This window comes from Alosa alosa, chromosome 14, assembly GCF_017589495.1.
Source record: "Alosa alosa isolate M-15738 ecotype Scorff River chromosome 14, AALO_Geno_1.1, whole genome shotgun sequence".
Classification (NCBI taxonomy): Eukaryota; Metazoa; Chordata; class Actinopteri; order Clupeiformes; family Clupeidae; genus Alosa; species Alosa alosa.
Genome location: NC_063202.1, coordinates 19107404 through 19251582, shown reverse-complemented (window position 1 = coordinate 19251582; position 144179 = coordinate 19107404). Strand labels below are relative to the sequence as shown.

Here is a 144179-nt window from a genome sequence, read left to right as displayed (position 1 = left end):
CTAATATGTTGCGGACCTACATCAAAACAAAACTATTTCTTGATTGGTTGAGAAATCCTATTTTCTGATTGGCCGATAGGTTAGTAACTGAACAGCAGCCCTCTGAGCTGAATGAGCGCACACAGACAGCAACGTTGTGTGACACGTTAGTAAAATATACCCCTTAGAAATTTCTGTGCGGGCAAGTTAATAATTTCTCGGAGTGAGGAATGCCATGTGTGGCGTGTGAGCATGTGAAGTCATTGAAATGCGTGTGTCTCACGCTCAATGCGTGAGACTTGAGAGGTCTGATCAGGGCCCATTTGGACATGTCAGTTATTTGCACCACTGGTTAGATGTAAAACAGCATTTCGTTTCAGACTACTGTTACTTAATTTGTGCATTAACAATAACGTTTCAGACTACTGTTACTTATTTTGTGCATTGACAATAAAGTATTACATGAACTAAAGATGACTAAAATCTTATGTAAGAAACATTCACAAAAAATCCATCCATCCATCCAAAAATGACCTTTGTTTTTGATAGCTGTTGAAAACGGCATGGAACTGACAGAGATGTTTGTGTTTATAAATAAATAAATAAACAAATAAATAACATTATGCTGATACCTTTTGCTTTTCCCAAATACAATGTAGCCTACAGGTGTAAGTGACCTTTCATCAATCCAATTGCAATGGATGAACTGTGATGAACTGCCCTACTTGTGATTGTTTAGAGATTTTAAAGGTTTTATAACAATGCTACATCTTCTTTGGCTATTCTACAATCTATTCACCTTTTCAGCACCAGTAGGCTACTTTCTGTGCAGCCCGACACACACACACTCAGGCATGCCAAACAAGCATACACAAAAGTTTCAAGAGTGGGGATGGAGTAAAATATGGAGACAAATTGAAGTGTGATTTATTTTCGCGGAACGGATGTACAGGACTGAGCGGTGGTCATATTTTGTACCGCTATGCGGTACATCTAGTTTTTATTTTTTTCAACTTTTGCAATATTACGCACTTGGCTACTGAACGCAAATCAGCAGGAGAGAGAATGCACGTAGCCTACGCAGCGTGTAGCGCAATGTGTAGGCTATTTGGTTACCAACTAACACTGTTAGCCAATTCACTAACTTAAGACTTCAGTGCCATCATATACAACGTTTTTTTACACAACAAATACAGAAAGGATGGAGGCAGCAAAAGTAGAGAAGTCATTTCAGATGGGGCAAGAACAAGGTGAATTTGTATGCTTGTCAAAACGTAGTCATACCCTGCATTAGAGGAGCTGATCATCATACCAAGCACACTCGCTGTTTAAAGTCATACACCACGGTAAACTAAAACTAAAATGTTACAAAGGTGGCAAAAATCACATATAGAGTATTATTAGCCATGACATTACTAGGCTATGAATCGTTCGTTCATTTTTTTTTTTTTTTTGGGGGTTACAAACTTATTCAAAATCATCCCCCCCTCTGGTTTTTACACAAATCGCACCCTGGGTGTAGCTAACATACATACTGCACAACTACATACCAGCTGCCTACCATTACAATAGCAAAGTATACAGTTACAGGTGCAGATGCACAAGTAGTGGTGTGGATAGAACCAGAACTGTGTTTTAATTTCTCTGCTTATCTGATAGATGCAAAGGTAAAGTCACAAAGTCACAAGCTGAACCAAGGAATTTAGCCTCCAACAAGCTTCCCGAAATCAAAAAACAATACATGGCCTTGCAAATACAGATACTCAAAAATTCTACTCAAAGAGTCCACTAATCCATAACCCAGGGACGAACACATCTCACCCTCCCTCAACAAAACATGCAGCCTTGATAGAGAGCTTAAACTTGAAGTACAAAAAATGAGAAATTAGACAGACCATTTGCGTTGCTTTTGATTAGGGCTGCCTGACCCAGTTTCCAAATCTCATGCTCATGTTAACAACCAACATACAATACAGTCACACTTCAATGTCAACATGTCGCCAATGGTGGGGCTAAGCTGAGATTTGATTGTGGCAGGACAAACTAAAAAGTAACATGGATATCCTAGGAGCTTAGTGGTCACAGGCTTTACATAAAAGTGGATCAGCTATCAAAAATTGAGAAGTTCACAGCTCTGCTTACTGCAACCAAGAGCTGCTCCTTGCCAGCAGCAGTGCCCAAGGAAGTGTGCTTGAAGCAGCATGCTGCAGCAGTCACACAGCACATAACTTATGCAGGTGTGGATTACTTCCCCAAATGAGCTGACATGCTGCATACTAAACAGCAGTACTTGCCAAATAATAATAAGCCTTTTCTATGCACTGTCTGTGCCTATGATGCACTAATGTGGCAAATCATCTGCAGCTGGTTGAAATTTGTGTGATGTGTCGAGATGTATTTGAAACTATTCCAGATCTACATTTCAATTAAGGCTCTATTGAGCATAATGAACATAGTTGCCATCATTATTGACTTGTCTCAATCAGCAAGGTGGTTTATTGTAATGACGCATCATCCGTAAAGCTATAATAAAGAAAATGTTGATTACTTATTGCACAGGTAATGAATACTTAAACATCAATTAAGAAGCTATAGAGTAGATTGTATCTCATTTTGGGAGGATGGTTTCATCTTTGAAATGTTCAAGCTTAGCTGTCAGGGAGGGATCGAATGCCAGGCCACCCTACCAACCTCCTTCACTCTTCAGCTACTCTCTTTCTCTGCCTCTCCCTTCACCCCCCCCTCTCTCTCTGTCCCTCTCTTGTCACTTTCTCCCCCTCCATCTCTCTCTCATTCGTACCCTCTCCACCACATCCTCGACTGGTCTTCTAGGAGCCTTTTGATTTTTGACATACAGCTGCGTTTGATGAGTCTGCTCCGCATGACCACTCTCGCCTCCGGTTTGCCCCGGAGCAGCAGTGTGGCACACCACTGTGTGTGAGAGAGGCAGAGGTGTGCGTGCCGAGAAGCAGGAGAAGAAGGGACAGAGACGACGACAGCAGGCATGCAGAAGGAAGAAAGCAAAGATGACCAGGGAGAACAATAGAGAGAGAGAGAGAGAGAGAGAGAGAGGGGAGTTAAAAAGGGGTGAATAAAGAGATAAGAAATATAAAATCCAGCAGAGAGGAGAGAGTTTGTAGGGGGCTGTTAGAGACATGGGACAAAAGAGGGAAAGACACTGGAATAGAGTCAAGCAAAGAGAAAGTGCATCAGAGTGCATCGTGTAAGTAGATAGCTTTAGTAGATAAGGTTCTGGTCGAGCTGGGTTTGAAGTCTCGACTGAAAAATAATGTTACCACTGAACCGTTGGCCAGGGCCAGCTGTGAGGCCACACGCACATACATACACACACACACACACACACACACACACACACACACACACACCAACAGGGGCAGAGTGGGACATGTGAGAGATAACGGCCGCTGAGGTGTCCAAGAAGAACTCCAAAGCGCGCAGCGGAGTTTCCTCTTCCAAATCCATTAATTCCGTATCGGGACACATCAAAGGCTGCTATCCACTTATTCCCCGGTTGCCACTATGTATATAGGCATGCCTTTATAGCACGCAAAGGAAACAAGCGGTTCAGGCTAAAAAGAAGCTGACTGTTCAGTTCGTTGTAGTACTTTCTTTGGTCCTGACAGTGGTAACGGTGGGCAGTTAACTTGTTTACAGTTGGTTCCATTTTTGCGAAGCCTGCTTCCTAGTTCAACCATTGTTTACTATGGTTCTTATAATTACCATTCAAAAGAGCATTGATATGGAACAGTGATTACATTTTTTACCAGATCTACTTCATAGGTGACCAGATATACATAATTAATTGTCACCCCACCAGCCAATCAGAAAAGAGTTTTAAACTTGTCAGTATATGTGCCCATCTTGTGCGCATCTTATAAGTGAGGGGCTGTCCTGTCCAGGCTGCTGGAAGGCACAGTCCAGAACTTTTACAAACAGCAACATCATGCCCATTTTAAAGCAACACCAAAGAGTTTTTTGTACCTTAAAATAATGTTTCCAAAATCGTTTCAGTGGTTCATCAACTCATAACAGGGTGAACGGCACTTTCTGCATTCGCTTCGCAGCCCTCTATCGACTATAACCGCACTATGTAAGTTTGCCGGATCGGGTAGCGGATCTGTAGTTCGATGGAATGAGACATAAGAAACTAAAATTTGACTTGCATCTGATGTCGCAATACATCATACTTTCGTAAAATCATGCAACACTGTGGACATTGTTATTTGCAAAGCCGGTGCTGGATAAACAAATGGTGCGTGTGACAGAGGAAGAGTTCTTTGGTGTTGCTTTAAGATCTCAGCCCGGCCTTAAATCGTTATCAGCCGACCGGAAATTCTCCTGATGACCACTCTGCTCCTGTGAGGCCAGGCTCCAGGCCTTCAGCACTACACTCCACTCCTGGAGACGTGAGCACAACGAGAGAAATCAAGTAAATCCCATTTCCACCTCTGTTTCCAGCAGAGCGACTTTTTTCCACCTCTGTCCCCATTTCAACTTCACTGTGTCTCTCCTCCACCTCTCTCCCTGTTTCAACTCCACTGTGACAAGACCCGGAAAACATACTTCCCAGCTGGGTTCAATTATATGCAGGTGTGCAACTGCCTGCATTGTGGTTGTCTGTTGTTTATAATTATTTCTGTTTGCCAACAAACTAACCGTAATATGGTAAGTATATCTTGTTCATTGTAAATGCAATATTAAGACTGAAGACAAGATATGAGAGGCTTTTGAGACATGTATCTGTCAAACTCTACAAAACTCTACGAACATCACACTGTATTTACATTGTATTTACATTTAGACATCACAATGTATGTGTAGGCCCCGTGAGTCTGGATGTTCTATGTCATGGTACCTCAAACCAATGAGAGGAAGTTTGATTATTCAGAACAAAGAACAACTTAAATGTAATTTCGCCTCCTCCGTCACTTTGTTGACACTTGATCTTGCGAGGCAGTAGAGGCAGTTTCCTCGGCAAACAGCTGGGACAGAAATAAAATGGCTGTGTTCAGCAGCATCCAGTGCAAGACTTGCTCTTGTGTTTGTGTGGAAAAGATAAAACAGCAAGCGGTGTAAACATCATCCCTAATCGCTGACTAGATCCCTGCACCTACTTCCTCCAAGCGTAGAACATGTTTTCCTTTTTCTGGGTGAAGAGGTGCACAGCATAGCTGATGATGACATTTAAAATAACTTCTAGACTTACTTTTATGTTCTGCTCTGTTCCCTAGTTCAGACCTCATGTGTATCTTTGCCTATTGGTTTGTTTGTGTATGTTTATAGTTACTATTATCCTTTATATACATTTGTATGAGTCTATTACTAAAATTGTTATTTTTTGTTTAGGCTATATGACTTCATACTGATCATTTTAATATTAATGTTATGTTTATTAATGCCATTATAAGTCGCTGTGGACAAAAGTGTCATAAGATCCATAAACATGGACATCTTGATACATCTAACAGGCTCAGAACTATTGCCCAGTCTTCCACTGTTTAGGCGAACAGACCTGACCAATATCAGAGCTCCTGTACTCATCTTCCCAACTCTTACACTGAGGTAAGTGGCCTGGCACTTAGACTCTGCGCTTTTCTATTTCAACGTGCCGAGTAGCAGGATGCCAGAAAGCTTATCTCAAGGACAATCGATAATGAATATGGGGCCCTTTGATCCCACTGGGAGCTAAATGGATCGGCCGAGGCATGCCGGCCAGCCTTTTTCCAGCCCAGTTGCTACTCATTGGTCATCAAACATGCTCTGGAGCCCTGGCAGGTAAGGCTAGCTGATTGGGCTGTGTTATTAGTTGTCATTCTGAGCTCAGGGGGAGGGCGGGTTTTGAAGTGGTGTGTATGTGTGTGAGAGAGTGTGTGCATGTGTGCCAGGGTGTGTACCTGTATGTGTGTATGTGTGTGAAGGGATGGGGGTACAGTAATTGCCTGTTTCAGGCCTGAACTTGCTAAAGGCAGTCTGAGACTGTTGTGCTCAACAACAACATTACAAACACACACAGGCACACACAAACACACATACACAGACACACACACACACGTTCACACAACCTCCTCCAGATTGTATCAGCATTTCTCTCACTATCAGCCTCAGAGCCTCATTGCCTCAGGCTGGCCAGAACGGCCTTCACATCAATTAATCTCTGTACTTCTGTCAAGTAGGCCTACACATGTTCAAGGAGGTGTGTTTTTAATGTGCACACTGAACGTATGCTTAAAGCACAGTGTGTCATAAAATTACCCCTACCATAGGTGCCGATTTATGTTTCCGTTGGTGGATGCTCAAACAATTAAATGCCCGATACCAACACCCATGTGTATTGTTGCCATACAGTAATGTATGCACTTCAACACTTTAGGAAATCAACAGCGGCCGACACACAAAACACCAATACAGTTCATGGGCGTCACCCCCGAGGACATTTCTTAAATGCTGTTAAGCAAAGGTAGCCTGGGGCCTGTACTACGAAGGGAGCTTAACCTACCCAGATGTAACCCTGGGTTACTTTGTTAAACCGGGGTTGACAAAACCTGGTTATCTTAAGTGGTGTTAATCGGTACTACGACGCTGATTAAGAAGTTGATTGGTTGAACTGGGGTTAACCTAATTGGAGTTTGTGCGCATTCACATAAAAGGGGCGGGTTGCAGCGTAAGTCACCACTTTCAATGATGACGTGATCACCTTATTTTACGGACGAGGAATGCACAATTATTGTGACAAGTTACGAGGAATTAAAACAAAAATCAAATACGTCGGCAGCAAACAAAGCAAGACAAGGCTGTTGGCAACGTATTGAAGATTGGGTAGCCTAAATGCCTAAAAGTAAAGTTTTATTTCCACATGTTCTTCAAATATGTGTTACGGAGGATTAATAGCTTGCGGAATGTCTGAAATGAGTTGAAATAATTCAATTGCCTATTTTGAGTTCATAGAAAGGCCTACAGATGCAACACAATTCAGAAGTGGGCATATAGATTACAGTAGGCTAATAAGGATAATTGAATGTTTAAGTAGCTCCCATTGACTGATTTAGTGTATGCCTAATCCTGTGAACATTTCAGATGCAACACCATTGCCAAACGCACATGGCAGCAGGTGAAAGTAAAACACAAAAACATTATTCAGAATAGTAGGTTTATATAGTTATAGCTTGCAATCATATTTCTTAATTATGAAAACATGTAGGCCTAGTATGCGTATAGCCTTCACTTGGTCTCTGTTTTACAGCTAACAAGAAAAAGGTGTCTTTGAACACTACTGTAAGGCACCAGAGTGTTTTACAGTAGCAGAGGAGTTGGCCATCGCAAATAATAGTGGAAGGCCGATTATGGAAGGGGTTGAGGGAGGCATTCGGTCGGATTCTGGTGCTGTGGAAATGTGTAGCCTTTATGTGCAGGGTACAGTAATATGACATTTAATTCAACAAGTTTGTTAAATTAATTTATTATTTAATTTAATTTATTATTATTTACGATTTATTTTCGGACATACAGTATTCTTGCTCAGATGTTCCGCATCACCGATGGAATACATGAATGTCCACGTAAGGGCATTGCTATGACAGTATGCTGAACATCTGAGCAAGAATAGCCTAAAATAAATCGGACATCCCTATATATATCTGGCGGTCTCTAAAACCCCTCGCCCTGCGAAGCGAGCCCCTCACGATTTGCGCTCCAATGTCGTATGGATCATCCAGGTGGGAGACATTGTTAGTGGAGGGGTGGTACTTATAAAGAGCGTGGTTAACAGAAACCTCGGGTTAACCAAGAACATAACCTGCTCGGAGCAGGTTTGAGATGCAGCGTAAATTGCCATGGCAGCATACCTCGGTTAAAAGCTATCCACCTTTCGTAGTACGGGTTAATCGGGAAGTTACGCCACACGTGATCAAGTTACTCCCGAAGTTACCCAGATAAGCCAGTAACCCCGCTTTGTAGTACAGGCCCCTGGAAAATCCAGACCCTGATAATCTAGAAAGATTAAGGGTCTGGCCAAGAACAATGTAATGGCCTGACTCGAGGGGCGGCAACAAGCATGCATTTAAAAATCTCACTGCACGCAAGACCCACTCTGAATGATTTCGAACTTAGACGCAATCGGATCAATGTGTACTGTCCTCCAACGTTGCAGTGCTGTCTTCATCAGTTTAGCTGGTTCCCCGGAATGTTGGGGTAAAAGTAACGTGCATCATTGCTCATTGCCAGAGTGTCTCGCAGAGACAATTCCATTGTGCTCTCGCGAGAACTCTGGATTTCCAGGGTAAAGCAAAGGCACAATTTTTGTGCACTTTCAGTCACCTACACTACGCCTAAATCACGCATGATCTGTCGTTTGACTCCTGAACAGTTTACGTAACTCAGAAGGTTAATTGCGTTAACCCAAACTAAAAGGATAAACACTTTGCTTTGTTTTTATAAACAGAAATTATATTTCGTGTTGACATCACGCCGTTAAAAAAAAGAGATATAGCCTATCCATCCAGAGGCGCGCATTAGCCGACAGTAAGTGAAGGCAGTGGTTCTCAAACTTTGCCATATCCCACACTGGTGTAAAAGGCGTGTATGGTATCATATTTTTTGTAAAGGCCTGCCAGGGATATTCTTAGGCCTATGAATGGTGTCCCTTCTCACAAAAGCACTGGGCTCAGCTAGATGTAGCTTTCTCCTTCACCAACCTGTGAGCCTATGAGGCAGTCACGTCAGTCAAGTCAGTCAGTGGCACTCTCAGGTCCTTCTCATCTGCTGATATAGCAACATGAGTATTCCACTGTAGCATTGCTCCTCATTGCCTTACTCCTTTCCTTTTCAGAATGTTCTTTCTATCCATAATCATAAGTCTTTCTTCAGTGAATTAGCAAGATACCATCAGAAGCCAACAATCATAAAACACCTGTGCGCACGCTCTCTCTCCCCTGCGCATGATCCTGTCTGCGTGTTGTAGGCTAGATTTGCGTGAGTTCTTTCTATCCGCTTTACTTTTGCGAGTTGCGACCACCTCATCATATTAATAGGCTATGTTATAGACATGCTATGAGGTACCAGTGTTTAGCTGTGTCACAAAACAATAAGCTTTGTCAGACTACTTTTAAAATGATATTCAGGGCTATTTACATTTTAAACTTTCGGGGCTGAAGACCCGACAAGGCCTTGAGATAATTCTTCAGGTGGGAAGTGTCAGGAATTTTCATACAAGAGACGCTCTCATTGGTAGTTAGGATATGGAGTAGAGGATTGACAGCAACATAGCCAATCACATTATGAGAGATGCTGAGTTTAACATCAACTGCGATGTTTGATTTTAAATTAATGTAAATTTAGCCGGGACTGTAAGCTGGCACGCGTGGGTGCTCGATATTTTCCGTGGGTGCTCAAGCGAGTATCGGCGCCTATGACCCCTACAGTTTTCATCTTTTTCTCATGCTGTCATTATATCTTCTACCGTATACATCTTTAGAGTCTGTGCTCTGTGTGTGTTTCGATGTGCAAAGTGCTGAATTAGCTCGTATTTATGGGCAGCCGTGGCCTACTGGTTAGCGCTTCGGACTTGTAGCCGGAGGGTTGCCGGTTCGAACCCCGACCAGTAGGCCAAGGCTGAAGTGCCCTTGAGCAAGGCACTTAACCCCTCACTGCTCCCCGAGCGCCGCTGTTGTTGCAGGCAGCTCACTGCGCCGGGATTAGTGTGTGTTTCACTAATTCACGGATTGGGATAAATGCAGAGACCAAATTTCTCTCACGGGATCAAAAGAGTATACTTATACTTACTTACTTATTATTAGCTAATACAATGGCAAGATTGATCTCAGCACATGTGCATCAAAATAACGTAATGGGATGAGCTACATGTTTTAAGATTAAATAAGATGGTGACTGAATAACTCTGCTAGGAGGTCTGTTATGCCTGGCATCAGATCAATGGCACGATTGTGCTCTGTGCTAATAAGGGACAATTTAAAATACATTAAAATCTAAAGACTGATGTGTATGTGATCATCCATTTTTTAAGCTTTTTTTTAAGCATAGTGATATCCATTCCCACTAACTGAAAATGTTGAATTAGATGAGGAATTACCAGCATTATTGACAATGCTTTACTTCCATTATACTTCCAAATCCATTATCCACACAGCATATTAAATACATTTAGAGATGTTTCTAAAATATTCATATTGCTTCGTAATTCACCAATTGGGGTAGCCGTGGCCTACTGGTTAGCGCCTCGGACTTGAAACTGGAGGGTTCCTGGTTTGAACTCCGACCAGAAGGAAGCGACTGCAGTGCCCTTGAGCAAGGCACTTAACCCCTCACTGCTCCCCGAGAACCGCTGTTGTAGTAGGCAGCTCACTGCACCGGGATTAGTGTGTGCTTCACCTCACAGTGTGTTCACTGTGTGCTGAGTGTGTTTCACTAATTCACGGATTGGGATAAATGCAGAGACCAAATTTCCCTCACGGGATCAAAAGAGTATATATACTTACTTATACTTACAATGCATCCCTTTAGTGGAAATCTATGTATTTTGTTGACCTATTAAACAAAGATAGTCTTTCTGACCCATGTTAAAACCATTCTGATTTGTCTATAATACACAAGACTGTCTGAATTGTAAGAACTCAGTCAGGTTCTCCATGTAGTCTGTGACATCTCCTCAGCTGGATAACAAAGGCTCTCTACTTGGCATTACGCTCGAGTGAAACACCGTGTAGCGCTGAGTGCAGAGCATTTGAACCTCAGACCTCCCGAAAGCCGACATCACACGACCCTCAAAGCCTCTCATCCGCGCCTGTCACAGGTCCTCTGCGCCGGAACACCACGCACCTCGCTGGCTGAGCGGCAAATCACTGCTGCTTTTGTCTTTCTACACCCCCCCCCCCCCCACCACCACACACACACACACACACACACACACAATCACGGCTGCTTTTGTCTTTCTTCCCCACCACACACACACACACACACACACACACACACACACACACACACACACACACACACGCCAATGATCACCTTCTGAACACCTCAGCTCAGCATCCGCAGAGATGTCTACGCCGGAGGGGAAGAGGATATAGAGGAGCCTCTTGTATATGTGCACACACACATGCGCGTGCGCAGACACTCACACACACACACACACACACACACATTTACACACATACACCTACACTGGAACACACCTGCGGTGCCATAATCCCTGTCACTGCAGATAGGATTTCTTTGTTCCTCTCTCCCTCCCTCACTCCCTCCCACACACACACACACACACATACACACACTCACACAGTTGCACACACACACACATACACATACACACACTCACACAGTTGCATACACACACTCACACAGTTGCACACACACACTACAGTACATATCACACACCCTGCCACAGAAGGGCACCTTCAGAGAGTGAGAGAATGTCTCTGGATGACACGCTAATATGACATGTGTCATTTAGAGCCTTGCCCCTGCAGGGCCTCCTGTGGATATTGGGGTCTGAGAACTCATTCGGAGCAAGTCCAGGGTGACTGAGATTGACAGCTTCGAGAGAGCTTAAGATGGCGTGTGGTGGAGTGTGTGTGTGTGTGTGTGTGGATCTGTGAGACCTTAAAGTGAAAACGGTTCTCGAAAGAGTTGTGGAAAGGGGCCTCTTAGTGAATAACTCGGTACTCAGTACATCACACGTTCTCGGATAGCGCTTGAGATCACACACCTTCACAAATCACAAATGAGTTGTTTATGAAAACAGACGCCCCACCACCATCAGCACCGCCTTCACCATCACCATTCTTTTTCTCTCGCTTGGTTGACTGTCATTTCCTCTTTGCACGTTTTTCTCTGCACAGGGGGGTGTCGAGACATTCCTCCCCCACTCTTCCCTTTATTCCTCCCTCCTTCCTCTCTTCTTCCTCCCTCCTTCCTCTCTTCTTCCTCCTGCACTCCTCTCCTTATGTTATCTCAAAGGTGAGATGGTTCGACTAACTCTGACAAAAGGTGGAGTCTTTCAAAGAATGTCAGCTGAGGCACTGTAGGGCATTTTGTTATTTGTTATGACACTTCTTTCCCCCTCACAAACACACACACACACACACACATACACACATACACACACACACACACACACACACTCAGACACACAGGTGCAGGTTCTGCTTTTGAAGGCATTTTTTTAAATCGGTTTGATTAGAGATGGGATGATCCAACCAAACCATCCTCACCATTGAATGCAATAAAAAAATATATGATGTATAGGATAGTAGTTAAGATGACATGTTGGAAAATATTGTCAAACGACATCACATGCTTAAACTGTGTAAGAAATTTCATTAAAATGAATCACATTAAGATTTAAATTGCGGGTGCACAGCATTGATTTTGATTTCCATCATTGACTACAGCCACCAAATTACAGAACCGCTTCAAGTGGACGTGCAACCGCGTGGGATGCCCCTACCCATCAGGAAGCTCCCTGTGATTATTTAAATTCACATACGATAAATCATAGGAACCTCCCATATGCCTGCTGTACATTTAGATTTTTTTTCTCTCTCAGAGCAGCGTCTACTTATACCCTTGCAACTAATTCCTCTCTGTGTCACACATTACCATAGATGCATAATGTATGGGCTGAAGAGAGCTTTTCCGAAAAGAGTCGTGCTATTTTTAGCATGCACCTGGCATCCTGCACACTGGCCAACCTGCCCAAGTCAGCTTGCCAATTAAAAAAGATGGCACCTCAGAAGTGATAGAGGATAAGGTGTTTTGTGTGTGTGTGCGTGTGTGTGTGTGTGGAGCATTTTAGAAACAAGACATGTCAGGGGAGATCTTGTTGATGAGTGAACTTGTGCATTCAACATGGGCCCATCCATGTAGATTTATCAGCCATTCTGCCTGAGGGAAATGTGTACAGTATAATGCATGCACATGTTTCCTCAGAAACATTGATCAGAACCACTCTGTGGAAAGTTGTTATAAGACATTTATAAGACATTTTTGTTACCACATTCCCTTTAAATGTTAAGTACTTATTTTTCAGTTTGCTGCAATGAATTTTTATACATTGATTATTCAGCCTAATATGACCAGTACTGCTTTACAACTGCAAAAGTTGAGCCAAACAAAGACACAAAGAACTATTTTACATTCATCACATACTACGTGTGTGTAGTCATTGCGAAAGTGAGCATTTTAGATTATTGAGTTTTGAACAGTGGATGTATTGTCTTTTGAGTAGGTGCAGTTGTGTGGCATAGACGTTCCCTGGGAATTGGCCCCATGGGCTAAACACTGTTAGCGTTGTGCCGTTGAAAGTCAGCTAGAGTCTGCCTGTAGCCACTGCAGTGTCTGGGGGACCTTCTCCTCTTACTGCAGAGCCGCTGAAGTCCCCCTGAAACACGCACACACACACACTTATATGCATGCAGAGTGCAGCCCGAGACACTCCAATCGAAGCGGCACGGACAACTTCCAGGGCAATTTCGGAGGTGTCAGCCACAGAGCCTGTTAGCGGCAACATAAAGGAGGGCCACACTTTGACTGACATTATCTGGAGCAGGCAAAGGTCCGCCTTGCAGCAGCCTGTCAATGAGTTCTGCCGCAGCTCAGCACACACAACCGAGACCACTGCACACAATAACAACAAACTGTGATTAGGTTTCTTCTAAACTAGACAAAACAAAGTTCATGAGAGTTTTACATATCTCTTAGGCGTCGAGAACCATGCGAAAGAGGTTGTCCGGCATGGATTTCAGCCATGCAAAGAAACAGGTTTTTCTCTTGTTATTAGTATTGCATGGATAGGAAAGCTAAGGTAGATGTTTATCTTTATGATGGATTGCCTGAATGGAACACCATTTGAAAGATGCATTATCACCTGGTCCAAAGCCCATGTGAGGGTGGAATCAGATACTAACTCACACCAGGACAGACTGAATGTGGGCTTGCAAGCTTTATGGACAAGAATACAAACAGAAGTGGAATAAAATGATTTTAAAAGTAAAACACTGGATATGTTTATGTGAGCGTTTGTTAAGTAAGCCAATGCCTTAAAAAGATGTCAGAGCTAAGATTTGCTTGTGTGTGTGTGTGTGTGTGTGTGTTTTTTTGTGTGTGTGTTGTAAATCCCATTGTAACTGACCAGTGAATGTTGTTTGGACACATAGTTGAGGTAACCATATGAAGGAAAAATATTATTCTCTCTATTTAAGACATGTGACTGGAAGTCAACTCATATTAAAGCGTCTTTTGCATTTGTGACGGTCTGGCCATGAAAAGACACCATCAGAGTGGGTGCGAATAGCTGATATTCATGGACGTATAAAGAGAAGAGAATAACAAACTGATTTCATGCCACGTTATGTTAGTTCTAACAGACCCAAATGAAGCTGCACGGAGAGGGGAGAGCGTGCCTGCTGTTCAGAAAATGGAGCTGTATGAGGTGGCCAAATAGATTCACGGGAATCACTCACCGCTGGCACAAAATGAGCAGACACACTTTCAGTGATTTTGTGTTGTTCAACGCAGCAAACATTCTGTTCCCAATTAAAGCCTAAACAGATCGCACCGCAGAACAACAGTCCCCATTTAATCCCCCCCACCCCCTAATGACATTGCAGTTAAGTGGACTGCCGTCCCAGGAGGGAGGGTGCCAGGGAAACCTCATTAAACCTGTTTTTGTGTTCCGTTATTTTTGTCATCTCCTCCAGAGCGTCTCATCCTCGTCAGCTGATTAAATGTGTGTTGCCGGGGAAAGTGGCTCACGCATAAGCAAGCCAATACTCAGCAGGTACATCTCTGGAGCGATGCAAATCCCCCTTTTTACACACACACACACACACACACACACACACACAGACAAGAGTGTGTGTGTGTGTGTGTGTGTGTGTGTGTGTGTGAGGAAGAAAGATGGGTGAGATGAAGGGTATAAGAGTGGGGACACGAGAGAAAGAAAGATGAGAAGGAGAGAGAGAGACAGAGAGAGCGAAGGAGAGAGAGATGCCGAGAACAAACGAAACAGTGGAAGGAATCCAAAGAGAGAGCGAGAAGAAGAGGCAGGGAGTGGAGGAGGGAAGCGATGCGGAGAGATACAGACAGACAAACAAGGAAATTGACAGGGGGAGGGAGAGGAATTAGCTCTGAAAGCTCTACTAGTGCTCCACTTCATCTTGCATTAGGCCCAAAAACCCACAAAGAGCCAGCTCAGGCACCTCCCAGAGAAGGAAGCCTTGTGCAGGCGGAGAGAACACCCCTACCAGGCTCGTCGCCTCTGTTGTTTTTTTGCCCCCCGATCTCTGGTCAATAATTCATCTGAGCGATGAATGATTTATCGTCAGCGCGGTCTGAAAATGTTTGCCACAGCATGGGCCAAGTATCGATCGCAGCCACTGACCAAGGACAGGACTGTCAGATTCATTAGGGAAAATCCAGGTTGCAGGAGTGTAGATGGACCTGGCACCTGTGACTGAAATTTTACCTGCATTCATTCGCACCAAGGCTCGTTCCCAGGGTCTCGCCCCATAGACATGCAGGGTACGTACACTCGAAACATGTCCTAGTATTCACAAACAGCATGGCAGAATTTCGATTCCACATGGTGTGGAATACCTAGACCACCTTTAGGCAAGTATTTTATCATTCTGCATCACCCACTCCCTCTCTCTCTGTTTCTGTCTCTATACATCTCTCTCTCTGCCTCCCTCTCTCTTCTGGATTTCATAAGCATAAATAAATAACCAGGTGTCTGGCAGCTGGGCTAAAAACTACAACCCTGACCGGCATTGATCTGGTTCATCTGGTCCGGGGTTTCTATCGAGGTTGCCCGCAGGGTCTCCTCAGAGTGGGGCTTTTACACAACAGAGGGTCTGGTGCCACCGTTTTTTATCCCTGACCGAAAGAGAAAGGGGGGTGCACTGGCATCAATCAGAGTCTCAGCAGGGGAAGAGAGGAGAGGATTATGGGTATCTGAGGTATGTGCCCCACTGTCGATAGCAGGTAGGGAGGGGGCCACAGCGGGGGAAGGGATGGGTCAGGGAAGCTCAGAGGGGAGGCTGAGGAGAAAAAATGGAGCGCTGCTTTACTCATCATCATCTAAGCGTGCTTAGATCCTTATATGGGCTTATATTATCCTCTTCAGTGGCGAGGTGTTTATTTAGGCTATGTGCTTATCATTTCCCATGGGTCTTTCAAAGCAGACTTAGCTCTTTGGTCACATTTGGGGGGTGCTAGACCCACCACAATTTCCACCAACCACCACTAGGGAACGTGCTGTACTCTTCATTAAAACCAGAGACTAGGAGTAGTAGGTAGAGATTACAGAAATATGTTTTATTTATTCAAATGCTAAAAGGTATTGAATTGGTTGTGAACAGCTTTACACTTGGGAGGCACCAGTAGTTCAGGAGATAGATAGATAGATAGATAGATAGATAGATAGATAGATAGATAGATAGATATACTTTATTGATCCCTAGGGGAAATTCAAAGTCACAGTAGCATACAGACAACACACACACATTCAATAACAGCAGAAAAAGTCATTAAAAGTATATAATATAAAAAACACACCTAACTGTGAAGATAAAGAATATACTAAATATACAAATATACAAAATACAAATTATACTAAATAAAACTTAATCAAAATCAATTCTAAAAAACAGTATCCACATAGTGGGTGAATAATCAATCAGGTGCGCTTGCAATGACTGAAGCAGGGACTGAGCCTGTGGTCCTCATTGCATTTAAAGGTAAGGTGCTCTGTGTGAATGAGTGTCATGGTGATGGTGCAAATGAGTAAGTCAAACAGTGCAACAGTGCAAGAATAAAGTCTATGACAGGAGTGTGGCAGGGTGAGGATGGGAAGAGGACCTGTGTGTGAGGAGTGTGGCAGGCTGAGGATGGTAAGAGGGCCTCTAGTGGAGTCATGGCCCTCCATCTCATGCCACAGTCTTCTTGGTGAGACGAGACCGATTTCATCCTCTGTCATCCAACAAAGGCAAGGCAAATGTATTTATATAGTGCATTTCATACACAAAGGCAACTTTAAGTGCTTTACACCATCTGAAACATTCAACCAATATTAAGTAACAAATAAAAAAATATATATACAGTACAGGCCAAAAGTTTGGACACACCTTCTCATTCAAAGTGTTTTCTTTATTTTCATGACTATTTACATTGTAGATTCATCAAAACTAATAATGAACACATGTGGAATTATGTACTTAACAAAAAAAAGTGTGAAATAACTGAAAACATGTCTTATATTCTAGTTTCTTCAAAGTTGCTATTTTTTTGACAAATATTCATCTGTGGGCCAAATAACTTTGCATTCATTCAGTTGTGATGCCTTCAGTGAGAATCTGCAATGTAAATAGTCATGAAAATAAAGAAAACGCATTGAAATGAGAAGGTGTGTCCAAACTTTTGGCCTGTACTGTATGGCAGTACAGTATAAAAACAACAAACAACATAACAAATGAATATGATATAAGCAGCAGCCAGGAGGGCCTCGTAGCATTCGTAGATCCACACGCTCACGGCGCTCAGCAAAGCACCCAATTTCCTTCTGCAACTCGACTCCTACGGCCAACGTCTCGGCTGCTGATTGTGGCGCATCTTTCGTCTTCGTGCAACATTCACCACCACTGCTATTTCCTGCTACACACCTTTAGGCAATTTGTAAAAAAATGTGTTGACCAGGGAGTGGATATCTTGGTGCTCACTCAAAAGTATTCCCCCTGGAAGCCCAGCCCCCCCCCCCTTTTTTCAAAAACATTTGGGCTTGCACGGACATTTTGTTTTTTTTATCTTGCATCAGATTGAGCCTACTTCACTGCTCCAAGCAATCTACATGGATCCATATGTCCACATTTGCTGTGTTCTTGTGCAGTGATTGGCACTTCAGATGTTTGCTTTGAGCTCCGGCTCAATTCATATGACAAGTATTGGCTTTGTGTCTTGGCCTGCCTGACCCTGTCAAACTAGGTCGATATATGTATTAGGACTGAGAGGTTACCATAGGGCTTATTAAGATCCCCAAGGTTTTTAAAAGTATAGCTTTGGCATTTAGTTTTTAGGTTGGTTTGTGATTTTGGTCATGCTGAAGTATCTTGTTGCATGCTTATTTGTTTGGGTTGTCCCCTACATGATGGTATAATCGCTAACAGAGATCCCATTTAGATCTGCCCAATGCTAAAGGATTTGACGCTCCATATCAGGAAGTGATGCATGCAACCTTGCTTCTTAGTGTTTCAAAACCAACTGTTGATTAGCTTCCACATCAAGTAACATGATTGTAATGGTTTATTCCAATTGTATATATAACCATTAACTCATTCAGGCTTTCAGAAGAGTGACGGCCATTTTAACCAAAAGTTTAACTATTCATTAGAAGCCTCCAGGCATTCAAGAGTTTGAAATTAAAAACAAAAAGGTGCCTTTCTTTTCCTGATAGAGGCACACCGGGATGCATGTGGAATTCAAACTGAGGGAACTGGCAGGGAAGTGTATGCTTTTGAGAAAGCTGTATTGTTTTTCTGCTTGTCTTAAAAAGGACGCTTCCCGCAGTCATGTCATCTTGGGGGTGAGGGCCTCCCCTCAGAGGTGCGGGCCCACTCTGGGAGGAAGTTAATGTGCTGTGTTGGTAGTCGTCTACACACACTTCCAATAAGCGCGGGTTTGTGAGCTGGGCATGCAGAAAGTCTTTATTCGTTGCAACTCATAATCAAAGTCATCAGCGGTGGCGTGCTGTGTCAACTCCACTGCAGTTATGCCTGTGAGGGAGAACAAATGACTGCTGCATGAGCGGGAAAAAAAACAAGAGGAGAGAAGGAAGAGGAGGAAGAATCTATAATAATGGAGAGATTACTTTTCTGCATAAGCGAGGAGAGGATTTATTCAGCATATGTCGACATTTGACACGGGAGTAGCAAATCATGCCTGGGTGGTAAGAGTGGGGTGCTTAGAAAATGCCATAAAAACAGTTAAGTCGTGATTAAAATACGCACCTAACGTGACGGCTCTATCACTCAGCATATGCTTTATAGTATGGTTCAAGGCGTCGGCCATTAGAGGAAAGTGTGTGTGGGGGAGCACTTGGAGTCCATCCAGGCCTGACCGATGTCATCTCCGCTGGGAATCCACAATCCCAGAGGGGGTGAGGGATGGGTGTGAAAGAGGTCTCATCTAGCCTACGCTGTGGGACCACCAATTGCCCTCTGACAACTAAGAACCTTACACACACACACACACACACACACACACACACACACACACACACACACACACACAGAAACACACACTGGGCATAGACACAGAGTCTCTCACACACTCACACATACTGTAGGACACACACACACACAGGCACTTTCACATTACATCTACACATCCGATATCCACAGGGCGAAAGCAGTGGAAAAAATTAACAGTGAAATGAAAACAATGATTCCAGTCCCACAGGCCATACACATCTACGTTGCCAGCAAGGAGGGTTGAAGGTTGGGGGTGGGTAGGTAGAAGGTAGCTGGGAGCTGAGTGTAGTGAAGAGCATAAACAACGCACATAGGGGATTGCTTGGGAAGATGAGAGGAGAGACAGAGCGGAGGAGAGGAGAGGGCTATCAGGTAAGCGGGGCCAGATAATGGGTCCACTCCTTCCGGCAGGAGTACCTTTCATGGAGCCGGTAATCAGAGCGGGATGAGCCGTGTTGAGGAGCAGCACTGCTGCTTGCACGTGACTGTAGCACAATCATCTTCCAAGGGCCAATCAATTCCTCCCCACGCTGAAAAATAAGCAAGCAGCGTTTGGATATCAGGCGGTTTCCTCACTCGCTTTCTGTTCTCTCTCTCTCTCTCTCTCTCTCTCTCCCTTTACATCCCCAATGCTCCCCATCCTCTCTGGCTTTATCACCCTGCCCTGCTTGTCTCATATGTTTGCGCACGCACACAAACACACACACACACACACACATACACACACACACACACACGCACAATACACACGCTTACACACGTGCGCATTCTCTATCTCTGTCTCTCTTTCAGAAATGTGAACCTTGCTGCTGGCTGGATAACCCAAGGATTTATCTGAATTTTCAGGATAGGCGTCTCTGATGCAATCTCTTTTGTGAAGATTGCTCCAAAACGGTGTGTGCTATGACTTACAGGGAGCTTGTGGTATCTCTGGATCTTTCAGAGTTTTCTGGGGAATTACAAAAGAGATGAGGGAAGAAAATGGAGCCTACTGCAGATGAGTCTGAAATGAGGGCCTTGAGACATTCTCTGGCTCCTCTAGGCTGTCTCCCTATGTGTGTGTGTGTGTGTGTGTGTGTGTGTGTGTGTGTGTGTGTGTGTGTGTGTGTGTGTGTGTGTGTGTGTGTGTGTGTGTGTGTGTGTGCAAGGCCAGCCTGAGGCTTAAGCGAACTAAGCAGCTGCTTGGGGTCCCCACACCACCAGGGGGCCCCCAAGAGCACTTGGAAACTTTTCATTTTTCTTGTGATAAACTTTATATTATGGTAATCATACAAAAGTCAAGTGTCTCACAAGGTAATAGCCTACTAATAGTTTGAACAGTTCCCTGTTCCTGTCAGAGCTGCCTTCACATTATGTTAGGCTTCTGCATTGTGCACAGAAACACAGCAAGATACAATCAGTCAGAAGAGGTGTCAAAAAATGAATGTTACAAAAAAGAACACATTTCTCTGGCTCAGCGAAAACTTAGAAGAAGAAAAAAACAGAACAAGATACACAGCAAGACAACGATAGGTTTGCGTGACTAATGACAGTAGCCTATCGCCATAAGCGTTCACTGCCATTAATGTTTCAAACAAGGCTTCTGTTTATTGACCAACTGATGTTACCTAGGTGGCTATCTGTCTATGGCATTATTCTAACATTAACTAACAAAACACAACAAAAGCTTCCAACTGTTACATTTGAAAATGCTTTTCTGTGGACTTTTCTGCGAGGTCACTACCTTTTAAGACACAGAAGAGTAAAAACATGCAGGCTGAAGTATGATGTATGCCCCACAGCTACAACTAATGCAACTGAAAAAAGAGGTTTTTGGATTTGCAGTATTCAATATTATTGGTGGTCAGGAGCCCCCAAATCAAATTCTGCATAGAGCTTCATAATGGCTTGGGCTGGCTCTGTGCCTTTGTGTGTATATGCGTGTGTGTGCATGTGTGTGTGTGTGTGTGTGTGTGTGTGTGTGTGTGTGTGTGTGTGCGTGCATTCAGACTCACTGGACTTCAGGGCACTACACTACAGTCTTGACCTGAAAAAATAATCCTCTCTTTCTTCTCATCTGTAGTGTGGCCCCTTGTAGATCAGCTGATGAAGTGGGGCCAGTGGCCCCTCCAAGGTCAGTAGCGCCCTTCTATTCCCTGTGGTAGTAGCGCACAAACGAATGGGTGTGTGTGGCAAAGTACACGCAACAAGTCCTCGCGCAATTACCAATGTCAATACATTCCGCTTCGCTGAGCTGTTAGCTGTGGGAACGTATATTGTCATTATCCTCCTTGTTAGCGAATTAGCTGATTGAATGTTTTATGAGATTGCTGCGCCATATAAGCCAGGCCCTCACTCTCCACTAGAGCTCACTCATTCCACTGAATGCAACGGGTCTACTGGAAGTCAATATGCTCTGTTACACATAGGCTCCCACACCTAACCTCTTTTACCGTCATTTGATTTTTTAATATGATTACATTGTTACCCGTCAGTTGATTTGAGGAAAACGTCCTTAGCTCAGTGAGTGATGTACTTACAGAAAGCTGTGTCATCATGATACTATGTAAACAAATATAGAGCTCTCGAGAAGGCTTATACACAATACATATGAGGAAATATGTTCATATAGAAAGATTAAGGAATAGCTTTTTTTTTTAAATAAATGAGAACTACTACATGTTGTGTCGTCCACTTTAACCCTGACTATGTTGTACCTGATGAAAGATGCATTTTGGATTCTGTCCCAACCTGCCCGTGATGCTTGTTGGGGTTTACAAGTTGGGGTGACAAGTCTTTGACTGCCCGCTGCATTTTAGCATGCAAGGCTGAGGAGGTCACGTTGGGTCGCCTGTCTGATTAGCGCTCTGCAGAATCACAAAATTAGACATGCGAGTCGCCTGTGAGCCGTCTGCTTCCTGCCCTCAACGAGGTCACGCCATGCCGAGAAGTGCCAAATTACACAGTAAAAACCTCAAAGAGAATGATGTTCGACATGGCGAGGACTGAAGGATTCCTAAATTACTGCAGTTGAAATATTTTTTTCTTCTTCTGAATTTCTGTCCTTGACTGACTGTAATTGTCTCTAGTGCAAAACCATTTGGTGACATTTTACTTTCAGATGTTGGACTAGCCTGTTAATCTGACTTCAAATGGCCATTTAAACATAATAAGACCCAGCCCTCTGGATGCAGTTTGCTGTTTGTAGTGAGACTTGCGACGGCGCCTGTAATGATAATGGTGCTCTGAAACGGCTTTATCCACTGCTGCCTCATCCTTCTCTCTGTGTAGCGAGTGATCCAGTCTGTTTTCAAGTAGGGCAGACCAACAGCCACGCTTTTTAGACCCGACTGCATGATTTGTCATTAGCAGGGTGTCTCATATCAAAAGAGGCGGACTATACATCCCTCTCATGCCTGGGTGATGGGGTTTCAGACGGGGAGGTTGATGGAGTAGAGGACCTGTAGGGACACATTGGTTGGCCAGGGTAGTCCGGAAGTATTAATGGCCTTCTTACTATGACCTGTTACACACATGACAGTTTATTTTCTGCATGATCTCACAAAAAGTCGATACAATCTTGTAAAGACAAATACCGCATAGCACTTCCTAAGTGCTGTGGGTTTCCGACGGAACATTAATCAAAGGAGCCCAGCATGGCTGCCAGAAAAGAGCCCGCCCAGCGAGTCCTCATGCATTAATACAAAAGCGCGAGATGATCTATGAATGAATTCATACCAGGTGTTGCCTTCATTACACTGAAATACTGCTGGAGTCAATAAAAAAAGAAAAGCATTTCTGTTGGGGCTCATCTATAGCGCAGACATTTGAGTGCACTGTGGGGAGTGAAAAATTCACCGCCTATTGCAGTTCTCAGCATACTATTTCAGGGGACCTGTTTACGTCGCATACTCAGGAGCAGGAGAGTGATTTATGGAGAGAAAGAATGGGATTCACATTAGGGTCTTTGAGATGTGTGGTATTGGGTGGAGTCAGAGTGGAAACGTGGGGAAAGACTGGAGGAACACCACTACAATGTCTAATGTGTAACACACATTACATTCCACACATTACATTCCACACACTGTGTCCAGACCAGGTGGTTCACTGAAGCACAGTAAATGCTAAATAAAGGTCTTAATTAGAGTAAGACTCCACCAGGTTCACAGCAGCCACCCGGAGGGCTAACAGGGCAAAGTAGGCATATTAGATATTGCCAGGGGTTAAATTGTGCCAGGGCTACCCTGGGACATCAGCCTACATTATACCGTGTCTGGTGTTAAGTCTCTGCAGTCTGCACATACTAGGGGTCTGTCATTCTTGCACATCCTCTTCTCGAGCTTTTCTCATACCTAATATTTTAATTGAACACATTTTCACTTTTTTTTTTTAGTTATACTAATGAGACGAGAACTTGAGATCATTAGAACATTCACAGGGTTTTATTTTTTTTCTGTCAGTGGTTTGAAGCTACATCAGCCACTTGTCACATGGCAGAGTGAGGTGGTCAGAAACAGAATAGCCTACATCTGCTCTGCTTAAACAATGTTTTGATTATAGGCCACTAAATGATAAACATAACTGTTCCATTAAGATTGATGGCAACTTTTGTTTGAATTGCTAAGCAAGCCTGCAAATATTTGCTAAGCAAGCCGCAAATACAGTTTGAGAGGAATATCAGAGCTCAATTTACTCTGGCTAGGTCATGCAGGCTAGTCTGACCATTTAATAGCTGTTACAATGAAATGTTTCTTTATGTGGGTCTACTAGGTATGTCTTCATTCTAACTGAGTTCATAGAATGTATAAAAAGAATGGGAAAATGTGTTCTGTCAGTAAAAGAAACCAGTTTGTTCATTTTCTTCATCTTTCAAGATAATGCATCACGGATGTTAAAAACTTTACACTTAATACAATTATATATCAGACTGAACAGAAATAGAACCACCAAAAAACACAAACCATTGTTTTGCATGGTTGCACAGGGGCATATGTGTGTCATAGCAGAGAAAACCCATTTTCACTCCTTACACTTGGCAGTGGTTGGATCTCTTCAAAGATGGATTACAAAGTATTGGAAGTGAGTGGTAAGTCAGTGGGAATTCACCCAACAATGCCTCCAGATATCCAAAAATGTTAGGCGAGAGAAGATGACTAACAAGAAGATCATTCATATAATTTTGTCAGCAGCAAGCTCTGAAATTGATTATGGTGTTCCATTTGCTCCTGAGCAATGATTTCAGTCCATTCTTTGGCATGACTGTTCACAGAATTATAAAAGATGGCAGACTAAACTCGAACAGTGTCATGAGCTCTCTCTCTGCCTGGTAACACACGCTGATTGAAGTCTGACCTCCACCTGTTCCTGCTCTGCTCTGCTCTGCCTCACCCTCGTTACCTACCAGCTGCACTGCATTCACCACTCATCATGCCCTGTATATAAAGCCTTGCTTTTCAGTCCACACTTGTCAGATCGTCTGCAACCAGCACCAGTTACCTGCCTGTTTTGGAAAACGCCTCTGACTCTTTGCCTGTGATCCCGGACCCGCTCGACTACTTCTGTGTTCTCCAGCCCCGGTAATCTTGGCCTGCCTTCCGTCCCTCTTCTACGAATACCGCCTAGTCCTTGACTGTACTGCTGCTTCGTTTCAATTGCTGTTGTGTGTGTGTTTCCCCAGGACTTCCCGGATCATCCAGCTCCTGCCATCGCTGTTCGGCTACTGGGGGAACACACACACGCAGACTCTTGGAACTCCTGTAACCCCCAACCCTTAAATAAACTTTTGAACGTGACTCTTTTGTGGTCCTCGTCCTGTTTGGTGTCTGACAAACAGACCCACTATTTAAAAAAAAAAATATTTTTCCTCATTTCACCTGAACCTGCCCTGGAGTTGCTAATACATATTCTGCAACAGTACTATTTTGGAAGGAAGTATTTGCATTAGTCTTTCAGCCTCATGCCAAGGGTGGCTGCCAAGGCTAAAATGCAAGTTGTAATCAAGATATTCAGAGAAAAATGTCTACAGGAACACTGGGAATGTATTGACCAGGAATGTATGTATGTGTGTGTGTATGTGTGTGATGGAGTGGGAGCAAGAGAGAGAGAGTGGGTGGGCTTTGCAGTGCGTGTGTTCATTTTTCTGATCATATATGTCAGGATCGATTTTAATCACAGGCTATGTGCTTAGCTGACGCTAGCTTATGGTCTTCAAGGTTCGGCACTGTGGTTAACACTGAGACAACCCTCTACCCCCCATGAGGAAAGGTTATATTTCAACTCTGCAATACAAGCTATTTGTACAGTGTCAGTCACTCTAAGTACTGGATAGGGAATTTACTGGTATCATGAATTCAGTTCTAGAACATCCTGCAGAAAACATACATACTGCCAACATTCCACGCAATGAAATATTTTTTTTCTCTATTACATGTGCCATACTGTTTTGCTCTGTTACATGTAAAGGATGATCTGGCTTTCACACCATATCATCGAATACAATTAATTACATTTGTGTCACTGTAAGGTTAGGAATATGCAACGGAGGGGGAACAACTTGCATAGATTGCACTTCAGCACTGTTGAGTATGCCCCATGCAATGCACTGAAAATCTATTTCCATATCAGCAGCTGGCATTACAACACACAATACCAAACCGTGCTCTCTCTTTTGATCAGGCCGTTCCCGTCGTACAGTGTCCCTCTCACTGGCAATTAAGATATGCCCACATCTGATCCCAAACCACCGCGAGGCTGACCCCACAGAGCTGACCGCTGCTGTACGGCAGCCACCAGCCTGAGCTCCCCACCAGTCGTCAGCTCAGAGAGGGGAAGATACGCCACATAATGAAGCCTCGATAAGAGTTAATCGCTTTCGGCTGGCTCGCAGGTCGCAGCATGCCGTCCTGATAATACCGGATCAGGACACACAGACAGAGATGAGGCAGGAAGAGTGGAGAGAGGAGTGTGGGAGGGTAGAGAGAAAGAGAGAGAGAGAGAGGGAGAGAGAGACTGATTAAGAAGACGAGAGATTGAATGAGTGAGAGAAAGAAGGAGGAAGCTAAGTAAGACAGCAATTGTGTGAGTATGAAAGACACTGATTGAAAGAGAGGGGGGGGGTGAAAGAGAGAATGAGTGAGAGTGGAAATGCAAGAAGAAAACATCAGAGCCCAGCACATAATTGCTGTCAGACTTTTAAACCACAGAAAAGACACAGGGGAGTTAACATTGGGGAAAGTCACTTGGCTTCAAAATACAACTTCCTTACTTAACTATTAATTCATGATAACACATTCAGTTACAACATGTTAATGTTTGCTTTGTTAAAATATTAATGTATGTTAAATTATACAGAGAAGGTCAGGGCGGGAATATGTATAGACTCAGCACATCGCCATATTTGCCTTGTTTGTTTTCATGGCTGCTTGAGACTCCATATTAGAATTCCTATGAGCGACATCTGCGTTGGACACAGCCGCCATCCTGGAGATTGCGTGCTTGCGGAGGCTCTCTCCCACGTAATGGATGAGAGGATTGCGGCAAAAAAATGGCAATTACCCCCGGGCCACGAGGAGACCTTTCGCTAACCCTGACAGGGAATAAATGCAGACGAACCTCGGCACGCTCTTTGCATAAACTTGACCAAAGGCACTTTGGGTGCTCTCGCAGCCCCCCCGCTGATTTCTCTCTGTAGCCCCATTCTGCTCCTGTTACAGCTTCATCGGTTATCGCACGTGGAGCAGGCTACGTCCACCCCCACCACCCCACCCGCTGGGGCTTCACAGGCACATTCACAGAGGAAGCAGGTGGCACTGCTATCGAAGGCTTTATGCTGGCTTCTGCCAGCTCTCTTAAACATCCCTCCTTATCTTCTCCAAAGGCCTCCTATCATTTAGAAATATGCCTTATTGTTAAAAGAAATCCCCTTTTGCTATAGATATTTTTTCCCTCTTCAATCCACTCTGTCTTTCACTCGCTCTCTGCAACCACCAATATCTCTCTCTCTCTCTCTCTCTCTCTCTCTCTCTCTCTCTTTTCCTCTATTTTGCTTACTTCTTCCTCTGATGCCCATCTGATGTGAGCTGTAATTGTATGTGACTGCCTGTCCTGATTCGAAGACAAATTTCACTAAATCAAAACAAACATCCAAGATCTGGCCATTGTCAAGTCGAGGCTTTCTCTCTCAAAAGTGATTGATTAAAAAAACCTCATGCCAAATGTCTTGTCCTCTCTTACCCCCTTCAAAGATGTCTCTGTGCTGCAGCTCTGCCTAGTTAGAGCTCTGACAGTAGTTATATTTACAGGAGATGGCGGTAATGGTTGCTCTGAGCATCGGAGCGTGTGGGTAGGACTCCACTGCTGAGTCAGTGTGGAGCAGCGCCAGCAGCACCGGTGCAGCCAAATACAGATCTGCCACATAGATGGCAGCACCGGTGCAGCCAAATACAGATCTGCCACATAGATGGCAGACACAAAGGTCTGCGTTCACACACTTGCTCACAGGCCAACCGGTGACCTCTTTGGAAAAAAAAACAAAAAAAACAGTCCCAATTGAGAGTCAAGTTTACAGAGATCGATTAATTGATTCTTTTTCAGCACAAGAGTTACCATATCTGAACGTACAATATTTTTGGAGATTCTGTTATCAATTCAAGGTTGTGCTTCTTTTCTCTGCAGCTGGATCTGACGGCTACATGTTAAGTACACACATGCAGGGTTGCATCTGCAGAAATGTGCAATTTTTATTTTCTATTCCGTACAAATGCAATGTAAAGCACTGTGCAAAATTAATGAGCTTGTGAACATCTACAGGTGTAGAGGTATGCTTTAAGGTTAAATGGACCCACCGCCTGTGTTTCAAGCAAGGAGGTCACCTGTAGAGTAAGCATGAAACCCCATTTTAGGTGTCCCTTCACAGCGCTTGTGCTTAAATAAGACCTTTAAAAGCAGGGCACGGTTTTTGGACTTATAAAACAGGTTTCCTCACCTCTCTCTCACTCTGGCTTAGCCAGCTGCTCTCCGGGCACCACTGCTGCTGCCGGGGGGAGTGCCAGCTCCGTCAGGCACCAGGTGAAGAAGATGAAAAGCTCACTCTCCCAGTGCGGCATCCCAACACCGTGCCCATCAGCTGCAGAGCCCACTTCCGAAGGTGCCATTAATCAGGAGTCCACCTCTCAGGAAGGGCACCCTGAATCGACTTGGCAGCGGGGTGCTGATTTCGCTCCCATAATCTGCGTCAGGAGCTCATTCCTGCAGCCCTCACAGGATGTCAGCCATCCCTTGATGAGCCAGAGGTTAACACTCCATCAGGGCAGACATGTTATCTGAGAATCAGACAATCAGTTCATTTCAGATATCTTGGGATTGTTATTTCAGTGTATCACTTCCACTGTCTGAAGCCTTAGGGGTGACTAACTAGCAAATATCAACCTTAGACATTGACAATGAGCACTGACTCCATTTTGATCAGAGCTGAGCCCATATTTGCTTGGAGGCTGCTTACTGTTTACTTGTACCCTGCTGCCCCCTGGTGCTTAGAAGGATGAACAGGTTGTGATGAGCAAATAAAGTACAAAGCGAGATCAAAATGACAGTTGCTCCTCAGATTGTGCCTGACCGCTGTGCTGATTTTTGCTCTTCATTTTAATGGAAACTCAGTAGATAAATGGTTGAGAATTTAAAGCACTTTTTAAAAAGATTTTGGTATCAGCAGCCTGCGCACTATTGAGGATTTCTTGCCAACTGTCTAAACAGATGGGTAACCTTTAAAAGTATTTAAAAAACACACTGAAGTTAGATCTGCTGCTTTTGCATGCTAAAATCATTCATCTCAATTCAGTAGATCAGTTCAGTTTCATGTCAAATGAACTAAGCTACTTCAGTTTAAGCCTGGCATGACCACCAAATTACTTTGATCAGAGGTTTCAACATTTCTTGGCACTCTAATTCATATTAAAACAACATGAAAGGACAATGTCTCCTCCCGAGGCAGTAAGACAAATGACAGCAGTGACAAACTGCACTGTCAGTTCTGCTTAAGTAGACTAAAGTGTCTAAGCATCGGCATAATGGCATCAAATGACTCTGAAATAATGTCTGTCGGGAGTCTCATCTCCGAAGCATTAGACAACAATGAGTTCATTAGCACTTTAAATTGTGTCTCAATTTGAGGTGTCTGAGCAATCACCATACAGGGGTTTTAATACGATAGCTGTGGTTAATTTAATCCAGTGATTCTCATATCCCAATTAGTCATTTGAGTGCTTAATAATGATAATTCACTTCTACACAATTAAGAACACTACAGGCAATGTTATTTGTTGAAAGTTTACTGAAAGCCATTGGTACAAAACAACAGACATTTTAATATACATAAAGGCACAACTAATCACAATAATACAAATAACAAAAAAAACTACAAGTTATTATGGTCTTTGAAACAGTTCAGTTGCTGCAAAAGCATAATACCTTATTTCACTGGGTAGTGATACCCAGGGATATGTTTTTGCCATTTACTTCAATGACCTAAAGACCACAATCTGTAATTCACCTTTATGCACCCACTTGTAAAAAGCACAACATCTTCAGATTCTATAAAAACACACAATGCATATAACAAAAAAAAGTTTAATTCCCTAAACTCCACACAGGTACGTTGGGGGTTTGGTATTATACCTGGGTTTATCTCGAGCTGGAATGGAGTGGTACAATTCGCAACAAATATATTTAAGATGCTGAATTTGATATTTAGGACATTGGCCAAATATTGTCATAACCCTGTAATTTGATAGTTTCAATGTGCTTCATTCAAGATATTGGGATTATGCTATATTTTTGAGATCGCTATATCAAAAATGTGTGATTCTGATCAGATTTCTTGGTAACATGTTGCAAACTACACATTTGAATATATAAAATGTTCTGTTAAATGCATCATGGCAAAAAAGACAATATTTCAAAGCCCTTCATTAATTCTTTGTTACAGATACTTAAGACAGAGGTTTAACTGTAACAAACAAGTCTATCTTAGAAGGCTACAGAGATCAGAGGATATGGCTCTTTTGAGACCCCTTCCATAGTTTTCTTTTCTTTCTGGGCTTTATCTCCCCATTCCATCTAAGGGCCATGTTTCAGGACATTTAAAGAGGTCTACAACTCAAATATTTGTGTATACTTCATATTGACATTTTTCAGTACAGAAAGACATTTTTGATTACAACGATCAAGCAAAACATACATTATTAGCAATCAATAACACAGTTAACAGGTAAAATGGTAAACTCTAGCAAAGACCTATTTGTAGCCAAATATGGTTGGCTTCAGATTATATGAAATAACAGCAACAAAGTAACGAGTTACAAGTAGCCTACATAAAGTGTTTTATCTTGATAACCATTAGAACAATGATTTGCCATTTTAACCATCATTGAGCATCTGTACCTTGAATACAGATTAAATTCAGTTTACCCACATCAAATCATCATCTAGTTCTTGTGAGTCTTTGTCTTCACCTGTGTAAAAGGGCTGAAGATTAAAAGTACTTCACTTGTGTAATGAACACACCTTAGAACCCAGAGTAGCAGAATTCCTGGATTTAATTTCAGTATAGTGCAACTACAGAATTCTGTCTTTTTGTTGGTCAACTTTAAGCCATAGACCACCAAATTTACCAATTGTCATGGTAAATTTGGTTGGCTTGCTAGTAATTGGTCCTAGAATTTTAAGATACACACTTATCTTAAAATATAAACAGAATGTGGTGGATGGTCTGTCTCCACATATTTAATCGTTTTCTGAATCATTAATGTATGCAGGCACTTAACTACAAGTCTTAGACACATTCACAGCAGCAGTTGAATAAAGAGGCCATTTTCTATGAACAACTTCACAATGGTTTACCATCATTCTTTTCCTTCAACGATACATTTGTTCCTGCACTTTTGTATTACATCTATCACATAGGGGTCGGAAAAGTTACTTTTTAAGTGACACTTTCACTCTGCTCCAAGTACTGGATCCAGATGTTCCACCTCAGGCCTTCATAAACAACCCAGAGAAGTGACCACATCCTGGAAGGCCTGTCAACAGACAAGCGAGCACACAGTCTTTAAGCATACTTGACTATAAGGATACTTATATACCATCACATCTTTCACCGAAGATACTCACCTGTAAATTGGTGAAGAAGTAGGAAAGTGCAATGAATAGTTTTCTCTCATGTTCATTGTATCTCCAGCAATGGATGGCTTGGCCTGACACAGAAATAATGTTAATGCATCAGGAAAGTTTGAAACTGTAATTTTATTTAACACTTACAAATGAAATGCCCAGAGGCCTTGACCATTTAGTTGGTGAGAAGAAGAGCATGATGATTGTTAAGTTAGACAATAATATTGAGTGTAACAGGGCCAAAAATAGACAGATATGTCAGTACTTCAGATCATCTTTGAACACAGATCATGTGTGAAAGCAGTGTTGGATTAGAAAACATGGCATTGCATGTGTTTCACCAGTACCTTGAGCTTTCTGCTGAAATGCACCAGATAAGTCTCCGATGAAGAACAAGCCTTGTTCGAAAGTTATCTGGTCATACTTGTCAACGTTTGTCAGAAGACTACCATTGACAGGGAGGTATAGTGTGCTGCCATTGGGTTCCCAGCGTTCAGAGAAATACACTCCTTTCTGACCACTGATATGGATAAAAGGTCCTGCAATGAAAAAGGTGTAAGCTTATGCATGTATGCCCTTTTAGAAAGAAAAGTTGCATATTAGCAATCATCAGGGACCTGAATGCCTTTTCTAAGTTCAACTGATAAGTTGGAAGAACAAGCCATTCTATTTTCACTGTGAGAATCAGGACACCAGTCTGGCGTGCATGCTGTGTACCAAGAAGGATTAAGGGGTGGGAAACAACGCAGCTGTGACTGGTTGCCAAGAGCAAAAAATATCCAACTTACTGTTCCTTCTGGGGGGTTCTGAGAAAAGAGAGTTTCTGAGTTCTGTATTTCCATTAAGTACACCGTTATTTTCCTGCCCCACGTCATCTCGCTTACGCTTATTAGATAAATAAACCGGATTGGCATCTCCCAGTCCATTACTCCATTTCTGCTGGAGAAGTCCATCTAGGCTCTCGGTGGAGAAAAGCCCATTGGAGCGCTCCATTCTGTCAGTTACGACAGTATCGTTATACTAATAATGATTCAGAACAGATTCATAAATTAAATTTCAAGAGATAAACACTAAGCAAGAGCCCAGGAGACCGAATGTTTCCAGAGAAATATCAGTTGAGTTAAGTGAAGGGAAGGTAGTCCGCAGCAGAGCTGTTGGTTGCCGAAGAAATCTAACGTCATTTACCGATGACAATTGGCAAGTAGCAGTTTATGAAATCACAATGGCGCTGTCTGCAGATTAAACACATGAATCTCTTTTCGTTTTATTATTTCAATTGCGACCACTGATGTCTACGACTCTTTTTTTGTGTGTAGCGCATGAAAGTTAGGCGAGCAAAAAATCAAAACAATTGAGCATGAGCTCTTAGAGCGCCTCTATATTGCCCGGCCTATAACAGCCATAAACTGTGACAGAGATTACAAAGTAAAGAAAAATAAGATGCTTCTAGTTATAATTATGAATACATTTTTATATTGTAACTCTTTTATGGCCGCACAAAAGAATAATATTAGACAAACATGGCTAATCCAGACAGGCAAATCTTAGTAGACCTACGCCGTGAGGGCTTGGTCATGAAAAAAAAATACACTTCATGACGTATTTCCGTTCAGGCTCACATGGTGTGTGTTGCACTCTGCGCTGGATAATTGATCTTCAACATTAGACCAGAGTCCGTCCCTAGACATTCTCTGATTAGACCAATATGTTCAAGATTGAGGGCCTTGGTCCTAAAATGGACCCAGAAGAGATGAAAAAGAAAATGAGGGAAGATGTAATTTCGTCCGTGAGGAACTTTTTGATATACGTCGCTCTTCTCAGAGTCAGTAGGTATCACCAAGGACTGATTTGCTAATGAGATGGCTAACGTGTTTTCTTCTCACAGTAACATTAACGTTAATAGCTCACTGAAGTGTCCGAACCTGGTCCGAAAACGTCTAGCAGCTATTCGGGTTGTGTTTCGTAATGTGACTTCTACCTGTTTTGACGAATGTAGCTAATGCGTTGCAAAGCAGGGAGATGAACTGATGAGCAGTCACTAGCTTCCCTAGCTAAGCTACTTAACGTTAACTAGCGAAGCTATGTCAACGTGAAACTACTTTGAGATTTAATAGATCATCGCTTAATGTTTTTTTTAAATTTTATTTAGTGTTTATTTTCAGCTTTCCCTGAACTTAGGGGGCACTATTAGCCACACAACGAGGTCAGAGACATATACCGATAAGAAGACACGCCAAGGTTATTTGAAAACGTTCATGTTGCCTTACTAGTAGGCCTCTGAGCATTTTAGTTAGTTGGCTGAAACCGTGCGCAGTGTATCTTTTTGAAGCAATGGGAATGTTGAGAGTGACAGACAAAATAACCTAGCAGAATAAATGCACGTGTCCTTACCACCTGGAGCCTATGTGCGCTCTGCATTAGCATATTGCCATGACCGGTAGGGCTGCACAATTATCGCAGTCGCAATATGAACCAACGCAATTATCTAACCGCAAAAGCTGCAAATAATCGTGCACAGTTAATCTGGTCACATTTGACATATTCATAATTCACCTTGACTGACACTTCTGATTGGTGGACATGCATAGTGTGTGAAGCACAGAACTTCTGATTGGAGAGCTTTACAGTCAATCAGGAGTGCTGTGCTTCTCCACCAGTCAGAAGTGATACAACCAAAGTCCTTTTAGGCAAGTCCCTCCACTCAGCGGCCATATTGCAACGCTTTTTGGGCACTTAACGGGCATCTATTTGGGCAGAAATGCACGTGACACCAATCTTGCTCCAGCGCCGAGATCACAACAAATGATTGGCACAATGTCTTCACAACACACCACATGATTGGCTCAATGTATTCACATGTTGACGTTTTGCCACGGAAGGGCTGGGATATGTGAAGACAACGATTGGCGTTACAAACTAACCCCATGCATTTCTATGGAGGATTTTTTGAGTGCTGTGTCTCTTCATTAGAAAGTCTCTGGTACAACTTAGACCCTGTTCAGACTGCAGGCAAAAGTGGCCCAAATCTCAAATCTTGCCCAGATTTTTTTCAAATCAGATTTAGACCACTTCCATACGTGGTTCTGAATCAGACCCAGGTCTGATTTTTTTTTTCAATGTGGCCGCAGTGTGAACAACCAATGTGGATTTGATGCGACTTTTACATCAATCTACATCGATATTTGTCACAATTATCTTAGACCCCTTATTGGAATATCGAACTGAATCAATTCATTGACATTCAAAAATCATATTGCAGGCCCCAGCCGTGGCGCAACTGGCTGGGGCACCTGCACCGTACGCCGACGACTCGGGTTTGATTCCCGCCCCGTGGTCCTTTCCGGATCCCACCCCGACTCTCTCCCACTTACTTCCTATCACTCTCCACTATCCTGTTGCATTAAAGGCATAAAAGCCCAAAAAAATATACGTAAAAAAAAAAAAAAATCTTATTGCAATCACAATATCTGTCAGACTATTACAATTACAATAAGATATTTTCCCCAAATCGTGCAGCCCTACTATCTAAAATGGCCCAGACATACGTGTAAAGAATCATAATAGTGTTACACTTGTATTTTAACTCTGAACACTTGCAGATATGATTATAACCCTTAGCTTGTTGTCTTGTTTGTCATCTTGCATCCTCCCATTGACCTATTGTATTTGTCAGATGTCCATTAAAAGTGTCATAACTTCATAAACCAAAAGTCAAATGACATCAGCATAACTCTTTTTCCATGTCCTCAGTGCAATTAATCAGTTATGGCTGGATCATCAGCACTGATTAGACACACCTTGACGGTCAATTCGGGTGTGATAATCACTTTTGCATTCTTGATTGACTGTAGCCTTTGTAATCATTTATGTTTTGTTTTTTTTCAGCACCTTATGTTCTTAAGAAACTGGACAGCATATGAAGTTGCTCTAAGAAACTGAAGTCACTCGTATCCCATGTTTGGACGGCACAGAAACCAGAATCAAATGTGCGGAGCAGCTGCAGTCAAGATCCTGCATAAACATACGAGCTGATTTGACAAACCTTATTCAGGGCACATCAAACTGCCCTCTGTCCGAACTAACTACATGTTGTGATGTGAATACTGTTGGTTATTTTGCCTTTTTTTTATTTTGTATGAGCAACTGAATGTAATATTATTTTGGAATATTGTAATTACTGATGTTCATCTAACAGTTATTCGCACCACTTAAACAGCCAATTTCCTTTTTCTATTCTCAAAGAAAAAGAATGTCTTTATTGTTGCAGTTTGAGAAGACTGGCTGGCCTCCTGGTCACAGCAATAAATTTGTGGAGCAAGAATAACACTGCCTTTTGTTTTTCTTGATAAAAGATAAAAGATCAACCGGTCTTACAAGCAGCTGTTTTCAGTAAGAATGATTTCATGATGAAGACAATAAGAGTCCCTGTAAGCTTATCAAATAAGTACATAAAAATACTCTATTATATGAAGTTTACTAACATGCAATTTCTGCTTTTCTTGCACCTTTATTTTACAAAGGGCATATACTGTATTTATATACAGTTTTATTCCACATTAAACTGAACATAAACAAATGTAAGTCCTACATGCACTGGAAAGCGCTTGGTGATGCTGGCTTACATGTAACAAACTGAAATGTAACCCATGTATCAAACATAAGATAATGTAATTTAATCTGGTATCCACCAAGGTGCAATTTCATTGCTGTAATGCAAAATGTTTTATCACACATTTGATTACCTGTATTACAGTGTAGGCCTTGGAAGGTGTAGGTTATAGTTTACCAAACTTGCAAACAGAGAGGCCTTATTTAATTGACGGAGAAAGTATTAGGCCTAGGTTGGCCATTTTTGCCTAGTTATCATATTAGTTTTAGATTTTGCACTTTACCCATCGTTTAAATCTGGTAGTTGTACCCATGATCTCAATGAAACTGTAATCATACCATGCCTTTTAGTATTTTGTAGCTGTGATTTAGATACATTTTAATGGAAAATGAAACATCATGCATCTCCACCTCGGACTCCAGTACAGACGATGGCGATATTTCACGACATCACCGAAAAGGGTGCTTCAGTAGTATTTTCGACCTCGTGGATACTAGCCTAGGGCAGAGCCCGTATTTTTGATAGGCTACAAGCCATACACTAGGCTTCTAGAACTCGCTGAGTATTTATACGCATATTTTATACATTATGATGTACACCTAGGCTTACTTGTTTGTAAGATATTGATAATTAACGCATTGTGTAGGTGACACTGGTTAGTTCGCGGCGTTGACTGACGTTACGTTAACTTAAATGTAGACATAATTATGCTAAACTAAAGTAGGCCTATCTTTGCTATAACTTTTCACCCTGTTACAACAGTAATCTAGAGCGGAGCTCTGTTCTAGATTATTTGACCGTAACCCCCAATTTTGGAAATTTCACCTCTTGTGCTACCTAGCAACGTCAACGAGTGAAATGTGTTCAGGACCAATCTATGGGACCAATAACGTTACATAGCAACTGAACTGAGGTTTTGCTAACTTTAAAACTATATTTTCACCCGACTGCTGAGGCAGGCCAACGATGATTACAGATAACAGAGAAATGGACCCATCTGACTCGCAATTTAGCCTAAATTTGGACTCAGAAGATGAGTCTGCAATTAATACACCAACGACGAAAAACGACGTTAACGTTATACCTGTTGGCGTGAAATCAACTGTTCGGTCTGCGGTTGTGAAAGAGGAAGAATTACACAAACTGGAATTAGCTAAACCAAATTCTCTGACAGAAAATACACTGAAGCAAACGCGATGGGCTGTGAAGTGCTTAAAAGATTGGTTGGAACAACAAGAAATGAAAGTGGACTTTGTAAATATTTCGAAGGAGCAACTTAATCTAATATTACGTCAGTTTTATGCGTCTGTTCTTAATTTAAACGGTGAATCCTACAGCATTAGCAGCTACTTGGGACTACGCTCAGGAGTCTACAGGTATCTTAATGACCCTCCACTGAACCGATCCTGGAATATGACAGACCCCGAGTTCAGGTCTTCAAACAATGTGTTTATCGGACTCATAAAAACAATGAAACGGAATGCTAAAGACAAGATCAGCCACCCTACGTCAATCTCTCCATCAGATTTGAAAATCATCCGTGACTCTCATGCATGTAACCCCAGCCATCCAAGAGGCCTCCTAAATAAAGTGTGGTTTGATATTCAACTTAATTTCGGATGGTTAGGTAAAAAGGGTAACAGAATGTTAACGGAAAAATCATTTGCATTTAATACCGACGAAATAGGAAGGAAATACTGCACTCTGGCATTCAATTTTATAACGAAAAACCATAAAGACATAAAGGACAGTGAGAACAACCGTCGGCGTATGTTTGCCAGGCCAGGAGATCCACTGTGCCCAGTGGCATCGTTAGAGAAATACATCCGCAAGATGCCACCAAATTCACCAGCCTTTTTTTTAATCCCCAAAAGAATGTCTTTGAAGTAGACCCAGTGTGGTACAGCACAATTGCCCTTGGGGTCAATCAAATCGCCTCAGTGCTATCACGGATATGCCGAGAGGCTGGAATTGAGCAGATATACACCAACTCTTGCTTGCGAAGGACAAAAGCTAACCTCCCGCCTGATGTTGCTCCTCAATCATATGAGATCGTTTCTGTCAATGGACACAGGTAAACCAGATTCATGTAACAGATCTAGGCTACTGAAACAATGGGTTTCTATTCCACCATATTTGACAATACTGCCATCCATTGACATTATCTTCCTACACACACACACACACACACACAACAATTGATGAGTCCCATTTTTTTTTTTTTTTTTTTTTTTTTTTTAGCAATTTGTCAAGTAAAGCTTACATGATAACTAAAAGTTTTTGTATACTGGACATGTTCACTTAGGCCTACTTGAATAGATAACTAAAACAGTGCAAAATGAATCCACAGGGCTGTGTCTGCAATTTTCATAGCCAAAGTAGCCTATCATTTTGTAAGACTTGTTGTAAGTTTTACTTATAGCACATTTTCTATGCACAGTGCAACCCAAATCGCTGTTGTGATGTTTGCTGCACAACTTTGAAATGGCCTTCGTAAGAAACTGGGAAGACTATAGGCTACATTAAATGATTATTAGGCCTAGGCCTACTCTCAGAAAATGTGTGTTTGTTGGTTATCATTGCCTTCAAATCAAAACACAAAGTTTACAACTTGCACACAGATGTTGGTTATGGGAAAACAAAAGAGTGTAGCCTAGGATGATTTTTTAGCATTTAAACTTGGGTGCACAGTCTGTTACAGCCAGCCAGGCTAGATGCAACACAAAATGACCATCAGTCAAAGGGGCTCGTGTCTAGGGTTATTTATTAACAAAAACAATAATAATAATACAAGTAAGGAAAAAAAGACAATAAACGAAGTCGAAAATGACGATGAGACAGCCTACGTTAACACGTGTCCGGCTATTTTCATAAACAGACATTTCACCCTCTCCATTTTCAAAAATAACACATGCACACCTGTCAGTTTTCAGAAAAGTTTTCATTTACACTAACCTGTGTATATATGCCATCAAGAGCATGCCAAACCTGTAGTGTAACGAGAAGCTCAAGCCCAAGTTAGCCAATCAGAATCCCGAAAATAGCAACAACAGCAACAAATCACTTCGTCTTTCTCTTTTGAACTGTATTTGCAAATGCAAACAGACGAGAGATAGATAGATAGATAGATAGATAGATACTTTATTGATCCCCAAGGGGAAATTCAAGGTCTCAGTAGCATACAGACATCACACACAACATTTCAACGTATGCCTACAGTATAAAAAGTAATATAAGTATATATATATATATATATATATATATATATATATATATATGTATAAATATATAAACACAACAATAACAGTGTCAAACACAACATATGCCAATTGTCCAGCTTGCCTGTGTCTACATTCTAAAACTATGAACCACTCAAAACAGCACAATGGTCAAAGTGCTTTAGAGAAGAGAGTTGAATCACAGCAATAGCAAGTAAAGTTTACTATCCATTTACACATTGGAATTTTGTTTTCCACTGCACAGGTTCATGGATTTTCCTGGCCACTTCCTAGAGGTTTTTCAGGAGCTGAACAACCAGCGTGCCCAGAATCGTCTGTGTGATTGCATAGTTGCCGTGGGGAACCGGTACTTCAGTGCACACCGCTCTGTCCTGGCGGCTAGCAGCTCCTACTTCCGTTCTCTTCTATGCAACTCGGACACTAGTGTTGTCCAGCAGTATGTTGTGGGCCCTGATGGGAACATGAGACTCCTGCAGCTGGACTCAGAGGTGGTGACCCCTGAGGCAATCTCAGCACTGCTGGATATGATGTACTCCTCCAAACTCTTGCTGGACATGTCCCACATCACAGACCTGCTGCTAGCTGCCTCATACCTGCACCTTACTGCTATAGTCAAAGTCTGCAAGGAAAAGGTCAATTCAAACACTTTGCCCACGTCGAACTCCGGAGGTCACGCTGCCGCATCGACACCCAGCCATCAGGAACATGAGGCCACTAATGGCAGCAGTAAGGTTGAGCAGCGGGAGCCGACGCAGGCTTTTGTCAGACCTGGTCAGAAGCGGGCGGCCTGCGAACAGCAGTATGGCCACAAAGGCCATCGGCTCAAGTCGCCTGGAAATAAACGCCGGAAGTTTAATAGTGGCTCTGAAATCGTCAAGTCTGGGGCAGTGGTCTCTGCTGGTTCCTCTGAACCTAACTTTAGCCCGGCGTCAGAGAACGGCTCTGCCTGTTTAGAGGTGTATGAGTTTGAGTATGAGGTGCCGCCTGAGGCCAATAGCCCTAATCTTGAAAAAGGGTTGCAGACTGGGGATGCTAATGGATTAATCCTTAAAGTTGAAGATGAGGAGCCATCAATTGTAGAGGTGAAATACGAAAGCAACATCTCACCAACAAGATGGGAGGCAGCAGAGTCTGCTGTCCAGATAGATATGAAGAAAAAGTTTATGAACAGTGCAGTTACTGAAGGACCGTCGAAGACCACAGGCTGCAGTGAGGACCGACAGACTACCAGTCAGCTAACTGACAAAGTACTCCATAGCAGACATAACATCACCATCTATGAGACAAAAGGGGCATTGCATGAACTCGGTGTAGGTCAAGGCCTGGGTGCTAACCAAAGCCTGGGCTTGACTCGGCCTATCATTCCTAAAGCCAGAAAGGTAGGTAGGATCTCCAGGATGGGTTCTGGTTCCAACTCAGTCACTGCAGTGAAAGAGGTCAGCAGGACCACACACAGCGCTGAACTGGCAGCTTCTACCTCATCAATCTCAGTGAAGCCTGCCTCAGTGGGGGCAGGAGATGCTATTATCTTGCAGTTAGCAAAGGGAGGGTCAGGTGCTATCCTGAGGGCTGTGGGGCAAAATTTACACACTACTGTGCAAGCCCCTATCATGAACCCCCCCAGACAGCCCTCAAGACGGACTACCAGGGCAATTAAGCCAAAACTACCAGGCTACTGACTCATTGTTTATTAGAATTGTTACTTGCACAAACACTTTTGTGTTTCTGGAACTTATAGGTTCCTGGGTGTGAAGACCCAGGTGGAGTGCATGTGTTCTGATCTTAAGCTAGATAACTAGTATAAAATGGGACAGACTTGTGCAAAGATTATGTTCCTACTGATATGTATTTTTTTCCTTTGCATTTAATAGGGTGTACAGCTAGGTCCAGTGTAACCCATGAATACTAAACAAAGACCTGTCATCAACATAGTAAGGTAGGGTAGACTTCAACTCAGTTCTTGCCAACACATAATATAAACTAGACCAGGGACTGTTTCTCTACATTGATTGTCACCTCATCTTGCTGCACTCAGGGGGCCTTCAGTGGTGATATTCCAGACCTATCTGCAATCTCTGCCCATCTGACTAAGGATTGCCCACACCCTCAGCTACACTGCATGTCATTTTGCCTTAGTAGATTTATGATTTGGTTTATGAAGTGCCAGTTTTGCTCTCATATCCAGAGTGATTGTTGACATGGCCTCAATCAGATCCTCTTCCTTGCTGTAACTCTCGTAGCTTGACAGCAGTGAGCAGGGATTGTACCTCAGACTGCTGAAGGTCCCTTGAGACATCACGGCACATATAATTGACCGCTTAAAAAGAGAAGAGAGATGAAAGACTGTGATGAGTGGCATCATTTCATTCGTTCAAATTATTTGATTCTAGAAAGGCAGGTGAACTGTGTAGCATGCATAGTGCTGGGAAGTGCAGGGCCAGTGTCCTAATGTAGTGGGGTGAGTTTGTAGTTAGATGTGGTTTGTAGTTATATTGGCATGCTTGTAGAATGCTTACAAAAGGATGATGAAGTCATTAAAGCAGTGAGTAATTATCTCCATATGTTCGTGTTACTGTAGGTAGAGGATAGGTTTTGAATGTAATGTTGTTTTGTTTAAGCTTACTTTTTCTTAGCTTTTTTTGTATCCAGTTTAAAGTTGGACATTAATACTAAGGAACTCATTGATGAGTGCGTTATGCTGTTTTTTATCTCCACTCTATGTTGTTCTTGAGGATATCCTGTTATTTGATCTGATAAATTTCTGTTCGACATCACAAAACAGTACAAATGTCTGTGGTGAACAGTTGGCAGAAATCCTGCACTTGCCTACTTGCTCTTTCAAAAGGACTTCCGAATGTTTGGCCACATGAACCTTTGCTGAAGTAAACACAGACCTTTTTGTGGCATGTAGACTGATGGGAACTCAAGTCAGTGAAGTGGCGTCCTCACCTTAGTCAGTTTATTAACAGAAAGGATGGTGTTGCTTAAGGAGATAACTAGGCCTACATTCCATTTGATATGAGTTGTGAGTTTTGAGAATGTTTGAGTGTCTGTTTAAGTGTACTGCCTGTATTGCCTTAAATATTAGTAGTGATAACAGATAAATAATCCACGTATTAAAAGTATTAAAGTATTTTCACAAGCTTGTTTTAAGTTCACTGAGGTGTTTAAAACACAAAATATGGTGCTTTTGAAATCTGGTTTCAAGGTAAAACTTAATCCCTCGTTGACTCTAGACTGCATCTCAATTGAGATTGAGAGTTGGTCTGGAAAGGAGTTTTACAAGACCAAGACCTCCATATTGTGGGGAAAGTCCATACAAGTCGATTTACCGAATGCAATGCAAAAGGAAGGAGTCCATCGAAGCTTAGTTCCAAAAAATCACGTATACTTTGCTGTTTGTGGCAGTTTGGTCAAATATCAGTTAATAATAGTTTGTAAAAACGTTGTCCCATACAACAACAAACTTTCCTCCTTGAGCTGAACTCAAATTACTCCAGAATTTCGCTTTAAAGACATAAGATAAGATTCCCTACCCGCAGCATCAAGAACAGTATCAATCCAGTCAGAGAGGAGACAGATGTATGTGATTTTGGGAACTCTGTGATGAATGGAAATGAAATATATGACGATCGAAAACTCATGAGAACGCACAATCTGGACATTTTATCATAACTCGGTTGCCGCTTTGGGTCGAATCAGTGACGCTTGCAAGTCAGCTCAAAACCAGGCCATTTCCGTGGGTCTATCACTAGGTGGTGGTCTCGCTGATCACTTCCCGGAAAGTTTACAGGCAACACTTCATATTTCATGAAAGACGTTTTATCTCCATTTCTAGAAAAAAAACTGCGATTTTGATGAAAACTAGCCACTGTTTCGCTTGGGATTTCTCAGGAACAGAGGCGTGTAGAAATACACGGTTTGCACCCACTGAGAGCTTAAAGTCTCACCTTTTAAACGAGCCATTGTATGTGTTCATAGCTATAAAACAGAATATGCTGTGGCTGTACAAAAATCTAGAGTGCTGGCACTCTAGGACAAAGCTTCCGAAAACAGCTTGGCATTCAATGAGTTAATAATGTTGTTAGTGTGTATTATTTATAGTCACACAAATCAATTTTACAGTTACAAATTGTGACGCACAAACAATACATGAGACACTTTTGATGTCCAAGGTGATACTAAAGTCTGTGTACCTGCTGTAGGACAGCTTTGTGTACGTAGAACATTAGTTTGTCACTAGAAATTTAAAATGGTAAAATATTTGTAACTGTAGGATGATTTGTAACAGTAGCTATGACAGATCTGTATCCATAGAATAGATTTGTAAGTGTAGTACACATTTGTGATATTGACAATTACTTGTACAAATCATTTTCACAGTTACAAATAATTTGTATAGTTGTGATACACACAGAAAACTTTTGGGTCTGATTTGATACCATACAGAGAAGCCTGCAGGTCTGTGTGCAGATGGATGGAGGTCCAGCAAGAGGCACTGCTGAGCTGATGTGGGATGAGTCTGCTGGTTAGTTATCAAAAAAGCTGTCTGCTAACTGCAGTCTGTGTATGTGTCATGTATCCTCTCTGAGTCATACAGAACACATCAGTGATCCAGCTGAATGACTCAACCAACTGCTGCCATGCAAACCCTTCCCTCTCTGTATATGATGCCCCTATTGAGGTCTGTGTCTGAAGGCGATTTCATTACAGCAGGAGCTACTCAGTACTCTTGGTTGTTTTGCATCTCCATCAAACAGTAACAGTACTTCTGGCCCACAACCTGCTTTAAAGAGACGTTTAGGACCGGTGTGCTTATGACTGGTGATTTTACAGTAATACACTGGAGGAGATGTTGAATTTCTTGGGTCAGGAACGGTTCAATGTCTTGGGTTGGTTGGGAACTTCCTATCAGAATATATGTATTTTCTTTTCTCTTTTCTTCTTTTAACTAATTTTGTTGAATTGTGGACCTTATGGTGTTCTTATGGATGCAGGTGCCAATTAACTATGGTCTGATATCATGTCTTCTTGGTTTGTCTGTTCTTTCTGAATGCCATGTATCTGATGCACCCTTGGGTGAGATGACATCATATGATTCACCTGTGAGCCTTTGTTTGAAAAAACATTCCTTCTTGAGCCTCTTTGAAAAAACATTCCTTCTGGTGTTAAGCGAGCCTGCTTCACCACTGGTTGTGAACTTCCCACAGCGGCCAAACATCTCACTGCTTTACCCTCATAACCAGCAATCTAGCTGCAGTGTTATGAACACACGAGGGTGCACCACAACCACCTTACCGATAAGTAAGAACTAGCAACAGCAACAGACACCCTTATGGGCTTTTCACTGGGGTTATCAGGTGGGCACTAATACATCATCATGATTAAAGATTTATCATTTGAGATACACCACTTTTTATGCTTTTCCACATCACTACAAAGCAAATGCCTCATACTGGGGCACGAGTATGAGTCAGTCAGGGGAGTACAGTCACTACCATGGTATAAATGAGGGTGTCAGGGCACGAGTAGAGAGTCAGTCACTACCAGGATATAAATGAAGTTGTCAGGTTGAGTAGAGTCAGTCACTACCAGGGTATAAATGAGGGTGTCGAGGCACGAGTCAGTCACTAGGGTATAAATAAGGGTGTGGGGGTGAGTAGAATCAGTCTTTATCCCCAAGGGGAAATTCATGAATAGTGTGAAATGGCTTTAAATCAGCCATTTATCTCCATCAAGTCCAACAAGAACAGGCAGATGTCTATTCCAATAAAGGTGGTTTATTGTCACACACACACACACACATGCACGCATGCATACACACACACACACTCACCCAGTGGACTGAACATGAAACCATGATGGCTGTAGCCATCACTACTGAAGCTGTGTCTGGACGCACAGCAATAATAAAGAAATCACCGAAATTGTATCTCTTACTGTATGTTATTCTATTGCTATAAATCAGTTTGGATAAAAGAGTCTACCAAATAAATAAGCATAAATGTAAATACAGTAAGTGTACATTACATTTATGATTTTCAGGATAAAACCTAATCCCGTTTACGATCATCAAAGCAAAATGTATGTATTGATCTGAATGGCCAAGTGGGTAATCTCATTTGTTTTTCCTGACAAAGCAGATCAGAGGCAACAAACTTGACAGCACAACTCTGACTCATCATCAACATTCAATTTGCTTGATATGACATACGCAAAACAATCCCTTGACCCTTAGTTGCGCATTGTAAAATATTGCTGTACAATGAAACTGTGAGAGAAAGAGGCCATGATTAAATGTTTTGAAATTATTTTATTTGAGCTCTACAAAAAAGCCGTATGCGCAGAAGGGAGTGACCACTGACACAAGTACTGTTATGGATGTGGCTGTCATATGTGTGTCTCTTCAGGTTCTAGGCAATAACTTAAACCCTCAGTCTTGTCCCCAGTAGTTCCATGTGAGTGGCTCTTAACCACATGCTTCCATATTTCCATCACATCAGGAATTGAAATTCATGGGAGGAAGTGCTTATTTTGAAAGTCAGCATCAACAAACAAACATCTTCAAAATGAACAATGGCTCCGCTTTGTGCAAATAAACTATTAAGGCCCATATCAAGAGATCAATAATATTGCCTATATTTGAATCATTGTTATCTTAAGTCCTTAGTTTAATTTCTACATTCATTCAGTGTTCCAGTTTAATAATTATCTTTCCAAAAGATAGAGACCCTAATAGTGTTATTTCACTTTAAGAGTCAACATTGTTTTGGAAAAGTTTGGTGAACAAGGCAATTTGAAAAAACAAAATTGAATGTCCGCACTTCGTCTGATGAAGAGTGTGTAGCTCGAAAACGTTCACTTGGTGAAATTAAAGAAAAAGCAAAACGGGAGCAAGTGTGCGGACATTCAATTTTGTTTTTTGATTGTCTGACCCTTTTGTCCTGCACCTGCGTTTTGGATGTGCGCACCTCTACCTTAGCTACCGAACAAGGCAATTTGGACATTCTAGGCTTACACCAAAGATGTTTTGGCCCAAACTCTTTGTTTTCCCTATATTTAAAACAAAACATCACCATGACAACTTAAGATGGAATGTTTATTTACAGAAGTCTAACTTCATTCCAAATTTCACTTCATTTCCAATGTTGAAGATGTTTGAGCGCTCTGCACTAAAAACTTTGCATAACTCTTACACAGAGGTTCCAGGGAAAGAGGCATCCTCCAGGGCAAGGCCAATGTCTCGTTCAACACTACAGTGGCAGAAATACAAGCCAGGAGTGACCATGGATCAGCAGCGAACTGAGAGGCGTGAGAATCTCACTCCTCAAGAGAGAGAAGAACTGGAGGAGAAGAGAAGGAAGAAGCTGCTTGGTTTTTTCAGCCGGCGGGAGGCTGCAAAAGACAAATCAAATTTCGTAGGCAATATCAGTATATCAGTATTTGAGAAGGCAGTAATGACAGAGACCATGCTGTTTGGAATGATGGGTGATGTGTCTACCCATCTGAACTTGTCATGTTAGTATCATGTCTTCAGCACTCTCATCGAGCACCAAGGGTTCAGTTCACTCATTTCAAATACGAGTCCTCATCTAATATGAGAAGTTAAATATGTCTATCCACACAGACCAAAACCTGCCACGTGAGGCCAAGGAGAGACCTCAGCTGGCCAAGGAGGATGGGAGGAAGAGCCCATCACAGCTGTCCGTTAATGGACACAGAGATAAGATGCCTGTTTATCATCTGAGATTCCAGCCGGTGTGCAGGGATGTGCAGCGAACCCTGCAGCCTGGGAGGTTTGAGGACGTAACCCCAGCAGAGAGGGACCAGTTGGAGGAGCAGAGGAGGAAGAGGCTGCTTGATTGGTTCAAACGTAGGGGCCTCACTGTCCAAAACACTTTCATTAATTAATCAAGAATATATTTTATTTTGTTGTTTGCTCTTCTCTTAGTTTATAGAGACAGCAGAAAGAGTAATATTGTATTTGGCGTTGAGGAGTATTTGTATTTTGCAAGTGTTTATATTTTGCTATACAGATTTGTATAAGGTGTAAGACGGTGTCTTCACATTATTAATTTTTTTTTTAATAACATCTAAAATTTGGACTTGGGAATTATTATAGGAATTATTCCACAACACCTATATGTTTCAGAGTGAACAAGGCCTAGAAGACTGTTCATTTTAAAAATACACATAGTCCCAAAGTCCCAGATATCTGAAGATGCACAACAGCCAATCAAGATGCTGTGGTTTCATTTGAACTTGTCAAATTGACGGCACAATTCCTATTCAGCGACTCACTCACACATTGGGAAAGGATGCTCTCTAGTGGAGAAAAAGGATGCTGCATGTTTGTGAGGGCCACGTTGGCTCACACGCAAGGCAAGGCATATTTATTTGTATAGCGCATTTCATACACGTGGCAATTCAATGTGCTTCACACATGATAAATGACAATAATAAAAGTAAGATGTAAAATATATATATGTACATGAAACACCAACAAGGAGGCAGTTTAAAAGTAAATGAGAGAATAAAAAAGAAATGAAAAACATAAAAGCTTAAAAAACAATGTGCATTAAGAAAAGTTTGGTCTTAACTTTCGTTTTAAAAGTGGCTATAGTTGGGGCGTTTTTGATGGTCTCTGGAAGCTGGTTCCAGAGATGGACGCCATAGTGGCTAAAAGTAGCTTCACCCTGCTTTGTTCTGTTTAAGTATATAAGTATAAGTATGTATACTCTTCTGATCCCGTGAGGGAAATTTGGTCTCTGCATTTATCCCAATCCGTGAATTAGTGAAACACAGCACACAGTGAGGTGAAGCACACACTAATCCTGGCACAGTGAGCTGCCTGCTACAGTGGCACTCGGGGAGCAGTGAGGGGTTTGGTGCCTTGCTCAAGGGCACTTCAGCCATACTGGCTGGGGTTCGAACTGGCAACCCTTCGGTTACAAGTCCGAAGCGCTAACCAGTAGGCCACGGCTGCCCCATCTGATGGTCGGTTTCAGTAGTAGTTGTTTATGTTGTGATCTAAGGGACCTTGTTTGGGAATACTGTTATAACATGTCATGTAAGTAGTTTGGCCAAACCCCCTTCAAAGACTTAAAAACAAGCAGAAGAGCTTTAAAATCAATTCTGTAACTGATTGGGAGCCAGTGCAGGGACTTTAAGATTGGGGTGATGTGATCTCTCCTTTTTGCTTTAGTGAGGACCCTGGCTGCACTGTTAAGAATCCATTTGTTCACCTTAAATGTGAAAAACACAGGATGTGTTTGTATTTTGAAGCCATTTTATATACATTGTTATTTGATTGTCATGCTTTAAGTCATTACTGCACAAATGAAGTACCTATCTCTCTCTCTCTCTCTCTGTCTGTCACACACACCACACCTATATAATCTCATACATTTAGCATGTATTAATGTCATACATGTTTTCAATCCATATAGTTACATTTGGTCTCTATTATTGATGACAATTCACTGCAACATGAAATATTGCAACTTTTTATTATTTTGTTTTCAAACTGCTTGATTGCTTATTTCTCCTCTCTTGTCCTCTGTTAGTTCTTCTGGGTCCTTGACTGAGATGTCTGTATACAGCACTAATTCCGTATCTGAAGAAAGGGGGATAAAGGAATATTTAGAAAGTGCAATTCATACACATTGGAAATTCAACATTTTTCTGGCTACAGTTGGAGCACCCAACAGATTTCTCTCCAGTTATCTAATCTGAGATGGCTGTCACGGATTTTACTGTAGTTTTTGCAGAGATTGGCATGGTGTTATTTCAGTTAGCCTATTAGCTGGTTTGATTTGCATTGAGCTCAATGAGCATCAAACCCATACCTGCCAACACTCCCGTTTTTCCCGGGTTTCTCCCGTATTTCAAGGTCATCTCCCAGCACCCTCCCGTTTTGTTATTTCTCTCAGAAAACTCTCGTAATTTGCATGACCATCACACTTCATTGTAAAACCACTGATCCGTTCATTTTTTCTGCTAGTCTGACATTTCCCAGGTTGCCAGATTGTGTATGAAATACACCCTACACATACACAATCACTTACTTTCAATTTAAACTTTTTTGTCATAAAACCTGGCAACCGAAACCCCAAATAAGGAAGCGGGTGCACACTGCGCAGCCACGGAGTGTCGCAAGCAACCGGGCTAGTTGAATAGCCAACTTAGGGAAGACATTTTGTGATTAAAGGGACACCAGGCAACGTTTTCGTGTTAATTACTCATCTTCATAAGTCGGTATATGGTTAAATGACTCATTACAGGGCGAATTAAGACTCTCTCGCCCGCCCCTACTGTCTGTAGGAAGAATATCCCACTTGCAAGTTCAGTGTATCGTGCCGGCGAATCGAAGCAGTTTCAGTTTCCATCCTGCATCCACAGCACAGAGGGAGGCTAACTAAACGCTTAGCGATTGTTGCAAACGGTGTATAATGGCAGAGCCGGGCGAAGAAGCAGCTAAAAACCCTTGACGGAAGATGCAAAGAAAAGGAAAAGAGCTTCAGACCGAGCGAGGGAAAGTTGCGTAGAGAAAAAGCATCAGGCTTGCCTGGTGTCCCTTTAACAAAAGAAACCCCCAAGAAAAACAACCTCCCGTTTTTGGAGAGCTAAATGTTGGCAGGTATGATCAAACCAGCTAATAGGCTAACTGAAATAACACCATGCCAATCTGTATGGTGAAGGGTATGTGATGATGTGGGGCTATTTTAATTCCAAAGGCCAAGGGAACTTTATCAGGATGCAAAGTAAATATCTGCCTGCCTCTATGGGAATTTAACAAGGGGTGTGAATACTTATGACTCCTGTATTTTAAGGAAGAACATTTATTTATTTACGATATATTATTCATTCACAAAGAAAATTGGTGTCCTTAAAGGTTGGATATTCATTTTTGTACTTAAGGGATTAAGATCAATTTGCAAAAGATGATTTTATATTCCTCTTTTTAGTCAACTTTAGCATGGATTCAAAAAGTTTCGTACTGCGTACGATGAAGGGAAAACTGAATCAATCCTCCAAACCACTAGCCTGGCGGGCCATCCTATATCATTGAAATGTATAGTCTGGCATCGAACCATTCACCTCGCTTAATCCAAGGGGCGGGCAGAGAATTGTCTTTCAAACTGCCTAGGCATGTAATAGGCCAGCGCTACGACTCAACTTTCAAAGAAAAGCACAAGTCCAACTTCTCCAAAGTTGACGCCAACGCCGATTCAAACAACCGCTCTTCGTTCGCCATAGCCACCTTCCTTGTTGTTCACCGTCGCAGGACTGTCGTTATCCTGTTAAGCCCACCTTAAGACTCTCTAACAAAATAGAGCCCTGTGATTGGATGAGGTCCACGGCGTCAGCCAATAGAAATCCCTATGGTTTGATACTAGACGTACAGGCTGAGCAAATTAATTTGCCGCCGCTAGGGTGCATCTAGATTTCTAGGCTACCAAACCACATATTTTCTAAGAACTTTTGACAAGATTTGGGAAAGATTCTTGAAAGACTGTAGTCTTTTAACTAATACCCCCCATGTTTTTTAAAAAGTCTTCCTCAAATCTTGTGAAAATCAAATGGTGTAAGGAGGCCTTAATTTGGGTCTGGCTGATACCTTTTTGTTACAGATCATTTTCAGAGTGAAAGAGAGAAGAGTGAAAAGCAGTTTTCAGTAAAGCTATTTATTGGCTAAATGTTGGTGCCCCCCCCCTGTCCATGGTGCCCTACGCACACTGTGTGATGTGCATTGTGGTAGTATTGCACACATAAACACACACGCACGCACGCACGCACACATGCATGAACTCACCCACAAGCACACACACACACGCTCACACACACACATGCCCGCACAAACACATGCAGGCAGGCAAGCAGGCAGGCATGCGCACACACACACACACAGCCCATTACCCGCACACATTCATAACCGAACACACACACACACAGAGATAGAGAGAGAGAAGCACACATATACACAAAAGCAAACAGACATGCACACACTCATTTACATAACACAAAAGTTGCAAGAGAAGGGGATGGTGTAGGAGATGGAGGCAAATTGGAGTAGGAGATGGAGACAAATTTACAAGTGTGATTTATTTTTGCGGAGAGAATGTGCAGGACTAAGCGGCAGTCATATGGTGTACCGCTTTGCGGTGCATCTAGTTATTATCATTGTTATGATGATGACGAATGAACGCATCTCTGTAGAATGAATCTGCTTGCACGCACATGCAACAGCAGGATTCCATCTAAAACAGGTGTGTGTGTGTGTGTGTGTGTGTTTGTGACAAGCAGAGTGTACATGCGTCTGTACTCTGTTCTTGCTAATGGAATTTTCAAAGCAAAGACAAAACAAAGTCTTACAATTACAGTATACAATTACAATTACAGTAATTTCCTGTATATTTCCCGTATCTTGTGCACCCACATACCAAGATGTGCGTTGCGCATGGCTCATATATGCAGGTGTAAGATAGGGCCCCAAATATTTTAAGCGGTGGTGGCTGACAGAGAATGTGACGAGCTGTGTTGTGATTTTGTCTGCTTAATGCTGCAAGAATGACTATTGTGTAGGGGTGGGCGATATATATCGTCTACGATAATATCGTGATTGTTGTTTTAACGATGTGCAAATTTACATTATCGAGTATTTAAATTAGGCCTACTTATGGGGAAAAAACACTCGAAATTACGCATTAAAACCCCATACATTCACTAAATACAGGAGGTGTATGCGAGAGAAGCCCCTTGTTGCAGCAGAGCAAGTGTCACATGATCGCTAGTGGGTCCACCTTGTCACACGCAGGCCTAATGTTTATTTTGTGTAGCGACCAAGACGTAGGCCTACTTGGGATTTTGTGCAACTACTTCTGTTCTGTTCACGTAGCATTGATGAGACAGTCACATTTTTTCCTACATGGTATTATATGGAGAGAAAACATTAGCCTTTGAGTATTTTAGTAGTCAGTTGTAAACAAAGAACTCTTCTCATGTAACCCTTTAGCATCTCTATGGGATTTCTCATATACATTAGCCATAAGCTAACGCATTAGTTTCTATTCTGTAACTTGGAATGCAAGCCAGCCTACATGATTTCTCTTAAACAAAACATCGAAGGAAATAACTGAGATGTACTCTGTTGGTCTGCTTAGTTTTACAGTGAATCCTAAGTAGGCTAAAGGTTTTTGAAAGGAACTTCAGCTTCAGACTTTCTCTTGGGAAACTGTTAGGCCTATTCACCTTCTCTAATGTAGCTGGCTAGACCATGTCATTGCCACACACACAAGTGGGGGCAAAACTGGAAATGTGTCATAGAGTGACAATGCATTGGTTGATTTGGTTAAAAAGTCACAGGTTAGGTTATTGGTTATTATTGTATTGATGATATTCATAAATAATGAGCTAACTCAGACTTTTACAAAAATGTTTTTGAAGGATATCGACTAATTATCGTTATCGTCAAAATCACAAAAAATATCGAGATATTATTTTTTGTCCATATCGCCCACCCCTACTATTGTGTCATGAATGATAGTGACAACAATGTTTTGCACCAGCAGATGGGGCAAGAGCACATGATCCTAAAGTAAATTTAACCAGATCGCTCAGAAAGGGCATCTCAATTAAGCGTATATGAAAAATATGCAAGTTATGCAATTACTGGTTGTACATTGTTTACATTGTTCATATATTCATTGTACAAAGAGCTGGATGTAGCAAAATGTACAGTACCTATTTCAAGTTCTGAAACTACATGATACCCAATATGCTTATACCTGCCTATATTTTTTTCAAAGCTCACAAAATGCAGTCTGTGTCAAAGTCAAATGTAATCAGTTGCAACACTCAGCTACACATCCATGCAGAGGAAAGAGAACTGAAAAGGGAGGTCCATGTATGTTTCAGTCAGTGTGCATCTTGTGTGTGTTTCGTGTGCTGGGAACAGGCCTCTGTATGAGAAGACACCTCTCAGCTCCCATGTTCTACTTAAGAAAACTCTACTCTTATAGTTATGGACTCTTCTTGCAATATTATTCTTTCTTCATTTCCTCATACTTGCAATATTAAGCAGACAATATCACAACACAGCTTGTCACATTCTTGTGGCATACAGGTGTACTGTTGGACTGCTATTCCTATTTGAATAGTTGCTTCCAGCATTCAGAGTGAATTATTGTGCATCTGCCTGTGTAACCCCAGCATCAGAGCACAATGTAATGCAATGCATGTCAGGTTTGCATTCGAGCTCTACTTCAGACTCCTGCAGTGCATGCGTAAGTAGCCAGTGGCTCTGAGTCTAGCAAGTCCAGGGTGTAGAAAGCACAGACGCTGACCACATGTTGACTTGCACCACTATGCCACTTTCTTTATTACTTAGGTCAAACAGTATTTTATAGTATTTTACAGTATTTGCACTAGTATTTTATTGACTGTCTATGCACAATTTCAAAAAAAAAATTTTGCTGCTCTTATTTTTCAATTATTATATGTGCCCTCTTATTCACTTATTTACTTACTTTTTTGTTTACTTGAATGTTATGTTGTCTGTGGACTTAAAATTGGTCAAATATGTCTTGTCTTCACCGTGGGATAGTGAGAAACGTAATTTCGATCTCTTTGTATGTCTGGAACATGTGAAGGAATTGACAATAAAGCTGACTTTTGACTTTTTGACTTTTGACATGTGAGCTGCAGGAAGGAAGACGACCTGGCTGCACGGTGCACGCAGCTGCAGAGTTGTCCAGCACAAACCGAATCTGTCACACATCTGAAGATATCTGTGCTGAACTCATTTCGCATTTGCAGGTCTGTTCAACTGTTTAAAGCACACACTGTATTATGAAATCTTTCATCTTTCATCTCCATCTGTGGATCCCTCAGTTCAGCATAAACAGAGTCTGGCACCTGAGACTGAGAACCTCGATGCTGAATGCTTGTATGTAGCTGCAGATTATTTTTTCCTCTTAGTGTGACCTACAAAGGTGATAATGCTCTTCTCCCAGAAGTAGAAGTAAATTATCAAATGTGTGCTAAGAGCACCTGTTTTTGTAAAGTGTGTTTTTTGATTATGATTCTGCATATTCTTGTGAATTCTTTTAATTTCACAAAACAGTAAATGGACATACACAGAAACTCCTGCCTGATGCGACTGACTACAAGTAAAATATAATCTATTTTTAAATACCCTGGAACCCTGGAGAAATCATTGCAAGATATTTTTTGGTGTATATCCAGAAAATGTGTGCTCATTTTACTATATTGTGTGCTCATTTTACTATAACATGCGCACCTTAAGAAATATTGCCCTCATTTTACTAAATTGTGCTCTTAGTTTAGTAAATGGTGCACACACTTTACTTAAAGGGACATGCCACCATCTGGGAAAATACGCTCATTTTCCACCTCCCCTCGAGTTAAACAATTGATTTCTACCTTTCTCCAGTTCATCTAGTTCAGAGTCTGGCAATACCACTTTTAGCTCCAGCCTAGCATAGGTCATTGAATCAGATTAGATGATCTCGCCCGCTAACATCACGCTTAAAAGTGACTAAGATTTCCAGTAATTTTCCAATTTAAAACTTGTCTCTTCTCAAGTTAGAAAGTGTAATAAGACTAACGGAAAAGGAAACAAGGCAATGTTCCTATTCAGGCGTAATAATCCAGTCACTCTCTGCTGCAGCTCAAACTTGTTGCTGGAAGTTATAGTTTACGGGGACTATTTTCAGGTGCTGCGTGATATCACTGTGTTGCTGCGCCCATGGCACGTTTGCAACTTTCCTTGATTATTACGCCGGGATGAGTGTATTAGAGGTTTGCACGGCGTGTCATCAGATCGGGACGTCGCCATATTGGAGATACTCACATCATTAGAAAGCATTAGCCACTGAATTACATCCCTAACGTTGTCAAGGAAAATGGTTAATTGTTGCCGTGTTTTAGGTGGTACCAATAGGTCAAACCGAGAAAAACATCTGGAGAAGGTATGGACTTCCAAAAGTTGTTAAAAAACCAGGGAGAAAGGAGAATAATGCCAGAAGTTATTAGAGGAAGGTGGGCGCTTGTGGTTGGACTTGGTACTGCGTCTCCCTCACCCAACTCATATGGATCTGCGCTGCCAATAAACCGTAATTTCTCAAAATATCGTGCCTTTTCTTGTGGTCCAAGTCCTGCCCTAAATGCCTTTGCCTTTGCCTATGCCTTTGGGATAAATGCAGAGACCAAATTTCCCTCATGGGATCAAAAAAGTATATATACTTATATATACTTCATTCAGTTCTTTACGCAGAGTGCCTCCAACATGGCCATGCAGCTGGGTTACCGCCCAGGGGCTCTTTTCTAGAAAGCGTCGTTTGCTAACTTGCGTCACAACCTTGGTAGTTCGCTCCATCTTTCTTGGATTTGGTGTTTCTAGAAATAGTAGGGGTGGAAACAGGGGTCCACGCGCACCCCCCGGATTTTTTCATGCCACTTACATTTTTTTAATCCTTAAAGTGTCTATTTTCAGAATCTGCCAGGTACCAAGCTCAAAAAATGGGTTAAAGGCTTCATTTTTAACCCTTTATTGCACCCGACCCAAACTCGAAAAATAAAAAAAATGAGATAGAAAGTGGCATAACTTTTGAAGTAAACAAGATACAGAGACAAATAAACACATTTTCCCATATAATTCTGACCCAAGGAATTCAATGGAACAGTTATTTATTTCATTTGACAACATCTTGACTTCCGTTTTTTTTTTAATATATGGCCAAAAAACAGGCAAAACAGGCTCATTTGTCAACTATTTTTTCATTTTAATATCAATCAGTTACAGCAACACTACTCATCTTCCTCATCATCATCACAAAAGAGATCCTCTAAGTCCATTTCTTTCATTTCCAGCTCTTCATCCTCATCATTATGCTCATACTCTCCATCCTCTTCAGCCATAGACAAGTTATTGTTGTTGGAATCAGTTACCTTGTCAAGAGCTGCCTGCTCTTCTGACTCTGCTCTCTGAGCCAGTACCTCAACAAGAGAAGGAGGGAAGATGGGTCCAATTGTCCAGATTGGTTCCAACACCTCCTCCTCTCCTGTCTTCTCCCACCCCATGCCTGGATCATATGGTTTAGGGCTCTCGATTATTGCCTCGTTTGCTCTCTTATAGGAGGCAACTCTGTAGTTGGCACGCTGTACATGTGGGATGAGACAGACTTTGGGGGGAGGCAGGTGTTGTAGGTCTACTTTTGACTTTGAGTCCAGGACTTTGTCAGCACCAACCATTTTTCTTAGCATCTTGGCACGTACTGCGTCAACTGATGTCATCCGTGCTTGGCCATACATGATGCATGTGAAGCTCTCCATTTCCTGTTGAAGCTCATCTGTGACTAGCCAGTCTACACCAAGCTGTCTGAAAGCATTGTGGAGTTTAGGATTCTGCTGTAGCTTCTTCAGGGGATTCACTTTTCCTTTTCCTTTAAAAGCCCTGGTATAGTCCTCCCCAGTAAAGACATAGAACCCCAGCAGGGTGTTACAGTAGTCAGGGCCCAGTGATTCAGACGGTTCTGTCACATTTACTAGTATACGATGTTTGCCAGAGCCATGGTCAAGGTAGATTGAGAGGTTGATCTTACTGGCATGGTAGAGGAGGATCATTAGAATGTCTGTGTCAGGTGTCCTCACCACACAGGACTTGTAACCCCATTTGACAGCCTGATAGAGGTACAATGCGGCTGTCTGTCTCCTCCTGGTTGGACCGCAGTGCATAGATCTCAGAAGTCTGGACCTGTAAAATAAAGAAACTAAGTATTACTACATGTAATGTAATACTCACAAATCCAGAGCCATTTGGTCTACCTATCGTAGTATTTTTTATGTTTTTTTAATGTTTTTTTTCAAAGCATTGTGTATAGTGACACTGTTTAAGTCCTCTGTTAACTTACTTTTCCTTTTGTTGATTTTAGGTCATAGGATTTCCCATTAACACACACCACTGCTTTCATACTCCTCTCAATCCGAAATGCTGCCTCGTTGCTCCCCCAGACCTTGAGAAGTAGGTCACATAGCTGCTTCTTGTTCAGATCATTACCTAGGAATGACTTAAAGTCATGGGGAGTCCGGGTGTTTGGACCATCAATTATGTACTTCTCAGTAAAGCCACGTCTGAGCCTCTCCTGAGCTTTAATGGAGTCTGGCTGATAGCAATCTGTGGAGAACACAAAATGGTGCTTGGCAACCATTAGGTCCAGGAGCTGCATGCAAATCTCCCCACAGGTTGGTGGTAGGTTGGACATCGTGTGGAAGAGGGCATTGCCATCCTGTATGTATAGGGCATCCTTGGGGTAGGGTACTTCTTCATCCCTGTCCTTCAGCAAATGGTGAAGGATGGTCGCCTTGTTTGTTTTGGCAAAATAGCCATCAGGAGAGCCAAGGGCATGAGGAACAGGCGAGAGAGGATACCGCATGAGTTCCTCAATGTTGATAGGTTTCTCCATAATCTGTGACTTTACAAGTAGTTGATAGGCTATGTTACTCTGCTCCTGGTACACAAAGAGCTGTAATGGAAAATAAATAAATTAGGTAGCCAAAAATACAACAGACCTTAACAGAATGCATTTTCTGTGTAATAAAAAGTGCAATTAGTATAAGTTAAATCAATATCCACCTTCCCCTGTGCAGATGTAAGTTTGACCCTCTTGCTGGAGTGATCCATCGTCTTCAGCTTAAGTTTCTTGAGGCGATCAAAGAACTCCTTCTTCTTGGAAACAAAGCGTTCTTGGATGAACTGCTCCTTGGCAGCCCTGCCTGCAGCCTCGGCCCATAGCACGTCAGTCTCAACTTCTGGATTGATTGGAGCCCCAGATGCTAGGGAGTACAGTCGGCTTTTGTCAGGAATTCTCCAGGGGTTTGTAAAGCCCTTGATGGCAGTGATGACTCTCTGGACCGCCCCCTCAGACAATTTGATCTGGGCAGGCTCCAGCTCACGGTGCTTGCCTGCCTTCGGCATCTCAGGGTCATCAATCATGCCGCACATCTCCAAAGTAAGCTCATAGAACTGAGCTCGGGCAGAGGTTGTGCGGCACCACTTCTGGTACGCACCGCCGTTGTTGAATAGACCAAGTAGACCACCTGCAATATAGAGAGGAAGAAGTTTGAATGTAATCATCACAACCAACATGAGCCTGTAATTAAATATAGGTGGTTAGGTTTGTGTCCACACATTGACATACCTGAAGACTTTGCAAACTTCATGAATGTCTCCTCCATGGTCTTGTCCACTGCTGCGAGAGCCCCTGGGATCAGAGATCTTGCGACAGCTATGGCTCCATGCTTAATGTAATCAAGAGCACCAGGATGGGAGAGGTCAATGTTTGTGAGAAAGGCCTCAAACCAGGTCAGGTACCTATAAGAAATGAATAATGAATAAAGTTTATACTTCAAGTAAGCTCCCACTTTTTTTATATGAGTATTAAGGAAATGAATGCATAGATGCATACCTAGCGTAGTTGTGGCCATCATATGCAAAGAAGAGATCTGCCATGGCATCATTGCAGTGATGGAAAAGCTCAAAGTTGTTGGTTTTTACTGCAAAATCCCATCATGAAGACCAACCTTGCATGATCCATCATGGACAGCTAGAATATGCCTGTTTTGCCCAGGTGGCCTTTGCGTACCTTTTCTTGGTATTGCTTGTATTGATTGATCAGGTTGAGGAGTGAGGGATCCTTCAGAGTGGAGTCAAGGTTCTCGCAATTGCAGCAGTGGATGAGATTGATGAGCGTCTCATGTGGGAGGTGCGGTTTCTCCTCCTCCATGAAAACATCGATGAGCAAACGTTCAAGTGCCTCTGTGACCGCCTTCAGACTGAAGAGAGCCTTGGCGTATGATTTGCCACTCAGAATGCTTTTCAGGCAACCACTGGTTGCAAGTCCAGCTTCTATGAGGATCTCTGCATAACCAGCTCCAAGACACTTGCATCCAGTGAGCCTTCCCATGTAATTCATGGCTGTATGGAACTTGCCAACGAGGACCACATGCTTACTGAATTCCTCCTCGTACTTCCATACTATCGGAGATGGTCATCTGCAGGTACTAACTAACTGCTACCAACTGTCAAAGTGCCAAAATTCCAAAACTGGCAGTTGATGCTCAGGCAACTTTTGTGACTTTTTTGGTATTTTCTGTATTTTTTTTCAAGGTCATGCCTCATTTTGTTAATGTCAAAAGTAAAGCTATTTTCAATTTCTTCTTCAATTCCTTCAAATTCAGGATAAGTGCAGTAAAAAAATAAACCCCATAGTACATTATTTTAGGCTGCTACTAGTATAATAAAATGTGGTCAAGTGAGCTGTTTTTGCCATTTTTTGGTCAGAAGTGGAGAGTATGAGCATAATGATGAGGATGAAGAGCTGGAAATGAAAGAAATGGACTTAGAGAATCTCTTCTGTGATGAGGAAGATGAGTAGTGTTGCTGTAACTAATTAGTATTGAAATGAAAAAATAGTTGCCAAATGAGCCTGTTCTGCCTGTTTTTTGGCCATATATATAAAAAAACAAGTCAAGATGTTGTCAAATGAAATAAATAACTGTTCCATTGAATTCCTTGGGTCAGAATTGTATGGGAAAATGTGTTTATTTGTCTCTGTATCTTGTTTACTTCAAAAGTTATGCCACTTTCTATCTCATTTTTTTTATTTTTTGAGTTTGGGTCGGGTACAATAAAGGGTTAAAAATGAAGCCTTTAACCCATTTTTTGAGCTTGGTACCTGGCAGATTCTGAAAATAGACACTTTAAGGATTAAAAAAATGTAGGTGGCATAAAAAAATCCAGGGGGGTGCGCGTGGACCCCTGTTTCCACCCCTACTAAAAGGGTAGTTCGAACTCTCAATCGCAAACAAGGACGCAAAGTTTGATTGTTTGAACTACTGCACCTAGGCAGTCGCACTTGTGTCGTTCCTTGGTAGTTCCTGTTGGTGTCCGGAGCGCCTAACCAAAAATCACAACCGCCTAACGAAAAATTACGAAGTGGAAGTTTATCTTGTGACTCAATGATTGATCTATCCTGTAGCTTTATTTTAATTAAGAGACTGACTCCCCTACTTGGCTCATTCTTGCTATTTATGTTAATTTGAGTATTGTTGGGCTGTAACGATATACGATTCAAACCCGAAATCGCGACATTCATATCTATGGGGGGGGTTTTCCTGCCATTAATAAAATTAAAATGAAAACAGTGAAATTAAAATGAAAAACTCGTTTTGCCATTTAATTTTCAAAGTGTCAGTGCAATTATCCTGCCAAATTTAAAAATAAAATTAAATATTTACATTTGGCTTTTAATTTTCCTGATAAACACGATACATTTGTGACAAAAATAAAATTAAATTGAAAACGTCTATTTGTCATTTCATTTTCATTACCATCCTGATATATTACTGCCAAAAATGAAAATGAAAATGTTCGTTGGAAAATGAAAATGCAAACTTCACTTTGACTTTGCCTTTTCCTGACAATGCGCAGAATGTATGCCAAAATGATAAATAAAATGAAAACTGACACCTGCTTGCGATTTATTTTCCATTTCTCGATTTTCATTTTCATTTTCAAGTTCACAACATGCAAATGAGCTGCATTGTTAATGAGATGTATGTGGGTGGTGCTCTGGTGGCGACAAATTAAATGCGCCTACCATGATCATGATTTAGCTTTAGATCAATAAACGCGGTTGGTTGACGGCAAGATGGCAGCCAGATCGGTCCAAGACGAGGCCGTAGCGGCCCTAGAGTCCCCTTGTATCACACGAGGCCGGCCCAGGCAGGATATCCCTGCCGAGACGATTACAGCCTATGTGCAGTTAGGAATGACAGTAGCTAAATCCAAGCTCCTGCATTCTACGCCGTACTGTCCTCTCCGACGAATTGAGCAGGCTCGCGATTTTTGTTGCTGTCATTCCTAACTGCACATAACATCTCCCGCTTTACTTATCGGTAGTCTACGTTGTCCAAAAACAAATAAATAAATAATAATGTCATACCTCTCCTTGCTTTCATTGTAGACTATGTGTGCAACTTTACCAAACAGTATAGAAGTAAACCCCCTCTCCTTGCCCCGCTCTCTCTCGCGCTCCCTCCCTATCCCTGTCCCGCTCAATGAACATGCGCGACTTAAATAAAACATTCACAATCGTGAAAGCAAGGACGCATAGAAGACGACTAGCTAAATTACTATTAAATCCGCTTAGCATCATTAGCTATCATTGCTGCACATATTTGTTTAAAACTCTTGCATTGAAGTTGAAATATGTATGGTCAAAACCTATTGTTGTGTCTCGTAGGCCTACTCTTACTCAGAGGTGAAAAGAAGAGATAGGATGCAAACTCCGGCCGAGCGCATAGTGCACTGATGCACTGCCATTAAGCCACGAGACAATTGATAACATTTGCGATACCCAAAGATTTGTCTAGGCTATATATTTTTCCAACATAGATATTTAACACAAATAATAGCACAGGGATTAAAGTGAAAAAAAATCGTTTGACTGAACTTTTTTCAGGCCATAAGTCATACGTTGTTCATATCTACCTATAGAGATAGCACCCCTTTTGCGGTCGCGACCTATTGGTTTTCAATGTACAAAAAGATGCAAACAGCAAAGTAAAGGGAGTATTCGCCTTATTCACACGGCGGCCATTGTTTAAACCAAAACGAGGCTACAGGGTACACTTACTATAAAATGAATGCCACCTACAGGTGAATGCATAGAACATAACAATCCTATGGTTTGTGTACCCTGTAGCCTCGTTTTAGCCACCATGTGAATAAGGTGAATTGAGAGTGTTCTTGATTGAGATTTTGAGTTTGAGTTGAGTTTTCCTGATGAACAAAAATATATTTTAGTACCATCCCTGACCATTGCTGATTAGCCATTGCTGTTCTTTTCTACTGCAGCAATATTGTAGAAAGGCTTTAACACACTCTTATTTAATTACTTCCGGCCAAAAGTGTTTAAAGGGGAGATTTTTTTCTTGTTAATATGCAATTCTACACCAAGTAAAATCTATAAAATCAAGTTTGCAAGACTTCCCATTTCCTCATCACAGTAACGAATCAGAACATTCTAGATATTGTTCATATTTCCATTTGTTGCCTCATCCGCATTTAATGAAAACATGGTAATTTTGAGTTTTACAGACAACTCAGTTTTCCAATGAGCAGCAATACTGTGTGTGCTCATGCAGGAGGTCTCGCGACTTGATAACGACAATCTGGAGACGGTGCTTTTGTCTTCAGCAACAGATTGAATAAGGTTGACAAAAGGGTTGCGATATGGTGAGGGACAGGTCGCGGTTGCGCTATGAAAGAACATGCGTAGCCTGCTTTCTAAACGTAAAACGGTCAGCCATAGATAAACGTAGCCTACCTCTGTCGTGGTGGCTAGTTGCACCAGGTAGGGAAGATGTCCTGAAGTGCCACGAACGTTAACCTTATGGCGGTCTTCTGATTGGTGGCGTGCTAAAACGCGTTTTCCTATTGCATCCATAAACAATTTTTTGCAGCTTAACCGCAAAAAGCAAACCCCCGGCGCTTTAATTTCTTTACACCATGGCTTGTTAATTCTCCCCGTTTCCACCAGCTGCCCATCTCCATTTATTTTTTAACTTTTGACACCTGCCTTCCTTTTTAGCAACAACGATCCATGACAGCTAGTGGCCTTGCCAAATAGACGACACAAATCATGACGCTTAATATGCGAGGTTCTGGTAGGCCTACTGGTTATGGTTTTGTGCTATAAATGAATAATATTTTGTAGCAAAGTTTTAAGTTGATTATTTTAATTGTATGGGTATTTTTTGTCAACATACACTCACAACCTACTGTCGTTAAAAGTGAGGCCTAAGCAAAATAGGCTACAAAGGCTGTCTGTGCGTCACAAAACAGACTGACCCCTTTACTCAACAGTTCAGCGATGATGACAGTGATATTATTATTTTTTTTTATGCTAACACGCTCAGTCAAAACCTTCCGCCGCAAATTGTGAAAAAACATTGTTGTACATGTCATAACAGACGGGATAATAAATTGCATAGGCTACGGTTTATATTAAGGCCGCTTTACACATAATGTTAGTTGCATTGATTAAAAACTGTAACAATAATAGTAGCCTACATCGGGTGGCATAGAAGGCTATCTGTTCAAGTCATAGGTGACACCCAAAATGAATGACCTCCCCTGACAAGAGTTTGCGATAGTAAGAAATTGTCTACATTGATGCACGGAAAGAACACAGCCTACGCTTCTTCTCCGAATTCGCACATAGAGCTCACAATATCATATCCAAAAAAGTTAAACGGATTGGCCAACCTCATCAGCTGTCTCTAATGGGTCACTATAATCCAACTTTTAGACCGTTATAGTCCTCCATATGTGTTCTTTTTTTCTCATCGGATCTGCATCGATCTTAAATATGACATTTCTAAAATCAAAATGACGGAAATCCGTCCTATGACGGAGAACTTTAATCCTTGAATAGCACATATTGGTTGGCTTCAGTAAAATGTTTTATATACTTGCAATAGGTTTAGGTTTTTTAGCAGATGACAATGACAATGCCAGCATTAATCACTCGGTTTAAATTAGAAAAATGCCAACAATAGGCTGTGGCGGAGAATTTCTAGGGGGTGGGGTATTACACGTTGCCACTGTTTCTACTAATGATTTGTATCGCTGCATCATCAACAACGTTATTGGAACTACGGTGTTCAAACGTCGGAGGTAGCGAATTGCGACACAGGTACAATGCTTTCTGGAAACAGAACAATGTTGTTGTTTGGTCGCAAGTTGCGTCGTACCATAGTGGTTGAGCAACGTTGTTGCTAACTTTTCTAGAAACGACCCCCAGAATGTGACGTCCGTGCAAACCCCTAATAGTTCCATGTCAAATCAGCCTAGAAAATCGCCACATTTCATTTTCCGTTGGTCTCATTACTCCACATGTTGTTTGCTTCATTCAGACACAAGCTCATTTAAATAATGTCCGTCAGAAATACTAGGAGGGGAGTAGTGTATGAGCTGGTTGTTCGATATTCCAAATAGCCAGTTATGTTGTTCAGATATATGGCCCAACCGCTTGACATCTGAAGAACATGCAGACTACACCTGGGTCTGAAAGCAACTATGGTGAAGCATCTTTTAGTTGCTATGCAGTTCAGCTCTGGAACCAACTTTCAGATGATATAGTTTCCCCTACTGTAGCCAGTGTCAAATCTAGACTTAAGACCAAACTTTTCTCAGATACTTTTTGCTAACTGATCCAATGTTCATTGCCTAGTTCACAGAGCACTCTTCGGGTGAATACCTTACTATTGTTCCTTGTAGTACTATTGCTGTCCATGGGCAAAGGGGGATTCTGTGAAGTAGTTGCCCTGTCAACAAAATAGACAGATCGGGGATAGTCAGAGTGTAACGGCTCGTTCTTTACGGCTCGAGAGTTACAGCTCTACCGAGTTTCTTTGAAACTCTGAACTAGCGTTAACTATTTGTTATTACTCCACGAGGGGGGCTATCGAGCCCTGAAAGGAAACATGTGTGTGCACACAGTTTGGGACTACTTCAAGAATCTTTGAATCTGGGAAAGTCTTTCAGCGAAAGTTTTACCGTATTTTCCGGACTATAAGTCGCTCTGGAGTATAAGTCGCATTAGTCAAAAAATGCGTCATGAACAGGAAAAATATATATATAAGTCACACTGGACTATAAATCGCATTTATTTAGAAATGTATTTCACAAAATCCAAAACCAAAAACAGCGACTATGTAACTGGACTATTGAGGCCAAAAAGATTAATGTTAATGAAGACAAAGGAGTGAAGGCAGCCAAGAGGAGCGCCTGAAGGTCTAATTGTAAAACAAAAGATTCACTGAAAGAAAATGTCATGTGGTACACTAAAATGTAGCTAAAATGTGGAGAATACAATGCAATCAAGCATTTTGGGAAATGTGGAGTCACAAGCTGGCAGAAGATTAAATGTTCATGAGAGAGAAAAAGATGGTTTTAAAAGGACGTGACCGAAGCAAGCCAGGCAGAGACCTATAGGCCCAAAGGTAATTGTAAAGCAACTTACAAAAGATTCACTGAACAAAAATGCTGATAGTACATGAAAGTTTAGCAAGTTACTTTATCAGTTACTTTCAGCAGCTGCCGACAACACCCCCACCGCCTCAACATAAAAATGATAACCGGTTTTGCCAATACTCACTATACTGGAAGTGCATTTTAACAGTAATGTCAACAATGTATAGCAGACATCCCAACCTAACCTACTTAGATACTGAAATTCAGATGTTTGTTCAATAAAGTCTAGTCAGTACATCAAATAAGGAAGGTCTATTGATAGAAATTGTGATAGTAAAATATGTAGATTTTGGTAGTTTGGCCTTTTCATGTAGCCTTGGCAACTAGCCATCTAGTATACGCCTGAGTAATATGCAAATGAAATTACACTTGTTAAAACTCACCTCAGCAAGTCTTTTGCACTCATTTAACCCACCATGAGCAATGCTAAAGTCACTGTTACAAACAGTGCAGTGTGCAATCATTATGTTTTACTCTTATGAGACAATTGGGTAGGCCTACACTTTTGTGTAGTCTGATGTGAAATGGGCTTAAATTATCCTTTTTGAGGGGCACTGACTCTGCCATGACGCTCCTGTTCCTAGATACACTGACTGAACTGATTAATTAAGTTCGGGAGAAAAGAGATATAAGCCCACCTATATTGAAAACTGATTGGTTGATTTAGCAGACCAGGATGCTCTCTGTCTTGGATGTGCTTCAGACACACACGCACCACTCCTCTCTCTCTCCCTCTCAGTTGTGTGCGCGTTTAACTCAAATGCACATGCGATTTGAAGTCCGGTCTGGCTTGCGTGCTCTTGTTCGCTCTAGGTTCCGGGAGATTTTATGTAATTTGCGGGCGTCAGGAAGCCGCTATCATAATGTGGGAGACTCCCAAAACTTCGGGAGACTTGGGATGTCTAGCTAGACAGCACTTTGTCGCCAGCACAGAATGTACAATGTACCTTAATGTTGTCATGTTTAGCTGACACAAACTCAAAATAATGACTGTATAGATAAAATGTGCATCTCTCTCCTCCCTCCATTGTTGTTTACGTTTGTGTCGCTGCTAGGGTTGCAAAATTCCGGGAATTTTCAAAGTTGGAAACTTTCCATGGGAATTAACGGGAATATACGGGAATTAATGGGAATAAATTGGGAATTTTTAATATTAAAAAAGTTAGTCTATAACAGGGAACTTAAATGTAATGGACAAAACCCCATCTTGCAGCATAATATTAGTTAAAACAACCTGATTTAATGCAATTTCAGTCAAATTTCTACCCTGCAGGCGTCAATCCCATGCACACAGCAATCAGCAGGCTACTAGACATAAAGGAAACCTATGATGCATTCATGTGCATGGGGAAAATAAATTCCCAGTGAAAATGTCATCTCATGTGGGAATAACTGGTGTGAAACTGGGGGAAGTTTGCAAACAGAGTTACCCAGTTATGGGCTTGTCTTCACTTTTGTCCTCATTCAAATGGGTGTACGTCATTTTGCATAAACTGTAATGGGACGATTAATCTGTCTGATTAAGCTTGACAATTTATATATAATTTACATAATCTATAAGGTTGGGTTGGGGTGGTATGTTGTGTCATTATTTGTTTTACCATTTTCTGGGATTCTAACTGAACAAACTGATTGTCAGTCAATGTTCCAACCAAATGGATTTTGTTGTTGAGTGGCGTGGTGTATCTTGGGCAGTTCAGTGGTTTCAGTGTCGCTAGCTTAGCACGCTAGTAAACCATAGGCAGAGAATGGGATTCCCGCTAGCATGTTAGCTATCTTTGTATGTTAAGCTAAACGAAAATACGAACAAACAAATCATATTGCTTATTACGAAACAAAATGTTAATGTCTGTATATGAAACAGTAGGAATTACAAAAAACTCCCAGTTAATTCCCGTAAATTCCCATTAATTCCCATAATTTCCTTTAATTCCATGAAAGTTTCCAATTTGGAATATTTCCAAAATTCCTCAGCTTAATTTCCCATGGAAAGTTTCCGGTAAGTTTCCGGAAATTTACCGGAAATTTTCTGCCCCTTTGCAACCCTAGTCGCTGCATGGTTTTACACGTGAGTTGTCCTCATGCTGAAAACGTGAGCATAGCCTATGACGTTAATCCCAGAGACAAGAAGAAAGCAAAGAATATATCTTTTTACTAAGGAAAATGACAAAAATAGTAATAGTAAGCACAGTGACTTAGATACGTAACTTTAATCTGATTACTGGTTTGTAAATAGTAGCACGTTAGATTACTCGTTACAGAAAAAAGTGGTCAAAATAGACTAACGCGTTACTGGCATCACTGGTCATGTGTGTGTCACGTCATCCTGGATGTGATTTTGTACTGCTGTGTGGTTGTCTGTTACAGGCAACCTTCGTAACAAGGCTAAATGTAGTTGGTGGTAAGTGGTTTGTGGGAATTGTGTTACCTTGCAATAGTTTGGGCTCCCTCACAATAAGTTTTGCATTCCCTCACAATACTTTTGCATTCCTGCGCAATACTTTTAACTTCAAGGGACCGCAAAACACATGGTGAGGTAACACAAAAGCTACGGCACCCCCAAAGGACCATGGTGGGAATTATTATGACCGCAGCGAAGCGGCGGTCATATAGGTTTAGTCAGATTTTTTTTTTTTTCTGATATTGACATTATGACACCCTCTGAATGCACGCCAAGTTTCGTGGAATTCCGTTCATGGGGGGCCACACAATAAATTAATTTATGTTACTATACACCAACTGGCCTGTAGGTGGCCGGAGACAGTTTTCTGTGAATATCTCGAGAACCATAGGGCCTAGGAGGTCCACCTTTTTTTTGTATGTTGGTCTTAAGGGGGCATGTCAACCTATCCCATTACCACTTATTTCATGTATAGCGCCACCTGTGTTTTCATCACAATATCTCTGGCTGACATGGTCAAAACTGCACGAAATTGAAAGTGTAGGATCATTTTGACACCCTCCGAATGCATGCCAAGTTTCGTGGACTTTCGTTCATGGGGGGCCTTACAATAAAATAATTTATGTGTACATTTAGTGACCATACACCAACAAGGATTTCCGGGACACTGAAAGACCGGGGTACACGAAACTTGGTGGGCATGTAACCCCACATGGATAGCATGGAACCATCGCTTTTCGTTTTGATCTGTAGCCCCCGCTGGACTGGACCGGACCCCCCGAAAGGAGGGTAGGGCAGACACAGTTTTCTGTGAATATCTTGAGAACCGTAGGGCCTAGGATGACCAATTTTTTGCGTATGTTTGCCTCCAGGGGTCATGTAAACCCATTCCATATGCACACATGTGCATAAACAGATACACACGCACACACAAACATTCACAGTAATCCTACGTATGACACATACTCACAGTAGACATATATACGCATGCATGCACATGCACACACACAGGCACATAAACAGGCAAACACACAAGCACATGCACACGCACACACACACACATAAACATGTACATGCACACAATTCAAGAATTTCCAGAATTATGAACAGGCAAGATGAGGGTGGGGTTGTATAAAATGTATATTACATGTGAAATCTATGAACTAATCATGTTTTGGTACTTGTTGTCTAGCATTTATCAGTGAGAATTGAGTGTGCATAATGCAATTCAGTGAGATAGTTAGAATCATATATGCCTTCCAGCGTGACTTATTTTTGTGGAAAACGTGCTGGACTGGGCGGCGGTCATATTTTGTACCGCTCTGCGGTACATCTAGTTGTTAAGAGGTGACTGCAAGGGAACGCAAAACTATTGTAAATAAATGCAGAAGTTGGGGAACTTACAAATATTGGAAGGGCAAAACTCAAAAGGTGGGCACTGTGTCGTAAGTGGCAACAGCGTCCATGCCATTTGCCTCCAAGTTCCCACAGTGACACAGGTTTGGGTCTGACCTGCCAGTCGTTTCTCGGTCTCTCTCTCCCACTCACTTCCTGTCAATCTTCACTGACCTATCTAAATCCTACCTAAATAAAGGCAGAATGCATATATATAGCAAAATAAGCTAAATCTGCTCATGTTCAACTGACACACATCAATTTGTTTTGAAACAACTCAATATATATATATATACAGCGGGGAAAATAAATATTGAACACGTCAACAATTTTTTCAGTAAGTATACTTCCAGTGAGGCTATTTGCATGAAATTTTCACCAGACATTAGTATTGACTTAGGTAATCCACACAAAAATCCAAACATTAATGTTCATAAGTAGAGTTATGAGTAAAAAAAGTGGAATGCCACAGGAAAAAAATATTGAACACGCCTACTGAAATTTCTTAAATACTTTGTAGAAAACCCTTTATTTATAATGAGAGCTTCAAGGCATTTCCTCTATGACGAAGCTAATCAGTCGCAGTGTTCAGGTGTGATTTTGGCTCATTCTTTTAAACAGATAGTCTTTTAATATTGAAGATTCCAGGGGTCCCTCTTGTAAATCCTGATCTTTAGGTAACTTCCAAAACTGTTCAATTGGATTTAAGTCAGGGCCTGAATTTCCTTTCTCTGAAACCAATTGAGAGTTTCCTTTGCTGAATGCTTTGGATCATTGTCCTGCTGGAAGGTCTAGCCATGTCTCATCCTCATTGTTCTGGTGGATGGCAAGATTCTCCCAGAAAAAATGGCTCCATTCATCATTTCTTCAACTGTATGAAGTCTGCCAGTACTATGAGATGAAAAACAGCCCTACACCGTGATGCCTCCACCTCCAAACTTCACTGTTGGTATGGTATTTTTAGGGTGATGCACAGTGCCATTTCTCCTCCAAATATGGTGTGTAGTATGACATCCAAAGAGTTAAATTTTGCCCTCATCTGACCAGAATACATTCTCTTAGTATTTCATAGGCTTGTCCAAATGTTGCGTAGCAAACTTTCAATGAGCTTCGACATGTTTTTCTTCAGTAATAGAGTCATGTGGGGTGAGCGTGCATAGAGGCCATGGCGGTGGAGTGCATTACCTATGATTTTCTCGGTAACAATTGAACCTGCTGCCTCCAAGTCTTTCTGGAGTGGTCCTTGGCTCTTAGGCTACACTTCTGACTATCCTTCTGACTTCCTGGTCAGAAATCTTGTGAGGAGATCCTGTGCATGGCCGATTGATGATGCAGTGATGTTCCTTCCACTTGCAGATAATGGCTCCAATACTGCTTACTGGATGATTCTGAAGTTTTGAAATGCATCTGTAACCAGTTCCATTGATATGTTTTGCAACAATAATGTTGCAAAGGTTTTGGAAGAGCTCTTTGCTTTTACCCATCATGACATGTTTCTTGTGTGACAACTTGGTAACGAAAAACCTTTTTATAGCTCATCAATATTTACTAACCCAGTTTACATTAATTTGCACAGATAGGAGGGATAATTACTCTCTAACTATGTATAGATTCCAGCTCGTTCCTTGCCTTTGTGTACTGTTTTTTCTTAGTGTGTTCAATACTTTTTCCCTGTGCCATTCCACTTTTTTACCCATAACTCTACTTAGGGACATTAATGTTTGGATTTTTTAATATGTCTGGATTACCTAAGTTAATACTAATGTCTGGAGAAAATTTTATGCGAATAGCCTCTCTGGAAGTATACTCACTGAAAAAAATGTTGACGTGTTCAATACTTATTTTCTCCGATGTATATATATACTTAAAAAGGAGCTCAAAAATAAATTGGTAGTTTCAAAACAAATTGATGTTTGTCAGTTGAACATGAGCAGATTTTGCATTGATAAGAGCAGTGTTAAGAGGGGTGAGATTAGCATGGGCTTCGGGGTAACGCTATCAGAGTTCCACGAAGGGGTGTGTGTGTGTGTCTGCTTGAGTGGGTGTGAGGCCCTAGTTCCTGTTAACATGTAGGCTATGGTTAGAAGAGTGATTTACCCACCTACATTCACACATAAAACAGGAAGTGGTTTCCCAAGTGTTCAGGCATATAGTTCTTTTGCAGATCAGTGTTTTGCTTTGTCTCCTGTAAAATCATAGCTGCACAGTACTATCTGTCTGAACGCTTAAGGTTTCTCCTGGTATCTAGAGATGAAGGCTGGTAAAGCACTGTTAATGCTGATGGTTGGAGTTGCCCAAGGTAAGATTGCTCATTATGTCTGACGCCTGGAAACAAATGTGTGTTTTAAGCAAAAATATAGGTTGACAAGAAAAAATATTATTTTGCAAAGAATGTTTTAATCAAAACTGCATTCGGTAACACTTTATTTTAATGTGTCGCTGTTACAGTGTACTTACCTAATTAGGTACAGTGGTACAACCTGTGTAACAACATGTACTATCAGGTACTATCATTGTACTTGCATTATGTATTTGTGGGTACCTACATATAGTTGTTACATTGTAATACTGAGTGCTTTTACAAAACTTTGCCAATTTGCCTAAATTTTCATCAGAGGCAAAGAGCTGACCTGAGACCTGCTGGATGGGGTAAATCTGGTCATGATAGATTTGATATACAAAGCATTCTTAGCTCCAGTCAAGGCCTCATTGCCTTCAGTGTACATGTAACAGCTGTGCTGCTACAACCTTGTTACTCTTTGATACAATGGAATAAACCTATTAAGTGTACCAGTTAATTACTTACATGTACATATGACATGTATGTTATGTCTTCGATGTCTTGGAACAGGTCTACTAATTCACTACATAGTACTGTACATATATCAACTGTGTTGGTACACACTTATTGCTCTTTGATACAGTGGCATAAACCCATTAAAATGAAGTGTACCAGTTAAGTACTTACAATTACATATTACATGTATGTTGTGTCATTAGTGTCTTGGAACATGGCTGCCATTACACTACATACTGTAGTACATGTATCAACTGTGTTGGTACACATTTATTACTCTTTTGGTACAGTGGAATAAACCCATTAAAATAAAGTGTACCAGTTAAGTACTTACATCTACATATATACATCCTGTCAATGATGTTATGCATCCTGTAATTGATGTTTTGAAACGTGTCTGCTGTGACACCACACAGTACATGTGAATTAGTAGACCTGTTCCAAGACAAGACCTGTTCCAGTTTATTCCACTGTATCAAAGAGTAACAAGGTTGTAGCAGCACAGCTGTTACATGTACACTGAAGACAATGAGGCCTTGACTGGAGCTAAGCATGCTTTGTATATCAAATCGATCATGACCCGATTTATCCCATCCAGCAGGTCTCAGGTCAGCTCTTTGCCTCGATGAAAATTTAGGCAAATTGGCAAAGTTTTGTAAAAGCACTCAGTATTACAATGTAACAACTATATGTAGGTACCCACAAATACATAATGCAAGTACAATGATAGTACCTGATAGTACATGTTGTTACACAGGTTGTACCACTGTACCTAATTAGGTAAGTACACTGTAATAGCGACACATTAAAATAAAGTGTTACCCTGCATTCTAATATAAGATGCCAGTAAACAACAAATACTCCTATTCAACATGTTTGTGGTACAGGCTTTTGTTCAATCAAAAATTAAATCAGGTAAAAGTACAGCATACGATGTTTCAATTAAGCCTAGTTTTAGAGCATTTGGATATGTAAAATCATCAAACCAATTGTATAATTTCCACTTATGAAAGAAAGTATTCAAAAACCAAAAGAGGTACTGGAGATTTTAATCAAAAATATATTTGGCTTGCTTTCATTACAACGCAGCAGTTTTAGCAAGTACAATGTCTCATATTAAACATTTTTTTTGAGTTATACATATTTTTCTTTTCATATTTAACAATGGCTGGGATGGAAAAAATGTCAATAGTTCCATGAGGTTACAGAGATGGTGACTCAATGATTAAATGTCACTGATGGTGTTTTCGGTTGGCATTGATATGCTTGTACCGCTGGTGCAACAGAGCAAATGCGATCTTGCAGCCCAGTGCATTAGTATGATGACTGCAAATTTCCATTACCTATTTTTGTCTGCGTTTCTTGACTGCAAAAATGTAGGCCTATAGGCATACATTTTAGGTGAAAAGCCATGAAAAGGAGAAGGGCTTATTTCAACACATTTCCATGTAAACAGGTTGCACCTAGCTTTTACAGAAATGTGTTAGCTCAATATGATTTTTGAACTTTTGAATACAGGCACATCCTTAAAGTGGAACTCCAGCGAAAATTGAATCCATGGTCTTTTTCTGCATTAATACACATCAAATAAGCCGTGGAGACAGTATTTTTCGTTGATCAACCACTACAACTTGTCCCGGTATATGCTATAGCCTCAAATCGCATACAGTGGAATAGCTAAGGGCGGTAAGCTTAACGCTTCCCAAATAGCATCTGGATTTCTAGGCTTTTCCCTCTGAAATTGCACTGTGCCTACTTCAGAGCCCACTGTTCCCACCTAGTCTGGTCTATAATCAAATGTTTGACCTCTTTAGAAAGCTGAGACCCTGTAGTGTAGGATTCCTGTGAAAATGTCAAGACCCAATATGCTGCATCTACTCATTATGACCACCACACAATGATTTTCCATGTTGTACTAAATTGTGCTTAAATCTGGTTAGCATCATAACCACGCTGCGCTAATTTGTTAAAAACTGTTGCATTCAAGTCAATTCTGCAAACCTACCACCACAAATAGAATTTAATTCTGTGGGACACACTGAAATGACAGTTACATCTTAGGAGGAATGAATACAATTATTTTTTACTCAGTACATTTAGTCTTTTCACAGTTTTTTTCTGATACCAGAACAATGAGAAAGAAATGGAACAGACATAGCAAAAATGCTCATTTTGAGAACTAAATTTTGCATTTTGTTGTGTGTGATTGATTGAAATCACACAGTGATTTGATAACAGGATTTGTTGTTTGAAGGCAAAATTTGCTTTTGCTGCAAGTTTTTTGAGAGTAACAGCTTTTTGCAAGGAAAATGTGTCATTTTGGCCAGAGTGACATGGATATTAACGTTTTGAAAAGGTGATGTCAGAGTTGACAAGCATTAAAGCGATCATGGAAAACTGTAACTTGATGCTAAAATGTCTTTTCACTATCCCTGATGGTCATGTAGTAAGCTTTCAGTGACAGAAATTGGCCCAAGAATCGAAGTACAGTCAATTTAGGCAAATTCAGACACTTTAGTTTTGGTGACAATATAGCTCCTTTCCTTGAAATATTTGTGAGCCTTGAAATCCTTCATGTGAACTTCAATATGCTCCATTCCGTAGAGGACACCAAGGTTCTGCATTATGTGCTCAGGAGTGAGTTACAACTGTGTGCAAGGTTTTGAAACACGCAGTGTGTAAGTGTGAGAACGAGCACTACCTGTAGGAAGTTATGGTTATTTATGGTGATGCTACTGTACATCACATCATCTGTAGGGTAAAACTAACCTGTACCCACACAGCTAAACAGTCTAAATACAGCTCACATTCAATATTAGTAGGTGAACATTCCAGTGTTTGGTGAACTCTGCTTCACAATGATAGGAAAAGCCAACATCAAAGGATCAAAAGGCAATGTCTGAATTTTTGTACATCACAAGCCAGTATCATTTTCAATTTTTTGTCCTCTGTAGGTTCAAGGTTGACAATTTGTTTGGTTTTACAATACTGTTGCTATGCAACACTAACCCACAGAAAAAACAGAGGATAAGGCAACACATGATATAAAAATATTGCAATGCTTCAAGTTGTCTCTGATGTTTAGACCATTTGAGTGTTAAAGCAGTCTCACTGACAGAGAGTATGTGCTATAGTTACCGCAGAACACGTCATTTTTGGGTAAAGTGTGGGGGGTTTTGGTGGTTGTAGGAAACCAGTTGTGGAACAGTGTGCCTTCCACGGCATACCTTCCCCCCTCCCCCACCATTCTAAATGAATTTTATGCACCATATTGTTAAGTAGCATAGTAATATTATACACCATTTGAAAGCTTGGACTTTTGGGAACACACATGACAACCTTTTTCATGTACAATTTGTATGGTGCTTTACATTGTCAGATTAATCTCACTACGTCTCACTTAAATTTGATTAAAAAAATGCCCCCCTCCCCCTCTGGTGCTTCCCTACTTTCTATCTGCAGTGCAATGTAGATGCCACATATTGGGTCTTGACATATTCACAGGAATCCCTAGAAATGGAATAATCATGTTGTTCCATCCAATATTAGTTGTGCAGACCATCTTATACATACCCATTGAAGCAACAAAGAAAATGCACAAAAAAAAAAGAGACCAGGATTATGCTTCTACACCAAGAGGTTGCCACACAGTAAGCCTTTTATTGTCATTATGCATATTGGGAACCCAAAAGTCCTATGAGGAGTTTCCATAGGGCATTTTACAAAGCGCATGAGCATACCTTGGCAAACTAGATGTACCGCAGAGCGGTACAACATATGACCGCTGCCCAGTCCAGCACATTTTTTCAGCAAAAATAAGTCACGCTTATCAAATTCTGTTCATTTCCTACTTTGTTCCTTTTTTGTGTGTTTGTAATTAAGTGTTTGCAGAGTGTGTGGTTGTTTTTGTGTATATGTGTTTTGTGTGTGTGTTTTTTTGTGTGTGTGTGTGTGTGCTTGTGTTTGTGTATGTAAGTGTGTTTGTATGGATGCATGTGTGTGTGTGTGTTGTGTGTGTGTGTGTGTGTGTGTGTGCGCGTGTGTGTGCATGTATATGTATATGTATATGTGTGTGCATTGTGTAGTGTGTGTGTATTACGTGTATTTGTGTGTGTGTGTGTGTGTTTTTATGTGTGTGTGCATGTGTGTGTGTCTTTATGTATGTGTACATAAATAAAGCAAATCAGGGAACCACCTACTCTTTGCGATAAGTGCCATGGGATCTTTAACAACCATGGTGAGTCAGGACCTCAATTTAACATTCTTGCAAAGGAAAACATCTCCTGCAGTACAGTGTCCCTGTCACTGCAATAGGACATTGGGATTGATATTTGTTTGGTGGCTTTTGGCCACAGAAGAGTGCCACCTACTGGCCAGCCACCAACACCACTTCCAGCAGGAACCTACTCTTCCAAGGAGGTTTCTTATCCAAGTACTAACTAAGCCCGCTTAGCTTCAGTAATTCAGCAATTCAGCAGTAATTCATTCAGTCAGGGTATCTGCTGGTCTGGCTGCTGGCTAAAAACAAAAGGTGAAAGGCATATATGATTCTAACTGTCTCAGTAAATTGCATTATGCACACTCAATTCTCACTGGTATCTGCTAGACAAGTACCAAAACATGATTAGTTCATAGATTTCACATGTAAAATACATTTTATACAACCCCACCCCCATCTGTCTGCCTGTTCATAATTCTGAGAAATTCTTGAATTGTGTGCATGTACGTGTTTATGTGTGTGTGTGTGTGCGTGCATGTGGGTGTGCCTGTGTGTGTGCATGTGCATGCATGCGTACATATGTCTACTGTGTGTGTATGTGTCATACGTATGATTACTGTGAATGTATGTGTGTGTGTAATATATATATATATATATATATATATATTAAAGAAATGCTGCCAATTTGATGTTTAACTTAAAGTATTGATAAATGTTGCATGTCACTTTAAGAGAGTCTAAACGGTTCCCATAACGTCCTTTTGCCAGCTGTTACTCACAAAGGATAAGGCTGATCCAACTCTAGCCTTGTTTGTTTGTGCCACATTGACAACACAATAGTAAGTTATTACAAGGAGCCTTCATTGTTGGGATATGGAAACATGTAATGAGTTGTTGCTTGCGTGACATTTTTGTTTGCCATTAAAAGTGCAGTATGACCATGGTAGCCACCTAGCTATCTGAATGGAATAAGCTATGTTTCATATGCTTAGCAAACGCTAGTCTGTTAACATGAACATTTGCAAGCCTCCAAGCACAGACACTTTAAATCCTACCTGATGCCTTTCACCATCCACTTATTTAACTGCTGTCGCATCCCTTGACATGCCATCTCCTTTTCCCTCTGTCTTTTTCTATTTTTAGCCACCGACAGCTTTTTGCTGTATCAATCTTTTTCCATAGACGGCAAATCACTACTCGTAGGCCTAACTGCTCGCTCAGTGCTCACGTGCCCCCACTCCCTCTTCTATGTCAAAATTCTATTATGGAATCTTATGAGATAGGGCGTCTCTAGCCTGATAATCCTCTAAAATGTAATATAACATTGAGAAAATGTTGAAATCGTTTAGAAACGCACAACAGTAGCTACATATAGAAAATACCAAATAAATAAATATATATATTTTTTTTTTTTACCATCGCTTTGGTGCCCCCATGGTGTTATATATAGCGCATACTAGGGGTGTAAAGATTAACCGATACGTATCGGTATCCGTTTTTAATGTGTAAGATATGGCTACATCGATACGTGAAGCCCCGTATCGGAATAAAACTGAAATGAACCGGTCGTTATATCGATTTATTTGTTACTTAATCGGTTCACAACCTTTTCTGCTCGCTCAGACTCTCATTTACGTTCCAAGCAGCGTTCATCCTATCGTCCGGTTTTGAAACTATACGTGGTAACGGAATTGTGGGTAATGCAGTTCGTTTTTGGCTACATTCATTGCCCAAAGTTGTCAAATGACCTCATTACCCATACATCTACTGCAACTTAAGCACGTGACAACTCGCACTCGGTCGTTTGTTTTACAGTTTTTACTCTTTTGTTTTTCAAAATCCAGCACGAAATTAAACACTAAACAGCAACGATAGTCTGTAGAGTAGCCTTACGTTTGATGAAGGGATTTCCTTAATGTTAAATAATAATTTGGCCCTTGCTAAAACGATGCACAAATTATTAGCCAATTATTTTGTTCATAATTCACTCAGACTTGTGGCATTATAGGTCTACCGTTGGAACAAAATAAACCCAGAGAGTTCATTGATATGTAGGCCTATTTTATTATTGTAGGCTATATGAGAAAAGGCCAAGAGTGTCTTAAGCACTGTTTTATTTTATTTCGGTATTGTCTTACCTCAACAAGGCTACAGCTCCATGAAAACAATCAGATATAACTCTATAAAATCTAAATATGTTGTATTTGGCTGCTGTGTTTGACTGAAGTGTAGACTATTCTTTTTTCATTTCAATACAGTATATGAAACAAACCTCAGTTTAGATAATCATATTCACACATTTTTTGCCTAATTGACAACCATGACCATGATAACTGATAATATAAAATTAATGTGCACCTTGAGCAAATGATAAAAAATCTTTCAGAATGCTTTCCATTCTTGAACTGCATCGAATCGCATCGCATCGAATCGCACTGAATCGTTTTTTATGAACATCTTTTCTTGTATCGAATCATGTATCTAGATGCGAATCGTATCGTCTTTTACATGAGAGATTCACACCCCTAGCGCATACCCACTTTTTGCGCCACTGGGTCCAGTCCAGCGGATCAAAACGAAAAACAATGGTTCCATGCTATCCTTGTGAGGCTACATGCCCACCAAGTTTCGTGCACCCCGGTCTTTTAGTGTCCCGGGAATCCTAAAAAATAAAAAAAATAAAAAATCTGACTAAACCTATATGACCGCCGCTTCCCTGCGCAGCGGACATAATAATGGTCTAAAGTAGGGATGCACCGAATCCAGGATTCGGTTTTGGATTCGGCCGAATATTGGATTTTTTGACGGGGTTCGGTTTCTGCCGAAACGTAGAATTTTTCCCCACCGAACCAAACCCTACGCTTACACTATGCGTGCTACGCTGGTCGACGTCATGACGGCGCCGTTGATTATAGGAAAGTGTTTACGTAGGTGGCCCGTTCGAATGCAGTAGCTCAGGCTGTGTGAGTGAGAAAGTGAAAATGGAACTCGTGTGCAGAAAAAGTGTTGTTTGGCAGTACTTTCAGTCCAAAGAAGGTGATTCTAGTCGAGCTACATGTTCGATTTGCAATGCCGATTTGTCTCGTGGTGGTAAGGACCCTAAACAGTACACAACATCGCCGCTGTTAAAACATTTGCGTATGAAACATTCGAAAGAATACGAGTTGTGCATGAAGGAATCTACAGACAGCAGCCAAAATGCAGCAACTTCAGGTACGGCAAAGGAAGGACAGTCACAGCTAAAAACGTGTGTTAACCAGACGACCATCACCAGCTTTGCCAGTCCTACACCGAACAAACAGTGGGCCTCAGATCACCCACGAGCCAAAGCCATTCATGCAGCAATTGGGAAAATGATAGCCATTGACTTGCAGCCCTATAGCATAGTGGAAGACACTGGATTCAATGAGCTACTCCATCTGCTAGAGCCACGTTACAAAATCCCCTCCAGACGCTTTTTTGCTGAGAAAATCATCCCTGAAATGCACGAGTCCATCACTTCCCGCATACAAGCACACGTTACCGAAGCACAGGCTTTTGCATTTACATGTGACATATGGACTTGTGAGTACACTACACAGTCCTACATCAGTGTGACCTCACATTGGATTGATGATGATTTTCAACGCACACATGCTATTCTTCGATGTGAAGCATTCGATGGAAGGCACACCGCATTAAACATTGCTGATGCACTACAAGAAATTATCAGAGCGTGGGACATACCTGTTAACAAGTGTCACCTGGTCTTGAGGGACAATGCTGCAAACATGCGAGGAAAGCCATGTCGAGGCAGGGATTCCAAGTGCTGGCTGTTTTGCACACTGCGCTCAATTGTGCATCCACGACAGTCTTTTGTCACAACAAAGTGTCTCTGACATGATCGCACTGGCCAGGAAAACTGTTGGTCACTTTAGGCTCTCCTCAAGTGCTAAATCAAGGCTTTCTGCTCTACAGCAGGAGTTGGGGCTGCCAAATCACCATTTAATTCAGGACGTGACAACTCGATGGAATTCGACATATCTTATTTTTGATCGTTTAATAGAACAAAAACGTGCCATAAACATCTACGTGTCCGAGATAGATGGGATGCAACATATTCATGCACAGAGGTGGACTCTGATGGAGGATGTTCTCAAGGTGCTCAGACCATTCAAGGAGTTGACTCGAGAAATAAGCACAGAAAATGCGTGTATATCCACTGTCCTGCCAGCTGTGATGATGTTGAAGCGCTATATCCACATCGAAACAGACGGTCATGGAATCAAGCAGATGAGAACCCGCTTACTGAAATCTCTGCAGGATAGGTTTGAGGGAAGCGAGCAGAATAGCCACTTAGTTGTGGCAACAAGTCTGGATCCCAGATACAAGGCGAAATTTTGGGTGAGTGACACAGAACAGTGCCATTCAAAGTTGCTTGTGCAGGAAGCTGTATCCCGTTTGCGTGAATCAGATCAAGACACATCTGCTAGGCCTACAGCAACTGAACAGCCTGAGGAACAAGGCCCGACACCTCGCACTAAATGACACTGTTCAGGAATCTGGAGCGGCTGGGGACGATCTTTTTTTTTTTTTTTTATTTGCAAACATCATTGACATTACAGAAAATGCAACACTACGACATGCACATGAATACTACATCACGACAAACAGGCGTACATTACATAAACACATACTGTAACTTAACAAGACATCACATTGACTTGGCTCCCACAAACATAACACAACATAACATTAATAACAGAAAGGCTAAGGATGATTTCGTCCAGGATGATTACAGATATGATTATCAGGGATGAAATTGATGACCCGGAATGAAAGAAGGGGGGGATGGGGTGCGGATGGTAGCTCTAAGAGTGTGAATGAGGTGGTGTTGGGATGGGGGTGGGGATGGGGGGTGAGGGGTAGTGAGTATGTGAGGATGTATGTGTGTGTGTGTGTGTGTGCGCATATGTATAAGGCTGGTTTGCTGTTGGGCCAGGAGGGAGAAGCTGGAACATAGAGAGGGAGAGAGGGAGGGTTTCAGAGGAGAGGAGTTGTAATTATTCTATTAATGATAAGTATAATAATAGGAATAACTGATTGCCTGGTTGATTGCCTGACTGATTGCCAACCTGGGCACCCATTAATGGCCACAGTTCCACCCAGCCCCTGCAGTTATACTGCGACGAGCTGACAGAGGGGGAGGACCTGCGTGCCACCCATCGCCTCAGGCCCCAGAATATGCACACATCCCCACTACACGACCAACCACACCTAAGCCCCCAGACCTTCACCCAACCGCCACTCTTGACCTATATATGTACAGTATGTGAATGGCTAGGTTGAGGGGTCTATCTAGAGTGTAGCATTAAAAAGAAGTGGGCATGCATGGTGAATATCTGTCAGGATTTCCCCATGCACACCACACTACCCTGTGTAAGATGTATGCCTCCTCAATGTGTGCATTAAAATAAGTGAGGCATGCAGATAGACACCTGATGAGGCATCTACCTGCACTCCACTCTTACCCTAGCCTGTTTTGTAGTTTTTTGTTTATGGATGTCACCTAACATGTAGTGCGATTAAAGAGAGTAAAAGCGTGCTGTGTGCTTCAGGACAAAGGCGTGTGCATGGCGTGTATGAGGAGGGTGCACACCGGGGGCCCAGGGCCAATAGATAACCCACAGGACCCAACCAATGCCAAAACCACACAGCGACCCCCAGGACCGAAGTCTCCCAAGCCATCCAATGGGGCCCGGCAGAATAACGATGGGAGAGGCAGAGAAAAAGTGAAATTAGTAAAGTTATCAGAGAATGTAAATAAAGGGGAGGGAAAGAAGGGGATGCTATTTATATTACTACTACTACTACTACTAATAATAATAATAATGATAATAATAATAATAATAATAATAACAATAATAGTTCCAGCTACCCTCCTGCCTAGTGTTCGATGATATGTGTATCTGTTGATGAAGTGTGTGTTATGATCGTGTGGAGATGGAACTCAGGCAAAGAGGGTCAGGACTGTAAGTAGGTGATAAAGGGGTACCAAGGAGGAGGTTGTATCCTGAGTATTGATTAAGTTTGTAGTTGATAGGTTTTCTAATGATATATAGTCTGTTAACAAGTTTTTCCAATGAGTGATGTGAGCTTTTTTTTCTTAGATTTCCAGTTCATGAGGATTGTTTTCTTGGCGATAGTCAGCTACCAGCAGTGTTTATTGCGGAGTTGCTTAAATTGACTGTGGATGTATCACCAAGTATGCATAAGGAAGGGGATGCTGGGATGTGACAGCCAAAGATGGAAGAGAGATTTTGTGACACTCACCCAGAAGTGGTTGCTTGGAGTGCAATGCCAAACCCATGAATGTATGTATCTGGGTTATTTTGTGTGCAGTGAGTGCAAAGATCCGAGCCAAACCCCATTTTGCCAATTTATGTGCAGTGAAGTGGAATCTGTGAAGAACCTTGTATTGTATTAGTTGTAGATTACTATTCTTTGTCATGAGGTAGATGTTTTGCACATTTTGGTCCAGAAGTCGGCACCGGGAGTAATTGATAAGTCTGATTCCCATTTGTGATATGGCAGGCCAATTGTTTTTTCTGACGAGATATAATTTTGTAAATTTGGGAGAGTATTTTTTTGGGAGAGGGAATATTAAGCAGCTCTGAGATTGGTGGGGAATGTCAAGGTTAGCTGTCTGGATGTTAATTTTTCCTAGGATAGATGATTTAATTTGCAGGTATTGTAAGAAGTGTTTACTCGATGCCGTGCTTCTGGACCAAACAGGAAAATGAGGCCAGATTATTGTCTTGAAGAATGTGTTGAAGGTGAGTGATGCCCTTTCCCATCCATGTGTGAAAGTTAAGTGTTTTTTTTATTGACGGTGAAATCTGGGTTATTCAAATCGGGGTCTTGAATTGATGGTGCTATAGGTGAATCAGTGATGTGGTAGAATCTCCACCAGGCTGTCAGAGTAGCTGAAATTGTTGGGGCTTTGAAGGATGGATGTTTTTGACCGACTGACTGCAGAAAGGGAGATCTGAGATTTTAATTTCTTTACAGATTGTTTGTTCTAGGTCTAACCAGGTGTTGTCTGAGGGGTGGGGTGTAGCCATTTTGTGGATAAAGTGGAGCTGGTTGGCCAGGGCATAGTGCTGGAAGTGTGGGGCCTCTAGTCCTCCCATTGCTTTTGGTTTTGGAGAGTGGCGAGTTTGATCCTTGGGTTCTTATCTTTCCAGTAGAATTTAGTGATTAATGAATCGAGAGACTTAAACCAGAGGGTGGTGGGCTGGGTTGGAATCATAGAGAATAGATAGTTTATTTTGGGCAGTATTGTCATTTTGATTACTGAGATTCTGCCCATGATGGATAATGGGAGGTTCTTCCAGCGTTGAAGGTCATCATCTATTGAAGTGAGTAGAGGGAATAATTTAGGCTAAATAAGTCTGACAGCCTGGGGAGACTTTTATCCCTAAGTAAGTGATATAGTTAGTGCAGAGTGGGATAGGTGAAGAGTTGGCTGTCACATCCCAGCTGTTGGGATGTAATGGGAGAACTGCAGATTTATTCCAATTGATTGAGTATTCAGAAATTTTAGAGAATGTGTCAATGAGTTTGATGGTTTCTTCTACTGATGTTGTGGGGTCTTGAAGAAAGAGAAGAATGTCGTCAGCATAAAGGCTGATTTTGTGATGCATATATGGAGTCTGGACACCTTTGATGAGGGGTTTTGACGGATGGCAGCTACTAGGGGTTCAATGAAGATTGTAAATAGTGAGGGGGGAGTGGGCACCCTGTCTAGTTCCCGGTGAAGAGTGAAACTTTGTGATGTTAGTCCATTGGTGATTACTGTGGCTGAAGGAGAGGTATATAGAAGTTTAATCCAGTTAATGAGCGACTCCCGAAGCCAAACCTCCCTAATGTGGAAAACAGGAAATTCCAGTTCACCCTATCAAAAGCTTTTTTCTCGTCCAGAGTTGCTATGATGGTATTATCTTGAACATTTGTAGAGAGTGATACATTATATTTAACAGTCTGCGGGTGTTGGTGGATGAAATTCTACCTTTAATGAAGCCTGTTTGGTCTGGGTGGATAATGGATGGGGTGACCTCTGCTAATCTGTGTGCTAGCATTTTTGCGATTATCTTATTGTCCACATTGAGGGAGAGAAATTGGTCGGTAGCTGGATGGCAATGTTGGGTCCTTATTGGGCTTGAGGAGCAGTGAAATTGAGGCTGTGGTGGAACTAGTTGGAAGAGCGTCCTTTCTGTTTTGATTCATTAATCATTCTGATGAAAAGTGGAGCTAAGATGGTCCAAAATTGTTTGTAGAACTCAGCAGGAAAGCCATCCGGACCTGGTGCTTTATTATCGGGCATCTGTTTCAGAGCATCAAACAGTTCTTGTTGAGTTATAGGTGATTCTAGGTTTTTATTTTGGTCTCATTGAGTTGTGGTAATTCGATGCTGTTTAGGAAAGAGTCTATGAATTCCTGGTTGGGGTTTATTTCTGAAGAATATAGTTTATTGTAAAACTGGTAAAAAACATGATTTATTTCTTCAGGTGAGCTGGTTAGCTTCCTGCTGAGTTCTTTATGACCGGGATTGTTGATTTTTCTTTGTTACGTTGGATTTGATTTGCTAAGTATTTACCTGATTTATTGCTATGGTGGAAGTTTTCCTGCCTTAGGCGGTGAATCATAAATTGAGTGTGTTTATTGAGTATTTCATTGAGTTTGAATTTATGTTTCCTAAGTTTTGCCTGTGTTTCTTCAGTTGGGTTGCTTGCATTGGTTTCTTCTAACTGTTTAATTTTATTGTTGAGTTCTACTTCCTGTTCTTTTTCCTTCTTTTTTTGTATACTGAATATGAGATGATTCTTCCTCTGAGTACTGCTTTTCCTGTTTCCCACAGAAGGAAAGGAGATGATTCAGGGAGCCGTTCATTTCTAGAAAGAATGCCCCTCTCTCCCAACAAAACTGATGAAATTTGGGTCTTGTAAGAGGGATGTATTAAAAGCGCCATTTGCTAATTGGTGGCTGTTGGTTCATTATGTTCCATTTAATTGTAACTGGGGCATGATAAGCTAATGACTATGGGATGAATAGTTGAATCAGAGATATTTTTCATTATAGAGTTGCTGGTTAGAAAATAATCAATACACGGGAATAGGAGTGGTGGACGAGAGAAAAAGAGTAGCATTTGGAGTCTGGGTGCTGAAGCCGCCAACAATCGCCAAGGCCAGAATCGCTCATGAACTGTTTTATTGTTTTTGTGGATTGCCAGATTCGTTTTGCTTTTAGAGTGATCAGATCTGTCAAATGTGGGGTCTAACACTGTATTAAAATTAAGCCTGCAATTATGATGGGACAGCCCGATAGAGTTGAGATGGAGGTAAAGAGGTTCTGAAAGAAAACTGGGTTGTCTGTATTAGGGCCATAAACATTAACAATTGTTACAGGGTATTGTGAATTGAGATGTTTATGATGACAAAACGATCCTTCTGGGTCTGTGATGGTGGCGTTATGGATGAATGAGATTCTTTTTGTTAATCAGAATGCAAACTCCCCTTTGTTTTGTATTGTAATGAGATGAGAAAATGTGATTGAATTGTCTTGATTTGATGCGGGTGTAGTCTAATTCTGAGAGATGAGTTTCTTGTAGGAGACATATGTCAGCTTTTAAACTATCCAAATGATTTAAGATTTTCAGCCTCTTTGCCTGAGATCAATCCACGGATGTTCCAGGTCAGGAATGTAAGTGGTACCATGTTGTGATTGTACAGTTATGAAAATGTTTGATAAGGTGGGTATTGTGTGTGTGAGTGTGTGCAGGTGTCAGTTAGATAGGAGAGGGGGAAGGGGGGGTGGAGGAATAGGTGTGTAATGTGGTGTGCGAATGAGATGTAAAGGGTAGGGGCTGAGAAGAATATAGAGCATAAAGAGGTAGGAATTTGGTTCTGGATATAGATCATAATTTGACTTTAGCCTATAGACATAATAAACAAAAACAGACAGGACACACAAGCAAACATGTATAGACAAAACACCATGAATAACATTAAACATTGAGAGAGCAAAAGAGAATGGGTGGGTAAGGGGAGCAAAAGGAATGAAACATAAGAAGAGAGAAGAGAGAGGTGATCCAAGCATCAGTAGGCAGTGGGTTAGAGAGTTGAGGGGTGACAATGTTATAATCAAGATGTATGTTGGCATGAGGTATGATGTGCTATAGCCAGGTGGTGATATTGGGGTTGCGATACAGAGTTCCATTGACATACAGTTTATCGACTGACAGTGCTGCTCGTTTGCCCTCTTGCCTGAGTTGTTTCATTATGGGCAAGAGGGCTCTTCTTCTTTCCTGTATTACTTGTGGGAATTGATCGTTTAGTCCGAATGAAGTGCCTTTCAGTTCTTTCCCTTTGCTTTTGATGAGTTCTTTGTGTTTGAAGTGTTCGAACTTGGCGATAGTGGAGGAGGTTTTTTATTGTCTTTGGAAGTGAGACGGTGTACACGGTGGAAGGTAATCTTGTCAACTGTTTCTGGCGGTAGTTTGAGAGATGACTGCAAGAATTCTTTAACTGCTTTCTCTGGGTCGTCGGGTGTATCTTTAGAAGTTGGCAGGGGAATTCGGAAAAAATGGGGTTATCGCGCATGCTGCGGCACTGGAGGTCTAGGATTGTTTCTTTCATGATCCGATTTTCGCTGGTGAGTTGATTAACATGGTCGGATAAGTTTGTAATATTTCCTTTGAGTTCACGGTTTTCTAATGCGAGTGTGTCGATCTGTGATTGGGAAAATTCGAGGCTGGCTTTTAAGTCCTTAATATCTGCGTGCAGATGTTCCAGTATTACAAGTTTGTTGTTTATGGATTGTAGTAAACTGACCTCGATGGATGTAGAAGTAGCGCAAAGCGGTAGGTGATTCTGGTTCAGTCTCTGTTGAGTAGTCACGAGTGCGTTTCTTGCTGGGTTCAGATGACATAACGTCCAGAATGAAGAGGTTGCCGTTGGAAAAGGTGCAGAATATAATCCGGTTTTTGATGAGAGTTGTAGAGAGGTAGTGGTTGTTTTTAGTAGAAGAAAAATAAAGTTTTGTATTTCTGTTTACAAGCGTCAGTGTTCAGTGCGCTGCCATTTTGGATCTCACCCAAAGTCTCGCGATGTTCAGTCTGATTCCTCCATACCTCCTCACTGGCTGGGACGATCTCTACCGCAGCAATACAGAGCCAGTCACATCAGGTGCCGACGCGGAGATAAGTGCATTTTTCGGCGAACCCCTCATTGCCCTCAGAGAAGATCCTCTCCAGTGGTGGAAAACAAACCAGCAGCGATTTCCGCTGCTGGCTCAAACGGCAAAGATCTATCTCTGTGCGCCACCAACCTCTGTGCCCAGTGAAAGACTTTTCAGTACTGCTGGGGACATTCGTTCCCACACTCGCAACCGGCTGTCAACTCTTAAAGGAGAATTTCGGTGTGATATTGACCTAAAGTGTATTGAAACATGATACCGAGTGTGAACGTATGTCTCATAGCCCATCTCGGCTTGTCCCCTGCACTCCAAAATCTGGCGCTAGTTAGCCGATGCTACCAACAGCTTTTTCAATAGTAGTGCTTCGGCATCGGGCTAGCCATGCAAATAAATCACTGTTTTACACCCATTTACGAGGCTATGATAAGGGATCAGATTCCAAAAATAATTCAGTGGAAATGCATGGATTCCAGTTGCTGCTACTGGAAGAAACTGGAATCCATGCATTTCCACTGAATTATTTTTGGAATCTGATCCCTTATCATACCTGTTCATTCTTACTCGTTGCTCGACTTATCGTGACTAAATTCAAGATGGCTGCAAACGCTAAACTTTGTGAAGATACTGTCTGTATAAATCGTCTTGTAAGTAAACTAACAGTGCTTTTTCAAAGTTCTCAATGTCTCGTTTTAAATGTCAGGGGCCCTCGAAGTCTACCAATGAAGTGTGGAGATACATTGAGCCTCGTAAATGGGTGTAAAACAGTGATTTATTTGCATGGCTAGTCCGATGCGAAGCACCACTATTGAAAAAAAGCTGTTGGTAGCATCGGCTAACTAGCGCCAGATTTTGGAGTGCAGGGGACAAGCCGAGATGGGCTATGAGACATACGTTCACACTCGGTATCATGTTTCAATACACTTTAGGTCAATATCACACTGGAATTCTCCTTTAATGCCGAGCGTCTTGTTTTCCTGAAAGGGAACGTTCATTTCATGTAAGAGGTTGAGGTTAGCCTACAGGTTAAGGTTATAGGTGTGTGATTAGGCCTACAATTTTGTGTTATATTTGGCTACTGTTAATCGTAGTTTAGCTGTTCCAACCAAAACAACAGCAGTTTTTTGAGTAATTGTTCAATAGCCAACCATTAGTCACCAAACAAAAAACCTTTTATTTGCATTGTTGCACTTTGGTGAAAACTGAAAGATTTTGGTTTGTAGCCTACTTGGTTGCACTTTGGTTTGTACTTTGTACTTTATGGGATTAAGACTCATATTTTGTATAGGCTATTGGTTGGATCTTGAGATGGCCTAATTGTCAAAATAGTCATCCTGGCCTAATGTTGCCTTTTTTACAGTTAAAATAAAATTAAATATACACTGCTGTGGATGTTATTTACTTCATAAATGTGTTTAATGTGTTAATAGACTGAGGATGGAGTAGGATTCGGTATTCGGTTTCGGATTCGGCAGAATCTTAACCAGTGGATTCGGTATTCGGCCGAACCCCAAAAATCTGGATTCGGTGCATCCCTAGTCTAAAGCAGTAATTTTTATTCTATATTGATCTAGTTCCGCACACAGCTTCACAAGATCTGGTGCTAGGGCTCAGTATCCGGCAGAAATATAAAACAGTATTCTAGCCTCTTAAGCTCTGTGCCAGTACTTCCCACAGCTATTCAGGGGCTCGTTTCTAGAAAGCGTTGTTTGCCAACTTGCGTCGCAACCTTGGTACCTTGGAGTTCGCTCCATCGTTCTTGGATTTGGTGTTTCTAGAAAGGGTAGTTCGAACTCTCAATCGCAAACAAGGACGCAAAGTTTGGTCGTTCGAACTACTGCCCCTGGGCAGTCGCACTTGTGTCGTTCCTTGATAGTTCCAGTTGGTGTCCTGAGCGCCTAAACAAAAATCACAACTGCCCAACCAAAAATTGTGAAGTGGATGTTTATCTCGTGACTCAATGATTGATCTATCCTGTAGCTTTATTTTAATTAAGAGACTGACTCGCCTACTTGGCTCATTCTTGCTATTTATGTTAATTCGAGTATTGCCTTGCTTGTTGATAAGCTAGTATTATAATTCTTAGAAACAGCACAGTAATACATGGTGTAGTGGCTAAAGGAGGTGACTTGTTATTCCAGCGTTGTAGGTTCGATTTTCTAATGATGTGAGATTGTCCTCTTTCTTCTCGCTACCTGCAGGTGAGACACGTAGATTCAATTGTTTTTGACTGATGTCTTGTACCTATGGTCTCTCGATGTAAAGTAACTATATACATAAATATGTATGGTCAAAACATTGTGTCTCGTAGGCCTACTCTTACTCAGAGGTGAAAAGAAGAGATAGGATGCGAACTCCGGCCGAGCGCACAGTGCACAGACGCGCTGCCGTTAAGCCACAAGACAGTTGATAACATTTGCGATTCCCAGAAATTCGTCTAGGCTATATACTTTTTCCAACATAGATATTTAACACAAATAATGACTCATATTGGTCGGCTTCAGTTAACTATTTTAAATCGGTTTAAATTAGAAAAATGTCGACATAGGTCGTGGCAGAGAATTTCTAGGGGATGGGGTATTACACGTTGCCACTGTTTCCACCAATGATATGTATCGCTGCATCATCAACAACGTTGTTGGAACTATGGTGTTCGAACGCCGGAGGTAGCGAATTGCGACACAGGTATGATGCTTTCTGGAAACAGGTGTAACAATGTCGTTGTTTGGTCGCAAGTTGCGTCGTATCATGGTGGTTGAGCAACGTCGTTGCTAACTTTTCTAGAAACGACCCCCTGATTGTTCCCTAAGAAACGACAAGGTCTCAGCTTTCTAAAGAGACCAATCATTTGACGGTAGGCCAAACTACAGTACCCTCCAGAATTATTGGCACCCCTGCTAAAGTTGACTTAAAACCGGTATAAAAAATAATCTGTTGGTGATTTATTGTAATCTCACAATGAAAGAAATTAGGAAAAATCCAACTTGAAGGGAAGCAAATTTATTTTGAGAAAAAAGAAAATCTCATAAAGAAATAAATATTCTTAATAAAAACACGTTGCTCACAACTATTGGCACCCCTGTTTTTAATACCTTCTTAAGCGCCCCTTTGCCAATAAAACAGTTCATAATATTCTCCTATGACACCCCATAAAGTTGAAGAATACAAAGCAAAGGATTTTGTCTTTACAAAATCTCCCCAGATCGTCCAGATTCCTATATCAACACTTGTGCATTCTCCTCTTTGACTCACCCGACTGTTTTTTCTAGGGAGTTTAGATCAGGGGACTGAGATGGCAAATGTCCGAAGCTTGATTTTGTGTTCAGCAAACCATATTTGTTTTAATCTGGATGTTTGTTTTGGTTCATTGACCTGATGAATGATCCGATCATGGCTTTTAGTGTCAGATTGACAGATTTCCTTTGAAAATTATCAGGTTTTTCTTGGTGTTCATGATACCATGCACCTTAATTAGGTTCCCAAGGCCTTTGGGAATAAAAACAGCCCCACAATAGCACAGACCCTCCACCATTATTCTCATTAGGAATGGGGTTCTTTTCAGTATAGTCTTTACTGTTTCTAGCCAAAGAACGCAATTTTCATTTCATCTGACAATAGACCACACTTCCAGACAAAGTCACTGTACCATTCAGTAACTCCTGCTGTTTACATTGGTAATGAAATGACTGGACAGGCTTTTCCCTGGCATTCCCTCCAAATAATCTATGAGCAGTGAGGTCACTTTTGAAGATTATTTTGGGGACTTGGTGACCAAGATGATACCTTTGTCTGTAACAGTGGTTCTTATAGAATTTTTTGCCTATCTTATCATCCTCCATACTGTACGTGGCGGCAAGATAACCATGGGTCTTTGTCCAAGCATGTTTGTCACATTTCTAGATGATTAGAACCTTTTAATCATTGTTTTAACTGTAAATATAGGCATTTTCAACAAAGTACCTAGTTTATAGACATTCCCTAACTTACAAATGTCAACACACTTTCCTTTTATTTAAGTTTAGTGTATTATCTTGTCTTTCCGATGTTGAAAAATGACTAGAGGATTTAGCCTCTGTGTGACTTTATTTTCATACCATAGTGAAAAAGAAAGTCATGAACTACTTCTGAAAGTTCACGGACGCTCTGATTAACTTAAATAAATTGAAATTAGATAGGAAAATACTTCTGTTAGGTTTTGTATATAAGATTTTTCAGGGGTGCCAATAATTGTGAGCAACGTGTTAAAATTATTTATTTCTTTATGAGATTTTCCTTTTTCTCAAAATAAATTTTCTTCCCTTCAAGGTTGGATTTTTCCTATTTTTTCATTATGAGATTACAATAAATCACCAACAGATTATTTTTTATACCGGTTTTTAGTCAACTTTAGCAGAGGTGCCAAAAATTCTGGAGGGTACTGTAGGTGGGAACAGTGGCCTCTGAAGTAGGCACAGTGCAATTTCGAGGGGGGTAAGCCTAAAAATACCCATCCCATATGAAGTTAACTGACATGCTCAAGTGTGTGCTTGTAAAGTGTTATGGGTTTTGAAAGAGTGGAAATGGTGTTGAGCGGAGAGGAATGTGTAAATGATTGTAACTAAGTCCACTGAAATTATCTGGATTCTCTATTCACAGCAATGTTTCAACCGGAGACCATTTGTGATATAACACAGAAGACAACATGTTATGGGACTCTGGGACAGACAATGTACATGCAACTGTCAAAGAACATCAAAGGAATGGCTGTAACTTTATATCACAACAATGTGAAGATTTTGATTTTTAGATCCAGGAAAAACAAGACTACATTACATGGATCCTGCCAAGTCCTGGAGAAAGAGGAGAGATGCCAGTTTATCCATGAGAATGGGACTCTGAGTATAAGATCAGTGCTGAGGAATGACTCCGGACCCTACAGAGTAGAGCTGCATAATGAGCATGATGGGAAGAGAATGGGCGGTCACGAAGCCCAACTAACCATTGAGGGTAAATTTTAAACTTCAAAATCTCTAATGCCAGTATTTGACACACTTTTTATTAAATGTTCTTATTTGGACGGAGCCGTGGTACAAGGTGCTGCATCCTCCACATTAGGGTCCAAGTGACCAAGGGGACACACAGATTTGAATCCAACCTGTATTTCTTTCCCCACCCTGTCTCTCTCTACAAATAACTTTCTGTCATTAAAGGCAAAAAGCCCCAAAAAGTATGCTGATGAGTAAAACTGGCCTGAGTAACACATCATATTTTGTATATATACTTATACTTACAGCCTAACTTTTTTTTAAGGATCACTGTGATGCTGGGGGTATGTGCCGTCTCAGAGCTCTCTGTGTGTTTGATGACTCTGATGTCCCCTCTGTCCAGCTCCTGTAGGTACACCTGTGCTTACCCACCTGTGTGATGACCCGTATCGGACTGTGAACTGCTCGTCCAGTGGAGACAGTGTTCAGTACAGCTGGTCTCTGGATGGGAAGACTCTGGAGGATATCAGAAAGACTCTCCAGCTGACTGGGAATGTGACTGGAAAACTCACATGCACCATCAAGAACAACGTCAGCAGTAGAAACGCAACAGTGCTGCTTGAACCCTGCCATGGTAAAGTTTTATTATGACCGCCGCGCAGCAAAGCGACGGTCATATAGGTTTAGTCAGATTTTTTTTTCCTTTTTCGCATGGCCAATTTTCCGTCAAGGATTCCCGGGACACTAAAAGCCCGGGGTGCACGAAACTTGGTGGGCATGTAGCCCCACAAGGATAGCATGGAACCTTTGTTTTTCGTTTTGATCTGTAGCCCCCCCGCTGGACTGGACCCCCTGAAAGGAAGGTAGGGCGGACACAGTTTTCTGTGAATATCTCGAGAACCGTAGGGTTTAGGAGGACCACCTTTTTTTATAGGTTGATCTTAAGGGGCCATGTCAACCAATTCTATAACCACTCATTTCATGTATAGTGCCACCTAGTTAAAAACTAAAAAGTAAAAATGAGGTGTTGTAATCGCAGGTATCTGTGACCTAACATGGTCAAAACTGCACGAAATTGAAAGTGTAGGATCATTATGACACCCTCTGAATGCACGCCAAGTTTCGTGGAATTCCGTTCATGGGGGGCCATATAATAAATGAATTTATGTTACTGTACACCAACTGGCCTGTAGGTGGCCGGACAGTTTTCTGTGAATATCTCGAGAACCATAGGGCCTAGGAGGACCACCTTTTTTGCATATGTTTGCCTCCAGGGGTCATGTTAACCAATTATGCATATGCACACATGTGCATAAACAGATATTCACACACACACATACATTCACAGTAATCATACGTATGACACATACACACACAGTAGATATACAGTATGTACGCATGCATGCACATGCACACACAGGCACACCCACAAGCACACAAAAACGTACATGCACACATGCACACAATTCAATAATTTCACAGAATTATGAACAGGCAAGATGGGGGTGGGGTTGTATAAAATGTATTTTACAAGTGAAATCTATGAACTAATCATGTTTTGGTACTTGTTGTCCAGCAGATACCAGTGAGAATTGAGTGTGCATAATGCAATTCAGTGAGACAGTTAGAATCATATATGCCTTTCACCTTTTGTTTTTAGCCAGCAGCCAGACCAGCAGATACCCTGACTTTGCTGAATTACTGAAGCTAAGCAGGAACAAAGTAGGAAATGAACACAATTTGACAAGCGTGACTTATTTTTGTGGAAAAAATGTGCCGGACTGGGCGGCGGTCATATTTTGTACCACATCTAGTTTATACTTCTATCTTTCGTCTAAGTTTGATATCTGTGTGGGGAGTGATACTGAACAGGGGACTGAGGATGTAGACACCCAGAAACATCCAAACCTAGAATATTCCTTTCCATTTCTAAACACAGGGGTTGTGACTGGTGTTGGGTCAATTAATTTGTAGAAGTGATTTGCGTATTATAAATTTATTGGGGAAAGCTATTACTATTATGCTCTTTTGGTTGATATTTGGATAATTTTCATATTCAATCTATTATGTATTTAAGACAAATAGCTTTCACCAAATTGTCAGTTTTCATAATGTAGACATACTAATGTTGTTTTAGTATTTGTTTGTTTATTTGTGCAGACACCCAAACAGTGACTGTGACTGACAGTAGTAACAGGACTGAGCCCGTGACCAGCAGTCCTCCCTTCTCCATCAGTGATGTCATCATAGAAGGCGAAATGCACTGGATTTACTGTCAGTTTACATTAATTCTGAAAACTAACTGTATAGTAGACAAACTGTCAGTCTCCATGCATTTATATGATTTAATGCATATCCATAACCATACATATTTTATGTTACATCTTATGTTTGTTGAACTTGAATGTTTTAAGAATGAACATGGTGCTCCAGTTGCATAACTGATGAATGAATATGTATAACCACACCATACTGTAAATGGCTTTGGAAACAGTCAGTGAGTTATTGTCTGACCAGGGATGTTTACATATCTCTTTTGCCCACAGATGTCATCATAGCTGTGTCTGCAATGCTTCTTATTAGTCTGACTGTGACTATATATTTATGCAGAAAGAGGAGGACGACTCAGACAGCAGGTCAGATGCACAGACACAAACACACACACACACATAACTTAATATGTATATAGACATGGGATATTTACACACTTATTTAGGAGTTAAAAGGGAGTTATTTTCCCCATGCTGAGGTCTATGTACCTTCCTAGTGAATTTCCCCATGCTGAGGTCTATAATGTACCTTTATAGTGAAGTTTTGCTGTGATGTAACATGTGACTTACTAATTACAAAATATATGATATCATGTCTTTACTTAACCTCATTATTTCTCATTAATAAATTATGGACATTGTAAGATTGTTTAAAATATGTAATTTTGGATTGATATTGTATTTATGATATAATTGTAATCTATGTAAGAGTCAGTCTAATCAAGCTTATGGCTGGTAATCTACTGTACTGCTGGTGTGCAGCTAGACCAATCAATGCTGGGTGTTCACCATATTAGGTGTGTTCTTTCACTGTTTGAGATGCAAGACTTGAGAAAGGCCTAAACGTCATCTCCTATTAAATCATTGTGGCATCTGAGCTCCTAGAGTGTGCGATTTCATTCTGTATTTAAGAATATGTCTAATTAACACCTAGTGATATCATGCTATTTAGCCCCTCATCTTTCTCTCCCTTTATTCTGACAGAGCAGGGATGGAGTGCAGATTTGGACCTCAGAGCTGATGCCACAGAGAACAATTACTCCGAATAAAATGATTCAACAGACAGATGGATGATGATTCCCATACAGCTGATATATTCTAAAGTCTGGAACAAACTTTGTTTCTAGGTTATATTTTTAAAAAGCTTTCGGACAAAAGAAAAACAGCATTTTCACAGCATGGCAGCATTGAAATGTGTCATATTTACTCATATTTCCACTGGTCATGGTAATGTTCTCAATAGCCAGTTTCCACTCATTGTCAGTGCCGTGTAACTCTGTCAGTCTTGTTTCCAGTGTCACTCTTTTCCATAACTGCTTGTCATATTTCAGTGTAACTGCTTGTCATAGTTTCCAGTGAGTTGGTCTGGCCAGCTACAATACTATTAGTGACAGAGGCTGTAGGTGCATTCACATATCAGAGAGAATTATTTCATTTTTCACTCTTCAATTATTTCACTTTTTTATGTGATGTTTAGACCAATATTGTAATATAATGTCAATGTATGCTTGTACACTGCTTTGCTGTTCTGATGTGAAATGAATACTGATGAAAACAGTTGACTCTCTATCAAGATAACCTATCCTTTGTTTACAATTTAGTTTTCTATTAGTCTTTCTGTTGTGTTATTAGTGTTTTGTGGCATTAGTACAGCATTAGACAACAATAAATAAAGAAAAATAAAAGTAAATATTGCTATTGCTGTAGTTGTAGCTCTGTAGCTAAAATCTTAAGAATAGCCTAAATGTTATTCCATTGCTGTAAGTCACTCTGGACAAATAGCCAAATTAATAAATATAAATGTAAATAAAACATTTGACTCCATTGTAGATATATAAGTGTATTTGTGTGTAATTATGGAAGTATGGGAAAGCTAAGGCTACAGTTTGTGATGAAGAAGATCTCCTCACAAACACGCCTCACACAACACAAGGCTCTGCTAGGTTCTGTGTGTGTTTGTGTGAGTGTGTAGGTGTGTGTGTGCTCCTATATGCTGTCACAGTGGAAAAAACTAAGCCTTGACGACATTCATCGCCCCCTCCTGGTGATTGAAGGTAAAAGCACACAATGGTGGCATGTACTAAGCTTCTGACTTGACCCTGGCCTACCTTGCAAAAAATGGAAAGTGTGGTGTGGGACACCCCACACCTGCTTGAAGACTGAAGAATGTGTTCTCTTAACTTACCAGTTGCTCTTTTCCTGCATGCCTCAGGCCTTCAGAGTGGGAACCCCAGACTCTGACGACACCTTTTGACTCACCTGAAACTCCTTCACTTTAGTTCTAAGCCAGAACAAATGACCCAAAATGTACAAAAATATCCATAAAACATCCTTAAGCAGTTAATCCTCATGATTCTTGTTTTGACTCATCATAATCCTCATCAGTCTGGTGTATTTTATTCTGATAGTGAAGTTCTCCTGATTTATCGAAATGAGCTTCTGAGGGAAGATAATTGGAGTTAACTGAAAGGAGGTGAAAGTATCCGCGCGGCATAGAATACACGTTGGGCTTTCCTCACTTTAAATAAGAGAGCAGGCCCAAAGTGTTGGCCAGTTCTTCTGTTGATCACGTGAGTGAACAATGGACAAATAGGGTGAAGAGTTGTATGGTAATATTATTATTACAAACTCGTTTAATCTGACTCCGTTTAATTAATAACTTATATCTCGAATCAATTAGCAAGTAACTAGTTTATCAGCTATGGCAGAGCATGGCATGGCATGGCATATTAGGACTTACAGAAATGATTGGTAGTTAAAGTAACAATTTATTTAGGCATTAACTCTTAAAGGGTGAGTGTAATCAATATCACTTCAATTGAATGTAAAACTAACTCAGGTAAGTAAAACCTAACAACAAAGTAACAAACAAAGCTTAACCAAAAACAACAAACTTAAACTTAACAAATAAAAGAAATCAATCAAATCAAAGAAAATATAGAGAAAGAGAGGGAATGAGAGGGAGAGAGAGAAGGGGGGGTGGCTGAGAGGTCAGATAAAGGAGAGCTTGACCCCCTGCCCCCATCCCAGCAGAAGAGACCTTATATCCAAGAGCCATCCTATTTTAACTACAACACTTTTGAATATTCAAGAGTCTTCCAACTTCTTTGCAGATCATTGGATAGCTGGTGGAATAGCTGTGAGTGTGAGGCTTGAGACTACAGTGTAGTTTTTAGTCTACAACTATGCACAGATACATTATATTGTGATGAAACCACATTACCACATCACAAGTATTAAGGCCAAATACAAATGTGTTATTCACAACATACATTTACAGAGAATTCAGAGGTAACCAATACTGTAAGATTGGCCTGGCACCCTGCATAGGAATATCCTTTGTTTGGAATGGGGGTAGCCATGTGGCATACATTTGCAGCGTGTTCTCAAATATTGGCCTTTCATAACTAATTAAATTAACCTCTGAGTGAAACTAACAATATGGCTCTGTTGTGTCTCATTAAAATCCATGTGCACATGCCCGTGCTCAATTACTAAAGCTAAGCAGGTGTGGGCTTGGTTAGTAGTTGAATTGCAGACCTCCTTGGAAAAATAAGTTGCTGCTTTAGTAAGTGGTGTTTGTTGGGTGGCCAGTAGGGGGCACTCTTCCCTCTGGCCAAAAAAAAATCCCAACACCCCAGTGCAGTGATGGGGACACTGTGCTGCAGGAGATATCATCCTTTGGATGAGACTCATTCACTCTCTCACTCCATGTGTGGTGAGTGTACTGGCGCATATATTGGCTGCCATTCATCACTGAGGTAGGTGCTACACTGTGAAGTGCTTTGAGTGTGTAGAAAAGTGCTATATAAATAAAACGGGTTGTGGAGACATAAAATAACGTTTGAGTTAAAACTCCAGGAACAAAAACATACATCACTATCATTTAGATCAGGGGTCCCCAACCTTTTATGTACCATGGACCGGCGAGGGGGGGTGTCGGGGGTTCCATGTTCCATATGTGTTGTGCATGCATTACTTGAAAAGAACTAGCTCCAGTTATGTATGAACAGTGAAGGTAACGATCTCTTGTGAAAAACTTGAACTTGAAGAAAATTGAACAATATGAACTATGAATATTGAACAACTTGAAGCTAAAGTGTGAACATGCTTAACAAAATATGGGAACAAAACATGGGAACTAAACGTGCATTACGAATATAATCAGTGTGAGCCCTGCTTGTTTCCCTGCAACAAGAAGCTTCCATCTGGGGGTGATGGAAGACAGTGACACTGACACCCTCAGTGTGTTTGAAATGTCCAGTCGATTGTGCAATTTGGTCTTAGTTGCAGTCATTGCCGAAAACCCGGCCTCGCATAGATACGTGGTGGGAAACGTTTTCAGCGCTTTTACGGCTATCTCGGGATATTCTGCTTTGGTTTTGATCCAAAAACCCGCCAGAGAGGTTTCCTTATACACACTCTTAAGACCACCGTCATTTGCAATTTCGATCAACTGCTCTTCCTCCTGTGCTGACAAGTTAGGACTATTCGGGATATTGACAAATGGGTTGCGGACCCACTCATTGGTTTGCCGTGGATCTTTGGAGGATGGGAAGTAACGCTCAAACTCATTTGAAAGCGCACCAGCTGCGAGAGAAAGGGCCCTGCCTCAGTCTCTCCCAAAACCCCCACTACTGTTTGGAACATATCAAATACACCCCGGTACACTCGTCGTCCCCACAAATCAAGCTTGCTTTAAATGCAGCGACTTTATCTGCCAGTTTAAAGACAGTCGTCATTCTCCCCTGGAGTGACAGGTTGAGGTCATTAAGCAACCCGAATATGTCACACAGGTAAGCGAGTTTTGACACCCAGTCCTCATCACTAAAATGTGCAGCTAACGGTGACTTTTTTTCTGTAAGAAATCTCTGCAGCGGCTCGCGAACTCAAACACTCTGGCCAGTGACCTGCTAAAGATGCTTGTTTTTAACTTTGTGTGACACTACCGTTCGCCAAGAACTGATCAAGTGAAGTGAGCTGACCTGAGGCTGCGCAGCGCTGAAGGCAATATGTAAAAGTGTTGAAGGCGGGACAGACAGACGTAAGAAAATAGACCTTGCAAAATGCAAACATGCGTGCAATCAAACAACTGCATATAGACCTATGCCATGTAAAAACGTGACATTATTGCAAATTAAATTTAGTTTAGTTCGCATGCATTTTTTTTAAACTCATGTCGTAGGCTACGGCCCGGTTAGGAATGTCCTGCGGCCTGGTGGTTGGGGACCGCTGATTTACATGATATTTGCTTTTGCACAACAACAGAGCGACCCTCTGGGCTTGGGGCTTGTCCTCAGCGGCTTGTTCTCAGCGACCCTCTTTGGGCGTGTCCTCAGCTGCATCCCTCTTTGGGAGTGTCCTCAGCTGCGTCCCTCTTTGGGAGTGTCCTCAGCGACCCTCTTTGGGAGTGTCCTCAGCTGCGACCCTCTTTGGGCGTGTCCTCAGCTGCGTCCCTCTTTGGGAGTGTCCTCAGCGACCCTCTTTGGGAGTGTCCTCAGATGCGTCCCTCTTTGAGCGGGTCCTCAGCTGCGTCCCTCTTTGGGAGTGTCCTCAGCTGCGTCCCTCTTTGGGCGTGTCCTTAGCGGCCCTCTTTGGGCGTGTCCTCAGCGACACTCTTTGGGCTTGTCCTCATCAACACTCTTTGGGCGTGTCCTCATCAACCCTTTTCGTTATTATTTTCTGGGCTTCCCTTTGCGGGGCTGTCCTCTGGAGCCCCCTCTGCAGTCTTAGCATCAGTATGGCCCTTTCTGCTTTGTGAAGGGCCTTTCTCTTCAGTCTTATCCTCCGGTAAAAAGATCCCCCTGGCCTCCTTTTGAAGCACAATCACAGCTTTGGTCACTGACTTTGACGACACACCGGACTTTATCAGCCACTGAAAGCTCTGGGTCTTGGACCTAGCAAGGGCAGCAGGAGCAGCAGTAGGAGGAGGAATACTAAATGTACTCTAGGCTACATACATTATGTTGCAGTGTAGATACTCTCTGAATGATCATATTTGGCAGCCATTGTTCTCTGATGTCACACTCAGGGGAAACCTACTAGCCTATTCCTGGGTGCAACATGGGTTGTAGACATAGTGAGTGGAACATATATCTCCTCTCACTGCTACTCGACTAATCAATAACTAAGAAGACAGTGGATTGTAAAAATCCAAAAGGACATATGGATCCCATCGTCAGTTCTTCCTTTATTTGATACAGTAATCAAATGTTGGGCTACCTAGGAGGAAGCAAAGATGAAAAGATAGCGTGAGAAAAGACAATTTGCACCCAGGAATAGGCTACAGTATGCTATTCCATTACTTTTTCTAATAGAGTTTTAAGCTTCCCACCCTGAGTGTGATGTCAGAGAACAATAGCCGCTATGTGAATATGGTCAGTGCAGCCAAGTGGGCTTACTTTTCATTAGTAGCTGTAAAATGTTACGTTTCACATGTCTTGAACAGGACAGAATGGTGAAGCTGTGGTAAATATTACAAGAAACTACGATTAATCTGACTCCATAATTAAGATATTGACCTTGAATAATTGCCAAGTACCGGTAGTAGCAGAGTAGAGGCATGGCATACAAGGAGAGATATATAAATGGTGGTGAATTAAACAATCAGATAAAACAATACATCAAATATAAAGAAAATAAAACACCCCCCCCCCACACCCAAGAAATGAGAAAAAGAGAGAGAGGCCGAGAGGTCAGAGAAAGGAGGGTGTGAACTCCAGCCAGTTGTAGACCAGAAGAATTAAGAGAAGAGCGAGAAGAATCTCCTTCTTATATCTAAAACAACTTAACATACAGTATTAACATAGATGACATTCATCTGGGATCACCAGGGCATCTCTCTTATCTGAGAGCAGGGGGTGTGGGCACATCTCATCAGAGAGGGAATCAAATATCCCAAGTTACAGAAACATCATATGCATTAACTTTACTGTTCTACAACTGACAATGTTGCATTTCTCGCATGGAGACCTTTATAATAATATCAGACACAAGCATATTAACATTTCTCCTTTGACAAATACAGTTAGAGTTCAGGTATTTTCCTTTGGCCCAGGAGAGGCCCGGGCCTGAGTTAGGCCCTCAGCAGGGTGACGAGAACCGACATCAAATGACAGCTGAAAACAGTGATTTCTAGTTCACTGTATGAATAAACAGGGGTGCTGTTGATTACAAAGGCTTTTGTCAATATGAGACCTTTCCACTGGTTTAGGTATGCAAATTGATGGTCTTACATAGTCATGGCCTCTGTTCCATCAGAGGGGACCGTTTGTTAATGCTTGCTGCCTGATAAAGACGAATAATCTGCAAATACAGACAATTAATACATTTATTCAAATAATTTCCATCATCACACCAATACTACTACTACTATTATTATGTCATATTGGTTTAGTCAGATTTTTTTTTGCATGTCCAAATTTCCGTCAAGGATTCCTGGGACACTGAAAGACCGAGGTGAAAGACCATTCCATAACCACTCATTTCATGTATAGCGCCACCTAGTTAAACACAAAAAAGTAAAAATGAGGTCTTGTAATCGCAGGTATCTGTGACCTAACATAGTCAAAACTGCACGAAATTGGAAGTGTAGGATCATTATGACACCCTCTGAATGCACGCCAAGTTTCGTGGAATTCCGTTGATGGGGGGCCACACAATAAATTAATTTATGTTACTATACACCAACTGGCCTGTAGGTGGCCGGAGACAGTTTTCTGTGAATATCTCGAGAACCGTAGGAGGTCCACCTTTTTTTTGTATGTTGGTCTTAAGGGGACATGTCAACCCATCCCATTACCACTTATTTCATGTATAGCGCCACCTAGTTAAAAATTAAAAAGCAAAAAATTAGGTGTTTTCATCACAATATCTCTGGCTGACAAGGTCAAAACTGCACGAAATTAAAAGTGTAGGATCATTATGACACCCTCCGAATGCATGCCAAGTTTTGTGTACTTTCGTTCATGGGGGGCCTTACAATAAAATAATTTATGTGTACATTTAGTGACGTACACCAACAAGGATTCCCGGGACACTGAAAGACCGGGGTACACAAAACTTGGTGGGCATGTACCCCCACATGGATAGCATGGAACCGTCATTCTTCCCCACCGCTGGACTGGACCCCCCAAAAGGAGGGTAGGGCAGACACAGTTCTCTGTGAATATCTTGAGAACTGTAGGGCCTATGATGACCAATTTTTTCCGTATGTTTGCCTCCAGGGGTCATGTTAACCCATTCCATGTGCATAAACAGATACACACGCACACACATACATTCACAGTAATCATACGTATGACACATACTCACACAGTAGACATATGTATGCATGCATGCACATGCACAAACACACATACGCAGGCAAACACACAAGCACGCACACACACACACACACCCACACACATAAACATAAACGTGTACACGCACACAGGCAAGATGGGGGTGGGGTTGTATAAAATGAATTTTACATGTGAAATCTATGAACTAATCATGTTTTGGTACTTGTTGTCTAGCAGATACCAGTGAGAATTGAGTGTGGATAATGCAATTTAGTGAGACAGTTAGAATCATATAGGCCTTTCAGCATGATTTATTTTTGTGGAAAAAATGTGCTGGACTGGGCGGCGGTCATATTTTGTACCGCTCTGCGGTACATCTAGTTATTACTGTGATGATCGCAACTGTAAATGTTTAGATCCCTTGATTAGTGCATTGCACTTGCAAAGGGTATATACATGAGGAAGTCCTGTTCCCATTTATGATGTCACCATGTCACATCACATGATATGATGATATCTCAGGAGCAAGACGCCTGCACTCAGCTTGTGCAGTTGCTCACCATGAACTACACAAGCTAGAACCCGCCCTCATGACATCAATGCATCTCTCTGATTGGCTGGATTCTGCTGTGAGAAAAATGGCATATTTCCCATGCTGCTTCCTTGTGTTGGAATGTGCGAAAATGTCACTAGTTTTCACTATTAGAATTAAATGTTGTGATTGATTAGTCAATCTGTTGTTGTCATGTCAGTGGCAACACATAGAAGTGAAGATCACATTTTCTGAATCCCTAATTTGATTAATCCATCTTGTGAATCATGATTATGTTTAATCAAAGTCTTGCAAACATATCAGAACCCACCAATTTAATTTAGTGTAATTCGAGAGTAGCCCTTACAAAAATAAAAACTGTGCAGTTTCAAGTGTCAAAACTACAGATTTCTGTGTATCAGAACTGCAGTTTTGGAGGAATGATTTGCAGTTAATATGCAAGAAATGCAATATTTTGAAAATGGAAATGTTGCTTTTATTAGGCCTACAATTCAAATGTTTATTGTAGGCTATATTAATTCACAAAGGTCTGTAAAACTCACAACCAACACTTTTACAATAACACAATCGTTTTGTTATTAGAATTGGATATAGGGTATTCCTCAACGTAAACGCTTGGGCATGTAAAATATGTTCAGAGGAAGTTTACCCGCAGCCCGCTTACAGCTGTCACTTCTGGTTTGTCCCTTTGTTTACTGCCGATTGGTTTATTGGAGGATATAGGCAGAGTATGTAAGTTTGGGTGTGACGCAACACGTTGTGCGCACAGTGACCACTGCGTCGAGTTTACTTGAGTGGGTATGAGACCCTAGTTCCTGTTTCGAGAGTGAGATACCCCCCACACAATACATTCTCATATTAAACAGGAAGTGGTTCAGGCATTCAGTTCTTTGGCAGGTAAGTGTTTTGTTTTATCTCTTGTAAATAGCTGCACAGAGCTACCTCTCTGAAAGCTTAAGGCTTCTCCTGGTATCTGGATATTATGTCTGACACCTGGAAACCAATGCATTTTTAAGCAAAAATATTTGTAAAAAATATTTGTAAAAAATGACAGAGCAGGAATGGAGCGCAGATATGGACCACAGAGCTGACGGCACAGAGAACAAAATAATTGAAACGGAAAGATTCCAATGGGTGATTCCCATACTGCTGATATATTAAAGATTCCCATGGGTGATTTCCATACTGCTGATATATTGATATATATATTTCCACTGGTCATGGTAATGTTCTCACTAGCCAGATTCCACTCATTGTCAGTGCCGTGTAACTCTGTCAGTCTTGTTTCCAGTGTCACTCTTCAGTGGCGTGTCCTTGGCGTCCCTCTTTGGGAGTGTCCTCAGCTGCATCCCTCTTTGGGCGTGTCCTCGGCGTCCCTCTTGTCCTCGGCATCCCTCTTTGGGCGTGTCCTCAGTGTTCCTCTTTGGGCGTGTCCTCAGTGTCCCTCTTTGGGCGTATCCTCAGTGTCCCTCTTTGGGCGTGTCCTCAGTGTCCCTCTTTGGGCGTGTCCTCAGGGAGTTGGTCTGGCCAGCTACAATACTATTAGTGACAGAGGCTGTAGCTGCATTTGCAGAGAGAATTTATTTTATTAGACTATTTTACACATAAAGACCCTTTCAATCTGTTCCTAGAGGGTTTCCAGTGTAAACGTTCAAAACCAACGCGGGTATTTTGAAATGAAAACGAATACTTGACCGTTGCCTTAGGAACATACATGTGTGTTTATGCAGTTGAAAAGGTCTATGGTATGGGTCCGTTTAGTAGGCTTTTTTCCCTATGTTAATGTTTAGACCAATCTTTAATATCAATGAATGCTTGTACACTGCAGTGTTCTTTAATTTTGAAATACTAAATTAATAATGGTGAAAACTGTTCCCTCTATCAAAAGAGTTGGTCTGATATGCGTTGTTTGTCATTTCTTGTCTTTTTATTGTGTCATTAGTAGTGTTTTTGTTACATTAGTACAGACAACAATATACAACTAAATAAAAATAAATAAAACATTTGACTCACATGCAAATATAGTGTATGTGAATATTTAAGTATTTTTGAGTATAAATTGAGGCAATAAATTGGGAAAACTGAGGCTCCAGAGGGGTTGTAATTAACATTTCCTCGCAAGCACGCCTCACACATCACAAGGCTCTGCTAGGTTGTGTGTGTGTCGGTACCGATCCACTTGCACAACACGACATACGCATGGGGTCGCGCTGCCTCCCCTCGTTCAGTCGTGTGTGGGCGTTTTGTTTAAAATGTCAGTTACCAGCTTATATTCAGTTCGTTTTAACATATCTTAAGTGTTTTTCCACAAATGGACCACAATTTTAGGCATGTACTTAACAGTATACAAAACATTAGTAGCCTAAACAAACTATGCAAGCCATATCGAAATCTTGTTTTATTTAAACTACTCAATGCAATCTCAAATCCTCACCAGAAAGACCAACAGTCAATATATTAATCCAAATCCTAGTTTCGTTTGTTTTATGGACTACTAGGTGGTCGTGGAAGAGATCGTTAAAACATTATTTGTCTTGTAAGCGGAACCAAAGTTTCACAGGCACTGTTGTGGTAGAACAAAGGACCTACAACCTCGTCCTTTCATTGGAGAGTAAGCCTGCGTTCAGCGGATTCATTTGCATAAAGATGGGCTTCGCCCAGCTTTTTGACGCGCGACATATTTTCAAATGCAGCGCTGCCTTCCCGGAATGCTTTGCGGGCGCGTTAAAGTCGCTTGATGTCACCCATAGCCTCCTGACTACCAGCAGTTCAATTTTGTCCTCTCTAGAGGACCTTTATAAACCGGAATATCTCCCACACCATACTTTTGTTCTCTAAAGAGGACATTTAGGGCTTTTAAATGGTATCACATGTATGGGGGTGGGGTTTTGGGAACTTCCTCTTCCTCTTCAAAGAAAATGGCAGCCATCACCACAAGGACATTTTATGGAAAGAAGAAAAGTAAGTGCTTAATCAAGTTAGTTGAGCATTTAACATTTAAAATGTTGTTGTTGTTTTTTCTATGAATCTCTTAAAAACACTTAAAATAATTTTCTGAAGTAATGTAACAATGCTTTACCATCATAGGAGAGTGGACATTTGTAGTTACTACCTCCATTTTGTTCTCTATTTTACTTATTATATGATTCAGTTTAATGCGTACGGTGTTCTGAAGTCCACTGTAATAAATTGATATTTCTTAAATAAAAAAAAAACAATTCTTGGTAGTCAGGAGGATAGGACTAGAGTGGAATGCGACACGACAAAATTAAGTGAAGTGCATCCGTACCGTGTGTGTGTGTCCGCGCGCACGACTGCGTGCGTCCGAGTAGCCTACATCTGGTGTCACAGTGGAAAAAACTGAGCCTTGAGGATATTTATCGCCCCCTAGTGGAGACTGAAGGTAGAAGCACAGAATTGTAGCCTACCAAAGCCTCTAACTCGACCCTGGCCAAAAAAAACGGCCATGTGTTCAAATGTGTTAACCACAGGAGGGCAGCCGTGACTAAGATACAATCCTCAACCTTCAGTAATGTGAAGACCTGAACGCAATGACATTCAAACGCATTGCCAGGATCACTTGCGGGCACTGGCAAAACTATCCAAAAGGATCGTTCAGTATAACAAGATAACGTGTTATCCCGAGGCCTTTGCAAGTCAGCATCTCCGACAATAGACTACCCTATTAAAAATATAAGTTTTCGATGTCCCAAACGGAGAGCCATATGTGGTTACTTTATTTTTTGAACGATCTCTATGCTACTCACCAAAACGTAGTCATGGGAACATGATGAAGTATCCAACTGTCGTGTGTTAAATTATTGTGATTACGAGCCAGTGGGTTTCAAACATTATGCGACTCGGACATCTGACGAAATGCAACAGGCTCATTTCGTCCTCGCATTCGCAAAATGAGGACAAGCTCAGATAATAACAGGTGTGCCTCCTCAGTTTTGCACGGTTTTAGTCAAGTTATATGCCGGTTTACCTTTAAAGGTTCTGTTTCATTTTGCAATGAGCAGTGCTTTCCCTTTTGAATTGGAAATGCTCTGTGTCATGGTGTGTGTGTGTGTGTGTGTGTGTGTTACAATAATAATAATAAAAATTTTTTTAAAAAAAATGTAAAAAATTCTGACCGCCCGATTCACGTTGGCTGGGGGGACTGGGGGGTAGACATTTGTGCCCATTGTGTGAATTGTTAATTCAGCCTTGCCCCCAACATATCGCACCTTTCCACCTCTGGGCTAGAAGGAGGAGGAGGGGCCTGAGGCTTGAGGCTAATGGCCTACAAGCTGATCTGGGGCTCGTGTCTAGAAAGCGTCATTTGCTAACTTGCGTTGCAACCTTGGTAGTTCGCTCCATCGTTCTTGGATTTGGTGTTTCTAGAAAAGGTAGTTCGAACTCTAAATTGCAAACAAGGACGCAAAGTTTGGTCGTTTGAACTACTGCCCCTGGGCAGTCACACTTGTGTCGTTCCTTGGTAGTTCCAGTTGGTGTCCGGAGCGCCTAACCAAAAATCACAACCACCTAATTAAAAATTACGAAGTGAATGTTTATCTCGTGACTTAATGATTGATCTATCCTGTAGCTTAATTTTGATTAAGAGACTGACTCCCCTACTTGGCTCTTTCTTGCTATTTATGTTCGAGTATTGCCTTGCTTTTTGATAGGCTAGTAATTATAATCTTCACAGACTCTTCAAATCAGCACAGTGATAAATGGTGTAGTGGCTAAAGTGGGTGACTTGTTATCCCAGCTTTGTAGGTTCGATTTTCTTATGATGTGAGATTGTCCTCTTGCGTCTCGCTACCTGCAGGTGAACTAGTGTGACAAGTAGATTCAATTGTTTTTGACTGATGTCTTGGTGTCTCGATGTAGAGTAACTAAATTTGTATGGTTAAAACCTATTGGTGTGTCCCGTAGGCCTACTCTTACTCAGAGGTGAAAAGAAGAGATAGGATGCGAACTCCGGCCGAGCGCGCAGTGCACCGATGCGCTGCCGTTAAGCCACGAGACAGTTGATAAAGTATGCGATACCCAGAAATTCGTCCAGGCTATATATTTTTTCCAACATAGATATTTAACACAAAAATGACTCATATTGGTCGGCTTAAGTTAACTGTTTTATATGCTTGCAATAGGTTTAGGTTTTTGCTGATGGCAATGACAATGTCAGCATTAATCACTCGGTTTAAATTAGAAAAATGTCGACATAGGCCGTGACAGAAAATGTCTAGGGGGTTGGGGTATTACATGTTGCCACTGTTTCCACCAATGATATGTATCGCTGCATCATCAACAACGTTGTTGGAACTACGGTGTTTGAACGTCGGAGGTAGCGAATTGCGACACAGGTACGATGCTTTCTGGAAACAGGTGTAACATTGTCGTTGTTTGGTCGCAAGTTGCGTCATACCATGGTGGTTGAGCAACGTCGTTGTTAACTTTTCTAGAAACGACCCCCTGTTTGAGGGAGAGCGGTGCAAGGATAGAATACCTGCTCTATCCTGCGCATATCTCTACAATGAAATAATTAGTCTAGGCTAATCTATATTTTCAATAAGCAATCACTGCATGCCTATGGAAACAATAAGTCAATATATTAAAGATATCAAGAGTAACGCAGGAATGGACGTTACAGTTATTTAGTAACTGTAACGAATTACTGAAATTTGAATTGTACTTTGTAACGCGTTACCCCCAACACTGACAATAACGTAGACAGCAAATTAAGATATTTTTTTGTTTTGTGGAGCGGCACCAGCAGGCTATCAAAAGCAGATTTCGATTTTCGTTAACCACTGTGTAGCCAAGCCTTATGCCATACCCAACTAGCCTAAATCGAGGTAATTTTTAATTATGCATGATTTATTTTGTTATTGAATTCGTAGGCTGGGATTCCTCTCGGCAACAATTATGTTTAAAGATAGCCTGCTTTTTCAGAAGGGGCGGCAGGCAGGCTGCTGACAGAGCGACGTACAGTGGCAGAGCGACGCACAGTGGCTGAAAGTGGTACTAAAGTTTCACGCAGCTTCACGTCACGTAATGCGTGACTGAAGTGGCCATTTCAAAGTAATGCCCACTGTAGAGTCCCAGCTCTTTAATTGGGTGGCGTAATCGGTTTTACACTGCCCGTCCACTCACCTTACACGGATGTTTAGGCAGTCATTAAATTGACACAAGTGGCAAAAAACTTGATAAAATTACAATGGTATAGGCTGTGAGTGTTTTTCAAATGTGAAATGCCATGTAATAAAATAAAATAAGTTGTTTGTTTAAGCTAAGGTTGTCTGAGAAGAAACTTGCACTGCCTCTAAAATGTGAAGTTTGAGGTTTGTTTTTGTGCATATACGCATGGTGCTGAAAAGTTTGTGGTTGACACATTGTTATTCTCATTCTTGCCACCTCTGTGAGCTGTAATTCTTTGCAAAAAAATATTGTGGGAAAGGTGCCATTTTCACCTCTATTTTCAGAACTTTCTTCATAGCGGAAGGACAGATGCACTTAGCTAACAAAAATTTGAGACTGACCAAATTAGTGACTGTGACTGGTTTGGGTGCAAAATTATACTAATTGGAGGAGTTTTGAGCTAGTCCGTTGTTTGCATTAGCAATAAAACGGTTTATAGCCTGTAGCAGTAGGCATGGAGCCACGTCAAAATAAATAGCTATTTTCAAACCACTGAAAAGGGGTGGATAGGGTTCCTACAGATAGGGTTGCAGACATGCGAATGAACAGTTGAAGCCACCTCAGAAGCAGAGCTTTTTCTGCATAGTGTCTAGTGGCTTTTAAAAGGAGACATGCTAAACATTAAATGCCAGGCCATACCACCCATTGTTACAAAATGGTGATCAATGCTCATGAAATGTCTCTCAACTATAAACTAATAAAAAAATGAAAGAAAGCCATGTGAGAATACTGACATTATCTTACCTTATGTGATTTTCCTTTTAAATCACACTTTTAATTCTCTAATGACCAATTTTTGCCAATGGAATTTCTCTAATGACCAATGACCTATTACAGCCCAATATTAAATAGAAGTTGTGATTACTGTATTTTGTGTCCCACTCTGCCGCTACACTGACTGCAAAAGGTAAATTATAATTGACACCGAATGTTTTGTCTCCACGACTTCCCAAATTAAACCTACGCTCTTGTCTATAATGTTCTTAGAACATTCATTCAGCAAGGTTTATTCATGTGTTGTGTCTCATGGTTTATTCATGTGTTGCGTCTCCACAAACTTTGTTGTAGCCTAAACTGTCACAACAGTACTTTAACAATTATACCCAGAGAACAAGCTTCACAGAGGAGGGCAGATATGTCAAACCATTTAAAACAAAATACATTAAATACATTTCTGGATAACACACACATGCACTGTAGGGATGGTTAGGCAAGTTTAAAACTCTGGGCACACATGATGTATGGAGTATTTTTTTGCAATTTGTCTTTTTTTCAGAAAATGGTAAATAGAAGAGTATTCATGTAGGGAAATACTATTTTGTCATTTGCTCATTTTTTATTTTATTTTTATTAAGACCAGAAATGACCAAACATGTATAAAAACACATACACTTTAGCAGAGATTTTCCTCAACAATAAAATGAAAAAAGTAAGGTTTTCAGAAGAATGGGAAACCATTTTTTATAACCTGGTACATGTGAAATGTCTGATGAATGTATGATTCATGGTGTGTGGGATTTTTGACTGAATGTTTATGGTCTTACACTTTGTCATGATCTACAATACGATTACAGGGTTATTGAAAAACATATCAGTCTAGACAAAAAGCAAAAGCTTGTGAACCTGAAGAAGCAAACTGCGAAACGCGTTCACACAAATAAAAACAGCAAAAATATATCCTCCAGTGTGCGATACAGTATAGTTTTTGAGGTTTCAATAGTTCTACTGCACATCATCAGCACCTGGAAAATGAAGGGCTGTGCACAGGGATTTTGAACTTTGATGAAAAAGCAAAAGCTATTTATCATCTAAACATTTGATGATTGACACTGCTTCAATATTTATGCTTAAATCATTTGAACATAAACATTTTTAGACTGTGCCAACTACTCCATTAGACTTCTATGTACCTTCAAAAAGCTTCTTGAAAGCAAACGCATAGAGTAAAGGGTTCACACAGCTGTTGATGTAAATAAGACCACTTGCAGCATTGATGCATGACAAATAAAATTTGTGCAAATTCTCAGAGACATGTGGATTAAATGTTTTAAGGGAAAGTGATACAATTTCCACTGGATACAAGAGATTAATTGGGCATGAAAAGATGAGGAAAATCACCACAATTCTTGTCATGAGTTTGGTCAGTCTCAGTTTTCTCACGAAAACTGACTTGAGGACTTTTGTATGAAGGCGACAATAACATAGGACTATGATAGAAAATGGAACAACAAACACCAGAAGAAACTCGAGCACTAGAATTGCTAGTCTCTCTTCAACTGATCGGATCAGTCGACTGCATTTCAGTTTGGATTCTTTTTTCATGGTGTCTGCTGTGAGGACATTTTGGATTGATAGGACACACGCCAGCACCCAAACGCACAGCAGAAGAGTCCTCTCTCCTTTCCTTCCCAGCTTGGCCCACTGGTCTCGGTGCAGAACCACCACGTACCTTTGGACGCTCATCAGAGTTACAGTAAACACGCTGGAGTTTACACCGATAAAACCAACAGTAAAGAGGACTTTACAGAAAGCAGAGCCAAGTGTCCAGCCATTCAGAAGGTTGTAGATCCACAGTGGTACAGTCATCAGTAAAAGTATGTCGGAGGCTGCCAGATTAAGCATGAGATGCAGAGAGAAGTTGTCCTTCTTACAGTGGCGCAATATGAAAAAAACAGTCATTATATTTCCAGGAATGCCCAAAGCAAAACACAGACCCATTACGGTACTGCCAATTTGGTTTCCCAAAGAGTTGCTGGTAATGTTTGCACTAGAGCTGTTATGATACTGCATCGTGAAACTATGAGGGACCAACAACTGAGACCACAGCTCTAAGTTGGAGGGGAGGCTATGACAGGAAGTCGCCTGGCATATGTCATAGTTTTTTTCATGCACAGTTCCTGTTTTATTATCTTCTCCATCTTTTTTAAATTATTTCTATTTTGAAATAGTGCTTCTCGCTATAGCTTGCATGACTTGATACTTTTGATTTTGTGAGGGAATACAAAACTATTGCAAGGAAATTCAATAGCTCAAAGAAATTTCCACCTTAGTAACAATACATTTCCACAATGTCCATTTGGGGGCTCTATAGCCAACTGTGCTAGCAGTTAAGGGGTTTTAAAACTGATGTTGCATGCTATGCGTCCTGCAGCGGAGCTTTGAGGTGAGATACTTCTTCCATAGCTCCTTTCTTGTTTCAGTATTTCCACTATTGTTTTTAGTTATGATGCACTATTCATGGGCGTAGATTTAGAGTGGGATGCTAAGGACTAGTCCTAATCAATATTTTAAGATGACAAAATTGTCCCCACCAATATGTTGGCGAACTTATTTCTGCTGCTGATCATTCCGACAGCCAGCACAACAGTACAAGAAACATCGTCATATGATTTGCTGAAAAACAGAGGGGGAGGGCGAAGGGTTATCTGACATGCACGCTACAGGCCTACACGCACGGAGTGTCAAAGCACAGGCTACTGTACTTGTTTGCACCGGCAGTCAAGCGAGCGGGTGTGTCAACGACAACGGTAAGTTAGGGCTGTCTGCCAATACATAGCCAAAAAAGGCCAGAGTAAAACATTGTGATATTCCCTTTGCCCTTCAGCATGTACATGTTTGCCCCTTTTTGTGGTTTGTAGATCAGCTTTGCCACCCAAAAATACGAAGCTTTTTCATTGCAGTCTAGGCAAAATAGTTAGCCATACAAACTGGCAACTGGTGATCAGGCTTTCAAATAGGGATTTTACTGTGTAAAATAGCACTAGCTGTTAGGATATTGCCCAGGATATTGTCACAGACATTTTCCTGTTCCTATATTCTGTTTATGTAGGCTAATGTATAGGTACCTTCTGAGCCTACGTCATTACGTTCACTGGAGGCAAAACAAACCATCACCTCAGCTGGGAAGCTAAGGTGTATGTATCACCTCAGCTGGGAAGCTAAGGAATATGACGAACAGTCATATTCGGGAGGCTAAAGGTTATCATGGTCTCATCTTGCTGTGCTGTCGGGTGCCAGAACCGAAAAAGTCATCGGTTAAATTTGAAATAAGTAGGCCTAGGCTACAGTTTCCAGGGAGAACGTAGTTGTTCGTTTGACTCACGATAACCCAAGCCTTGTATCGGAACCTCACATATTAGCCTACCAATCGTCCTGTATTTCCAACCTCTTTACATGTATGTCACTTATTCATTTCTATACAAACCAAGACTCATGGATTCCTAAAAAAACGCAAGCGCCCACACCATAAGTGTATCTAAATAAGCTATGTAGCCTACCAAAATTTTAATTTGACTGTGACTCGAAGAGCTAAACCAAATCCTTGATTACTAGCTACTAGGCTACTACTGTGTAAGGCCCAGCATTACGAGCATGGTAAACAAAATTGGATATTTCAGGCAGTAAAAGCCCCGGTAAGAAACAAACTAGATTTTGTTCAAATCTAGACACTTATGGCTACTGAAAAAGGTGAGGTTCATTTATCAAATGTTATTTTTAAGTATTAAAAAACATTGTTTTAGAATTTTCAAACGAAATGGTTGGTAATTAGCACGTTTGCAATACATCTTTGCCTTGTGACATGGGCGGGCGCTGGCTCGGTAAAATGTCGGTTCGGCAAACACAAAACTCACCACGTCATTGTAGGCCTATTGTAAGTATTGGACATGACCATTTAGGAGATAGTTATATGCATTTAATGATTTATACACCCTCAGCTTCTCCTTACTGTAGACACTCGGTTTTTCAATAATGTCCGGCCATTCAACTGATGGCAAACACGTCTTTCCAATCACTGACGGTATTGGGTCTGTCAGGATGGTCCCATCTGATAATGTAGCCTTAGTTTTTCAAATAATCCTCCCGATCCATTACACTGAGTGTATGTAATTATTGTGTTATATCGTTACACATTTTAGCAAAGATTTTAGATTACTGTCTGATTTTAGCCGCCTCACTAGTACTATTCAATAGCCGCCTCACTATCCAAACGATTGTTTCTGCCTCCAGTGACGTCACGCCCACCCGAATGTTTATGTTTTCACCACCGTTGCGAAGGGGTCTATAGTGAATGTAGCCTGCACAATGCAAAGAAATAAAAGATAAACTGGTGCATTTCCATACTCATAGAAATTAACATTGCGAGACACTTATCTCTTCTATGATCTCATCTCAGAAAGATTTTCTTTGACTAGTTAGTTTTTTTTTTTAACATTTATTTTATCTAATGACATAGCAAACATTGAATCCACATTATCCTTGCACTTGCGAAACTATTTTTCAGCATTCACGTTCCTCTTAAAGTGACACCAAATGTGATGATATAGACAAGTCTAGCCTAATAATTTAAATATCAATATGATGTAGCCTAATCAAATTACTAAATATGTTTAGCTATTAGTAATCATGCAGATCATAAAATACTATGAATAATTATCAATATAAATTTATAGTTTATATGAATTGCTATTGGTATTGAAACAAAATATGAAAAACCTATGACAACCATACAACAATAAAGGCAGGTCATGTCCTCGTATTTTTTCATATTTAATTTCTTGTTTTTGTTTTTCATTTATTAAGTAGGCACCTACAAATAGGCCTAGCTACGACGTGAGACAATTATCTTTCACATCAACGGACCATCGCGTGATAGCCTACCTCTGACATGTCAAACGAAAAGTAGAGTCGAAGTCGGCTATCATGAGTGTGTCCTAAACTAATTAACTAAGCAACGTAGCTCACATAGTTTAAAAATAAACCTCAAAATAAACTTGACGTCTTGTTCATTTCTGCCAGTAGGCTAATCTCAATTCACCTGACCTGAACAAAGGCTGTCACAAAGTTAACGTTTGGAAAGCCAGCAGAAGAGCAGACAGAGAAGGTGAGAAATGTAGGCCTAATGGTTGAATACTAGCCTAGAAATCTAGACGCACCCTATGCGTACCCTCATGGCACAAATATTACCTATTGTCAAATTGTTCAGTAATTTAGAGACTTGTTGTTTTAAGAAATCCAACACAGGAGACAGGGGATATAAATCAGGCAGTTGAGAAGAAAGAGGAGCTAGGGAAATGATAGGTGAAGGGCCCTCCCAAGTGAGAGTCAAGATGTGACACTCACTGTGCCTATGACCCTGCAAATTATGCAACATTTGCTACACTGATGAGGAGAAGCAGCTCATTCTTAATAACAGATGGAGCAGGGTCCAGTATAAATTTCCAAAGCCAATTTGGGAAAAGGCTCAGATATACAGGTGCATCTAAAAATAATAATGTGGAAAAGTGTGTTGGTTCAAGTTATAAACAAAACATGTTATAAAGAACCGGAAGAACCTCCATAGCATAGCATGACCAGATCCTCTCTGAAAACACTGAACGTTGACTAACCCCAGTTTGTTCTGCGTTTCTTTCATATAGCATTTCATAGGGCAGCCGTGACCTACTGGTTAGTGCTTCGGACTTGTAACCGGAGGGTTACCGGTTCGAACCCCTACCAGAAGGCACGGCTCAAGTGCCCTTGAGCAAGGCACCTAACCCCTCACTGCTCTCCGAGCGCCGCTGTTGTTGCAGGCAGCTCACTGCACTGGGATTAGTGTGTGCTTCACCTCACTGTGTGCTGAGTGTGTTTCACTAATTCACGGATTGGGATAAATGCAGAGACCAAATTTCCCTTATGGGATCAAAAGAGTATATATACTTACTTACTTATATATAAATATGACTGTGTGTGAATGAATGGTCTCGTGGTGCACAGACTTTTCGGATGCATACATGACCTCTGCAAAGATTTATTAAACACTAACTATAAAGACAAGCCATTGTCTCAGACTCAGGTGTAGGTAAATTTCTTCCACAAACTGGAGACAAGGATGGGATTCCTTGGCTGACTGTCCAAGATCTGAGAGAGAGAGGTGACTGGCCATACTGGGGCCCCAAAATCCCCAGCCCTGGGATTCTCGCTTTGGGACTTGAACCTCAGATTGGACCGTCTCCACAGGAATCCTTCAGAGATAGAGAGGAAGCGGGAAAAGAACCTACTATGCCGTCCTTGATTGAAAGAGTCTGATATAACGCTTGAAATTGTGTGTTTGCTGACTGGCCCTGTGTAAAGGACAATTCCGGCACAAAATGAACCTAGGGGTTAATAACACATGTGTACCGAGTTTGTCTGTTCTCTGGGCTATGTTTTCATGCTAATCGAACGTGACCAGTTTTATCACAATCCGCTAATAAGCGTTTAACGCTGGTCTTCGGGGCACACGTAAAGTAAAAAGAAATCGCTATTTCTATACCACTAACAAGGCTCAAAATAGCACCACACTTCCACGGTAGCATAATGAGGGACGCTACATGTAAACCGAAGCATTGAGAACTCTGTAAGTGTACAGACAGTTTATTAAAAAGATAGTTTAGAAACAGTAGCCTACCGTTCACGTATACAAGCGGGCGCCATTTTGGGAAAACAGTCATGTGACAGTTCAGCTTGCGTTGCTTCAGTCGTGCAACGTGAGCTGAATTGTAATTGGGACAGAACCTTGACTGCAGGTTGAGTTGTCTGCTTCGAGTTGAATGGACTCGAAGTCCGTTATAGTGAGGGGGAAAAGGAAACAATCTGGGGTTGTGGTGACGATCACAATCTAAGAAAAATAGGCCTAGAAAAAGCAACTCGACTTGCAGTCATGGGGAACAAAACACAGTCATTCTTCATTCATTCTGCACATCGGGATTCAAGCTAGTATATCTTTGCGATTGTTTTCTTTCAAGAATGTCATGTCATCTGATCTTTCACACTGCCACCAGTCATAAAACAAACAGGTGCGCGCTCTGCAACTCCTTACGTAACTCGGTGGCAACTCTTAAGGGCCGTTCATGCCATCTGGGAATATCAAGGGACCGTCCCTGTGACTGTTGTTTTTCCCACTGCAAGTGTTCATGTGCTTTACCATCAGAATGTGTCAAAAACTGTCACGACTCAGAACGGGAATCAGTTGCAGATCAAAATAATTTATTTACAAAACAGTCCAGCAGGCAAATCAGAGTCCAGGTACAGGCAGGTTTCGTAGACAGGCAGGCAGGCAGACAGAAACAGACGGACAGGTACAGGCAGGTAATCCAAAATAGTGATGTGCCCAATGAAGCGAGGCTTCGGAGCTTGTGTCGAGCAGAAAGGGGCGTGCCAGATGAAGCCCCGGTTCGAGGCTTGTGTCGTTTCCATAAAAATCACGTGACTGATGACAAACGAGGCCTCGGTTTGTGAGTGTGACGTATGAAGCTTCGTTTGGGACACACACCCACGTGACTGCTTCGGAATCTGATTCAAATTGTGTTGTATTGCAGGCGAAATTTGTGGGTAGCCCTGTTTTATATAGGATGCTTTCTCTGTTTGTGAATTTACGTTCTTTTCTTTCCGGAAAATGTCCATAATATCATGCACATAGAAATAAAGAAGAAATAGCCTAGGCCTAGCCTAGCTTTGCCATTTAGAATAATGAAATGAAAACGTGTCTGCGTTGCAATCTTGTCTCAACTTCAATCATGTAATTTAAAAGCAATACAGGCTAGTTTCTATGTAGGCCTAACAATAATGGCTGACATAATATTTTCCTTTTATTGAAAGTTTGATTCATGAAACGTCAAACTATGTCGGGCCATATAGGGTTTGGTTTAATTAGGCGCCTGGTGGTTTCCTTTTCACTCTCGTCTATAGCGTGTTGAGGTTGATAATACTTCGTCCTGGTTCAGAAGCTAGTAGTGTCTACTGCTGGCGATAAGTGGATGGGAGACCGTTTGGATCATTGACTGGGATAACACATGATTTCACGCCTCCACGGAAACACCAATCTTCACGTGATAATGAGTGACGGCATTATGTTGCCTAATCGTATTTTATTGTATTGAATTGAGACAAACAGAAATGCAAATTTCTTGCAACACTTTTAATGTAATGAATGAGAACATTTCGAAGAAGACTTCGTCAAAAACAGGCAGGGTTCAAACCGGGAAGAACAGTAACTTTTTTTTTTTTTCTCTCTCTCTCTCTCTCTCTCTCTCGTGGCAGTCAGGTAGCAAACAGTACATACTATGATGATCTGACAAAGATGTAGGGAGATAACCGTATTGTTTGGATAAGAAGCTCCACCTTACTGTCTATGACGGTAACTCATAAGCAAAACCTAGCATACACGACCGTATGTTAAGGTAAAGCATTACACAGAGGCAACCTAATAATAATAAAAAAGTAAACCTTTTTTTTTAAACGGCACTAATCATTTCAGAGGTTTTCAATGGATTGACCGTAGGTCGGAAAAGTGGAAAGAAGATAGGCTAAAACTTTTTTGTTTTGTTTTAGCATGACTTTTTGAAGATGATCATGTGTGGTAGCTTCAACATTAACACGACTTGGTGAGGATGATATTAATAATAATACATAAATAAATGTTTAACTTTGATGACTTTGAAGGCGAAGGAAGTGTGAGAAGAATTTCTGTGTATCTATCATGAGAGTTACAAGATTCAGTTCGATGGCTAACGTCACAAAGTTAAGTGTGAGTCTGCGCAGTACTGGGGGGACCAACTGAAAAATCGTTCTATTTGACTCAGTGCCCTCCCATTGAAAACGACGGAGTCTGTTCGTCCATTTCTTTTACTGTCTATGGACCCAACCCATGGCTACAAAAATAAAGTCTAGAATATCACAGTCCAACAGGTAGGGGGAGACAAAAACAACAGTCCATACGAGAGTCCTGACAAAAACATGTAACAAAGGTTAAAACATACGCTCACTGATCTTAAATAAACAACTGTATTTGCTTAAAAATATTGCATTAAAACTGTTGGACATGAAAGGCCACATGGACTACAAACAAACTACAATGTGACGATGAGCCCCCAACTAGGCAACTCAGGTAGCAAAATCTTCCCCCAGTTTCCCACCTCTTATTCCCACATGAAGTGACGTGAATGATGATGTTTTGACCCGTGCCCATAAACGCACCGTTAATATGAAGATGCGAGGCCCTGCTTTCAGATGATACTACATGCAAATACCTTTCTGTTACCTTTCTGTGGTATTACACTCTCCTTGACAGTATCGATAAGAATGACATGACACTGTCATGAATGTGTCATAAACACATAAACGTTTATGACATAAGGCTTCTGTCATTAAGTGTCATTCGGTTTTTGTCATAACAAGTTAGGGTTAGGATTAGAGTTAGGTTTAGAGTTAGGATTAGGGTTAGAGGTTAGGATAAGGGTTCATGTGTCATGACAGTGTCATGTCAGTCTTATGTCGATACTGTCAAGTAAAGAGTTACCGAATGTTTCAATCACTCTATGGTAGGCCTTTGTGTTTTTTTTAGATATTTTGAAATAAGTAAGCTAAAGGCCCACCTTTTTTCACTTTCTTAAGTAGGCTAGTTCTCATTAGCAGTTTCATGTCATATCATGAAACATTAAGCTGTGCCCAGTCTTTAAAAACTACTTAAAAAACTGCTGCTTATATTGATTATGCATAATGCAAAGAAAGACATGATATCGTTGGTCTTGGAATTTAGAAAATTCATCACTCTTGGACCTTAGATTACTTGCAGTACCCCGGCATTGCCATAAGGAAATGGTCGTACGTCAGGTTGGAACCTGACTTGGAGATAAGCACTTTTCCACGTCAAAGACAGTTTTCATAAATCTGAGTGTTGGCATGTATTTGAGTGTACGCACGGTCTAAGATCAAATCTGTGCATAAGGAAGTTTTATAAATGAGGCTCCAGTTCCAGTGTTGCCAACTTAGCGACTTTGTCCCCCCCCAAAAAAAAACACACACCACCTTACACCAATATTGTTGATGAATACCCCTCAAAATACAAAATAGTTGCACCCCTGCATGCGTGTATTGGTGGTAGGGGGAGGAGTGCCCCTACCTAACCCATTTCTGCCCTAGGGCCCTGTGTGTAGTTGTTCCGCAAATGTAAAGTGAATGTCAGTGGTCAGACAAACACATGCATATTTAATGTTCCTCATCTAAAGACAGATCCTCATTTGGACAGGGCAAACATTATTGCTGTCAAACAGTCGCTGACTATTTGCCTCTGAAATCAACAGTCATGCAGCAGCACAACAACTCCAATTCAAGTGGAGCTGCTATTCCCATACAAAACCAGGTGAGCAGTGGAGTTCTGGGACTGTGCTTTCTTCTGGGCATCCCAGGAAACATAATGGTCATGGTGGTAATGCTCCATAACTTCAAGAGAAACAACTTCACCCTGCATCTGATGCTGAATCTGGCCGCTTCTGACATATTGTGCTTGATAACACTGCCGCTATGGATCCATTACCTGCTCGCTGACTGGACCTTCAGTCAAGATCTCTGCAAATTATTAGCTTCCTTTGTCTATATCAGTCTTTATAACAGTGTGATGACTGTTACGCTGATGAGTGTCCAGCGGTATTTTGCAGTGCTGTATTCACACCAGTGGGCCAAACTAGGAAGAAATGGAGAGAGGGCTCTACTCGTCTCTCTGTGGATACTAGCATGCATCTTATCCAGCCTGGCTGCTGTCACTTATAAACTTAAGAAGAGGGGAGTGTTGGATGCATGTGATACGTTTTTTAATTCACATGGACAAAGAGCTGCAGTCGAGATCTTTGAGACTCTTCTGGGGTTTGTAGTTCCTTTTGCCATTCTGGTCACATCCTACTCTTGCCTCCACAAGCAAGTCAACAGTACAGCGTTCTTTAGGAACAAGCGACTGACCAGACTAGTCACCAATATCATAGTGACGTTTTTCATCTTCTGGATTCCGGTTCATGTTGTCAACATTATTGATGTTGTGGCAGTTGTCCTAAGTTCATCTTATCCTGCTTCATCTAAACAACTGTTTGCCTTTACTGCTTTTGCTGATAACATGGTTAAAAGCTTTTCTTTCATCAACAGCTGTGTGAATCCTTTCCTTTATGCTTTTGCAACTCAAGGTGTGTGTCAAAGCACTGAAGACTCCAATGAGAGGGACTGTGACTTGCAAAGCTGTGATGTCTAACATGTTTTCCAACTATTTCAAAATGTATTGAAGATGTCGTCCATCCATTTTGAAGCCCAATGATGTGTGGAAAATATATCTAGAATATACCTGTGAAGCACATCAAATGTAATGGAGAGTAGCTATAACCCCCCCTCCAAACTGAATACTTCATCTTGTCTGAAAATATGTCTTGCAGAAATTAATATGTTTTACAAAACTCCTCCTAAGAATGCCTCTCACGCCCACAAATGTGTCATATTACGTAGGAGGTAAACGTCAAACTGGCACCTGAGCTCTGCTGTCATTGTGGGTGTAGATAGTATGCCTATTCTGAGCAGTGGTGAGAGAGAGGGATCAATTTTTTTGTCATTGTAACCAGGTGGTAAAAAGAAGGGATTAAATCACTACATTTATGGTTCATCTTTTATATTGTGAGAATTGTCATTTGTTTTCTTTTATTGTTTTCAATTGAGATCTGAGGTTCACATCTGTCATATACTGAACCTTAAAATTGGTTGTCTACTATTTGTACTTGAATGCCGTATCTAGAGTAATTTGTATACCCAGTAGGGGGCGTTAGTTGCCAGATATTCTGACGATTTGTACATAGTTAGCCTACTTCATTAGTAATTTCCTGCGTGCGTTGGAGCTCGCTACTTTTTCCCTGAGGAGGCTACAAGAGTAAGCAAGTTAAGCTGTCGTGTGCCAAAATTCGGAATCTTTCCTGGTGCTAATGAGGTTTGAGGATTGTTTGTCCACATTTGCTGTAACTGCTATAATTTGCTAGCCTGACGAGCCAGACCCACATTAAAATGTAGGGTCTGGACACTCACCGCTCGCAGTGCTCAGTCCGAGGGGGGATAATCAGTTGTCTTTCAAATTCTCTGCACGCACAGGACAGCTGCAGCTTAGGAGTCCCATAGCGCTTCCCACCAGCTGAGCTAGTTGGCTAGTTCAAACGCTTGCCAACTTAATAAAAAGCTTAACTCATGTCACACTGTTCGCCAGCAGCAACATCCATCTTATTTGTTTTCAAGTAGCAGGGAATTCAAGCCAAACCGTTGTAACTCTGCCATCAATCATTATGTTAAGCCCACCTATCCACTCTATACACGATTTCATTGGCCTGATTAAGTTTCGATTTCTGGAGCTCACAAGCCAACGGAGAGTTGCTAGACTAGCCCTGGCAGCAAATGTAATTCGCTGACGCTAGGGGCGCGTCTAGATTTCTAGGCTAATAATTTGCTGTAACTGCTGAAGATAAAGTAAGCTCACTGCTGTATTTTAGTTGGAGAAAACACAGCTTCAACATTACCAATTTATGCTAACAGATTTTAGGCTTTGAATGCCAGAGACGAATTTTGGTTACTACATACACACTGGTTGAAAAAATAAAGAAAGAATTCCAACTTTTTGTGTCCTACAGTATGTGGTTGCACTTCCATAGGCTACATCATAATGATAAAATCATTGTTTGAGACACATCCAGTCACTATACTATAAACATGAACAGGGAACTACAATGTGTTTAGATGTGAGTGTGGTTGTCAAATGTCTTCAAACATATTCTATAGACATCATTCTCTGTTACTAGACATGTCTATTGGTTGATTGTAAGCCCCCAAACACACACACACCACCTTACACCAATATTGCTGTTGAATACCCCTAAAAAAATGAGTAGTTGCGCCCCTGCATGTGTGTGTTGGGGGTAGAGGGAGGGCTGCACCATTTTTGCACCAGGGCCCTGTGTGTAGTTGTTCCGCCACTGTAAAGTGGAAGTCAGTAGTCTAACAAGACAAACAGATGCATATTTATTGTTCCTCATCTAAAGGTCAGTCATGACAGATCCTCATTTGGACAGGGCAAACATTATTGCTGTCAAACAGTCGCTGACTATTTGCCTCTGAAATCAACAGTCATGCAGCAGCACAACAACTCCAATTCAAGTGGAGCTGCTATTCCCATACAAAACCAGGTCAGCAGTGGAGTTCTGGGACTATGCTTTCTTCTGGGCATCCCAGGAAACATAATGGTCATGGTGGTAATGCTCCGTAACTTCAAGAGAAACAACTTCACCCTGCATCTGATGCTGAATCTGGCCGCTTCTGACATATTGTGCTTGATAACACTGCCGCTATGGATCCATTACCTGCTCGCTGACTGGACCTTCAGTCAAGATCTCTGCAAATTATTAGCTTCCTTTGTCTATATCAGTCTTTATAACAGTGTGATGACTGTTACGCTGATGAGTGTCCAGCGGTATTTTGCAGTGCTGTATTCACACCAGTGGGCCAAACTAGGAAGAAATGGAGAGAGGGCTCTACTCGTCTCTCTGTGGATACTAGCATGCATCTTATCCAGCCCGGCTGCTGTCACTTATAAACTTAAGAAGAGGGGAGTGCTGGATGAATGTGATAAGTTTTTTAATTCACATGGACAAAGAGCTGCAATCGAGATCTTTGAGACTCTTCTGGGGTTTGTAGTTCCTTTTGCCATTCTGGTCACATCCTACTCTTGCCTCCACAAGCAAGTCAACAGTACAGCGTTCTTTAGGAACAAGCGACTGACTACACTAGTCACCAATATCATAGTGACGTTTTTCATCTTCTGGATTCCGGTTCATGTTGTCAACATTATTGATGTTGTGGCAGTTGTCCTAAGTTCATCTTCTCCTGCTTCATCTAAACAACTGTTTGCTTTCACTGCTTTTGCCGGGAACATTGTTGGGAGCTTCTGTTTCATCAACAGCTGTGTGAATCCTTTCCTTTATGCTTTTGCGACTCAAGGTGTGTGTCAAGGCACTGAAGACTCCAATGAGAGGGACTGTGACATGCAAAGCTGTGATGTCTAACATATTTTCCAACTATTTAAAAAATGTATTTCAAAGATGTTGTCATATTTGATTTAATTGGTCCAGTGTTTCTGTACACATAAGAATAGAAGTTTGATATGAAAATATTTTGAAATCCAATGATGTGAATGTGAGGAACATAATGTTTATCTAAAACATACTTGTGAAGCACCTCAAATGTAATGGAGACATTCAATGTTCAATCTCTCAGTCAGCTGAGAACAACAATTGAAACAGAAGGCCCTCATTTTGATGGTATGTAAAGAAAAAGTTAACACTCTTGTCTTTTCTGCGAGCTGCCCAGCTTATGCACTATGTAGTTCTGAACTCTTATTGGCACCAACTTTGATCTTAAAGTTTGCAAAGTTTATGAATGTGCCATGGAAAAACTGGTCCACTTCCAAAAATCCAACTAGCAATTTATCACTTGACTATTACTAATTAGCACTCTGGGACAGTAAGTGCTGGTAACTCCTGTTCCTCACCGATCAAGGTTCTTGATATCTGTCCAAACGGATATTTTCCCAAGCATTAATAGCTTACTTCTGCCAATTGGTTACACAGTCTTTGCCAATCAATAAACAAAGTAGTTTACAATGTAGTGTTGATTTGTAGACCTACAATATCTCTAAAATGAGCACTGCATGAATTTTTTATTCTGCCTTAAAATAGCTTAGGCTTATTTTTTTCTACTTTTTTTTTTAAGTTTGAAAATGAATCATGTTGCGAATTATTCGTGCGAGTAGCATATTTTAACTTGCAGTTTTTGATTGTCATTTCACGTTAATTTTGAGGGCAATGATAAGTCAAGTCAAGTCATTTATTTATATAGCCCATTTAAAAACAACAAGGGTTGAGCCAAAGTGCTGAACAAAGAAAAGGTTAGCTAATAAGTCATAACAATAAGACCATACATCTACACAAAGGCCATATATTTACACAAACTAAGTGTGATTATTTGTGGCAAGACAGCATTAGTAGCAGCAACAAGAAAATAGATAAGATAAATAAAAATAAATAAGAAAAATAAAACAAGAGCAAAAACATCATTCTGTATCAAAAGGAAGTGAGAAAAAAATATGTCTTCAGATTGGATTTGAAGGAGGTAATTGTATGGGAGGATTTGATATGTGGAGGGAGGGTATTCCAGAGCTTTGGAGCAGCTACAGAAAAAGCCCGGTCGCCACAGGCTTTAAGGCGTTTAGGCTACGTGGGACAGCAAGCAGTAGTTGGTCTTGTGACCTGAGTGACCTGGTAGTAGAGTGTGGGGGCAGAAGTTCAGAGATGTAAGGTAAACCTTTAAGGGCTTTAAAAACAAAAAGTATCATTTTAATCTCAATTCTGAATTTGACAGGAAGCCAGTGTAGCTGAGCCAAAATTGGCGTTATGTAACCACTTTTTTTGGTGTTTGTAAGGAGCCTAGCAGCAGCATTTTGTACAAGCTGGAGTTTATGTAGATTTGATTGTTCATTTCCTGTTATAATGTAAACATTTTAATCTCTAAAACTGTCTTATTTGTAGAACTTTTTCTTTTGTTCAACTTTTATTGAAGCAAGCCGCTATCAATATGTGGGAGACTCCCAAAACTTCGGGAGACTTGGGATGTCTAGCTAGACAGCACTTTGTCGCCAGCACAGATTGTACAATGTACCTTAATGTTGTCATGTTTAGCTGACACAAACTCAAAATAATGACTGTATAGATAAAATGTGCATCTCCTCCCTCCATTGTTGTTTACGTTTGTGTCGCTGCGTGGTTTTACACGTGAGTTGTCCTCATGCTGAAAACGTGAGCATAGCCTACATGACGTTAATCCCCGAGACAAGAAGACAGCAAAGAATCCATCTTTTTACTAGGGAAAATGCACGCACAGTGACTTAGATAAGTAACTTTAATCTGATTACTGGTTTGTAAATAGTAGCGCGTTAGATTACTCGCTACCGAAAAAAGTGGTCAAAATAGACTAACGCGTAGATAGACTTACAAAGTAACGCGTTACTGGCATCACTGGATATCCATCTGATTGTTTCTCGTCCCGTCTCCTTCTCGCTCGTTTCAGGCTATCAGTGAGTCTCTTCCCCATAGTAGGCTACTTTACTCACTGACTCGACTTTATCAGAATTCACAGATTTCACTGGCTGAGTAGCAGCAAGCAAAATTATGGTTCCTGAAGCTCCTGAAGTAAATGCTGTTATCCTTTTTAGCGCAGCTCTGAAATCTTACGTGAAAATCTAAATTAGGCTATTATGGTCCGGGTCCGGACTCGGACCGCGGTCCGCCATTTGGTGACCACTGCTCTATCTGAATGGTTGCCAAGCAACGTCGAGACGCAGCTACTTTAACTTTTGTATCAAGTTATGGTAGCGCAGTAATATAGAACGGAATGCGGTCAAGGTGTATGTTTGTGCTGGATTTTACACCAGCATCGAATGCGATTCAGCCAATCACATACCCTGGAAATCCAGAGTTCTCGCGAGAGCACAATGGAATTGTCTCTGCGAGACACTCTGGCAAAGAGCAATGATGCACGTTACTTTTACCCCAACATTCCGGGGAACCAGCTAAACTGACGAAGACAGCGTTGCAACGTTGGAGGATAGTACACATTGGTCGTAGTGTTATATGATTGCGTCGAATTCCGAAATCATTCATGGAGTAAACATGGTCTAGTGTTATCCAATTGCGTGTAGTGAGATTTTTAAATGCATGCTTCTTGCCGCCCCTCGAGTTGGGCCATTACATTGTTCTTGGCCAGACCCTTAATCTTTCTAGATTATCAGGGTCTGGATTTTCCAGGCTACCAATCACAATCAAGGACTGGAACTACGGTTAATGCAAGGACAATGGGAAATTTAACCAAGCAGTGGAATAATGGAAATTCTTAAAAAAAAGTCCTCCTTTGAGTGCTGTCATGAGATTTAAGCATGCAGCCCTTAGCAAGAGTTTTATTCGGTCATTCAAAACATTTTTGGGGTAAGTTTTGCTTTTTTCAGGCTATGTTATCGATTGTAACCCCTTGTCAGTCAGTAGTGAAAGTAAAGTGCAGAACTGTTTTGCCATTGAGACCGGTAAAGTTCAGTTTCCAGTTTCCCTATTAGTTCAAATAATAGGCGAGTGCATATACATGTAGGCTATATTCTGCTAGTTGCACATAGGTTTAATGCTGTTAAGTGATCTAATTACAGGTTTATTGAAAAACATATAGGTTTATGAATACCCCTTCACTTGCTCTTGTAGTTCTATGTAATTAAGAGTCTCGGGTCATTTATCACTGTATGCACACACTTTTATTCAAAGTACAATGGCTCATAATTTTTACTGACATTTAAAGAATTAAATAAAAACCTTATCATCTGATGCCGATCAAAAATGTTGTTGCAAATAGAAATTCATGAGGAAAGTGACAAGGCCACACTTCCCATTAACCAGAAGCTCACCTGCTGGCGTTACTGCATCAGTTGTTTCTCGCTCGCAACCCACCACTTCCCCATTCGCCTCCCATTTGCCTCCCGTCTCACTTGTGATGGGGGGTGCCCGTAGAGATATTGCTGAAGGCTGCCAGCACAGCCACGTTAAGCTTCATGGATGCCTGCAGTCATCACTCTGGGCTGACATCTGCCAGCGCATTTCTAGCCCAGCGTGATCCCGCGATGCACTTCGTGACCACAAGCGGTAATGGCAGCGCAGAGCCGCTGTGTTCCCGAGAAGCTTGTCAGCACCCTGTCTAGTGACCTAGACAAAGTGCTCCCACATTTATTCTACTGATAAAAATTTCGGATAGCGAACTCTTGAAATGAACATTAAAATGTAAAGAAGATAATACACAATGTAGAAAACACAGGACCTTCACAGATAGGTGGTCAATACTGTGAAAACTTGGAAAACTAAAGCCAGGCAGATGTTTAGGAATGTTTTTACCCAATCAAACTTTACCATCCAATTGCAGTTGGGAGAGGTTAATCGCCTCTCATTACATCTTATCTTGCATGACACACGACAAAGCTCGAAATTACAGTGTAGGCCTTTTTCTTAGCCTACTGTATACCCTCTAGGCCAGTGGTCCCTAAACTACGGCCTGTTGGCCGGATACGGCCCGCTACCTCATTTTGGGTGGCCCCCCAAAACATGTCCGTGGTATATAGCATCCGGCCACACGGGAGTACGACATCGTCAGACTATAACCTCCGTAATTTCCCCCATTCATTCTCTATGGCGAGTCTTAACAGTACACATGTAATACTCTTTTTGTCCACTGCTGGTTGTTTTGGTGCTGTTTCGCGTTTTCCAAAACGGAATGACATGTATAGTAGGCCTACCTGCAAACAATGCAAGAGGCCTATGCTGACTGCATCAGTGCTCAACGTATTCTAAAAGTTTATCAATTAATTGTTAATAACTAACTAACTTCTATTCAAGTCATATTTCTGGGACTTTCTGGGATAATTATTTCTATTTTTTATTTACTCGTTCAAATGTTAATACATCAGGTGAGTGAAAGTTAGAATGGTGGTCATTTCAGATGTTTTTGCCAGTACCAAAAACCACAAGTTTGAGAACTTTAAATTATTTGTAAGATATTGCTTGTTCACAACTTGAGCTGTGCATGCAAAGACACAGAGTTCAGAGTTCAAAATATACTTTTTATTAGTATTATTTAATTTGAGCTACATTTGAGCTACATTTTACACAGATATGGCATGATTGGTAAGGTAGACTGCTGTTGTTCACAGCACTAAGCTATTTATGGTTACTGATATACTCCAAGTCTCTGGCCCTCTCTTAGAGCCAGGCATAGTGAGCTGGTCCTCAGAAGAAAAAGTTTTGGGACCACTGCTCTAGACTATGCTACAGCCTGAATAGACCTTCCACACACATTATTGATATATTATTTCATCATGATCACTTCACTAAACAGTTCATCTAATGCATTGAGCTGTGTAATCACCTCGTCACTTATTCACAAACATCTATCCACTGTTTCTTTACAGAAATTGACCAAAGTTTGTGCTCTACAGACAGAATAGGCTATGACGAAATGGCTAGTGAAAGGAAACCAGAATTGTTTGTGTGGACTGATGGTGAACTGTCAACTGTAGTCAACTGTAAAACTAATAAACTTTATTTTACGGTTTGTGAAGGGTGCAGTCCCGTCCTTTATTTGGCTAACGCAGGTAGGCCTACTAATCACCTTTACTTTCTTTGGTTGTAGGATAGTCCGTGATTCACATTAGTTTTGGCTATCACCGCAATTAGGGTACTAAACGCAAGGCTTACCCAAGTTCTAGGCTATTCTGTCGCCACATTTATAATATTGCTATAAAACCTTCGTTAGTAACAGTCAATACTTTTGCCTGCATCAAATCGCGCATTTGCATTCAGTGTGCTACCATCGGCTTAACGTGAGTTCTAAGCGTCTTTGTATGCTTATTTCTGATTTTACTCGACTGAATGCATGTATATATGTTGTAAGACATGTAAAAATAAATAAATGACACTGGCACTACGCACAAATTAATGTAGCCTAAACTTACACCGCACTTTCCTAATAACTTAAGTTCTCTTGCGTCACTGACAGTAGCTAGAATGCATTAAAAAACACCGGGAAAAAACAGTGTTCAGTCCACCAAGTCATAAGCTATCGGCGCTGCGCAGCACCAGTTGTGATATTTATCTTACGGAGTGTAATCGTAGGTAATGTCATGTATGAAAACTAGTATTGTTAGGCAATACTATAAGTGCAAGTCCAGGGCAGCTGAGGTGTGGCGATGACATCATCGATACGCAATCCCACCGTCGACTTCAAGACATCTAACCCTAAACCTTGCCTCCAGGCAGTGCTGCTTTGAAGTTGGTGGTGGGGGCCCAAAAGTCCATAAAGCTCATAAAAGTGTTATGTTGACTATTTTAGAGCTTGCAAGACAAAATGATCGTGTGGTCTCAAACATTCAGTATTACATTTTCAAATAAAATAAACAATCATCAATTCATTTGTGCAAGTATTCTCCCATACTCAGTTTTGACAAAGATTGGCTTGTATCATGCATGCTGATAAATTATGTAGGAGGTCAGGTATTTATACTCAGAGGTTCTGTATATATTTATTTAATGAGGATCCAGATCAATGAAATGAGTTATATACTCACACACAGAAACACATTCTATGATAATGGTTAATAGCCAAAAGAGAGCTTCTTATGTTGGTTTGCACTTTGTCTAAATATCTGCCTGAGAATGTGATTGTTGAGACACATCCGTCAGTGGTCACATCTCCTTTTGCTTCCTGTGGAACGCTCTGTGGTTGCTATATATACTCAGTGTGCTTCATTTTTATCTGAAGTGCTGGTGTGAAGGTGAGGGGTTATTTGTTATGACCCTCCCCCCCAAAAAGAAAATAAATAAATAAATAATTGTTTGTGATGATAACTCAAACACCTAAAGCAGGGGTCTCAAACTCAATCTCAAAATAATAATATAATTCGGCCCTTGAAGGTATTTTTAATTGCGACAAACAACGACAATGATTAAAACAGACGATAGATCCAAGTACAGTGACACATCTCATTTGTACTCTCCACCACTAATTGGCAGACATCCAGCGCTTCGATTCAAGCCCAAGTTCGCTGCACAAAGTTTTCAGGAAGTACTTGTATTAGGCCCATCTATGTGTATGCATTTGTTTGTAATGAAGCGGAAGCGATGCAGGCCATAGTTTTGTGTCTCTACTCACAGTAACGGTAAATGAGGATGATTGTGACATTAGGCCAGTGCTTGCAGACTTTCAGAGGCTTGCAGAGTTCATTCCCTTGACTTGCTTGACTTTCCATTAGAGATATGCATTCTTTGTTCTTCTGGTTATTGTGTAAGACCAAACCAGAAGAACAAAGAAATGTACCACAGAGCGGTACAAAATATGATCGCCACCCAGTCCTGCACATTCTCTCTGCAAAAATAAATCGCACTTTGCTTTGCAATTTATCTCCACTCCATCCACTACTTTTGTGTATGTGCTTGGTGTGTGTGTGTGTGGTGGTGGGGTAATGGAATGACAAGGAGATCCAAGGAGCCGCAAAGTTAAATTATGCCCGGTGCAGGGGTATAAGCACTCTAATGTCTGCGCAAGTGAGACTGAACCACTCTGGAGATAACGTAGAAGCAACAGTATTTAAAACAACGAACAAAGTCCATGAAACGTCCATGATGTATCCATGACTATTACACGTGTAGCCCTTTTGTCGAGATTACCGCCACGACAAGGCATAAACCTGGGTTCTATAGTTGCCAACTGGATAATTCACTAAGCTACTTTGAGTATTCAAAGTGAGTGGAAATCACAAACCATGTTACAGTATAATTTAAAGCAATTTATTTTCCCTAGCAAGGGTAAATGCAGGTTTTTCAGTTTTTCAGTGTTAGAACATAGACTAATGTTAGGCCTCTGTGTAAGGAAATTATCACATTGCGCTAAAGTACCGGTAATGCTGTTCCGCCAGTGAATAATTAGCAACAACTAAAAATATACAGCACATCTCCCCTATGGACAATAACTGACACTAGCAATACTGGCTTTAGTACATACTAGCAAAGCAAAAGATCTTTACAGGAATCCTCTCAAAAAAACACAGGCTCTACTAAGGATCCTATTTACTGTCGTCAAACACAAATAGTTTTCTCCCCCTCCCTAGTTTCAGTTATACCCTCACAAAGAGCACAGGCACATATACAACAAATAAAATTACAACAGCCGGCATGTAAAACAAACAAAAAAGGCAGATATAACCCCCGTTGCTGGCCTGATAATGTTCACTAGTCCACTCAATGAGTGTTACTCACGAACACCGCGACATTGTTGTGCACCCCCACGGCGTCGGTGTAGCGTTCAGCAACTGTAGTTTTCCAATCCCTAGGGATTGAAGTGGCCGCGATTGAAGTGGCCACTTCTAAATGAGCCTAGGCTACCCACTGGCTAATTATTTCCGCAAACTGCTGACTCACGAAATGTATTTTAGCAGGTTACAAAACTGATTTCGTGATTCTCTTATGCATTTCGTCCACGTAATAAAATTATTGTGACACATAATTCATTCCGTAAACTGCTGACTCACGAAATGAATTGTAGCAGGTCAAAGCTGATTTTGTGATTCTGTTATGCATTTCGTCCACGTAATGAAATTATCCTGACACATAATTCATTTCGTAAACTGCTGACTCATGAAATGTATTGTAGCAGGTCACAAAACTGATTTTGTGATTCTTTTATGCATTTCGTCCACGTAATGAAATTATCCTGACACATAATTATTTTCGGAAACTGCTGACTCACGAAATGTATTGTAGCAGGTCACAAAACTGATTTCGTGATTCTGTTATGCATATGTTACTGAATGCATTTTGTAAGTTGTTGTAAGTTACTATTGCGTGGACGGAATGCCTTCTGTAACACAACACAATAATTCTGCGGAAATAGGATGCACAGAATGATGCGTGAGGGTGCATTCCGTATTTACGTAAACAGAATTACTTTTGACCAAACATTTCGTCTACGACAGTGAATATGAATTCAGCATTATGTCCACGAAAGGAAAAGGCCACCAGTCAATTTCGTCCACGAAATGATGTGCTCTCTTCAGTGTTTCGTGGACACAATACAAACCAATTTGTGCATTCCTTGGACAAAAGGCGTTATGATGTAACAGGGTTTCGTAATGAATATTTTTCGTCACACGAAAATAATTTTGTCCACGAAATAAGGCATGTTACATTTGGCGCCCCATAGCCTAGCAGCGTGAAAATAATTGCACGCGTAAGATAGCATGGGAAAACCCAGGCTATAAACTTCCAGTGAGTCTATTTGAAATTTTCACCACACATTATATTAACACACATATAAAAAATCCAGAGTTTTGTGTATTAAAGTGGAATGACACAGGAAAAAAGTATTGAACATGCCTACTGAAATTTCTTCAATATTTTGTGGAAAAGCCTTTGTTTGTAAAGACAGCTTCAAGACATTTCCTGTATGACAAAACGTATTAGTCGCAGTATCAGGTGCGATTTTGGCCCATTGTTCTAAACAGATTCCAGGGGTCCCTCTTGTGAATCCTGATCTTTAGTTACTTCCAGAACTGTTTAATTGAATTTAATTGAATTGGCTGCCTTCAAGTCTTTCTGGAGCTTTCTCCGAGTGGTCCTTGGCTCTTGGAATTGACTATCCTTCTGACTCCCTGGTCAAAAATATTGCGAGGAGATCCTGTGCATGGCCGGTTGATGATGCAGTGATGTTTCTTCCACTTGCAGATAATGGCTCCCATGCTGCTTACTGGGAGATTCTGAAGTTTTGAAATGCATCTGTAACCAGTTTCATTGATATGTTTTGCAACAATAAGGTTGCAAAGGTCTTGGGAGAGCTTTTTGCTTTTATCCATCATGAAATGTTTCTTGTCTGACACCTTGGTAATGAAAAACCTTTTTATAGCCCATCAATATGTAGGCTACTAACCAAGCAAAATACTTTTTCCCTGTGTTATTCCACTTCATTACACTTGACTCTACTTATGGAGTTGTTTGGATTTTTTATGTGTGGATTACCTGAGTTATTACTAATGCCTGGTGAAAATGTTGTGCCCCCTGTATTCCACTTTTCAAGGGCCCTCTCCTCCATTGGGGCCCTATACTCCCCACTTTCCCCCCCAGTTCGACACCCTTTAATCTGCTGAACCTTCTGCTCGTTTCCAAATATAAAAAAAAACTCTCTGCAACTCAACATTGGCCTGCCTGCCTCAGCCTGTGAGGGGCTTTTCAGTTGTGCTGGATTACTGTTCACTGCAAAGCGACCCAAGGATGAGTGCAACTAACTTTGAAAATCAACTACTACTCAAACTTAAAGGAGAACTCCGGTGATTTTTCACATAGATCTCCATTTCTCAACGTCCTTTTTAGGCAAGTACCTCCACTCGGCGACCATATTGCAACACTTTTTGGGCACTTATCGTGCATCTATTTCGGCAGAAATGTGTGTGCGTAAGGCTTCACGACACCAATCTTGCTCCAGCAGCGAGATCACAACAGATGATTGGCACGATGTCTTCACAGCACAGCACATGATTGGCTCAATGTATTTTACATCACACCACATTATTGCCTCAATGTATTCACATGTCGACGTTTTGCTGTGGAAGGGTTGTGATATGTGTAGACAACGTTAAAAACTAACCCCATGCATTACTATGGATGATTTTTTGAGTGCTGTTAGCCTAGAAATCTAGACGCGCCCCTAGTGGCAGCAAATTAAGTTTCGATTTCTGGTTTCAAATTACATTTGCTGCTAGGGCTAGTCTAGCAACTCTCCGTTGGCTTGTGAGCTCCAGAAATCGAAACTTAATCAGGCCATTGAAATCGTGTATAGAGTCGTTAGGTTGGCTTAACATAATGATTGATGGCAGAGTTGCAACGGTTTGGCTTGAATTCCCTGCTACTTGAAAACAAATAAGATGGATGTTGCTGCTGGGGAACAGTGTGACACGAGTTAAGCTTTTATTATGTTGGCAAACGTTTGAACTAGCCAACTAGCTCCGCTGGTGGGAAACGCATGGGACTCATAGCGCTGCCGCTGTCCTATTGCGTGCAGAGGGAACGAAAAAAAACTGGTACCCAAGCGAAATTGTGAGTTTTTGACCTTCTAATTTGCATATCAAAATGGCCGCCAAATTGCCTATCTTGCTCAGTCGTTGGACCATTTTCCTCTAGTTTTTTTTTGTAAGTAGGCAATCAAAGATGAGGAAATTAAGTTTCTAGATCTAGTCTAGGGTCAGAGCAAGGATATAGTAGAGGCTCAGTGCCTTTTTTATGTATATATATGCAAAATACCAACTTTTAAGGTGAAATTAAGAATTATTTGTGTAATTTTTTTAAGGCCGACATAAATATTCAATCAATATCACTCTTAAATGTTCCCAGTGTATATATGCTATGTGATGTATTCCATATTACATAATATTAGTTTAGTTAGTCTAAAATCTGTAGAATTTAGTTCTACAGATCACATCTTGTTTCTGTATTTTCTTTCATGTTTGTAGCTTAATTGCTTTGCTTTCTTCTGTTAGATTTTTAGTTCTGTAGTTCACTCCCTCTGTAAATTGTTTTTGGTAAATTGTTTCTATACCTTTCTAGTTTGCTTGTGTGCCATTTGCCTTTGGAATTTCATTTTGATTAGTATTTCTTTCTAGATTAGATTAGATTAGATTCAACTCTTTTGTCATTGTGCAGAGTACAAGTACAGAGACAACGAAATGCAGTTTGTGTCTAACCAGAAGTGCAAAAAAGCAGAAAAAGTGCAATGTGATATACAAAGTAGGTGGTGCACAGACAGAACAAAAGATATAGTGCAGTGTAGACAGTAGTATACAGTTGTTTTCAGAAGGTGCTTTAGAGTTGTATAAATTAAATATAAGTATGTGCAGTGTATCAGTAATCTTATAAGAGTAGAATAAATAAGGCTATTTAATATGAACAATGTATGAACAACATGACAGATATGTGCAATGTAGTGTCAGTACCATTATAGTAGTAGTAAGAACAATATAGATATATGCAGTGTATTAACAGAATAATTAATTATAATTGTATTAATATTAATTGTAATTATATTACAGAAAAACTGAATAAATATGGATATTTAGTATGAACCATGTAAACAGATATGTACAGTATGTACAGCTATGTGCAGTGTGGTAGCAGTACCATTGTAGTGCAGAGACAGTAACATTATAATAGTATTAAGAATACGTGTATGTGCAGGATGAAGAGCAGTAGAATATGACTGTATAAGTGTAATTACAGTATGTACATTTGTAAATAAATAGAAACTATGGATGGGATAGGGTAGTGCAGTTGTGTATGTGTGTGTGTGTGGGGGGGGTGTCCGCCTCCTTGCTGTCCCTGTCAAGGCTGCCATGGTCGTGGACACCTCAACAGGCACAGGCAAGGAGGCATCAGGCAGGGGTGGGGCAGGGGGTGATGGGGGCTTAATTCGTTGGATGTCACCGGGATGCAGAGCTAGTTTAGTAGGGTGACAGCCACAGGACAGAAGCTTCCTCTGAACCTGCTGTTTCGGGTGTGGAGAGACCTGTAATGCCTCCCGGAGGGGAGTGGGGTGAACAGTCTGTGGTTGGGGTGAGAACAGTCTTTGATGATGCTGCGCGCCTTACGCAACCATTTCTTGCTCTGGATGGCCTCGATGGAGGGCAGTGAGGAACCGGTGATGTGTTGGCCAGTTTTCACCACCCTCTGCAGTTCTTTCCGGTCATGGGCAGAGCAGTTGCCATACCAAACTTTGACAAAATTGGTGAGGATGCTCTTGTTGGTGCAGCGGTAGAAGTTCACCAGAATCTGAGGAGACAGATGGATCTTCTTTAGTCTCCTCAGAAAGAAGAGACGCTGTGAGCCTTTTTGATCAGGGTAGAGGTGTTGAGGGTCCAAGAGAGGTCCTCAGAGATGTGGACACCCAAATACTTGAAGCTGGTGACACACTCCACCTCAGTCCCGTTGATGAGAATGGGTGTGTGTGTGCCATGCAGCTTTGGACTTCCCAAAGTCCACAATGAGCTCTTTGGTCTTCTTGGTGTTGACAGCCAGGTTGTTATCAGTGCACCACGATGTTAGGTGCTGGACCTACTCCCTGTAGGCCGTCTCATCATTTTGCTGATGAGACCAGTCACCGTAGTGTCATCTGCAAACTTGACAATAATGTTAGAGCCATGTAAGTACTGCAAGTAGGTGAAGAGGGAGTAAAGGAGAGGGCTCAGCACACATCCCTGTGGAATGCCAGTGTTCAGGGTGATGGTTGAGGAGGTGTGGTTATCTAACTAAACAGACTGAGGTATGTTGGTTAGGAAGTCCAGAATCCAGTTACAAAGGGAGGTATTGATGCCCAGTTCTCTGACTTTGGTGATCAGTTTGGAGGGGATGATGGTGTTGAATGAACAATGAACAGCATTCTTACATAGGTGTTGCTATTGTCAAGGTGGGACAGGGTGAGTGAAGTGCCGTAGAGATGGCATCCTCTGTACTCCTGTTCTGACGGTAGGCGAATTGGAAGGGGTCCAGTGTGTTATGCTGGGTTTTATCAATTATAAAGACGCCAACACTTGACTGCATTCAACTCATTTGTCAGTAACTTCTGTGTTCCGAACTCTCATCCCGGTGTTCCCTCTAAAACCGTCTGGTTACAACACATATATTGTTACATTTTTACATACATACATTTTATTTTTTTAAACAAAAACATGAAACACTGAGCAACAGTAAACACAAAGTCGATTCAAACAAAGTCACAGAGGTGTGCTGGCCTTTTGATGACTCTGCCACATCTTGTAGTGATAACATCCTGCGCCGTCTGTGGGTCAGGTGAGGCTGGAGTGGGTGGTGTGGTGTTTATGAGTCTGGGACAGGGGATGGTCTCAGGTGTCTCCGATTTCGTCTCAGGATGGTCCCATTCTCCAGTTTGACTGTGTATGATCTGTCCTTGACTTGCCCCATCACAGATGTTGGTGTCCAATATAAGTGGCGGCCTACTTCTGTCTGCACCCTAACTTGCTCTCCTTCCTGCAGTGGTCTCAATTGCTTGGCTCCTTTGTTGAAGTAGTGAGCCTGTGGGAGCTTGTTCTTCTGAACGGCTGTCTCAGTGTCTACTACTGCAGGCTTTAGCAGGCTGTCACACATCGGTAGTAGTGTCTTAGTTTTTCTGCTCATTAGTCTTTGTGGGGCACTGGCCTGGAATCCTTGTGCTGGAGTGTTTCTGTGAGCCAGTATGGCCAGGTAAGGATCTGATTTTGCTTGCATGGCTTTTGCCATAAGTCTCTTTGCTGTCTTGACAGCCGACTCTGCTTTTCCATTACTCTGAGGATATGTCAGTGATGATGTCACATGTTCAGATTCCCAGGCCTTGCTAAACTGTCTGAATTCATGGGATTGTACTGCGGGCCGTTATCAGAGATCAGCACATCTGGGATTCTGTGGCGTGCAAAGTGTGCTTTCAGTTTGTGAATGACTGTGACTGACCTGGTGTCAGGGAGAAGTTCGAGAAATAGTCCACGGTCACTAAATAGTCCTTGTTGTTGAAGGTAAAGAGGTCAGTTCCCACTTTGGCCCATGGTCTTAATGGGAAGTCATGAGAGTGTAACGGCTCTTTCTGCTGCTGAATGCCTGCCTCTCTGCAGACACTGCATTTTGCCATGTATGTCTTGTTCATGCATACCAGGCCAGTTCACACATTCTCTTGCTCTCCTGAGACAGTTTTCAAGTGTGAGGCGTGAATCTTCTCCATGATTTCAGTTCTCAGGTTATTTGGAATGATAGCTTTCTCACCTCCGAGGATGACATTGGTTTGCACACTTAGTTCATCTCTCATAGAGAAAAAATGGTTTTACCACATCTTCAACCTGTGCCTTTGCTTCCGGCCCCCCCTGTAGTATCCTCAGTTTCAGTGTCTGAAGAGTGGTGTCCTCTGTTTCCTTTTGAATTCTCTGCAGTCTTTCTTCAGATATAGGTAAGTAATGAATCATGTCCACAGTTTCAATTTCAGCTTCAACTGATCCCTCTGGTGCGCATTCCGGCAGGTATGCCCTGCTCAGTGTGTCGGCCACGTGCATCAGCCTACCTGGGACGAATACCACTTCTATTTCATACTTCTGAAGTCTTAACAAGATTCTCTGTAGTCTTTTCAGTGCACTGAGCAAAGGCTTCTTTGTGATGGTCTCTAGGGGTTTGTGGTCAGAGTGTACTACTACTTTTCTACCGTATGTATATTGGTGAAATTTCTCCATCCCGAACAGTATGGCCAAGCACTCCTTTTCGATTTGTGCATACCCTCTTTCAGTGGGTGTCAGTGCTCTGCTGCCGTATGCTATTGGTTGACCTGCCTGCATGAGAGCCGCTCCTAGTCCTGTTTCTGATGAATCACACTGGAGGGTAAGATCTTCCTTTGGGTTGTAGTATTTCAGGATGGGTGCTGTGGCGATCATTTTTTTCACCTTTGCAAATCTTTCCCAGATCACGTCCTTGTGGGTCAGCTGCCTCAGGACATCACAGCTGTCTGACAGGTGAGGGCAGAATTTAGCGAGGTAATTGACCATTCCGAGCAACCTCTGCAGGCCCCTCACATCTGCTGGTCTGGGCATCTCGTGAATAGCTCGGACATTCTCAGGGTCAATCTTCAACCCCTCTGATGTCTATGGCCTATATAAGGAACCTCTCTCTGTCGCACTCTGAGTTTGTCAAAGTTGAGTTTAATGTTTTGTGCTCTGCATCGCTCAAGGAGTCTTTTTAATTTCTCATTATGGTCCCTAACTGCTATTTCTTCATTTTCACCTTCGTTGATGATGAGGATGTCGTCCGCAATGATGCGCACACCAGGCAACCCGTCAAGTGCCTGCGTCAGTCTTTGCTGAAAGACCTCGGATGCCTGGCTGATTCCCACAGGCATTCTCATCCACCTGAATCTTCCAAAAGGTGTCGCAAATGTTGTTGTGTAGCTTGAGTGTTCCGTCAGTTTCACATGCCAGAATCCATTCTTCACATCACACACTGTGAATACTTTTGCATTTGCTAGGTCTGGAAGTATGTCATCGATCGTCGGTAGTGGGAAATGTTGTCTCTTCGGTGCTTTATTTAGAGGTCTGGGGTCGATACAGATCCTCAGTTTTCCAGATGGCTTCTTGACCACTACCATGTTGCTGATCCAATCTCTGCTTTTTTCAACCTGCATAATGATTCCTCTTTCCGCCAAACTTCTTAACTCCTCCTTCAGCGGGTTCATCAGTGCCACCAGAACTCTGCGCTTTGGTAGCTTTACAGGCGATCCGCTTGGATCAACTTCTAATTCATATGTCCCTGGTAAGCAGCCGTCACCTTCAAATACGTCTGCATATTGCTGTCTGATGTGTACCTCATCCAGTGGTTTCTCATCACTCATGTGAATGTGTGACGATTTCGTCTATTGCCATGATGTTCTACTTCTATATCCTCACTAGGTCCATGCCTTGTACTGCTTTGTTTCCCAGTAGGGGGACAGATGAGTGTCCTTCGACCACCATGTTACTTGGGTTTTGTATTTTTATCTTGCATTTGCCTAAGGGTTTTAAAGTGCTCTTGTTGTACATGACCAGGAGTTGTTGTGTGTCCTTCAATTGGGTGTCTGGATTCAACAGGTGTATGGGAATGTTGCAGCTCGCTCCACAGTCAAGTTGGAATCTGACTGGCCTCTCTCCCAGTAGCATAGTTGCAAATAGTTATACTTGTGTGTGCTCATGTCCATCTGAACAGAGGCTAAGTATTTCCTGAAACTCATCAGTCTCTGTCACACTATGTATTTGCTTGGCCTGTGTGCCTGTGGCTTTGCACTTCGAAGCAAAGTGGTTGTATTTCTTGCATTTGCTGCAGGTTTTCCCATATGCTGGACAACTCTCTTTTTTCCATTCGTGCTGTTTGCCACAGAATCTGCAGTTTTTTATTAGTGGGTTTGATCCAGCAAGCCCGCTATTGTTCTTCTTAAGTTTTCTTATTATTATTTATTATTCCTGTTCACCCACTTTTTGGACGAACTACTGCTCCTAGACCGTTTGAGCTATCGACGCAGTTCGAACTCCAAAAATTCAGGCCCGAACCGGTGTAACTTGCTTGTTACTTTCGTGTCGCTGGCCCTTGTCGTTTTCGCGGTATTCCCGTTTTTCAGCGTTTTTCGGCCCCATTGAAATGAATGGCGGAATGTTCAAGGATTCTAATTCCGATTGTGACATCACAGCTCTAATTGTTTAAGCTTGCACCTGGCAGAGTTCTGAGCCATCTGGCAGAGCTCTAATGGGCTGGGCTGGGCTGTCTGTGTATATGAAGGTGTGTGCATGTAACTTTTGACCCGTATGTCCGATTTTCATAAATGAGGTACCGTTGGAATCCTTGGATGAGGCCGAGTTCCTCGGAACCGCAATTCTAGTTTCTTTTGGTCTTGCTCCCTGATCCCTTGTTGCTTTCCTGACTGTGTGAACCTCTTCAATATGTTGACCTTCGATTGTCTTTGCATTCTCTTTAGAGAGCTCTGCTGCTCTGCATATTCGCATGCATTTCTCCAGTGACAAATCTGACTCGCGCAGTAAGCGTTCTCGCATGTGCGAATTTTGGATTCCATACACAATTCTATCTCTGATCAATGAATCTTTAACAGTTCTAAATTACATGTGTCTGCAAGCACTCTTAAATCAGTGACATACTCAGTGGTGTCATGAGGGCTTATCTCAATGAGATGCAAATGAGCACAATTGTCTTTCCTTTGACTCAGGTGAGGTGACAATTTGCAAATCTATCGGGCCAGTTTTCTCAGTAAAAGGTTTTCAGAGGGGTATACATTCAAATGACCACAACTTATTCAAATATTATCAGATCTCCATGAGTGAGACATCATTGGATAGCTTTGAAACTACACTTTCAGAATCTTAAAATGTCTCTGGGGAGACATGTGGCTGGTTTTCATACGGCTGGTCACATATTTGAAGACTTTTACCTTCGTTTTGTCATCTGAATCTGCTAGTGTAATGTCGACGTACAGGCAGAACTCATCCTTCCACGTCTTCCAAGCTTTCACCAGGCACATAGAATTCCAATCCAAACTGGCGGGTGGTTTCAGTCCAAACGCATCCATATTTTTTGCTGGTCGTTGTTGTTATGTTATGCTGGGTTTTATCAATAATAAAGACGCCAACACTTGACTGCTTCAACTCATTTATCAGTAACTTCTGTGTTCCGAACTCTCATCCCGGTGTTCCCTCGAAAACCGTCTGGGTACAACACATACATTGTAACACAGTGAGGGTGGTAAACAGGTCTTGAGGTGGGCGAGGACCAGCCTCTCAAAGCACTTCATGATGGGATGATTGCAGTGCATAACAGCCCCGATTTTTGGCATTTGCACTTGCGTGTTGTGCATTTTTACAGGCACACAGGATCATTTCCAGGCAACCTTCAGGTATTGGATTCTGTGACATAAGAATGGGCTGTAGTCCTGAATCGCCATGTTTCCATCCCATGCCCAAGGGTGAAGGAAGCTCAGGTGGGGCATAGTGAGCATTTCTCCAAACCATTGCCTGGTAGTGTACTCTCAGCAGATGGAAGTGGAACGCATCACTTGTCGACGGCATTGCTTCTAGTTTACCTGTCCTGGAGAAAAGTAGGCCTATATGCCAATATACTTAACAGAGTCTGTTTTATGCACATCATATATTATGTTTGGGGTGGAATTATAAGAAATAAACTTGTATCAACAGAGGTGGTAATCTTTAGGGCACAACTGGGAAAAAACTAGCTAGCTGTTTTTCCCCTCCAAAACTGTTAGCTAGTCTTCTCCCAGTTGCTAGCCATCTCAATATCATTGAAATAAACAATTTTGACCCACTATAGTTGAAAAAGTATCATTTTGGATAAATAGGGTGAACAAGTTCAATCAATAACTAAGGAATATTGACATTGTTAAAAAAAAAAGTAAACTTACCAAAGCGTGTGAAACTGTCACGATCCTCTTTGCTGTTACATTCACCTCAGGCAAAGGGTCCTCAGAGGTGGGACTGACCATGCTATGTCCTTATCTAAATATTAAACTTCGGAAGTTTCATGGTGGTCTCTTTTTGAATATTTTTCCCTTTGTTATCATGTAATATGGTGTACATCATATGTCATATCAACAGGGGACATTTCAGAGTAACATTTATAGAATATTTATGTCCACATTAAAAATAATGCCTAATTCCACTCTAGAAGTTGTACATCTGCATGTATATACATAAAAAAGGCAGTGAGCCTCCAGTATATCCTTGCTCTGACCCTTGACTATTGATCTAGAAACTTAATTTCCTCATCTTGATTGCCTACTTTCAAAAAAACTAGGGGGAAATGGTCCAATGACGGTGCAAGATGGGCAATTTGGCGGTCATTTTGATATGCAAATTAGAAGGTGAAAAACTCAAAATTTCGCTTGGGTACCGATTTTTTTGGACTCTGCACCCTTGAAATATGTAAGGTAGGCCGGTTCCCGACTTGTACCCATTAATGCTCCTCACTTCTTATAGAAGGCCTTTTTTCTGAAATCCATCTACAGTAGTCTACCAATATGATCCACACCCCCTCTCAGAAAATACTTTCAATGTCCCTGAATGTCCCAGAATTTGGGGTGCGCATCATGCTGTGGGGATGCTTCTTGACACCAGGCCTTTGAAGGTTTGTAAAGGTAAAAGTAAAATCAATTCAGCAAAATATATGGAAATCCTGGAGGACAATATGATTCAGTCTGCAAGAGAACTATGGCCAAAGGTGCATCTACTAAATGCTGACTTGAAGGGGGTGAATATTTATGCAATCGCTTATTTTGTATGATTAATTAACTTACAATTAATTAACTTACAATTACTTTGTAGAAATCTGTTTTCACTTAATTAATTATTATAATTAATGGGGTGATTTCTGTCAGTTACTGTAAAAAAAGGGCAAATTAAATTGATCAAGATTCCATTTATAAAGCAGTACAAGTGGAAATATCCGGGTGTGTGTGTGGGGGGGGGGGTACTTTTCATAGGCACTGTATAATGTTTACTCTGTTGGTA

At 41.3% G+C, this 144179-nt stretch overlaps 6 protein-coding genes across 12 annotated transcripts; 5 read left to right on the top strand and 1 right to left on the bottom strand.

The window, feature by feature from the left end:
• Positions 1–29544: 29544 nt before the first annotated feature.
• si:dkey-109l4.3 (uncharacterized protein LOC559137 homolog) lies at positions 29545–32885 on the bottom strand. Its single transcript, XM_048263018.1, has 4 exons — positions 32189–32885; positions 31748–31939; positions 31401–31483; positions 29545–31309 (listed from the first exon to the last, which is right to left on the bottom strand). Exons 1-4 carry the CDS (start codon positions 32391–32393, stop codon positions 31271–31273), a joined length of 519 nt encoding a protein of 172 aa, XP_048118975.1. The 5' UTR covers positions 32394–32885; the 3' UTR covers positions 29545–31270.
• Positions 32886–33013: 128 nt separating this feature from the next.
• Positions 33014–35724, top strand: tomm5 (translocase of outer mitochondrial membrane 5 homolog (yeast)). Its single transcript, XM_048263117.1, has 2 exons — positions 33014–33226; positions 35286–35724. The coding sequence occupies exons 1-2, from the start codon at positions 33106–33108 to the stop codon at positions 35318–35320; spliced, it is 156 nt and encodes a 51-aa protein (XP_048119074.1). The 5' UTR covers positions 33014–33105; the 3' UTR covers positions 35321–35724.
• Positions 35725–37956: 2232 nt separating this feature from the next.
• On the top strand, positions 37957–46526 carry LOC125307354 (zinc finger and BTB domain-containing protein 18-like). Of its 7 annotated transcripts, none has more exons than XM_048263282.1 (4): positions 37957–38083; positions 39493–40627; positions 41120–41184; positions 46449–46526. In XM_048263282.1, the coding sequence occupies exons 2-3, from the start codon at positions 39497–39499 to the stop codon at positions 41141–41143; spliced, it is 1155 nt and encodes a 384-aa protein (XP_048119239.1). In that variant the 5' UTR covers positions 37957–38083; positions 39493–39496; the 3' UTR covers positions 41144–41184; positions 46449–46526. The 7 variants fall into 7 exon arrangements, 5 of the variants coding, with proteins under 5 accessions (XP_048119239.1, XP_048119240.1, XP_048119238.1 ...); XM_048263283.1 differs by lacking the exon at positions 46449–46526 and adding an exon at positions 43698–44223; XM_048263281.1 differs by lacking the exon at positions 46449–46526 and adding an exon at positions 41284–42820.
• On the top strand, positions 46378–96472 carry LOC125307353. The gene is made up of 7 exons (XM_048263277.1): positions 46378–46766; positions 46876–47121; positions 92050–92400; positions 92782–93012; positions 94539–94652; positions 94925–95014; positions 95633–96472. The coding sequence occupies exons 1-7, from the start codon at positions 46394–46396 to the stop codon at positions 95695–95697; spliced, it is 1470 nt and encodes a 489-aa protein (XP_048119234.1). The 5' UTR covers positions 46378–46393; the 3' UTR covers positions 95698–96472.
• A 24301-nt stretch (positions 96473–120773) lies between these two features.
• Positions 120774–121706, top strand: LOC125307666 (leukotriene B4 receptor 1-like). The gene has a single exon (XM_048263727.1). It carries the CDS (start codon positions 120774–120776, stop codon positions 121704–121706), a length of 933 nt encoding a protein of 310 aa, XP_048119684.1.
• Positions 121707–123609: 1903 nt separating this feature from the next.
• LOC125307665 (leukotriene B4 receptor 1-like) lies at positions 123610–124542 on the top strand. The gene has a single exon (XM_048263726.1). It carries the CDS (start codon positions 123610–123612, stop codon positions 124540–124542), a length of 933 nt encoding a protein of 310 aa, XP_048119683.1.
• Positions 124543–144179: the final 19637 nt, after the last annotated feature.

What these genes read in the sequence shown, in the direction of transcription:
- si:dkey-109l4.3 (XM_048263018.1), bottom strand. Translation starts at nt 32,393, where the DNA reads ATGGAGCGCTCCAATGGGCTTTTCTCCACCGAGAGCCTAGATGGACTT. An exon ending in AGAACCCCCCAGAAGGAACA is followed by an intron (nt 31,940 to 32,188) that starts GTAAGTTGGATA and finishes TTTTCATTGCAG; the next exon opens with GACCTTTTATCCATATCAGT. An exon ending in ACTTCTTCACCAATTTACAG is followed by an intron (nt 31,310 to 31,400) that starts GTGAGTATCTTC and finishes GTCTGTTGACAG; the next exon opens with GCCTTCCAGGATGTGGTCAC.
- tomm5 (XM_048263117.1), top strand. Translation starts at nt 33,106, where the DNA reads ATGTTCAAGATTGAGGGCCTTGGTCCTAAAATGGACCCAGAAGAGATG. An exon ending in CGTCGCTCTTCTCAGAGTCA is followed by an intron (nt 33,227 to 35,285) that starts GTAGGTATCACC and finishes GTTTTTTTTCAG; the next exon opens with CACCTTATGTTCTTAAGAAA.
- LOC125307354 (XM_048263278.1), top strand. Translation starts at nt 39,497, where the DNA reads ATGGATTTTCCTGGCCACTTCCTAGAGGTTTTTCAGGAGCTGAACAAC.
- LOC125307353 (XM_048263277.1), top strand. Translation starts at nt 46,394, where the DNA reads ATGTTGAAGATGTTTGAGCGCTCTGCACTAAAAACTTTGCATAACTCT. An exon ending in TACCCATCTGAACTTGTCAT is followed by an intron (nt 46,767 to 46,875) that starts GTTAGTATCATG and finishes CTATCCACACAG; the next exon opens with ACCAAAACCTGCCACGTGAG. An exon ending in GCTGCTTGATTGGTTCAAAC is followed by an intron (nt 47,122 to 92,049) that starts GTAGGGGCCTCA and finishes CTCTATTCACAG; the next exon opens with CAATGTTTCAACCGGAGACC.
- LOC125307666 (XM_048263727.1), top strand. Translation starts at nt 120,774, where the DNA reads ATGCAGCAGCACAACAACTCCAATTCAAGTGGAGCTGCTATTCCCATA.
- LOC125307665 (XM_048263726.1), top strand. Translation starts at nt 123,610, where the DNA reads ATGCAGCAGCACAACAACTCCAATTCAAGTGGAGCTGCTATTCCCATA.